Below are 144,179 nucleotides of genomic sequence, written 5' to 3'. Positions count from 1 at the left end.
TCTACTCTATCCATTTCATCTACTCTATCCGTGTGACCGGCTCTCTTTGCTCTTTTATGTTCTTGTCCAAGCAACCATTGGATTTCTGGTTGTTGTGGCTATTCATTCCATTTGCTCAACACGTTTATTTTTTTGTTTAAGCGACCTTGGATTTTTGTTTGTTGTGGTTATTCATTCCATTTGCTATATTCATTGATTCTTTAAGGGAAGGCCCATGTTTTCAGTAATTTGCGGAATGACAGGTAATCCGCTGTGTGTCGAATGTGGGGTGGAAGCGAGTTCCATAGGGAGGGGGCCAGGGCTGAGAATGATGATCCTCCTAACTTGACTGAGTTGGTGTTTGGTATCACTAAAAGGAGGGCGGAACTTGATCTTAGAGTGTGCGGTGGGCGGCAGGGTTTTAGCTTGTCCTGTAGGTATAGAAGCCCGTTTTATTCACTGCTCGGTGTGAGATGCATAGGATTTTGAAGGTTACCCTTCTTCCAACCGGGAGGCAGTGGAGAGTTCTGAGAGGTGTGGTCTCTTGGGACAGTGCTAAAAGCAATTTGGCTGCAGCGTTTTGTGCTCTTTGTAGTTTAATGAGATGGTATGCTTGGACCCCGAGGTAGAGGCATTTGGAATAGTGCAGTTTTGACATTACAATAGATTGCACAGCGGCAAGTCTGTTCGGAAAGTAGAGGTACGGAAAAATGTGTCTGAGAATTCTGAGGTGGTAATGGCAGGATTTGGAAACGTTGTTGATTTGGCGAGAGAGGGTTAATTCAGAGTCGAGAGTGCATCCACGGTTTTTTACTGTGGTCGAGGTGGAGGGTGGGTTGCCCATGGATGATGGCCATGGTGGAGGATGTGGGAGAAGCTCAGTGTTGCCGCACACCATGATTTCTGTTTTAGTGGGGTTTATGAGGAGGTGGTTTATGGTCATCCAGCGATCAATGTCAAGGAAGCAGGCTGCGAGGTCGGGCTGACAGTTGGGGTTTGAGTTGAGGAGTTTTAGGATTAATAGGGTGTCATTGGCATAATTATAGCACAGGATATTGTGCGGGTGGATTATTCCTGGGAGGGTGGCCATATAGAGGTTGAACAGGAGGGCTGATAGGCATGCTCCTTGTGAAACTCCGGTATTGACTGGTGGGTGGCAGAAGCAAAGGTGAAGAGGAGGGTTATTTGTTTCCTATTGTTGAGGAAGAATGCAATCCACTTGAGAGCGTTTCCACGGATTCCTAGGGAATGGAGGCGGTCGAGGAGGATTGAGTGGTTGATTGTGTCAAAGGCGACAGAGAGGTCTAGGAGGATTAGTGCAGCGCATCCCGCACAGTCTGCAGTGATTTTAAGGTCATCCCAGATTGAGGTCAGAGTGGTTTTGGTTCTGTGTCGAGGTCTGAAGCCTGATTTTGCAGGGTCTAGGAGATTGTTGGATTCGACAAAGGCATTTAGTTGGGAGTATGCAGTTCGATCGGTGAGTTTAGCAAGGAACCAGGTGTTTGAGATGGGGCGGTAGTTTTTGGGGTCGAGAGGGCCGAGGGATGGTTTTTTCAGAAGAGGTTTGACATGAGCAGTTTTGAAGGCATCGGGAAAGATTCCTGAGGAAAGGGCGTCATTTATGATGGTTCTTGCGTACTCTCCTGCGCAGGTGGATGAGAATATTTCTTTGATGATTGAGGCAGGGCAAGGGTCTATGGGGGATCTAGATGGTCTCCAGGCAGAGAGAAGTTTATGAAATTGGTCTCCTGATATTGGTGTGAATGAGTTGAAGGTGGGTTGGCTTGTACTTGGTGAGGCAGGCGTGGGGGTGACTGGTAGGGCAGGTGGATTACCTGGCAGGGACATGGCGGCTAGTTTGTTGTTCAGTAATTTGTTCTGTCGAGAGCAGTGGTGTAGAAGTGGAGAGAGAGTGAGTCCCAGAGTGACTGAGATGGGGTCGATTGGGTGGAGGTACAGGTTGGGCTGGTGAATTCAGAAATGATTTTGTGGAGTTTCTTGCTGGGGTTTTCACAGTTGAGAATTCAGAAGTTGTAGTGGACCGGATTTCAGCTTTGTAATGGCGATGGTACCTGGCCAGGTTGGATCCACTTAGGTTGGTTTTATCTTTCTGCCATTTGCGTTTGAGGGATTTATACAGTTGTTTTGCTGTCTTCTGTTCTGGTCTAAACCATCTGGGATAAGGGTCGCGGCGAGTGCAGGATTGGCAAGTGGGGGTGAGCAGGATTAATGAGATATTGAGATGTGAGTCAAAGGTGACTGTGGTTAAGGGTTCATTACGTGGGGTGGTTGAGGGAGGAATTTGGAGTAGTGCATCGGCTAGGTCAGGGACGATTTTTTGTTTCTTCCAGCATTTGCATAGATTTGGGAGTTCTGGTTCAGGAATGGGGGAGGGGTGGGCAAGCGAATGGTGAAAGGCACAATGAAGTGATCAGACCAGATGATAGGTGTAGGGGGGGCTTAGATGTATCTGGCCGTGGGAGGTAAAGATGGCATCAAGGGTGTGTCCTTTAGAGTGAGTTGGGCCATTCATGTGAAGGCGGAGGTAAAGCGCATCTAGGGTGTCGACCAGTGAGTGAGTCATGGGGTTGGTGGGAATGTCGAGCCAGATATTGAAATCCCTAGTAGAGTGAGGGTGGGATGGTTTAATTGGATGGTGGCTATCGAATCACATAGGTTGCTTGAGAATTGTCTGTCATAGCCAGGGGGTCTGTAGATTATTAAGAAGCTGTGGGAGAATGATGCGGGTAGGGATAGTTTGACGAGAGCGATTCGCAGGAAGGGATGATTGTCTGGGAGTCGATGATTGAGGCTGAGAAGTGTGACTTGAAAACGATTGCTAGTCCTCCTCCTCTAGAGGGACGGTTGAATGGGATGAGGGAGTAGTACGCGGGGAAGACTTCATGTGTCCAAACAGATATAATATTGTTTAGTCTACATTGTATATGTTGGCCTATGCCCGGTCGCAATGCGAGGAAATCCGTATTGCAAGGTCGTGACCTTAAGTTAATCAAGCCTCCATTTTAGGTTAGACCGCCATTTTGGTTTATCGTGCAAAGTCACCCTGTGGCCTAAAATGGCCGACCTGTGTCCTCTTGGTTTCACTTTAACCTCTTCAACCTCTGTAGGCGAGTTAATGTCCAACCTGCCTGCAGGCTATATGTTAGGGTCATGTACACCTTGTCCTTTCTTGACCTAGGGATCAGGGGATTACTTGAATCAGCGATTTTAACATACAAGTATACAAGAACAATAATGCTATTTAAACATGATATGCAAAACATCTGTTTGACCTGCATTGAAGCAAATGTGTAAAGAGTGTAAAGTCACATCCAGAGAATAGTAGTACTTGTTAGTAAATGTATTAAGAAGTAAACCACATGCACGAGATATGTAAATTAGGAATGAACCTGGCACGAACCCCAGCCTAGTACATGATTAACTCATAAGAGGCTGGACATCGTTACGAAGAAACTGTATAAATATGCTGATGTCCAGCTAGCAATCCCTGTTCACTGCTCACATTGAACCTGCTGGTGGTCTCTGTGAAGTACTGACGGCCAAATAGCTATTTGTGTACTTTGTTTCGTAAACTGTTCAGTGTTGCAATAAAGATTCTGGGAATCTTTACAAGCCTGTGTTGGTGTATTTCTCTTTGCATGCTGTAAAAGCCTTAATATTGTATTTTCTGATTCCACAGATGGCGCCCGAATAGGGACCCTCAAGATTGACTTTGTCTCGTTGAAGGTTGGCTCAGCTATCGGACCGGGATCGGACGGTGTCAACAAAAAGGCCCCTCTGGACGAGAAGCGAATTCCTCGACAGAACAGCACGATCCGATCCCTGAACGGTGAGCTGTAGCCCGAGACGACGTCTTGACGAGCGCCCATATATCGAGGTGGGTAGATTTGCCGAAATCACCAGACACGTGGGTCCTTAGATTGTCCTTTGTAACCCGATCGGGCCTCCCAGTCCTTTGGTCAGGTGAATCATGACCCGTTTCTTAATTTAACCCTGACAATTTGAATTTGGCGCATTGTACTCGCGAGCACAATTATTTGACCAGGTAACACCAGAATTCAGATATGCCTGGGAAATTGTCTGCCTGCTTCAGGGCATTATTCCGCAGTGACAGACAATCTTTGGAAGTTAGCCGTCCCGCACCACAGGAGGGGTCGGCGGCATGTACTATGTACTGTAAGAAAGGCATTGGTAGTATAGCATTTAATGATATTTGGCACAGACAGACCAAACATAACCCTAGTCTTCGGTGGCCAACCAATGGTAGCTTTGAAATCCCTCGGTTAGAATATTTAGAGTTTGTATTGATAAAGAAACAGGCTAGACCTGTAGCATTTGACGCATTGCACAGTTGGAAAACAGAAGCTTTGCAGCAACAAAAGAGTAGAGAGAAACATATGCGTCAACATATGACGAATGACGAAAAAGCACTGTTATATGATCAAAATAAACACATGGAATCAGTTAGGAACACAGACAGAGCGTTTCAATTAGGCATTCAGAAAATTTACCCTTCGAAAGATTTTCATTCGTCCGATGAATTGATTAACAAACCTTTGCATGAACGAAGGCCTGATGCCTCTGCACCACCCCCGTACGTTCCTCCTCCTGGTGCTTTGCCCCTTCCTGTCGCTATTCCTCCTCCTTCAGTTCCCCTGGTCCTTCCTATAGTTTTTCCTGTTGTTCCTCCAGCCGTCGCTCCTTTGCCTGCTCCCTTGCCTCCACTTATTGACATTCAGAATGTGCCTACTCTTCCTCTTCCAAGTGATTCCGCATCGCTTTTAGTAGACCAGGGAATGGGATCAAGGGTTGTGACTCGTAATACTGTGTCCCCAGATAAAAAGAATGAATTGATTGCTTGGGCTAAACATTGTATGGAGAGGGGTGAACAAGCTGATGTTTTTTCCACACTCGAAAATCTAAAAAGTATCCCTGAGAAAAATGTTTTTATTGAAGGACTAGGAATTAATTTGAGCATAATGTGGAATAGATTAAACGATGTAGATCTCCCACAAGGGTTACGGGATTTGAACACCTTAGCGTTGTCTAGAGATACTGCGGAGAAAGTATATGAGCATGTCAAGAGGATTTTTGTGTATAGGAAGGAGTTGGAAGAGTTACAGAATGAAGAAGCAGATGGTGATAGTTTAGGCACTGTATTCTTATAGAAACGGTTTCCTCCTCGCCACGAATTGATAGGTGAGGAAGTGTGAATTTGTACAAAGGATGCGATAAGATGGATTTCGGATATGTCGATAACTCCAGCCGAAGTATATGACACGTATAGTCAGTATACGTTAGAAATGCAAAAGAAAGTGATACAGGTTATGGTAGAATACCTGCAGGATGAGTGTGTAAAAAGAAAGATTTGTTGTCCCGCAGAATTGTTGGGTGTTTATAAGAGAGCCTTTTCGATTGATACCTCTTCGACTGCCTTAGCGCTTGATTTGGCTCTGTTGCTTAGTAAGCGTTCGGAGCTACCTACTTCTCAGTTGCCTATGAGAGAGGTCCCTCCGACATTTGTCCCAAAGGTTGAGATTGCGGCCGATGCTGCACGAGGTATAGTCGCTGTGGACATTCCCGCACATTATGTATCGCAGTTTGTTCACGTCCCGTTCTCGAGACAGGAAGTGAACACCATAAAGCAATCTATTCCTGATATAAGAAAGAATCCGACGGGGTTCTATAAAGAAATAGAGTCAGTCTTACAATCATCGGTATTCACCTTAAGTGATATTGATTTATTATTTCCCGTACTCCTGCCAGTTAATTTGTGGAAACAGATTAGGACTGTAGATGATGTACCTGGGTTAGGAGATACATGGGATAATATGGTTAGGCTCGACAGAGAAAGACCAGCTGGCGAGAGACCGCCTCAAGTGATAATAACTTTGCCTGATAGGATTATTGTAAAATTAAAAACCATAGTTCCTGAAAAAATAATCATTTGGGACAAGCTTACGGCCTGTGTCCAAGGAAAGTCTGAAGGTGCTACCGAGTTCTTTAATCGGTTCGAACAAGTTTTTTCAGATTTCAGTGGACAAGACTAAGGCACAGAGTCAGGGAAAAGGCTGTTTGTTGACAAATTTGTATGTGGATTGCTGCCTGACATCCAGTTGCAGATTATGTCCTCCAAAAGCGCTTGGCAGGCGAAGTCTCAATCAGAAGTACTGCACATGGCTCAGTACTATGAAAATCGTGTGAATAATGAAAAGGAAAAACTTGAGAAAAGAAAAGGTGACCTGAAAACAAAAGTACTATTACAACAGATTGTTAGAAGCCCCATAGGGGGTAGTACGCAATTTAGAGATCAATATGTTCCACAGGGAAGTATGCCCCTGGCTCTGGTAACCATTAACCAGTGTGCCTATTGTCGACAGGAAGGTCACTGGCGCACACAATGGGGGTCATTACGACCCAGGCGCTAATTGCGCCAACTTTACCACCATGGTGTACACTACGTTTACACCATGGTGGATGGCGGATTTACCGCCCCATTCCAAGGTGAGTGGGGTGGTAAATCCCCATTTCCCATTTTCCCTTCCCCATTCCCATTTTTGCCCCATAGGGCATAATGGGAGTGGGGAAGGCGCTAATTACGCCACCGTAAATTACGGTGGCGTAATTAGCATCATGGCAGGTTAGCGCCATGGATTTTAACGGCTGCTAAAAGCAGCCGTTAAAATCAGAATAGGCGTTAAGGGTTAACGACGGCGTTAACCCTTAACGCCTGGGTCGTAATGAGGCCCAATGTCTGACCTTGCAGCAAAGGTCATTTGGGAACATGGGTAGACGGTCAGTTTACACCAGAATCACAGCAACCTTTTTCACAGGATAAACAAGTATCGAGTGTGGATAATAGAAACATTTTTGATCATCCTTCTGCTGCATACCTCTCTGAGGAACTTCCTTTTGATGACATTCTGTTTCGTTAGGATTGCCCGAAGCAGGATTTTGAACCAACGCCTGTTCCCGTTCATCAGAAAGGTCCCTACGTTGAGATGGTGGAGGGAAATAGCAAGCATCTATTTTTAGTAGATACGGGAGCACAAAAGTGTTCCATTGACCATTCACGGGTTCCAAACATTCCCCTGTCAGGGCAATCCAACGTTTCCGTAGGGTTTTCAGGCACACCTGTAGTTTGTCCAGTCTCTTTGCCGGTACCGATAACAGTGGGTCCCTTCACAGAGCAGTGTCCATTTCTACTTACTACAAACTGTGGAGAGAATTTGCTGGGGTTAAATTTGTTGAAGGAATTGAATGCAGTAATACATTGCTCCTCGGACGGAGTTCAGTTAACAATTTCACCTCAGCAATCACTCGCCTCTCAGTTTTTGACTCGACCTTTACCACTAGAATTCAGTAACATTCCGGAATGCTTATGGGCAATTGATGATAATGTTGTGGGCATTCTTCAAACTGAACCTGTTAAAATTATTCTGAAACATGGTGTAAAACTGCCTCGCATTCCACAATATATGATCTCAGTTGAAGGCCAACAGGCTTTGAAATGTATAGTTTCTGATTTTATACATCGTGGAGTAATTGAGGAAATTACAGATAGTTTGTGTAACAGCCCGATTTTGCCGGTGTACAAAAAAGGTGATAATGCGATTCCTTTTCGGTTTATAATTGATTTGCGTGCTATTAACAAAATTGTGGCTCCTCAGTTTCCCATTGTACCTGATGTAACAACAATACTAACTATGATTCCGGCTTCTGCCACTCACTTTAGCGTTTTGGACCTCAAAAATGCGTTTTTCAGTATTCCTATACACAAGGATAGTAGGTATTTGTTCGCGTTTACCCTAGGTGGATGCTCGTTCACATTCACTCGTGCACCACAAAGGTACACTGAGAGTCCAAGGGCCTCATTACACGGTAGGCGGTAAGGGTTTACCGGTACCGGTAAGGGCACCGGTACCGGTAAACCCTTACCGCCTTACTACGAGGTCCCTTTGCGGGTCCTCCCTTAACGCCTGGTTTTTCCAGGCGTTAAGGACGGGACCCGCAAAGGGACCTCAGAGCTAATTACGGTACCGCAATTTGCGGTACCGTAATTAGCACCTTCCCCATTCCCATTATGCCCTAGCAAAAATGGGAATGGGGAAGGGTAAATGGGGATTGGGGAATTACCGCCCCCGCTCACCTTGGAGTAGGGCGGTAATTCCGCCATCCACCAAGGCGGACTCGGTACGGTACCGGCGGCAACCATGGCGCTAATAGCGCCATGGTTACCGCCTACCGTGTAATGAGGCCCCAGGTATTTATAGTAGAGCATTGAAAGAGCAACTCGATACTCTCGAGTTGCCTATTTCTTGCACGTTACTACAGTATGTAGATTATCTCCTCTTGGCTGCTGATTCTGAGAGTGCCTGTAAAGAAGGCACCATGTTGTTGCTTTGTCATCTAGCAAAACATGGCCATAAAGCTTCACTCAAAAAATTCCAATATTGTTGCCAGGAGGTCGCCTATTTAGGCTATCTCCTGTTAAAGGAGGGAAGAAGGTTGACACCTGAACGAATAAAAACTATTTCTGGCATGTCTGTTCCAAATACGCAGAAGGAAGTTAGAGCCCTGATAGGTATGGCTTCTTACTGTAGATTGTGGATCCCTAACTTTTCGTTAACGATTAAACCAATGCTGGCTTTGACTAAGAAGGGCATTTCTTTGCCATTGCCATGGACTTTGGAACACCAGACAGCATTTGATTTACTCAAAACCGCGCTGTGTTCGGCACCGGTTTTAGGAACTCCAAATTATGAAAAGGACTTTGTGTTATATGTGCATGAACGTGATGGATGTGCTTTGGCTGTGTTAACACAGGAACATGGAGGGAAGAATAGGCTGTGCGGCTATTTCTCATCTGTCCTTGATCCTGTTGCATGCGCTTTGCCAAGATGTTTGAGAGCTGTCGCTGCTGCTGCGTCTGTAAAACAGAGCAAGGAAATGGTCCTGGGTCATGCGTTAACCCTAATGGTACCTCACTCTGTAGATGTTCTATTAAATAGAACTCAAACGCAACACCTTACTTCCGCACGATTGACAAGATACGAATTGATCTTGTTTGCTCCCCACATTCAAATTCAGAGGTGTTGTGTATTAAATCCGGCTGAACTTTTACCTGTCCCGCAAGATATTGTTGATGGTGACGAAACGTCACACGATTGTCTTTACACTACAGAACAAGAGACTAAAGGTAGAATCAATTTGAAACATACGCCTTTGAATAGCCCACAAGGAGAGCTATTTTGTGATGGCTCTTGTTTCAAACTTCCGAATGGTACATCCACGGCTTCTTATGCCTTCACTACCTTGAGCACGATTGTGGAAACCAAAAGAATCATGCATAATTCCGCGCAGGAAGCAGAAATTATAGCATTAACTCAAGCTTGTGAACTTTCTGAAGGGCTTACAGTAAATATATATACCGACAGCCAGTATGCCTTTGGGGTGGTTCACAACTTCGGTAGACTCTGGAAAGAACAAGGTTTCTTGACCTCACATGGCACAAAAATACAGCACGGCACTTTAATAGTGCGATTACTTTCAGCGCTCGCACTCCCTGTTCAGTTAGCCATTGTAAAATGTACAGCACATCAGAAGGTTACAGATGATATAGGAAAAGGGAATGCTTTCGCTGATCAGATAGCTAAACAAACTGCCACTGATTTTAGCTCAGAAATGTATGCCGTAAGGCAAACTGTAAATGTTTGCACTTTTGGTGAAAGTATTGATTCTGTAAAAGACATTCAAGCAGATGCTACTGTAGAGGAGACCAAGAAATGGGTCGAGGGTGCAGGGAGATTGGATGGTGATGGGTGTTGGGTGGACAATGTTGAAGGAAAATGGTTACTCCCTGACGCCTATATTACAATGATGGTCATTATGGCTCATGGTCCGACCCATGTCTGTGCGCGTAAATTGACTAAAATGTTACACAGTGTATGGGCCAATGATAACATTTTCAAAATTGCAGAGCGCTTTGTCCAGGGTGCATGGTCTGCTTGCAGCACAATGTAGGAAAAGGTACCTCGACTCCTAGAGGAAGTTTCGCTCCACCTTCTGTTCCGTTTGAGGTCATCCACTTTGATTTTATTAAGATGGAACGTTGCAACTATCTTAAATATGTGTTGGTCGTCATTTGTGCATTTAGCAAGTGGGTTGAGGCCTTCCCTGTTAGAGATGCAACGGCCATAACCACGGCAAAGACTCTGTTGACAGAGTTCTTTCCTAGGTTCGGGCTGCCGAGAGTCATCTGGTCGGATGATGGGCCACACTTTATCGCTGCTGTAATCCTACAAATATGTGAAGGATTGCAGATTGATAAACGTTTCCATTCTGCCAGACATGCCCAAAGTGCCGGATTAGTGGAAAGACATAACGGCATTATAAAGAACAAGCTTGCTAAGACATGTGCTGGCACCAAGTTAAAATGGCCGGACGCCTTACCGATTGTGTTTCTGTCGATGAGAACAACCCCTCAAACTAAGACTGGGCTCTCTCCCTTTGAGCTGGTGATGGGGAGGCCTGCTAATATTTGGGGTATGCCAAAGAGTCGCTCATTGCGGGATGTAGAGAATGTGCTTCTTTCAGATTACTGTAACCAGTTGACTAAAAATCTATTTTCAATTTATCACCAGGTGCGAGAGGCATTACCTTTACGATACGAGGGACCCGGTCACAGTCTACGACCAGGAGACTGGATCCTCACGAAAGTTTTTGAAAGGTCGTCTTGCCTTGTGCCTCGGTGGAGGGGTCCCTACCAGGTCCTGCTAGTCACCCAGACTGCGGTGCGGGTAGCGGGGTGGAAGAATTGGATACATGCAACGCACACCAAACGGATCCCGCGGCCCGTGCCATACGATACAGAAGACACAGAATCCCTTTCCAATGCTGTAACCAACGTGCCCGAAACAGCAACAACCGACAAGAGAGTATCGGAGACCGTTCCAGAATTCGTAAGGCCAGATAAAACGGCCATCTTGTCTCCGCACTCTCCAACAGTGGTACTTACGGATCATCCATTTTCTGATCCCATTTCCGTTTACTCGCCACCTCCGATGTGAAGTGACGACACCTTGCTTTCTGATCCTTCAGCACCGGAAAATGTGAAATATAATTTACGTCCAAGAAAATAGACCTACGGTACGGTTTGACTGTGCAATTGGAGAAATCATTTAAGGGCTTGCCTTTTGGCCCGACTATACGAAAGGATTCTGTTGGCTAAGGGTTGTGGGAAAGACATTAAGAAGACGCGCGACTGGAGTCGCCAACGCACAAACAATTGGCGTTTTTTTCGATTGAAGACTATGATGCCTGCACCCGCTACCGCTCGTACCGAACTTTTAGATAAATATGTGACTAGCAGAGACAATGAGCAAACATTGTTGCCTTTTTGTAATAATATCTGGATTTTTGGTAACTACTGGTTTTGGGTTGTGGTACCTGGAGGAAGCATATACGCTAGAGGACTTTTTACCTGTTGAAAATGTATCTGTTATACCCACTCCTTCCGTGCAATTGCATACCTTGTCTTCCTAGAGATTCTTCGCATAGATGGAACTATCAGAATAATACTCTTTTGTTAATAATGAATGCCACTCATGCAATTTTCAATAAGACCAACTGCTGGATCTGCTCACATTTGCCGCAACATGGGGATAAGGGGCTAGGTTGGTACATTCATCCTTTACCTTTGACAACTGCTTGCTACGCTTCTCTTAGAGCACAATTCTTTGGCCGTTGGAATGACAGCATCTCAGGGAACTTTGATGGTACAAATTTGAATACTTTTGAAAAACGTGTTTTGATGCCCCTGGGATGCTCGCTTTTTGCAAATAGGATTAAGCCAAACGTTGCTTCTGTTAGGCCCTCTGATAGATTGTCTCGTCCCTTTCAGTCTTTGATCTCTTTCAAAATGGCTCCTATAGGCAATAAGGATGCCACGCCTCCATCTTATTCTGTTAACCATAGCTCCGACTCAGTGTCCTTCTGCATACAGAGGAATGGAACACGGTCAATGGGCGATTTTAAAAATTGTGCGAACGTTGCAAACTTGACTAGTGAGAACAGACCTCTTTATGTAGGTGAACCTGTCTATTTTGTTTGCGGTAATGTGGCATTTCCATGGTTGCCTAGGGAGTGGCAGGGAACTTGCTGTTTAGGGATCCTATTACCTGGGGTATTTATTGCCAGTACTGCAGAAATCTCGAAGGCTGGTCCACGGCGAGATGTGAAGGGGGATACTCCAGCACAAACTCTAGGGGACATAATGTAATCCTTTGTGCCATTTTTTGGGCAAATTATGAATTCAGAAGATATCAGGGGACTAGCGATAGTACTGGAGAGAACCATCAACCGGACCAATGACATACTCTATAATATGACGTTAGAACAGAAAGCGATAAGATTAGTAGCTCTTCAGAACCGGATGGCATTAGATGTCATTTTGACTGAGCGTGGAGGAGTATGTAAATTAGTGGGGTCCGCTTGCTGCGTTTACGTACCAGACTCCTCTCCAACGATCTTTAGGGCAATCCAAAATCTACATGTTCTTAGTTCGGAAGTGCATGTTCCTGAGGGAAACTGGGAACTTAGTGCATGGTTTTGGGACCTCCTACAGTCATGGGGATGAAAGTTGTTTTCGGCCCTGCTGATTATCTTGGGTAGTTTACTGTTCCTTTGTTGTTGTATACAGTGTCTCCCTGGTATATGCTCGGTATTAGGGGGATGTTGCGCGCAAGCAACAAGTGTATTAGGACATAAAATATACACCCCAGATAAGGTTTCCAAGGAGTACATGTTGAAAGAAACTCTAGTGTCTGATCTAATGGCAATAGATATGTCTGATAATGATTCGGGGTATATAGACGTTAAAATGTGGAGTTAGTCGTAAAGTGATCGAAGGTAGTTTAGCGCTTGGCATAGGCCAAAAGGAGGGTTTGTCGAAACTGATATAATATTGTTTCGTCTACATTGTATATGTTGGCCTATGCCCAGTCGCTTTGCGAGGAAATCCGTATTGCAAGGTCGTGACCTTAAGTTAATCAAGCCTCCATTTTAGGTTAGACCGCCATTGTGGTTTATCGTGCAAAGTCACCCTGTGGCCTAAAATGGCCGACCTGTGTCCTCTTGTTTTCACTTTAACCTCTTCAACCTCTGTAGGCGAGTTAATGTCCAACCTGCCTGCAGGCTATATGTTAGGGTCATGTAGACCTTGTCCTTTCTTGACCTAGGGATCAGGGGATTACTTGAATCGGCGATGTTAACCTACAAGTATACAAGAACAATAATGCTATTTAAACATGATATGCGAAACATCTGTTTGACCTGCATTGAAGCAAATGTGTAAAGAGTGTAAAGTCACATCCAGAGAATAGTAGTACTTGTTAGTAAATGTATTAAGAAGTAAACCACATGCACGAGATATGTAAATTAGGAATGAACCTGGCGCGAACCCTAGCCCAGTACATGATTAACTTGTAAGAGGCTGGACATCGTTACGAAGAAACTGTATAAATATGCTGATGTCCAGCTAGCAATCCCTGTTCACTGCTCACATTGAACCTGCTGGTGGTCTCTGTGAAGTACTGATGGCCAAATAGCTATTTGTGTACTTTGTTTTGTAAACTGTTCAGTGTTGCAATAAAGATTCTGGGAATCTTTACAAGTCTGTGTTGGTGTATTTCTCTTTGCATGGTGTAAAAGCCTTAATATTGTATTTTCTGATTCCACACATGGGTGATGGGGGGAAAAGTCGTTGGATAACCAGGTTTCTGTGATGAAGACTAGGTCGGATTTTTCCGAGGCGAGAAGGTCAAAGATGCTGTGTCTGTTTTTTGTTACAGATCGGGCATTGAAGAGGATGCATCTTACTTCGGCATGGGGGGTGTTGTGGAGGTTGGAGGGGTAGTGGTGGGGAGGCTATGAGGTGTGGCGTGTGGGGTGTGGGGGTGTGGAGTGAGGGGAGTGAGCGGAATCTGGGAGGTGAGGGAGGCGAGTTGGTCGATGGTGGGAGAGAAGAGTAGGCGGGCGGAGGATTTGAGGCTGGTTATTCGAGGCTGAAGCATAGGAGGTTGGGGGTTCTAGGTGTGGTTGGTGAAAATTCGAGGAAGAGGGGTTCGAAGCAGGGTGTGGAATGGGAGGAGGGTGGTGATGGTGGAGATTGAGGGATTGAGATTGTGGGTCGGGACAGGAGGGGCGAGGAGTAGTGAGAGATTGAAGGAGACCAGGATCTTTTCCTTTTTTTAGGGTTTTTACTGCGGATGGTGTGAGTGAGAGGCTAGGGGACCGGAGGGCGATGGGTATGCGGCCACTGTTCTTGCCAGGACGAGACGTGCAGTTTTTAGGGAGGGGAAGGGATGAGATTGGTGGAGGGCGTTAAGGGGAGTTGTCATGAAGAAAGGGCAGGGGGTGGTGGTGGGACGAGGTGGGTCTGGGGGGTCAGCAGGTGGTTTGTTGGTGGGACAAGGGTTGCGGGGGTGCTGGGGAGTGGATGGGTGGAGGGGATTGGAGGAACAGAGGTCTTTGGATGTTCGGTGTGCCATCGGGCTCCTCTGGCTTGATGGTTCGGTCGGCGGTGCGATGAGGGCATGGACTGGGAAGGGGGGCTTCTACCGGCTTGAGAGTTGGATATGGGGTGGGCTGGGAGTGTGGTGGAGGGTCGGATGGTGTTGGACAGGAGAGGGCGGGAATTAGGTGGAGGGGCGAGGGAGGCACGCCAGAGTGGGGCTATTTCTCTGGACCTATCTGGGCAGGATGGACTCATGGCGTGGTGAGGGCGGAAATAGGGCTTGGTTATGATATCAAGATTCAACTATACCACAGTGACGCTAGTTGGGCACACTTTCTAAAATCAACTATACTACAGTGACGCTATTAGGCACATTTTCTACATTCAGTTTTTGCACAGTGATGATATTAAGCACACTTTCGAGACTAAACTTTTAGCAAGGTGATGCTATTAGGCACACTTTCTATATTCAGCTTTTACATAGTGACTCTAATTAGGCAGGGTTTCTAAATTCTTCTATATCACAATTACGCTATGAGGCACACTTTCTAAGGTCAAATTTTGGCCAAGTGACGCTATTAGGCACACTTTCTAGCTTCAAATATACCACAGTGAGGCTGTTAGGCACACTTTCCAAATTCAGCTCTACCACTGTTCCGCTTGATAGGCACGCTTTCTAAGTGCAAACTTTGGTGCAGTTACTCAATTGGGCACACTTTCAAGATTAAACAATACCACAGTGACGCTAATAGACACACTTTCTAGGTCCAACTTTGCACTTAGGCACACTTTCTAGATTCAACTTTGCACAGATATTGGGCACAGTTTCTAATTTAACAATACCACAGTGATGCTGTTAGGCACACTTTCTATATTCAACTTTGCACAATGGAGATATTGGACACAGTTTCTAAATTCGACAATAACACATTGATGCTGTTAGGCACACTTTCTAGATTCAGTTTTGCAAAGTGAAGATATTGGGGACACTTTCTAAATTGAACTATACCACAGTGACACTATTAGGCACACTTTCTAAATTCATCAATACCACAGTGATGCTGTTAGGCACACTTTCTAAATTGAACAATACCACACAGTGATGCTGTTAGGCACACTTTCTAAATTGAACAATACCACTTTGACGCTATTAGGCACACTTTCTAGATTCAACAATACCACACTGATGCTGTAAGGCACACTTTCTAAGTTCAACAATACCACAGTGATGCTATTAGGCACATTTTCTAAATTCAGTTTTGCACAGTGAAGATATTGGGGAAACTTTCTAGATTTCACTTTGCACAGTGAAGATATTGGGCACAGTTTCTAAGTTAAACATTACCAAAGAGATGCTCTTAGGTGCACTTTCTAAATTCAACTATACCACAGTGACGCTATCAGGCACACTTTCTAGATTCATCAATAACACAGTGATGCTGTTAGGCACACTTTCTAAATTGAACAATACCACAGTGATGCTATTAGGCACACTTTCTAGATTCTACTTTGTCCAGTGAGGCTATTGGACAGCCATTCTAGATTCAACTTTCACAGTGAAGATATTGGGCACAGTTTCTAAGTTAAACAATACCACAGTGATGCTGTTAGGCGCACATTTTAACTTCAACAATACCACAGTTATGCTATTAGGCACACTTTCTAGATTCTACTTTGTACAGTGAGGCTATTAGACAGCCATTCTAGATTCAACTTTGCACAGTGAAGATATTGGGCACAGTTTCTAAGTTAAACAATACCAAAGTGATGCTGTTAGGCACACTTTCTAAATGCAACAATACTCCAGTGATGTTGTTAGGCACACTTTCTAAATTCAACAATACCACAGTGATGCTGTTAGGTGCTCTTTCTAAATTCAGCAATACCACAGTGATGCTGTAAGGCACACTTTCTAAATTCAACAATACCACAGTGATGCTGTAAGTGTGTACTTTCTAAATTCAACAATACCACAGTGACGCTATTAGGCACACATACTAGATTCAGTTTTGCACAGTGAAGATATTGGGGACACTTTCTAGATTTAAATTTGCACAGTGAAGATATTGGGCACAGTTTCTAAGTTAAACAATACCAAAGTGATGCTGTTAGGCGCACTTTGTAAATTCAACTATACCACAGTGACGCTATCAGGCACACTTTCTAGATTCATCAATACCACAGTTATGCTGTTAGTCACACTTTCTAAATTAAACAATACCACAGTGATGCTGTTAGGCACACTTTCTAAATTCAACAATACCACAGTGATGCTATTAGGCACACTTTCTAGATTCCACTTTGCACAGTGAAGATATTGCGTACAGTTTCTGAATTCAACAGTACCACAGTGAGACTATTAGGCACCCATTCTAGATTCAATTTTGCACAGTAAAGATATTGGGCACAGTTTCTAAGTTAAACAAAACCACAGTGATGCTGTTAGGCGCACTTTCTAAATTCAACAATACCAAAGTGATGTTGTTAGGCACACATTCTAAATTCAACAATACCACAGTGATGCTGTAAGGCGCACTTTCTAGCTTCTACTTTGTACAGTGAGGCGATTGGGAACCCATTCTAGATTCAACTTTGCGCAGTGAAGACATTGGGCACTGTTTCTAAGTTAAACAATACCACAGTGACGCTAATAGGCACACTTTCTAGGTTCAACTTTGCACTTAGGCACACTTTCTAGATTCAACTTTGCACAGATATTGAGCACAGTTTCTAATTTAACAATACCACAGTGATGCTGTTAGGCACACTTCCTATATTCAACTTTGCACAATGGAGACATTGGACACAGTTTCTAAATTCGACAATAACACATTGATGCTGTTAGGCACACTTTCTAGATTCAGTTTTGCACAGTGAAGATATTGGGGACACTTTCTAAATTGAACTATACCACAGTGACGCTATTAGGCACACTTTCTAGATTCATCAATACCACAGTGATGCTGTTAGGCACACTTTCTAAATTGAACAATACCACAGTGATGCTGTTAGGCACACTTTCTAAATTGAACAATACCACTGTGACGCTATTAGGCACACTTTCTAGATTCAACTTTGCACAGTGAAGATATTGGGTACAGTTTCGGAATTCAACAGTACCACAGTGAGGCTATTAGGCACCCATTCTAGAGTCAATTTTGCACAGTGAAGATTTTGGGCACCGTGTCTAAGTTAAACAATACCACAGTGATGCTGGTAGGCACACTTTCTAAATTCAACAATACCACAGTGATGCTGTAAGGTGCACTTTCTAAATTCAACAATACCACAGTGATACTGGTAGGCACACTTTCTAAATTCAACAATACAACAGTGATGCTGCAAGGTGCACTTTCTAAATTCAACAATACCAAAGTGTTGCTATAAAGCGCACTTTCTAAATTCAACAATACCACAGTGATCGATGTAAGGCACACTTTCTAAATTCAAAAATACTACTGTGATGCTATTAGGCACACTTTCTAGATTACACTTTGTACAGTGAGGCTATTAGGCACCCATTCTAGATTCAACTTTGCACAGTGAAGATATTGGGCACATATTCTAAGTTAAACAATACCACAGTGATGCTGTAAGGCACACTTTCTAAATTCAACAGTACCACATTGACACTATTAGTCACACTTTCTAGATTCAGTTTTGCACAGTGAAGATGTTGGGCACACTTTCTAAGTTTAACACTACCACAGTGATGCTGTAAGTGTGCACTTTCTAAATTCAACAATACCACAGTGATGCTATTAGGCACACTTTCTTAATTCAGTTTTGCACAGTGAAGATATTGTGGACACTTTCTAGATTCAACTTTGCACAGTGAAGATATTGGGCACAGTTTCTAAGTTAAACAATACCAAAGTGATGCTGTTAGGTGCACTTTCTAAATTCAAATATACCACAGTGACGCTATCAGGCACACTTTCTAGATTCATCAATAACACAGTGATGCTGTTAGGCACACTTTCTAAATTGAACAATACCACAGTGATGCTATTAGGCACACTTTCTAGATTCTACTTTGTCCAGTGAGGCTATTGGACAGCCATTCTAGATTCAACTTTCACAGTGAAGATATTGGGCACAGTTTCTAAGTTAAACAATACCACAGTGATGCTGTTAGGCGCACTTTTTAACTTCAACAATACCACAGTTATGCTATTAGGCACACTTTCTAGATTCTACTTTGTACAGTGAGGCTATTAGACAGCCATTCTAGATTCAACTTTGCACAGTGAAGATATTGGGCACAGTTTCTAAGTGAAACAATACCAAAGTGATGCTGTTAGGCACACTTTCTAAATGCAACAATACTCTAGTGATGTTGTTAGGCACACTTTCTAAATTCAACAATACCACAGTGATGCTGTAAGTGTGTACTTTCTAAATTCAACAATACCACAGTGACGCTATTAGGCACACATACTAGATTCAGTTTTGCACAGTGAAGATATTGGGGACAGTTTCTAAGTTAAACAATACCAAAGTGATGCTGTTAGGCGCACTTTGTAAATTCAACTATACCACAGGGACGCTATCAGGCACACTTTCTAGATTCATCAATACCACAGTTATGCTAGGGTGACCAGACGTCCGGGTTTTCCCGGGACAGGTCCGGGGAAATCACCTTCTGTCCCGGGGTCCCGGTAGTTTTTTCATTTTAGAAACCCCGTCCGGGGTTTGCATGGTTGGGTGGCTACAGTGATTAAAATCGTAATTATTTTTCACAACACTTCAAGAATTTTGAAGTTGGAGGTTTGGCTCGAACCCCCAACCTCTCACGTACAAGTCACAACAGTACTGACTGTGCCACAGAGACTGGCTTGGATAGTGTTGTCCAGCAAGCCATGTAATATCAATCAGAGTGCACGTTCGTTTTGAATTGACATGCCAAGATTTACAGACAAAACTGCACAAATGAGATCATATACAGTTCATAGAAAGTAGTGGTGCTGCAAATATGGTTAGGGGTGGTTGTTGGGGCGTGTTGGTGGAGGGGCGGTAATTGGTGGGCTGCGATGGGGTAGTCCCTCTTTTATGTTGTTGCTCGTCCCGGTTTTTTGTTTTGGAAATCTGGTCACCCTAAGTTATGCTGTTAGGCACACTTTCTAAATTGAACAATACCACAGTGATGCTGTTAGGCAACTTTCTAAATTCAACAATACCACAGTGATGCTATTAGGCACACTTTCTAGATTCAACTTTGCACAGTGAAGATATTGCGTACAGTTTCTGAATTCAACAGTACCACAGTGAGGCTATTAGGCACCCATTCTAGATTCAATTTTGCACAGTAAAGATATTGGGCACAGTTTCTAAGTTAAACAAAACCACAGTGATGCTGTTAGGCGCACTTTCTAAATTCAACAATACCAAAGTGATGTTGTTAGGCACACATTCTAAATTCAACAATACCACAGTGATGGTGTAAGGTGCACTTTCTAAATTCAACAATACACAGTGATGCTGTAAGGCGCACTTTCTAGCTTCTACTTTGTACAGTGAGGCAATTGGGAACCCATTCTAGATTCAACTTTGCGCAGTGAAGACATTGGGCACTGTTTCTAAGTTAAACAATACCACAGTGACGCTAATAGGCACACTTTCTAGGTTCAACTTTGCACTTAGGCACACTTTCTAGATTCAACTATGCACAGATATTGAGCACAGTTTCTAATTTAACAATACCACAGTGATGCTGTTAGGCACACTTCCTATATTCAACTTTGCACAATGGAGACATTGGACACAGTTTCTAAATTCGACAATAACACATTGATGCTGTTAGGCACACTTTCTAGATTCAGTTTTGCACAGTGAAGATATTAGGGACACTTTCTAAATTGAACTATACCACAGTGACGCTATTAGGCACACTTTCTAGATTCATCAATACCACAGTGATGCTGTTAGGCACACTTTCTAAATTGAACAATACCACAGTGATGCTGTTAGGCACACTTTCTAAATTGAACAATACCACTGTGACGCTATTAGGCACACTTTCTAGATTCAACTTTGCACAGTGAAGATATTGGGTACAGTTTCTGAATTCAACAGTACCACAGTGAGGCTATTAGGCACCCATTCTAGATTCAATTTTGCACAGTAAAGATATTGGGCACAGTTTCTAAGTTAAACAATACCAAAGTGATGCTGTTAGGCACACTTTCTAAATGCAACAATACTCCAGTGATGTTGTTAGGCACACTTTCTAAATTCAACAATACCACAGTGATGCTGTTAGGTGCTCTTTCTAAATTCAGCAATACCACAGTGATGCTGTAAGGCACACTTTCTAAATTCAACAATACCACAGTGATGCTGTAAGTGTGTACTTTCTAAATTCAACAATACCACAGTGACGCTATTAGGCACACATACTAGATTCAGTTTTGCACAGTGAAGATATTGGGGACACTTTCTAGATTTAAATTTGCACAGTGAAGATATTGGGCACAGTTTTTAAGTTAAACAATACCAAAGTGATGCTGTTAGGCGCACTTTGTAAATTCAACTATACCACAGTGACGCTATCAGGCACACTTTCTAGATTCATCAATACCACAGTTATGCTGTTAGTCACACTTTCTAAATTGAACAATACCACAGTGATGCTGTTAGGCACACTTTCTAAATTCAACAATACCACAGTGATGCTATTAGGCACACTTTCTAGATTCAACTTTGCACAGTGAAGATATTGCGTACAGTTTCTGAATTCAACAGTACCACAGTGAGGCTATTAGGCACCCATTCTAGATTCAATTTTGCACAGTAAAGATATTGGGCACAGTTTCTAAGTTAAACAAAACCACAGTGATGCTGTTAGGCGCACTTTCTAAATTCAACAATACCAAAGTGATGTTGTTAGGCACACATTCTAAATTCAACAATACCACAGTGATGCTGTAAGGCGCACTTTCTAGCTTCTACTTTGTACAGTGAGGCGATTGGGAACCCATTCTAGATTCAACTTTGCGCAGTGAAGACATTGGGCACTGTTTCTAAGTTAAACAATACCACAGTGACGCTAATAGGCACACTTTCTAGGTTCAACTTTGCACTTAGGCACACTTTCTAGATTCAACTTTGCACAGATATTGAGCACAGTTTCTAAATTCGACAATAACACATTGATGCTGTTAGGCACACTTTCTAGATTCAGTTTTGCACAGTGAAGATATTGGGGACACTTTCTAAATTGAACTATACCACAGTGACGCTATTAGGCACACTTTCTAGATTCATCAATACCACAGTGATGCTGTTAGGCACACTTTCTAAATTGAACAATACCACAGTGATGCTGTTAGGCACACTTTCTAAATTGAACAATACCACTGTGACGCTATTAGGCACACTTTCTAGATTCAACTTTGCACAGTGAAGATATTGGGTACAGTTTCGGAATTCAACAGTACCACAGTGAGGCTATTAGGCACCCATTCTAGAGTCAATTTTGCACAGTGAAGATTTTGGGCACCGTGTCTAAGTTAAACAATACCACAGTGATGCTGGTAGGCACACTTTCTAAATTCAACAATACCACATTGATGCTGTAAGGTGCACTTTCTAAATTCAACAATACCACAGTGATACTGGTAGGCACACTTTCTAAATTCAACAATACAACAGTGATGCTGTAAGGTGCACTTTCTAAATTCAACAATACCAAAGTGTTGCTATAAAGCGCACTTTCTAAATTCAACAATACCACAGTGATCGATGTAAGGCACACTTTCTAAATTCAAAAATACTACTGTGATGCTATTAGGCACACTTTCTAGATTACACTTTGTACAGTGAGGCTATTAGGCACCCATTCTAGATTCAACTTTGCACAGTGAAGATATTGGGCACATATTCTAAGTTAAACAATACCACAGTGATGCTGTTAGGCACACTTTCTAAATTCAACAATACCACAGTGATGCTGTTAGGCACACGTTCTAAATTCAACAATACCACAGTGATGCTGTAAGGTGCACTTTCTACATTCAACAATACCACAGTGATGCTGTAAGTGTGCACTTTCTAAATTCAACAATACCACAGTGATGCTATTAGGCACACTTTCTTAATTCAGTTTTGCACAGTGAAGATATTGTGGACACTTTCTAGATTCAACTTTGCACAGTGAAGATATTGGGCACAGTTTCTAAGTTAAACAATACCAAAGTGATGCTGTTAGGTGCACTTTCTAAATTCAAATATACCACAGTGACGCTATCAGGCACACTTTCTAGATTCATCAATAACACAGTGATGCTGTTAGGCACACTTTCTAAATTGAACAATACCACAGTGATGCTATTAGGCACACTTTCTAGATTCTACTTTGTCCAGTGAGGCTATTGGACAGCCATTCTAGATTCAACTTTCACAGTGAAGATATTGGGCACAGTTTCTAAGTTAAACAATACCACAGTGATGCTGTTAGGCGCACTTTTTAACTTCAACAATACCACAGTTATGCTATTAGGCACACTTTCTAGATTCTACTTTGTACAGTGAGGCTATTAGACAGCCATTCTAGATTCAACTTTGCACAGTGAAGATATTGGGCACAGTTTCTAAGTGAAACAATACCAAAGTGATGCTGTTAGGCACACTTTCTAAATGCAACAATACTCCAGTGATGTTGTTAGGCACACTTTCTAAATTCAACAATACCACAGTGATGCTCTTAGGTGTTCTTTCTAAATTCAGCAATACCACAGTGATGCTGTAAGGCACACTTTCTAAATTCAACAATACCACAGTGATGCTGTAAGTGTGTACTTTCTAAATTCAACAATACCACAGTGACGCTATTAGGCACACATACTAGATTCAGTTTTGCACATTGAAGATATTGGGGACACTTTCTAGATTTAAATTTGCACAGTGAAGATATTGGGCACAGTTTCTAAGTTAAACAATACCAAAGTGATGCTGTTAGGCGCACTTCGTAAATTCAACTATACCACAGTGACGCTATCAGGCACACTTTCTAGATTCATCAATACCACAGTTATGCTGTTAGGCACACTTTCTAAATTGAACAATACCACAGTGATGCTGTTAGGCACACTTTCTAAATTCAACAATACCACAGTGATGCTATTAGGCACACTTTCTAGATTCAACTTTGCACAGTGAAGATATTGCGTACAGTTTCTGAATTCAACAGTACCACAGTGAGGCTATTAGGCACCCATTCTAGATTCAAATTTTGCACAGTAAAGATATTGGGCACAGTTTCTAAGTTAAACAAAACCACAGTGATGCTGTTAGGCGCACTTTCTAAATTCAACAATACCAAAGTGATGTTGTTAGGCACACATTCTAAATTCAACAATACCACAGTGATGGTGTAAGGTGCACTTTCTAAATTCAACAATACACAGTGATGCTGTAAGGCGCACTTTCTAGCTTCTACTTTGTACAGTGAGGGAAGTGGGAACCCATTCTAGATTCAACTTTGCGCAGTGAAGACATTGGGCACTGTTTCTAAGTTAAACAATACCACAGTGACGCTAATAGGCACACTTTCTAGGTTCAACTTTGCACTTAGGCACACTTTCTAGATTCAACTTTGCACAGATATTGAGCACAGTTTCTAATTTAACAATACCACAGTGATGCTGTTAGGCACACTTCCTATATTCAACTTTGCACAATGGAGACATTGGACACAGTTTCTAAATTCGACAATAACACATTGATGCTGTTAGGCACACTTTCTAGATTCAGTTTTGCACAGTGAAGATATTGCGTACAGTTTCTGAATTCAACAGTACCACAGTGAGGCTATTAGGCACCCATTCTAGATTCAATTTTTCACAGTAAAGATATTGGGCACAGTTTCTAAGTTAAACAAAACCACAGTGATGCTGTTAGGCGCACTTTCTAAATTCAACAATACCAAAGTGATGTTGTTAGGCACACATTCTAAATTCAACAATACCACAGTGATGGTGTAAGGTGCACTTTCTAAATTCAACAATACACAGTGATGCTGTAAGGCGCACTTTCTAGCTTCTACTTTGTACAGTGAAGCTATTCGGCACCCAATCTAGATTCAACTTTGCACAGTGAAGATATTGGGCACAGTTTCTAAGTTAAACAATACCACAGTGATGCTGTAAGGCACACTTTCTAAATTCAACAGTACCACATTGAGACTATTAGTCACACTTTCTAGATTCAGTTTTGCACAGTGAAGATGTTGGGCACACTTTCTAAGTTTAACACTACCACAGTGATGCTGATAGGTGCACTTTCTAAATCCAACAATACCACAGTGATGTTGTTAGGCACACTTTCTAAATTCAACAATACCACAGTGATGCTGTAAGGTGCACTTTCTAAATTAAACAATACCACAGTGATGCTGTAAGGCACACTTTCTAAATTCAACAATATCACAGTGATGCTATTAGGCACACTTTCTAGATTCTACTTTGTACAGTGAGTCTATTAGGCACCCATTCTAGATTCAACTTTGCGCAGTGAAGATGTTGGGCACTGTTTCTAAGTTAAACAATACCACAGTGATGCTGTAAGGCACACTTTCTAGATTCAACAATACCACAGTGAAGCTATTAGGCACACTTTCTAAATTCAACAATACCAAAGTGATGTTGTTAGGCACACATTCTAAATTCAACAATACCACAGTGATGGTGTAAGGTGCACTTTCTAAATTCAACAATACACAGTGATGCTGTAAGGCGCACTTTCTAGCTTCTACTTTGTACAGTGAGGGAAGTGGGAACCCATTCTAGATTCAACTTTGCGCAGTGAAGACATTGGGCACTGTTTCTAAGTTAAACAATACCACAGTGACGCTAATAGGCACACTTTCTAGGTTCAACTTTGCACTTAGGCACACTTTCTAGATTCAACTTTGCACAGATATTGAGCACAGTTTCTAATTTAACAATACCACAGTGATGCTGTTAGGCACACTTCCTATATTCAACTTTGCACAATGGAGACATTGGACACAGTTTCTAAATTCGACAATAACACATTGATGCTGTTAGGCACACTTTCTAGATTCAGTTTTGCACAGTGAAGATATTGCGTACAGTTTCTGAATTCAACAGTACCACAGTGAGGCTATTAGGCACCCATTCTAGATTCAATTTTTCACAGTAAAGATATTGGGCACAGTTTCTAAGTTAAACAAAACCACAGTGATGCTGTTAGGCGCACTTTCTAAATTCAACAATACCAAAGTGATGTTGTTAGGCACACATTCTAAATTCAACAATACCACAGTGATGGTGTAAGGTGCACTTTCTAAATTCAACAATACACAGTGATGCTGTAAGGCGCACTTTCTAGCTTCTACTTTGTACAGTGAAGCTATTCGGCACCCAATCTAGATTCAACTTTGCACAGTGAAGATATTGGGCACAGTTTCTAAGTTAAACAATACCACAGTGATGCTGTAAGGCACACTTTCTAAATTCAACAGTACCACATTGAGACTATTAGTCACACTTTCTAGATTCAGTTTTGCACAGTGAAGATGTTGGGCACACTTTCTAAGTTTAACACTACCACAGTGATGCTGATAGGTGCACTTTCTAAATCCAACAATACCACAGTGATGTTGTTAGGCACACTTTCTAAATTCAACAATACCACAGTGATGCTGTAAGGTGCACTTTCTAAATTAAACAATACCACAGTGATGCTGTAAGGCACACTTTCTAAATTCAACAATATCACAGTGATGCTATTAGGCACACTTTCTAGATTCTACTTTGTACAGTGAGTCTATTAGGCACCCATTCTAGATTCAACTTTGCGCAGTGAAGATGTTGGGCACTGTTTCTAAGTTAAACAATACCACAGTGATGCTGTAAGGCACACTTTCTAGATTCAACAATACCACAGTGAAGCTATTAGGCACACTTTATAGATTCAGTTTTGCACAGTGAAGATATTGGGGCCACTTTCTAGATTTTACTTTGCACAGTGAAGATTTTGGGGACACTTTCTAAATTCAACTATACCACAGTGACGCTATTAGGCACACTTTCTAGATTCATCAATACCACAGTGATGCTGTTAGTCACACTTTCTAAATTCAACAATACCACAGTGATGCTATTAGGCACACTTTCTATATTCACCTTTATGCAGTGAAGATATTGGGCACAGTTTCTGAATTTAACAGTACCACATTGAGGTTTTTAGGCACTCATTATAGATTCAAATTTACACAGTGACGCTAGTAGTCACACTTTTTAAATTCAACCATACCACAGTGATGTTGTTAGGTACACTTTCTAAATTTAACAATACCACAGTGATTCTGTAAGGCACACTTTCAAAATTCAACAAAACCACAGTGATGCTATTAGGCACACTTTCTAGATTCTACTTTGTACAGTGAAGATATTGGACACAGTTTCTAAGTTAAACAATACCACAGTGATGTTGTAAGACACACTTTCTAAATTCAACAGTACCACAGTGACGCTATTAGGCACACTTTTTAGATTCAGTTTTGCACAGTGAAGATATTGGGCACAGTTTCTAAGTTTAACACTACCACAGTGATGCTGTTAGGCACACTTTCTAAGTTCAACAACACCACAGTGATGTTATTAGGCACACTTTCTAAATGCAAAAGTACCACAGTGATGCTGTAAGGTGCACTTTCTAAATTCAACAATACCACAGTGATGCTGTAAGGCGCACTTTCTAAATTCAACAATACCAAAGTGATGCTGTAAGGCATACTTTCTAAATTCAACAATACCACATTGATGCTATTAGGCACACTTTCTAGATTCTACTTTTCACAGTGAAGATATTGGGCACACTTTCTATGTTTAACACTACCACAGTTATGTTATTGGGGACAATTTCTAGATTCTACTTTGTACAGTGAGGCTATTAGGCACCCGTTCTAGATTCAACTCTGCGTAGTGAAGATATTGGGAACAGTTTCTAAGTTAAACAATGCCATAGTGATGCTGTAAGGTGCACTTTCTAAATTCAACAGTACCACAGTGACGCTATTAGGCACACTTTCTAGATTCAGTTTTGCACAGTGAAGATATTGGGCACACTTTGTATGCTTAACACTACCACAGTGATGCTGTTAGGCGCACTTTCTAAGTTCAACAATACCACAGTGAAGCTGTAAGGCACACTTTCTAAATTCAACAGTACCACAGTGACGCTATTAGGTACACTTTCTAGATTCAGTTTTGCACAGTGCAGATATTGGGCACACTTTCTAAGTTTAACACTACCACATTGATGCTATTGGGCACACTTTCTAGGTTCTACTGTGTACAGTGAGGCTATTAGGCACCCATTCTAGATTTAACTTTGCACAGTGAAGATATTGGTCACAGTTTCTGAGTTAAACAATACCACAGTGACGCTGTAAGGCACACTTTCTAAATTCAACAATACCACAGTGATGCTGTAAGGCACACTTTCAAAATTCAACAATACTACAGTGATGCTGTTAGGTACACTTTCTAGATTCAACTTTGCACAGTGATGCTAATGAGGTAGAAGTGGTAAGGCTTTCAGTTATGAAGTTATTGCTTCAGTCCCTACCCTAGCCACACTCACTTTTCTGGTTGTGTCTGGATGACGGCAAGCTACTGGCTTCTTGCTTCACCTGCGGATACTTGCAGGTACGATCTGGAGCCGTCACCATAAGAGCCATCCTTTGCCTCGGGGTCCTTAGCCGTGGGGGCTGCCGGGCAGAGGGCTGCCCTGGTAGGGCTAGTAAAGAGCAGTAGGGAGAGCCAATCAGGGTGGGGTGGGTGGGTCGGGAGGCAGGAGGGACAGGAATTCAGGAAGAGGGTGCGGGGTGGGATCGGGAAGCCAAATGGCCTGGTAAGGGTATCGGGGCCAACACAATAAGTACTGAATTCAAACAAAAGTCAAGCAACTATCGCCAGCAACACTCACCATGCTCCAGATGGAAATAGGAGCTGGTGGGAACAAACAAGTCATTAGACTTGAAGCACAATGTTGACGGACCAATGGGAGGAAGGGGGCGTGTCGGGAGGCAGGAGGGACGGGGAATCAGGAAGAGGGCGCGGGGTGGGATCGGGAAGCAAAGGGTCCTGTTAAGGGTCTCGGGGTCAACACAATAAGGACTGAATTCAAACAAAAGTCAAGGAACTATCGCCAGCAACACTCACCTTGCTCCAGATAGAGAGAGTAGCCAGTGGGGACAAACAAGTTGTTAGACTCGAAGCACAATGGTCACGGACCAATGGGAGGAGGGGGGACGGGTCAGGCAGCTGGAGGGATGGGGAATCAGGAAGAGGGCGCGGGGTGGGACCAGCAAGCCAAGGGGCCTGGTAAGGGTCTCAGGGCCAACACAATAAGGACTGTATTCAAACAAAAGTCAAGCAACTATTGCCAGCAACACTCACTGTGCTCCAGATGGAAAGAGGAGCCGGTGGGGACAAACAAGTCGTTAGACTCGAAGCACAATGTCCACGGATCAATGGGAGGGGGGGCCAGTTGGGAGGCGGGAGGGACAGGGAATCAGGAAGAGGGCGCGGGGTGGGATCGGGAAGCCAAGGGGCCTGGTAAGGGTCTCCGGGCCAACACAATAAGGACTGAATTCAAACAAAAGTCAAGCAGCTATCGCCAGCAACACTCACCGTGCTCCAGATGGAAAGAGGAGCCGGTGGGGACAAACGAGTCGTTAGACTCGAAGCACAATGTTCACGGACCAATGGGAGGAGGGGGGCGGGTTGGGAGGTGGGAGGGATGGGGAATCAGGAAGAGGGTGCGGGGTGGGATCGGGAAGCCAAGGGGCCTGGTAAGGATCTCGGGGCCAACACAATAAGGACTGAATTCAAAAAAAGTGAAGCAACTATCGCCAGCAACACTCACCATGCTTTTCAACTTCAAAAGCAGCTTCTGTTTCTTTTCAACAACCATTAATTATTCTCCCGACTATGCCAACTGTTATCTCTCAACCTTGAACAAGAGCTTTTAACTATTTTCAGCGTGGTTTTGACCATAGGTCTTCATTGTGCACTGTCAGCGGTAGCCGGTAGCCTTTGTTAGCTGCGTATTGCATACAAAAGTGATCATATCTCTGTGATATTTTATTTTTAAAACATGTCATGTATCATATTAGCTTCATTGTTGGCTAGTGGGAGGGAACCTGATATCGGATTTAGTGTCATTTTGATTTAAAACCCCTATTTATCCCTTCTTCGTAGCTGCGTAGATGCCTGTCTGAGGCTAGATTAATTTCTTTCACATGTCCTTTCTTATCTGTTCTTCGGTTGCATGAGGCGCTTTGCAGAATTTTATCGTTCAAGACGTTTTGGTATCTTAAAGCTGTCCACATAAAAATAAATGCTCTTCATTATTTCTTAAACAACCCCCCGTTATACACCCCATCACCCCATTAGTAATCTAAACTACCCCGTTGCTTTTTAAACCATTGATTACTTACTGATTACTTTTTTAACTATTTATTACTTTCAGATTATGTATTGATTACTTTTTAATTACTTTTTGATTACCTATTAATTACTTATTGATTACTTTAATATATGCATAACATGTTGTTTTTCCCTTACTCCTGTCTACTTTCAATACATACCATAATCCACAGTTGTCAAAGTGTGCCACTCTATGATGACAGCCAAAGGGAGACTTCTCTGATAACTAAGGGCACACTGCAGATTTACTTACCCTGTCACTTCTCCTGGGCATCTCCTATCTCTGTCAGCACAGGTCTGGGTTCTTGTCCCTGAAAGATCTTTAGGGTCCCTTCGTACAGTTGCCATGTGTAAAGGGGGACCCTCTGCATCCCCTAAAGCCCGCTGACATCTGTGGACTTTGGCCCTGGAGACAAGAACACAGGAACAGACGTCCGGGCACAAATTCACAGTCATCTTTAATACAGGTTCAGAAGACACTGGAAGCAGCTCTGAACTCCTACAATCAGCTTGCCTTTTGTAGGACTTTTGAGAATAATGCAACATTTCATACAATTTCAGAATCCATATCTGATTGGTCCCTTCAGCCAAACATAAACCCCTTCTTGCGTTTGATTGGTTGGCTTAACTGTTGCTCACCATGCGACATTAGCTCATGTTTGGCTGCTTTGACTGACAGATAGACTGATTAGCCCATTCCAGTCTCCGCTAAACATAATTAAACATCTTTAAACCCCTGCCAAGAAACAGTTCTTATCTGCTCTCGAGGTCCTGCCAAATTTACTTGGCAGCTCATACTGTGGGAAACCTCATGAGCTCATCTTATTTGGTGATAAGTAAGCAGCTGTTCTGCCTAATGTGTAGCCTTCCGGTGCCTTTATTTGATTTACTATTAATCATTGTCTACTTTCCCTGCCAAGACATGTTAAATATACCATCCCAGACATACCTACCTACAGTGAACTGCTGCCAAAGAATTACTCACCATCAGCATGAGTAAGGGCTTTGCACACCTGGCCCCCAAGACACCATTTTATATTTGGCATCCATTTTAGAAAATATCTCAGCCTGTTCAGCCTAGATGTTCAGACTACAAACGGTAAACCAATTTACTTTTGAGCATAACTCATTTTCTATCCGGTTTTCAGATTAGATCTTTAGATATTCATGATGTGCGTGTAATACCTGAGAGACCCTCCAGTCCAGTTCCTGGGTCATTCTGACCCTAAAAATATATCACCTAAAATAGACCTTTTACCTTAGAATAAAAGCGCTGTGATTCTAATGTTTGCAATACTTGAGCCATTTATCAACCTAACATGCTATTTGTATTCAGTTTGAGGTGGAGGGGTCTAGTACTCTTATAAAGATTATAAAAGACACATTGTCCCACATTTTGTGATTCCTTGGATGCAGGAACTTTCTTCTCTCAGGTGCTAAGATGCTGACCTCGATATATTTTCTGATATTTTCATCTGTCAACTCCTTGGGTACAAACCCTGATTCAACATTGATTATGATCTTCATTCCTACTGCCTTCTTTGCTGTCTTCTTGCACTGTGTAATTAGTATCCTGATCACACAGAATCCAATCCAAACATTATTGTCACTAATACTGCTCCAAGAAACTTGAAGATGTTCGCCATCCATTGTTGAACCCATGAAAAGATAGACGCAAACCAACTTTCATCTGTAATGTCTTCTGTCTCATCTTCCATCTGATTGTGCAGTTTCATCAGCAACGTTATGGCCCCTGTCAAGATCCCATTCTCATCATCATGAGAAGGTGTGAATGTGCAACACGATGGCACGATTTTAGCGCACACTCCTCCATCCATCGCTGTGATCATATTAAGGACATACCTATTCTAATGGGTCATCAGTCTTATGTCCCTCAATTCCTCCCTGATAGCAATGAATCTCGTTATGATAGTGTTGATCATCTGCTCTTCCCAGCATCCAGGCATCCAAGGTATTTCTGTTCTATCAGGACAGTTCAGTTTCTCCAGTTCCTTAACGACTTACACTTCTGGACCTATCGACAGATATGTAAGCATTTTGTTTTTCCATGCAGGCTCTTTTTCCATCTATGTAGTCTTGTTGATTTAATCATCCTGAAATGGAAACAACCATTTAGCTTCCCATCGCAGAGCAGCTGAACTTCCTTGAAACTGTCCGCTGGTCATACATGCTGCAAGATGAAAAAGACATCTGGCATTGTGTTCCGGAATTTCTAAAGAGATGAAAGTTTGTCCAGTATTTATGGCATAGGGTATGAGAGCGCAGATGTAGCAACTCTACTTACATGTTCCCTCTCCTACCTTTTTCATATGATGTTACCACATGTTGCTACCCCAGGTATACTGTACTATCTATATAAGTGTTTATCCCATCATTATCTTCCTCGACCCTCCTCCTTTGTCTCTTTAACAGAATGGTTGCAGCCCATGGAAACAACTCTACAGCAGCTTTACTATGGGAAGAAAACACAAGGGGATTTGGCTGATTGGTAATGGTTAATTAAAACAAACAAATGAACAACAGTATCAGAACGTAAGCATGAACTAAATGGTCTTCCTTTTTTTCAACAATTTAATAAATAACAAAAATTATATTTGAGTTAAAATATATTTACAGGACATTCATCAATTAAAAAATAGTATCTACATATGATACATTGGTGTTCACCTAAGATAATTAGCTTGGATCACAATACAAGACATATATAAACCCTTCATAAATCAGTGAGGAATAACATTGAGACAAATGAAAGATTCAACAAGGTGTAGTTAATTACACAGCTTTTACAGTGTGTGTGTTGGACACTAGGAAAAGAGTTGACACGACTGTGTCAAAAACAGCAAGCACAAGACGATGCACATCACTATCTGTGAGGACCATAGAGCTAGACAAATACATACTCAGTGAGAAACGAGTCCGGGTACCGCTCTCATTTCCAATTCTTAATCAAGTTTTGTCGTTAAGGCATAATCCTGATACCCCAGTATTTCTCTAAAGTTCATGTTCAATTACGGTTGACGTCATGTAGGCGGAGTCGCTGTAAACCGTCCCTTCCTGCCGTTTATGATTCTCGACCGTGACAATGAGCGCTACCAATTCTTCTGCTTGCGCTGAAAAGTGAGACGTAGTCTTGCACTTGCTACAATTTCAAACTCGTTGTTTGCTCTATGCCTCACTACAGCTGTGCCATAATACCTTTCTCCACTTGTCTGATCGATTTTCAAAGACCCATAAATAAAACAAATTTCCTCTCCTGGCAAGGCATTCTCTTTTATACAAGGTATGTCATCATAGAATTCAACATAGTTTGCACAGTCATGCACATGCTCACTCTCTGCCACTGGCTCAGCTACAAATGTGTCAAGATTCCTTATTTTATATCTGACAATTTTGATCGTTGGATTCGAAATTATTACTTCGTAAGCAGAAGATCTCTGGCATTTCAATGTACCCTTGGGTTTCTCTAAAATGGCAAACAATTCATGTTCCACAAAAAGCATCATAGAGCAGCCCATTATTGTATTGATCTATAATCCCACTGTAATATGCTAGAGGTTTGTACCCTAATGTAGTCCTCTGTGTAAGTACTGCTGTCATGACTGTCCCATTCGTGTGCAAAAATAAGAAAAACTCCTCAGCATAATTTGGGATTACCAAAACAGGAGCTGTGCAAATTGCCCTTTTCAACTCCTCAAATCCTTCCTCTATTTTCTCAGTCCATTCAATCGTAACACCATTCACTTGTTCTTTCCTTAAAGCCTGCAAAAGGGGTCTTGTGTACGAACTGTAATCAAACACCCAGGCTCTAACATAATTGCATAGCCCGAAAAATTGTCTCATCTGTGTCACTGTGTGCGGTTTCGCGGTTTTCATAATCGCCTCAGCCCTTTCAGGTGTCACCTTTTTTCCCTTATGCCCTATGTTTAACACCTCTTCTTGACAACACTGTAGCTTTTCTTTGTCTACCTTGTAACCCTTGTCTGCTCGAATACTCATCAACTGAATCGAGTCTTGTCTGCACTCATCTTCTGTAGCTCTACATATTACAATGTCATCTACATATTGTATCACAGCACTTTTCAAATCAATAATGCCAAGGTCCATCTGTAGGACTCTGTTAAAGATTGATGGGGACTCACATTACCCTTGGGGCAAACAAGTGAGTCTGGTGGAACGTAAATGAAGTCAAGTCTTGCGAGTCCTTATGCAACGGGATTGAGAAAAATACATGTTTCAAATCAATCACCGTGAAATAACGTGCTTCCACTGGGATACTGCATAGCATCATCGCCAGGTTAGGGACTAAAGGAAATTATGCCTCTACAATCTGGTTAATCGATCTCATGTCCTGTATGAATCTCCACAACCCTCTCTACGATTTTCAAAGGATACACCGCGGTATTGCACGATGATTCTGATGGCACCAGAATACCTTGTTTCATTAATGCTGAAATAGTCTTGAATATATCTTCATCAGCCTCTCGAGACATGAGGTACTGTTTTGCTTGAGGTAAAATTGCCTCTGGCTTCAACTTTATTTTAACTTCCCCTATTCCCTTCAATAGTGCTACATCATAAGGGCCTGTAGTCCATAAGACACTTAGCACCTTCTTCAAGTCTTCATCAAAAATGGCTGGACGCTGCTGCATTATTGTAATTTGCAGTGGGATTTCCCTCTTCTCTATTCTTATCCAGTATGTGTTGCTCATAAAGAACACTACTTCATCGTCTGTTGGATCATCTCTAGACATGTCATCATCAGTAATGTCAGTGAACCTGCACCCTTCTTGGAGAGCTATTATTGTTCTCCATGATCTACCCTCATCATCCGTTCCTTCAAGCATCACCATTTCCCTTCATATATGGCTGCTTCTAAGTCTAGAGGGATAGTCTGTCCCCCTTCTTTGTCCATAGGTATCTGTTGTCTAAACACACATTTGTCAGGTATCATCACAGTCTTTCCCACTAAGTCAGGTAGCCATGTCAATCGAATGCCCATCCCATAAAGAAAAACCTCTGGCTCTACTGGTAGACCTCACAGAGCCACTTGCCTTGTGAATGCCAGTATAAATTTGCCCACATTCATGTAGTGTATTCCAGGAGTGGAACACACTATCCCTCCGTCAGTAAAATGAAATTGTCATGTTAAGATGTGTCATCAAATCTCTACCCAAAATGCTAACCAGTGTCTGTAGTGAATACACCGATGGAACATACATGTCACACTTTCCTATAGAGACTGCTAATTCATCAGTAGAAGGAACTTGACTCCTAGCTCCAGAGAACCCTTGTGCATTCATGGCAATTCCCAACATTGGATATTTTCCCTCTTTTATACATGAATGAGTAGCCCCAGTGTATACTACAAAAGAAAAAGATTTGCCTCTTATCGTCACATCAACCCCTGGTTCCTCTTGGGGGTCTGGTGTCACTGATAGTACTGAACACATCAAGGTGCCCTGTGACCTGTCCTATTTTGGGTATATGCATACCCCTGTACCTAAAATGATTCCCTCCAACTACCGTGGCACCTCCTAGTCTAGGTGTCAGTAATTGTCCCATGTTTGCATACTGCTGTGTCTGCATTGGGGCGTGCTGCGACTGCAGTTGGAGTGGCTTCATTTGCACTTGTTGTGGTTGCTGTGCCTGTTGCATTCATGGCGCTTGTGTCTGATACACTGTCCATCTTGGACAAATCCTTCCCTTGATTGTGTGATATATGCTGGAGGATAAGCTGTCCCCCTCTTAAGAATGGGTCATTCTGCACATTCCCTTGGCTCCCACATACACGTGCAATGTGCCCTGTCATCCCACAAGTCCAACATACAAGTGGAGACCACCGGACTAATCTCCCTTGGTTGACTCCTTCTTGCATGTTCTGATTCTCATTCTGTGTGTTCTGGAACCCACCTTGATTGTATTGGAATCCATCCCTTCCTCTATAGCACTCCCTCTACCTCGTGACATGAACTCATTCCCTCCTTGGTCCATCGAGCACTGATTATTTGCCTGTGATGTACCTACTGCTTGCTGTACTCCCAGCCCTTCTCTGCTTGTCAATACAGCTCCTTCTCTGGCATACTTTGACAATTTCTTCTGAACTAATTTAGCTTCCTCAATTTTCCTCACCTCATCTTTCTTCTTATTTTTCTCCTGCAATAGCCGATAGTGATGCACTATCGTCAACTGTATTTCAGCCCATGGTTCCGCTTCCAATTCCACTTGCTTCTTCATTTGCCTCTGTACTTGATCAGGCAACCCCTGGCATAAAATGTGGTAGAAAAATGCATCGGTTTTTCCCACGGCTCCCTCATTTCAAGAATCCATTGCTCTTGAATGTCCTGAATGTAAACAATAGGGTCTTCATCTTCTTTCATTTTACATGTCATAATTCACCCATATCTGACGTGTCAGGCTACTGTACCCTGAGAACCCTCCAAACATCTGCTCTGCAATTATTAAATGGCGCTCCATCATGCTTTGTGTTCTGTGCTTTCTCACTTCAATAGCCTGTTCTCCTCCATATGTCATCAGCTCTTTCCCCAGGAATGGCCAATGTATTTCCTCGTAATTTTTTTTCCAATTCATAAATCCATTCCCTGCACCCAATGTCATACTCAGGGGTTTGCATCTTAGATTATCCTTATCCATTTGTGGCCATGGAATATACTGCGGTCTTGCCCCTCCATTTTCCAATAAGGGAAACTGTGTGAACCCTAACTCGCAATCGCTTCTCATCGCCTGCCTATCAATGGCAGGGACAATGGTCCCTGACGTCCCCTCCCTCGTAAGGATCTTAACCTGCTCACATATGGCAGTGATTCCCCTTTCTCACTATACGATCGTCCTCTGGGACACTCAGGCTACGCTATGGGATCTGGTGTCCTATCCTTAGGTTGCTCTAGATCGGACCATCTTACTTTGTTGTCCATCTGTAGGTTTCCCTCTGGGACACATGCACCTCTCTCCTCTTCCCCAAGGAAGGATTCTCTCTCCTTGTCTGACATGTTTAGTCCCCAACTAGTGTGACTCTCGCCCCCTTCATCCTTATGTAAGGTTAGTCTGCTTAAGGATAAGGATCTGTGTTCGAGGCTGAACGGATTTTCTCCTTCATCTCATAATTGAAATACTAGGGATTGATCTCCCTTCCCTCAGCTTCCCGATTTGCTACTTTCCTTTAATTCTTGATAGGCCTTATTGATGCTGTCTCTGATACTTTCTATATTAAAGTTCTCTTCATCTAGTGCTATTCTAGAAGCCTCTGACGTTGCTCCCTTTAACAGAAGGAACTCTTCCATTCTGTCCCATTCTATTGCTGGACTTGGCTCCATTAACTCCTTTTTAATAAAGTTAATATCAAGCTCCCGTTGCCTCTTCCTACGTTCTAACTCTTCATTGAATTCTCTTTGCTTTCTCGCCTCTCTTCTAGTTCTCTCCTCCTCTTGCCTTTGTTTTTCTCTCCTTGCTTCTGCTCTCCTTTCTTCCTCTTCTCTTTGCCTCTGTATTCTTTTGTCCCTTAATTTCCAGGGTTCCTCTTCTCTCTTTCTTTCTCATCTCTCCCTATCTTCTGTGGCTCTCTGCCTGTTGTCATACTTTCTTTGCTCTTCTACCTGTTCTTGTTTTTTCTCTTGCTCCTCCTGATACATGTGTTCTTGTCGCTCGATCAGTGGCCCGTCTAAGGGATCAGGCAGACCTTCAGGAAACTTGGAGTCTGCTCGCCTCCTTGGTTGTGCGTACAAAACTGGTTTCTGCAGGCCAGCACCACATCCTCAAGGTGTTTGGTGAGGAGCCCCTAGCTCTTTGGTGGTACTGGAAATCTCACTGGGCCTCCAAATGTAAGGGTGCAGTCCATCCAAGGTAATCCAAAAAGTAACAGGAAAGTAATAAAAAATGGAGTGTACAACTTGCCAAAAAAAACATCTTTTTATTTGCAAATATGACTGGGAGAAGTGGACAGTTCTGTTGAACTGAACTGGAAAACATTTGAACACACCCATTCTGGGCTACAATATTAAAGGCAGAAAACCCACTAATTTAAATATTATCCAAATGCAACATTAATTCTAATCCTAGCATTTCAATTGGCTACTCGTCATCATGCCCTTTAAGAACACTGTGGGCCTCATTCCGAGTACGGCGCTAACCAATGGCGCTATTAACGCCTTGGTTGACGCCGTACCCGGACCGGCAGCGCCTTGGTGGATGGCGGAATTACCGCCCCATTCCAAGGGTGGCGGGGCGGTAATTCCCCAATCCCCATTTACCCTTCCCCATTCCCATTTTTGCCCCATAGGGCATAATGGGAGTGGGGAAGGCGTTAATTACGCCACCGTAAATTACGGTGGCGTAATTATCAACAAGGTCCCTTAGCGCCATGGATTTTAACACCTGCTAAAAGCAGGTGTTAAATCCGCCATGGCGCTAAGGGAACTCGGAGTATGGCGGTAAGGGATTACCGCCACCGCTCTCGTTAGCGGTGGCCGCTATCCCTTACCGCCATACTCGGAATGAGGCCCTATACATTTAACATTATGACTGGGAGTTTCCTATCTAATGACCATCAAAAATACCACCCCTCAAACATGACATATTTTTTTTTTAAATATAGTTTTTATTAACATTTTTTAAGGTTATTAAACAAACATGTCATTTCAATTCGGTACCATTCCCAGAAGAAACGTTCAAACAATGGCCCTGGGTGTCCTCCTGGTCATCACCCACCTTGATGCCGAATAGAAGCAACCAGGGACAGAGGGGCCTAGAAACACCATCCACCCCCCTGATCCTGGATAGGACCTCTCCCCAATATGACTGTACCCTCGGGCAAGACCACCACATGCGCATGTAATCCCCTTTTGCCTTTCGGCATTTCCAGCAGTGTGGGTCGTAACCCGGGCTCATTCTGGCTATCAACTGTGGAGGGTAGTGCCATCTGTGTAAAACCTTTAGAGATTGGTGTCTGTACTGGGGGGAGGTCGTTGAGCGGTGGGCCCGGATGCACATTTTAGTCCACCTTTTATCATCTATTGCCGTGCCCAAATCTTTTTCCCATTGTGTCCGTGCTGGCGGGGGATCCCTGGGTATCGAGAGCAGGAGGAGCTTGTACAAACGGGATATGACCCCCCTGGAGCCCCGTGTGGAGATGATCATTTTCTCGAAGTCCGTGAGTTCCCTCCTGAGTGTGTCCCCCCATGAGGGTTCGGAGAGGACTCCCTTCAGTTGAAGGTAGCGGAAAGGTGAAAGCTTGCCCAGCCCCAGTGCTTCCTCCAGGTCCAGAAGGGGCATGAAGGAGCCGCCCACCCACAAGTGGCATGCCCTAACAAGGCCCGCCTCATACCACCTCTGATACGCGGCCGGCTCCGCCACCTTGGCTAGGAATGGTGGTGCCCAAATACAACTTAATGGGGAAGGCCAGGTTGTGAGCCATCTGTAGTAACCCCCCTCCTTCCAGACAGACCACAGAACGCCCAATACCGGGAGGTCCAGAACCCGCCTGGAGATGTGTGTTCTAGGGACCCACAACCACTCGTCGAGCGTGACCGGTGCGAGTAGTCTATTATTCAGTGCTACCCACTGCTTTTCTGACCCAGGATTGAAATGGTCGACCAAAATCCTCAGCTGGGAGGCCCTGTAGTATGTGTCAAAATCTGGGAATCCCACCCTTCCGTCTTCCTTGGGCCTCGTTAGGACGTCGTAGGAGATCCTATGTTTTTTCCCCGCCCAGAGGAACCTGAGCATGGTGTGTTTCATTGACTGTAGGAACGTGGCGGGGACCTGAGTGGGGAGCATCTGGAAGAGGAATAGGAATTTGGGAAGCACCACCATTTTGATCAAGTTAAGTCATGCCATCCATGAAAACCCCGAGACCGCCCACCTCTCTACATCTCTCTTGACCTCAGTCCACAAAGGGGTGAAATTGCTCAGGAAGAGGTCCTTTGGGTCAGGTGTGATTTGAATTCCCAAGTGCCGGAACCCCTCTCTCTGCAATTGGAAGGGAAGACCCTCCACATACTCCCTCTCGGTGTCCGGTAATCGACCCCGCATAAAAGCCACAGATTTGCCCAGATTGACCTTGTACCCCGAGAGGCTCCCATAACGCTCCAGTGCCCGCAGCACATGAGGGATCGTCCGTGACGGTTTAGTGACATAGAGGAGAGCGTTATTGGCGAACAGGCTGATTTTACAGTGGGAGCCGCCCATCTGTACTCCAGTGATAGCCTTGTTGTTACGCACCGAGATCGCCCAGGGTTCCATGACAAGGGCGTATATCAGGGGGGATAGTGGACCACCTTGTCTCGTTCCTCGCTCTAGGGGAAAGGCTTCTGATTCCATCCCATTGGCGACCACCCTGGCCGTGGGTGTGGAATATAGTGCCGCCAACCATCCCAACCACCTCTGACCCATCCCTATTGCCGAGAGGACCTCCCCCATGAAAACCCAACTAACCCAGTCGAAGGCCTTTTCTGCGTCCAGGGACAGTAGGAGGACCTCCTCGTCCCGGGTTTCCCTTGAGTGCAGCACATGGAGGGTTTTGTGCATGTTGTCCGAGGCTTGTCTATTTAATATGAAGCACGTCTGATCTGGGTGAACCAGGCGGGGCAAGCATTTCTCCAGGCGAGTGGCCAGGATCCTGGCAAATATTTTACCATCGAGGTTTAAGAGGGAGATGGGTCTGTAGAAGCCGCATTCTGTGGGGTCTTTTCCTGGCTTGGGGATTACCGAGATGAGGGCCTGCAGGAATGTGGGGGGATCGTCTCTTTGTTGCGGATTTGGTTGAACAATTTGGCCAAGGGTTCCGTGAGCATGGGCTGGAATTGTTTATAGAAATCAGCCGTATACCCATCTCCCCCGGGGGCCTTCCCTGCTTTAAGTCTCTTGAATACTGCCTCCACCTCCTCCATCGCTATGTCCCCCTCCAAGCCCTGCAGCTCGGCCTCTGTTAAGCGGGGTACCCGGTGTTCCTCCAGATAGGCCCGGATCTCCTCCGGCGATTCCCCCTCTTGTTTTGTGTACAGGTCCCTATAAAAGGTTGCAAAGGAGCCCACTATCTCTGCCTTTTTATTGAGGGCCCTACCCTCCCCATCTTTAATAGGTCCAACCCTCCTCTCCAGTCTACAACCCCTGGCTCTATGTGCCAGTGGGGTCCCCACCCTATCCCCCTTTTCGTAGTACCTTTGTGGCGTGTATCTCAGTTTCTTGACCACCTCCCCTATGAGGACCGTGTGCAGAGCTTGGCATTTCTCACGCATTTCCGATAGGAGGGACTCCTTGTCAGCCCCCTGTTGGGTAAGCCTACCCCGCAGGCTCTTGAGTTCCGTCCGTATCTTGGCCTCAATGAGCCCTCTTTCCCGCTTACGCCTAGAACCCTTGGCTATAAGGATACCGCGAAAGGTGGCCTTCGCCGCCTCCCACACTGTCACCATATCCGTCTCCCCATTGTCGTTTGTCTCAAAATACGCCTCTATTTCACCTCTCAGGAATTCCCTGAAGACCGGGTCCCTCAGGAGCGTGTTATTACACCTCCACCGGGCTGACCTGGGGGGTAGGGGGAGCGACCAGTCCACCACAAGAAGCTCATGGTCGGACCACGTTATTGCCTCAACCCTTGGGGCTGTAGCTACCCCACTCCCCTCTTTAGAAGTCAAAAGAAAATCAATTCTGGTGTAGGTGCGGTGTGGGGGGGAGAAGAATGTGTATCCCCCGGGCTCCGGGTGTGCCACTCGCCAGACGTCCACCCAGTAGTGTTCCCTCAGCAGGGTCTGGAACGTTAGGTTATTTTTAGTTATCCCTTTCGGTTCGGTTGCCCTTGCCGTCCACCAGTCCAGCCCGGGATCTATTATGAGATTGAAGTCGCCCCCCAGTATCATGGCCCCTTCAGCCCATTCATCCATTACCCCTAGGATCTGGGTTAGGAAACCTATCTGGCCTGAGTTGGGAGCGTAGAGGGTGGCCAGGGTTATGCGTTCCCCTTCGTAAGTACGCTTAATCCCCAGGAACCTCCCCCCAAAGCCTCTCTTGGTTTCTGTATTAGTAAGGTGGAGTGTTTTGCTCAAGAGAATCCCCACCCCTTCCTTCTTCGAGCTTCTGTGGGAGGCCCAGAAGTTGGCACCGATTTCCTTCCCCCTGATGGGTGATTCCTTCCCCTGTCTGTAATGGGTTTCTTGGAGGAACAGCACCATTAGCTGCTGTTTGCAGAACATATTACTGGTCAGAGACCTATTGTTTTGTGAATTGAGGCCCTTGACATTGAGTGTGCCTATCTTGCCTTCAACCACTGTCATCTAGGTAGTCCATCTCTAACTTCACTGTAGTATAATGCTTGCGTGCGACCTGCTGTAAAATGGGAGATTCCTGTTCGGACTGGCTAGCCCCCCCACCCCCCCGTGAACCCCTCTAAGTTTTACCGTTTCGACCTTGATGATGGTCGTTCTCCCCCTTTTCCCCTGCCCCTTTCCCCCTCCCCCCTCGCCCCCGTCTTGAGGCGTTCGTCCATGTCACCCGATCTCCTTCGGGGACGGTCAACGAACCACCAAGGACTCTACCCCAGCCCTGGGTAGTGTGAACATATGGATAACCCATTCTCTTTAAATCAGATTGAACGTGTGTGAACCTTTAAGCCAAACTTGTGAGACGTAACATTGCTCCCGAGGTCCCCCGCCTCCCCCCGTGTCCCCCGGCGCGGACCCGACGTGCAGGTCCATCGAACCAGATAACAAACATTATGGAAAGGACAACAGTGGACAGACCCAAAACTCCCCACGGGCCTAGCTCAGCACCGACGTGACGCTCCTCCATGTGGCCCACAGGCCCCGGCCCTAGAGAGCCAGCAACATAGCCCCCAGCGGCCATGGTCACTGGGAAATCTCATGCTCAGATGGTGAAGTGGTGTTACAGTCACTTCAGGTGGTCCTCAGAGGCCGATGATGGGTGCCTGGTTTTTTGGAACTTGCGTGCCCCCTTGACCTTGGTCTTGCCACTGGGTTGTCCCAGTCTGTCGGGGCCCCGCGGTGGGTTCCTGGCCTCACCCCAGATCCACCGGACGGACCGGCACGGTCTCCCACCAGGTCGCCAGTGGCACGCAGAATGTCCTCCTCAATCACCAGGTGGTGTCTTTCCCCCGACCACTCGAATGCCAGGTAGAAGGGGTGGCACCAGTGATATCTGACCTCCTTACCCTGTAACCATCTGGTAAGGGCTCCACATTTCTTTCTCATTGCGAGGGTGAGGGCCGAGAGGTCCTGGTAGATTGCCACCTTAGAGTCTCCGTATTGGTTATCACCGAAGTTCCTTGCCTTCTCCAGAATCCTGGCTTTGTCCTTATAGTAATGCAGTCGGGCCAGCACCGACCTCGGGCCTCTACCACCTCCGCCGGCTCGATGCACCCTGTCAAGTTTAATCTCGATGTCGGCCTCCGCCCCCATGACGACTCTTATGATATCGTTAACCTTGCCTTCCAGTGCCTGCGGGCTCTCCCTTTTGGACTCCACAAGGCGAAAAAATACACAAGTTATTCCTCCTTTCCCTGTTCTCTATGTCGTCCACCTTGAACTGTAATTCCTCCTCCCTTCGATGTACCTCCTGGAACCTGGCCTCCATTCGCGTCTCCAGGATCGCCGTGGAGAGCTGGTTGTTCTCGACTCCCTCCACACGGTCTTCCAGGGTGGTGACTTTAGTGGTAAGGTCGGCCAACTTAGCACCCATGTCGGTTCGAATCCCACGTATCTCCTCCAAGATCATCTGGGTGTTATTTTGGATGGCTCCCAGGTCGGTAGGCGGCACTGATGGAGACCCGGCGACCATTTTGTCCCCTCCGGCCGCAAACTGGTACTTGGAAAGGGCCTCCTTCCAACTCATGGGATGCTGGTTGCGGCAGAGTGTGGCAACTGACCGCCGCAGGGCCCACGGCCACGGTAGGACTCGTGTATGGGGAGAGACCGGGAGAGTCCGGGGCCAACCACAGTGGGGAGGCGCCCTCAGAGTGACTGTCTATGGTTGTGCCAGCCAAATAACTCAAGGGTTTCAGCGCCAGTGGGAAAGTGGGAAAGCGGGTCTATCCTCCCCCCGTGGTTAGGGAAACCACTAGATGGCTGGTCGTGTTCGGTGGGGTCCCCCGTGGCAGAGGTATGGGGGGGCCCCTTCAATCGAGCTGCATTCGTGGGGGCCAATTCATGAAGTCCTGGCCCGAGGGACTCTCACCTGGAACGTGCCTTCTCCAGTGTCCCCCAGCCGGATGTAGTGTGGGCGCGCTCCCGCGACGGCCCGGGCTGGGGAGTTCTGGTGTGCGGTTAGGTGGGCCCGTTCAACTCCGTGGGTGGGTGGAGTGTCGGGGCGATGTGGTACGCGTTCAGCTCCTCAGGCGTCTTCGTTCAATGTCGAGCGCGCAGCAGAACCTCCGGGGACCCCGCCTCCGACTTCTCGCTCCAAGTGGATACACCCCCGCAGGCGGCCGCAGTGTTTCCCCGCTCCTGTGCTCTGCTGCGGCCTTGGCGCGCACCGCCTGCGTGTTGCTCAGGACCGTGGGGGGAGGGGCCACAGAGACCTCGGGTGGCCGAACTCGGCCCGTGGGTGATCGGAGAAACTCCTGGACTGGACCCCCTGGGTGGGCAGGGGTTCACACGGCCTTTTTTGAGAAGCTTGTGAGAGATGGGCACCTTCTTCCTGCTCAACTCCGCAGGTTTCCCGGGGCTGGGTGCGGAGCTATCGGCTCAGGCGGCCATCTTGCCTGCGCCCCCTGGTGGCCTCCTCATGACATAATTTGATAGTCAGCACAACATGTAGTGTTGCCTTTGTTTGGCACTCTTCATGGTGCAATTGATAAAAAATCTCTGCCCTAATTGGACAGTGACTCGTAAGGCAGCTCAGGCTTTAGCATCCCACAGAGACGGGCCAATCATGTAGTGAGTGGAAATCAGTGAGGGCAAAACTTTGTTGCATCCCATGAAACACCACAATCCATTCCCCGTAATTGGCTCTTTGGCCTTCCACCCCTTGCATCTGCAACTGCTGTCTCGATAAACGTTGCCAACTCTGTATCTGACATTCTAGTTATCTATGAATGGCTGTATGAAAAAAATGTGTGTGCGGCCCTGCTTCTGGAAATTAATTCCTTCTATTTATTTGTTTCACCAAGGACCTTTTACCTCCAAACGAAATGCCCTGATCTCAGTGGGGGTTTTGTGCTCATATCCTAGTTCTTCAATTTGGCAATGCTACTGTATGGGCTTTCATGTGTGTCTCACTCTGTCTTTCACAACCATTATGCATTCATTTGGCTATCATCTGGGAAGGCACCTGGTGTTTAAAGTTTGGGCAGGCCTCTGATGCGTTGTAATAACAGAGTATTGCCATTTCTTAATTTGACCTCACAATTGTACCAGCCATCAGCAAGTGGGGAACAATAGTTCACAGCATCAACTTCAAAGAGTTTCACACTTTGCCTTTGCTCACCAGTGATAAATGATTGAAGATAGAAGCAAACATATCTCTGATGTATCAATAAACCTCGCTGTCCAAAGGAGCGCAAAACAGAATCAAGGGGATGGCTTTTCTACACAGCAGACAAAGCTTAACACTTCACAAATATATGTGTGCGTGTGGAATTATGTTAATAATAACTGTCTGGCAATTTGTTAAAACGGATATGTTAGTCTGTAAGACCAGGTAGCCAGGTTAGCGTTTCTTTGTGAGCTGTGGCCTGTCACATTAAAGTGACCTTTTCCACATAAAAGCGAGTCTGGGTAATTGTGTGCAGTAAGCCCTAAAGCTGCAGTGTTGAGGGTAGAAACGCTGTCAGTACCACACTCGCCAAACTCCACACACGCCGAACAATTAAACAAAATGGTGCTTTTCACAAATGTTGTACCACTGCTTTGGATACACGTACTATACAAATCTCATTTTATTATTATATTAACAGTGTAGTTTACATTGAAAACATACCCATAAAAGACAATGAAAAGTATGTTAATTACATTCAGAGCGATTGCAGGAAAGTGATTTTGCACCAGGGACACAGAGTACAAATAATATCATATCCAACAATAATAATAGTTAAAAGGTACATTCTGTGAAATCCTTTTTGACAAGTATAGACAAATCAGCAGTGGAGTGAAAGGAATTCAACTGCCAAAGGTCCAGAAGCAAGATGGCACCCATGATCCTAGCAACAGATCAGGATAGTGCATGTACAACATTGTAGGTCAGGGTGCAGTGCCTCATTAAATGCATAGACACATGTAGGATTAATACAAATGTGTCCATTAGCAGATATCCGATATAGAATCTGCAGGAAAATGTACATTCATAATTTGAAAGTGCTGATTGCCCATGTGCAACATCACCCACACTTTGACACCCAAAGCTCTAGTGGTTCCATGTGTTAAACTTGTGGCAAAAATGGCTGTAGACTCAAAATATCGTGGCAAAAAGGCTGTGGTTTTGCCACTGCAATCCATGTAAAGGTTGCAGGGGACACCCCCGCAAGACCCGTACCCATTATACCATTTAAGAGGAGCAGGGGACACCGCTGCAGCCCCCGCTCCCTTTAAATGGTGTAATGGGGTACGCCTTTAACGGGTCAAACCACAGTATTTTTGCAGTGATTTTTTGTACAGGCAACATTTTTGCTGCGATTTTATCACTGCATACCTCTCTAGTGGTGTAATAGGCGGAACCATCACAGAAATTTCCTTTAAACAATTGGGGGCCCGCTGGTGCTGAAAGATAGTGCTCAAATGTTGATTCTTCACAATAGACACATACAGTATGGATCACGGTTATGAATTAAAGGCAAGTGTCTTCATAAAATGGCTTTAACCTTAATAACACTGCTGTGGCAATCACGCCTTTAGTGTTGGCTTAAAATATATGCAACAAATGCATGTACATTTGGCATTGTCCTCATCACCCAATTCTATTCTATTCTAAATCTTTTCCCAAAGACCACCACAAAGTACCTTACTACTAGCTGCTTAATTAGCCTACACAAAGGCACGTGGAACAATTGGACATGACACATTTTGAAAACAAATGCAAATAGTGAGTGCAAATATACATGATTTGATTTAAACATATCTCAATTGGTGAAGTAAAAGATTTCAATTCAAAACTAAGTTTACATTGTTCAATACTTATATTAGCAATTGCAAGCATAGAACACCTGAAGGGCTGTTGAAACAGTATGCCCTCAACAAAAAGCTTAACTTTAGGCAGGTCTATTGCCATTATCAATGTGTTCAAGTGTGTCTCCTGTTTAAGAGCCCGATTCCATTTTGGTAAAGGCATCACATTCTTCAGAATTGCATTAAAATGGCCAACTAAGAAGTCAACAGTACCACAGCAAACAACCCCAAGAGGACCACAGCAAACAGCCCACATGTGGATCAGGTTCTGCTTAAGTCTGAACGATCTCAAACAAAGCAAATAAAGTTCAAAAGTGTTAACGAAATCAAAACAAAACCATTATTAGATGCTGAGGAATTTGTCCAAACTAGTGTTGGCATTTTTGAAAATCATGGACAGAAAATGGCTTCCATCTATTTCCTAGTGAATAAAATAAATGAGGAGCCCAACGTTGAAACCACAATATAAATGGATCCTATATTGGATGGTGAACTGCACTATGTCCATGCACATATACAATAGATATTGCATTTCAGTAATGCCTTGACGGACCTTCAACTTTCATCAGGCACTGCTCACAAAGGCATCTGATCTAACAATAAATGTTTTAAGAATATCACTAAACATGCAACCATTTGCCATGGACTTCATCAATAATGTTGATTACATTTCATTTATTTCCTCTCCCTGCACCACTCATTGACAGCATTACTTTGATATGAAACACCCATGTTAGCAACACCTTCAGTATCATCTGATGTGATATGGAGCTTCATAGACTAGTGGTTCTGCCAGAAGACGTCCCTGATATACCGAATTTCAGACTGGCCCAATACCAATGTCAACACGACACACACACACAGTGGAAATGAAAGTGGAAGTCATGTGATGACCCACACAAATCTGTTCAAGGCACAAACCTAAAATTGTATCTTTACGATTTACAGACAGCTCTGTATGTTCTTAGGTAAAGTTTGTCAGAAAGCTACACATGCCCAGTCATCTAGCTGGAAGATGTGTATATTATTTGGGAAACCATATACAAGAGGTATTACTAAGAGAATATCTTTTATCTATACGAAGGCAGGGTAGACATCCTATAAAATGCTCAGATGTTGTAAGTGAGGAACACACCTATGTCCATTCACTGTTCTTCCATCAGAATCTCTTTATGGAGCGTTCATACCACTCGAACCTAGTCAAGACGGAACATGTTTTAGTTGGTTTGCAATCATTTGTTTTTAAACAACTTAGTAAATCAATTGATGCTCAGATTTTCAAAGTTTCTGAAATAAACTTGCAACGTCAAGTGTTGTATGGATGTATGAGAAGGAGACTATATAAAAAAGTGACAAAGCAAATTGACAATGTAACTGTGTGTTTGCTAAAAAAAAAGACACGACTATTAATAGAACAATGTTTATATGTTGGACCATCTATTTGCTCCCAGTGAGCCTCGTTGCTATGACATTTAAGTGCTAATGTGTATTGCACAGCAACCCATCAATAAGACTTCTGTTATGGTGGCATTGAAGGCATGGAAGTTGTCCATTGTGGACCACATAAGCACCAAACAGCAATAGGTTTAAGCACATGCACTAGCCTAACTCCTAACACATTTCCATGTGAAGGTAACTCATTAATTAACTTGATTTGAAGGTTGACATCTCTCACTGTAAAGTTATGCAATTTCCATCATGTGTGCTATTCGTCGTATACACCAGATTTTGTGAACAAGCTTAACGGACACAGCATTAGATTGGCCCACTCGAAAGTTTGAAAATAATCAAAGTTAAATACACGTTGGAAGTGTGGATGCCAACGTTTTCAGTATTTCCACGGACTGTCCAGTGGGCAATGAGGATTGCCTGTTGCCATAGGATCTCCCTTGATTAGACAATATTCTTTGTAGACTTTCCCATCGATATGGTCAGATTCCTCTTTAGCTTTGAAAATAAAATCTTAAGCCCTATAGCATTATGGGTTTCAAAATTCTTGTATATCCTAAATGATGTAGTTCTGTAACTAAACCACATTTAAGACCAGAATGATGAATGACACATAAACTAGAGATTGTGTCTCTACAGTCAAAACAAAGGCTTTAGTGTGCAATGATTAGCAGTGTTGCAGACCAGCTGACTGCATATGGGGTTCATAGGATCACTGAGTCAGCCTTGTGGAAGCATCCGAAAGAGAAACGGAGTGAGAAGCATCACTTAAAATGGCATCTGAAGCTCCTAGATGAAAAATAAACGTAACCCTGTATTGTATTAAGTCTCAGAGAAAGAGCAGGCAGAATAGTGGCAGTAAACCATAGGCTCAATTGTCTCCACGACATAATAACATATGAAAAACAGAAACAAGAAAAGGCAAATTAAATCAAGAATCAGCAGGTTTAAAATGGAAACTTGGCTTCAAAATAAAAGAACATCCATCGAGAAGGCGTATTTATATGATCTTAAATTCATCCTTAAGTTGGCCAACGCAGCTGTGCATTTTAGCTTTTATTTTATGATAGTTTTGACACAGTCTGACTGTTCACGTTATTGTGGACCGCTGAAGACATAGGCCCATGGTGGTGGATTTTTGATGAGAAAAATTGTTCTAAGAGGATCCAGCCCTCATTGGTAAAGACTGATGACATGGCACTTCAAAGATTATTTGAGAACAGAGTGCATACCACACCATGCCCAACACTCCTCATCCATTCTAATCTGTGTGCACGTGTGTGTGTGTGTGTGTGTGTGTGTGTGTGTGTGTGTGTGCGCGCGCGTGTGTGGTGTGTGTGTGTGTGTGTGTGGGCATGTGTGTGTGTGGCATAGATGAAATATTGCCCATCGAAATGTTGGGAAGCAGCTAGGTCTAGTGGACTAGGGCAGGCAATCCTGAAATCTGTAAACATATGAGAACATCTAGCTACAAAGCAGATATACAGACAAGAAAAACTGAAGTACTGAGGATGAATGGACGGTAACAATGTGTGGTGAAATATTCAATGGCACTAGTTAAGTAGAATCACTGCAGCGATGTTGAGAGTCTTTAAGTGCAGCACCTGTGAAGAAAAGAAGACACCGTCATGGGCAGTAAGACAAGAAAGCTCACATCACAAAAAAGACACTTCCCCTGCAATATAAGCCTTTACCCCAAAACTAGATTTACATGAATGTGCACACTCCAAGTCCTCATACAGATCACATGATGTGGGCATTTCCATTAGTTGGCATTCTATTCCAGGTAGACCTGGTGCGCATAGGTAGTGCCTTACATAAGGGAAGAAACGTATTGGTCCTTCATTATTTGTCGATGTTAAGTTCTGAATATCACTCCCCAGTGGGGGGGGCGGGTATGTGCATGTGTGTTTGTGAGTGTGTTTGTCTGTGTGTGTGTGTGTATATACTGTAAGATACCACTATTTCCAATTTAAATGGCGCAATGTGATGGTTTAGCTTGGTCGTCAGGGACAACGCGTTTGTCTTGGAAGCAAGACAATGCACTGCAACAAAAGGTTTGAATCCCGGTCTCACGCTTAGAAACTGGTTTCCTTTATTAAGCCCATTAGAAAAATATAATTGTTATTATAATTATCAGGTGCCTGTCTGTCAGTGATAGATCAAAAGAAAGAAATGCAGCCCCGTGCCCTGAGACATTAAAGGACAATTGCTAGAGGGCACATAGACCCGTTCAGAGGGAGTTCAAAATGTGTTGCACAGGTTTCAATCACATCTGCATGTAGTGTTGCTCAAGAATGAGACTGTATTTGATTTTCGTAGCCAGCTCCTGTTTGTGAATGGTTCTTGGTTCATCGTGAACACAACGAAATACGTGGAGTCAATTCCAGGCAGTAGAAGGAACACTATGGGCCTCATTAAGAGTGGGCCGGTTCAGAAACAAGGGTGCCGGTAAGCTTACTGGCACCCATGTTCTGGACCGGCACATAACGAGTCTGCCTGCCGGGGCCGTTGAGCCTGACAGGTATGACCCTGCCGGGTGCAGCAGCCATGCGAAGGAGAGTTGCCATGGAAGCACGGGCACTGTTAGCATCGGTGCCGGTGCTTCCGAGTCCCCATTCCCATGGAGTCCTTTGGAACTTTATGGGAATGAGGACTTACAAATTCCGGCGCCTGAGTTCCCACGCTGCCACGAATTGCAATGTCGCTATGACACCGGGAAGTCAGGTGCCAGATCTGGTGTTACGGGTTACCACTGTACTCCTAATGAGTGCCGATGTGAGACTACATGATTACAACATTGTTGAAGAGTATAGTTTACAGTAACATTAAGCTCAATGCAAAGAACGCGTATTGCACAGACTCAGAACTTAGATGCTGCCCTGTCGTATAATAAAGCAATTAAACTGATCCGCACAGCCAGGGGCCCAAGTTATAGGTCCGAATTCAGTGAGGGTATTAACAATGGGCCCCATCGCCATTACCACCCGATCTGGCAGGCGCCGTGTTTTCGATCTAAAAACCCAGGGTGATGACAACAATGTATTTTGTGTGAAAGAACATGAGGCACTTCGGTGTCCTGTTCATCAATCAAAACAATTACCCAAAATGGCTGCCATGGTGATAGAAGGCAGGGCCCCATGCAGAGCCCCCTCTTGCATTTCCATGGAGGCCAGGGACGTGAAACAGTGACAGCAGTGGTGGCATGCCAAATGGATCAGGTAAGTGGGGTAGAGGTTGAGAGGATATACTGGGACACCAGAGGGAGGGCGGGGGGTGGCAAGCAGGTGAGCTGCCTTCAGGTTGCTTGGAGCACAGGATTAGATCGTGGGATTCAGGCCACGATCCGAGGCACCTGATTATGGCTCCCCTGCCCCGGTTGCAAATTTCAATCCAAGCCCTATAGGTGAAGGTTCATTACGACCATTACCTTGCAACATAGAACCCTTCTACTGCTGAATTTACAAAGACTGTTTATGCATACTTCTGCCAGACACTGCATTTATATTTGCTGCAGATCTTTGGATAATTTACAGATGAAAACTCAAGCTTGGAAGAGATTTCTTAAATACACCTTTGTTTTTCACAGCATCTAGTAAGTCAGATAGATATTGATGAAGGGACCGTAGTTTCAAAGAAAATGTCTCCTACAGGAAGTAATAATAATAATAATAATAATAATAGTAGAGTTTATTGGTAATAATATGCAATCTAGGCTCAGTAAGTAACTAATTGCTCCCTGCTTTGCAGATACATCTCTGAGAGAATATGGGTAACACAATTATGGGGCAGTGCTTTTTAAGCCAATTATATACTCCTGGTGTAATGTCCTGCCTAGCTTGCAAGACCTTTTTGTTTCTTTGCAGGATGACCTATAGGCTTCTGTGTGTTTTGAACTTTGAGAGTAAGTTTGTGAGGAATCTCCATGATTTTTCACCAGTTTACACTGTTTAGCGGGAGTGTGGGGAAAGAGGGCCAATCATTGTGGATTCAAACCATTGATTGAATCAACACACCAAGTGAAGATTTTCAATACCTGTCCAGATGCCTGAGGAAGGGGTCACTATTGCTATTAGAACATTCTACGCTCATCGGCCGTGGACAATGGCCCACCATCCCATTACGGCATACCCACCAGACTGCAACAGGTTTCGTGGCTATTGTGGGTTGCTTGGTAAGGCCTGGGACATGGCTGAACCTCAAGCCCCAGTCAATTCAGCCATAACTTGCAGAAACAGCATGCGTTGCTCAAAGTTACACACATCAATGGGTGCCGCAAAATATATGTTATAGGATTTTTATAGTTGTTTCATATTTCTTAAAGGGGAATTTTTGATAACTTACACACCGTGCTGGAACAGAATGATACATCTTCCGTTATAAAAAGCATTGAAAATCACTGAAAAAAACATTGTTAAAGGTGCATTATGGTTACGTTGCCCTGCCCCATTTATACTGTAGGTTGGTTGTCATGGCTAGAGATATTGCTGAAGTGACTGCAGCCCATGTGCAGTAGCCCTGATGCCCTAGTGGACACTGGACCGGGTTGCAGGCTAGGTGCAGTGGATATTGAGGCCGGCTTGGTGGTGCCCATCACATGTAAACCATGACTTGCATCCCCAACATGTGATTCATAAAAGTGATACACATCAGTATGCACTGCAAAAAAGTTGTTTGTTAAAATAGTGTTACAGTTATTCCATATATATTAAAAGTGGAATTATAATGACTTACATCGAATGCTCAAACATCATGAAACGTCTTCAGTTATAAAAAGCATTGACATTCAGTGAACACACGTTGTTAAAGGGAAGTTATGTTTAAGTTCCTCTACTAAAAACCAGTGAAATTAGGTGAAAAAACGTTGTTTAAGGGCCTTTTGGTTGCAGCGCAAAATCTAAAAACCAAAGAAATTCACTAGTTATGGTAAACTATGCAACATAACTCACGCCCGTGCCATGATCTGCACAGACTAACACCCAGTACATGAAATATGACATCACAAATGGCATCTTCGATGTATCACATATAATAACATCACTACTCTTTATGAATCCTCATGAAAAGTCCTTAGAAGGGGTTCAAATTAGAGTATTGCTACCAACATGAAGGTGGATAGGTAGGCCTTTCAGTATCACAAATTGTACATATTCAAACATACATTTCTAATGAAGTTCTGTCGATATTAGAGCAATCTAAAAATACATAAAAACAGGCAATGACTGCAGCATAGACCATAGAAATGGAGCATTCTCAATCCGGTAGATTGTGCTAGTAGAATCATACATTGAAGGCTATCACAACCTTCATGTATGTTAAACTTGCTGCCAAGGGCTCCGTATACAAGAATAACTAGACGTGCCTGGAAAGCCATAGTTTACTTAATGCATACAAATCATATGCACACACAGGGAAGCTCCAGTAAGGGGCAAACACTTAATATGATCAGAGAACGAAACTAAGATTAGAATCTGTCATCATGCGTATGGGACCTGCTTATTGTTACATGTATGTGCATCATTAGCTTATGTGAAACTCTAAAGAGAGTATGCTAAAAACATTGTGCGAGGTTAAAGTCTACACATATAGCACCTTTATAGTATGTGTATCGTGCTTTCATTGCAGTACGTCCATGTCAAATCCGGTGTTTAAACTGCTTAATGGCACAAAACAAAAACAACAACAAAAACAACTTACTAGGATATTTGATGTCATCAGTACTGTCAGTGATGATGCCATTTGTGATGTCATCTGTGATGTGCTGGGGGTTAATCCAAACAGTGCGTTTATCGGGATACAGGTTATTGTGGCGTAGTTTACCATAACTGGTTCATTTACTTGGTGTTTAGATAATGTGCTGCAACCATAATGTCCCTTTAACAGAGTTTTTTATGTTTGGCTTTGCACAACTTTTTATTATAATATATCTCTACATTCAAAGAAGACAATAGGATGATACCTTAGTTAGGCTAACAGTCATTTATTTTTAAGATTTCATAATCTTCAGATTATGCCATTAGGCACTGGAAGAGGGAAGCTCAAGGATTCACCTCTGCAATGTCTTCTCTGTTCATGTCTGTTTCTGATTTGTGTTTCCTTCATAAAGAGTCTTGCCTCACACATTCCAGAGTGAAAGATGTAAATGGGGGACTGCAAAAGACATGCAAGCAGGCAAGAGAAAGGAACATTGCTGGGCTGCTCTCCCAGAGGCATGAAGGGACGGGGTCGTGTCAGTCATGGCATGTCCAAACCTACTGAAAGACGGTGTGTTTTTGGCAGTGTCAATTGCGTGTCCATCTCCCCTGAGCCAGATTCCCACCTTCGTTGAAGCTTGGGATAGGAAATGCAGCCAGACTGTTGGACAATTGTATTTAGAAAATGCTTCAGGCTGTAGGTCGCATTTTCAGTGTTGCCTCCAAAAGGCTGACCCAAGATAAATAGAGCAAGCCAGTCTCTGTACTGATGCCTTAGCAAGATCAGTGGTGGCATCGTCATCCACATGTTGGGCTTGCGCGTCTAGAAGGCCACAAGGGAGGCGGGACCATTAGTCAATAGAAATACGCAAGTGTACTCCAAGGGCATCTCATTAGTACCAGGTGTCCAAGGAAGGGGACGCTATTGCTATTAGAACATTACACCCAATAGAAGAGTAGAATGCTCTGTTTAAAACACAGAAAGGCAGAGGAGAAGCAATAGAATACTTAGACAACTTATGCCAACCATTATAGCCTCCTTACACAACTTTGAAGTGGAGAAATGCCACATGTCTTTACCCCTAGATAATCAAACACGTTTTCTTCTTTTTCATTGTCTTGGGTTGTGGTTCCAAGACGGCCCTAATGGCTTCATCAAACACGGTCTTCAGGTTACGCTGTGTCATGGCAGAACATTCCACATACTTCACAGCACCTACAGAAAAAAAACCACAAAGAGCACGAGAAAAAGAGAGAGAGAGAGAGAGAGAGAGACATATAAAGGGTGTTATTATGGTGAGATATCCTCAGGAGACAAAATGGCTACACCAACAGTGGCAGCTTCAGGAACTCCCCAACAATCTGAAGCAGCTCCTGCAGAACTGGTTTCATGAAATCCCACCAATTGTAAAGGAGCTAAAAAAAGATGGGTCTGCTTGGAAGCTAATTATCCTGTGCTCACACCATTGTTCTCCTTCTATAGTACGAATACATAGCACATCGACATTCTTGAAGTAGCATGAAGACTGTTCACCCACTGCACATCCCCTACAGGTCCCGTCAAATATGGAGATTTGCAGATCATCTTGTTTGCTTGTAAGACCTCAGCATACCCCTTACTCAGAGTGTCACTATTTTACTTTTGTAGCTATGTCCCACTGTTAAAGTGCTGCCCAATTTCTAAATATTGGTGGGTAACTAGATGTCATTAGTTCAGCAAGAAAAGTCATGTAGGGAATAAATACTGTTCAAGAGGAAGAGACACACAGTCAGCGGTCAGGAATCTTACCAATTTCCTTTGCCAGTGCCAGACCTTGCGGGAATGTGATAGGCGAAAGTCTATTCTCTTTTAGTTGTTCAATAGTTTCTTTGTTGTCACGAAGGTTCATTTGTGTGCCAATAAGGACAATAGGGGTGTTACTGCAGTGATGGTGGACCTCAGGATACCACTGGGAACGAGGCGAGAATAAGAAATGTGATAGCAAGGATTGCAAAAGACACTTCCGTTACATGTCACCTGCACTTTAACCCGCTTCCCTCGAGTATAATGCTGAGTAGGAACTATCACGGACGTATCTCTGGGTGTGGATATAAAGTATGGAAGCAGTAGATTGCCGCAGCTTGAAACGTGTGCATACAAGCAGTAATACACAGCATGTTCACAAAGAAAGATGGAATCCCTCTTAAGTACAAGAAACAGTGTTCAAAATGCACAGGCTGAGTAGTTAATCAAGCAGATATCACCAGTTCAGGGGGCCTGCCCAGATGGCAATGGCCCAGAGCCCAAGTTATAGGCCCGAGCATAGCAAGGGCCTTACATCCAGGCCCCTATGCTGTTACCGTTTGGTGATGTCCCCTGGACGGCTGATTATTGCTATTAGCACAACAAGGCAACCCGTGGGGTGCTTATAGCAAAATACAATTTAAAAAAAGGCTGCTCCCTATATGCACCTGGGCCATTGGATAGATGAGGCAGTGACTGGTTGCCATGGAGATGAAAGGCGGGGCTCTGCTTGAAGACTCTCTTCCATTTCCATGGCAGATGCTGAAACAGTAATGCTGGAAGCTGAGGGGAGCAGTGGTAAGGGGGAAGAGGCAGGTCGGGGCTCGGCCAGGGTTATGGGAAGAGGGGGGGACAGCATATGAGGGTGGAAACCAGAAAGTAGGGGTTGGCGGCGATGGACCGGCTATGGCTTGCAGCAAGGTGGGTGCGTTAAGCACTTGGGTTGCTCTGACAGTCTTGGATCGTGTGATTCATCCAGGGTTTCGAGCAGTCTGATTGACCGACGCACTCACTGAGAGTTCTAATTTTGATTAACATCCCCCTCCCAAGTTCGTAAATATAATACCATCAAATTGGATATTACACAGCAGGTACAGTCCCATTATTTTATATTAGCCAATTGTATTATTCTTACAGCATGAGCCGAAACATCTGGATTACTCAAATTCCCCAAATGTGCACTCTGTACATGTGCAGGCATCCAAATATGAACAAAGGTATAACTTCAAAAATATTAATTTACCTTGGTGCGAACATTTTCATAGGAGGCGGGGCTGACCACAGAGTAACAGATTAGGAAAACATCCTGAGAGGGAAAGAAAAGAAAGACACAACGTCATAATTCAAGAGGAACGGGGAACATATGGTGAAGACAGGTATAATTTGGTCTTGATCATCATGGGGTTCAGTGTTATCTTCTCTCCTTCTGTTTTTGGTCATGTGCACTAATATTGAATTGAGGCATACATCTTATATCTCACAAATATGTTGGCATCCTTCTCCAAAGGCTGTAATGAAAAAAGCTAAGGATGATCCCAACCCAATGCTTGAAAAAACCACTTCACGCAAAAGTCTTTCAACAAAGAAAATAGAAAGTAATTAAAATGTTTTTTAAAAGTTGTGATTATCTATTATGAATTCAAATTTAAATGTTATATAGCGTTTCAGAAGTCAGAGTTTTTAGCCAAAAATAGAATGCTTTTTAAACACGTTGGGCCTGACTTCCACTTGGGTGAGGCCTGAACATTTCAGATTTGCTCATGCAGCCTGAATCCTGATTGGCAAAGAGAGCAAATCTGGGGCGGTCTGGAGGAACTTTGCGATGCCCTTAGGCACATTATTGCGACTCATTCTGACACATGAACATCTCCAAAATGCTTTAGGAAGCTCCAAAGATGCCCCAGTTTCTTTATTTGTCAATAAGGTCAAAGATAGAATGAGCAAATCCTAGATCTTCAGGCCATTTACTGGATTTCTCTCATGTAAAGCACCATGCATTGGGCCCAAAATCTGGATGAGCACCTGCGTTTTGCATCTATCACACTTTAGCAAATATTTATTATTTTTTATTTTTATTGTTTCATTAGTTTATTACAAACTTTTGTATTACATTACATTACGTGTCCATTGCTCCATTAGTTCAAAAAGTCAACATTCCTTCCATTTCTATGAACTAAAATACATCCTCAATCCTACCTTATCGCAAATAATTGTCCACTAAGCGCAGAGAGGACCACAAAAGCATCAAATCAAGGAAGTGCCATGACAAAGGACCCTCCTGTTCTCTGCAGTCATTTATTATAGTGCTTCAAACAATCACACATCTTGTTTTAGGATTTCGTCCAAAACGCCAACTGTCACACATGTGTGCATATGATTTTCTCCTTGCAGGATTTGTTGCCACCATTCGTCCATCTCAAGTGTCACTGGTGCAAATTTTACCAAGTGGAAGGAAGCATCTTACTAGATTTAATTTCAGACACCTTGTTTTGAGGTGACATACTGATTCCATCTCTTTTTTGCAGAATCTGCATTAATTGTCTTTGAGCTTCTTTGAATGTCTCATATGCAGTATTTTTTTTTATTGGATACAAGTTCAGTCTCGGGTGAAGAAATTGGTCCTGATGATATAGGCTTGGGCATCTTACTAGATATTTCATAGGCCTTTTTATTGCACTAGCTTCACACATTAAATTCAGTAAGGAGCTGAGAAACAACCTTTTGTTGATGGTCTCTATCCAGTCATTTTGTATTACCTTCCATTTAACAGCGCAGGGATTCTCTCTTAGTGTGTCTGTTGAGACATTTAGGTAATCAATTTGGCCTTGCCATTTTTTCATACCATCTCTTTAATAGGCCCGGATAAGCCCCATCTGAGGATAAGCCCAATATGTGATACGGTTTTGCTGACAATGACATGCACATTTTCTGTAGGAGTGACAAAGATTTCCATAATCCTATGCATTGCATCTTTTGAATCCTCAATTCATACCGGATTGCTGAGATGGATGTACACATGGGTAAGCGCAGGACCTTCCTCCAGAAATACCTTTCCAGAGTGTTCCATATTGTCCAGCTTAAATTCAGACCCGATTCACTGCCAAAGTTTATTGCTGCTGTTACTTTCTGTGTGTAAAACATGAGAGGTTTCATGGTGAATTTGAGGTGTAGAATGATTCCTTGCGCAGACAACATTTTGATCTTTAATTTCAGATCTTGAAGCCATTACCATCCTCTTACACATTTATTAAACGAGATTCCCAGATATATAATAACGTTGGTAGTTCCGATTATTTCCTTGCCTGCTCTGCATTGAAACGTCTGCCTTGTTTTCCCCCACTTAACCACCCAATTACATGATTTTAGATTTGTTTGCATTTATTTCAAGCTCTTTCTTCTTAAGATAGTTGTGAAGAAGATTTATCTGTCTCTGGAATCCTACTTGGGTCCTATCCATAACATCAGATCGTCTGCGTATATGTCCCAAGAAATTGGTGTTCCATTTACTTTAGGGAGAAATATGTTGACATTATTAAATATATTAGGCAAATCAGCTAAATAAAGCTTGACGATAAACGAAGCCAGCAGGCAGCCCTGTTTCACTCCTTTCTCTGTGGTTATCTCATCCGTTAAAGCTCCTTCAGCATTAATGAGATCAATATTTTTGTGTCAGTGTGTAGAGCAATTATGGCATGTAAGACGTCCTCTGGACACTGCCACAACTTTAGTTTTCCCCATAGCATTGATCTATTGACACTGTCAAAGGCTAGACGAAGATCGATGAATACTAGAAACAAAGTTTGATGGGATTTTAAATTTTCAGGCTTTAGTTTGCTCGATAGCATAAGATTTAGATCTGTCCCCACTCCCTTGGTTAATCCAGTCAGTCTTGCATCAATGATTGTTCTTCGTCTGCCCATTTAGATAACCTTTTATGTCGGAGAGGCAAATAAGTTACCAATTACGTCTGACAAGGCAATTGGCTGATAGTTGTTTGAATTTAATCTATCACCTTTCTTAAAGATAGGGAAAACTATTGCCAGTTTACAAGATGACGGAATTGTCCTTGTTCTCGAGATTTGCCAAAACAGGATTTTAATAAACTGTGCCCAGGCCCCCTTGTTTTCCTTTAGCATGATGTTAGTCACCCCATTGCGTCCTACCTCACCTGAGTTCCTTAATTTTGTTATTGCATCAACAATTATATCTTTTTTAAAGTTGAAATCCCAGGTCACTGTAGCCTCTTCCATTTCTTCCTCTCGTGACTTAGTTGACCTTGCGAAACCTTCTTTAAAATGTTTGACCACCCGTTACTGCATGTATGCTGTTACTTAATGATGCTTTCTGTGACAGAGTCCCTTCATTTATTATTGCCCACGTTTCTCTTGAATTCCAATGGTAAATGGAGTTTAACATTTTCTCTGCTTGCTCTTGGTCCCGTATAATTCTGAAGGAAATTATGCAAATTACATTATCTTTGCCTTTGTCTCTTTGCAAGATCCTCTTCTGCGCCACTACTTCCTGGCTATACAAATGTTTAGGTTGTTGATAACATTGCTTAAATCCTGTATTTGTTGATTGATACTTTGCCAGTAGTGGCACATAGTTTGGTTCTTGCATATTCAGGTTGATTCATTTCTTAGTTATGTTTTCAATTCTTCTCAGATCGAGCCATAGGCCATTTTTCCCTGTGTTTATTTTGAGATCACTGCAGTGCCTCTCCACCTTTCCCGCGTTGTGGTCACTACTTTCCATAGCCATGATTCGAAAGTCTTTTGTGTTGTTTTGGAGGTTTTCTGACACCCAGATGTAATCTAATGTGGCTTTGCACTCATTATGGTGCCATGTTGGCTTGGCGAGAATATCTCCCCTAGTTTGACCATTTAGTATCATGCAGTTCCTTACCTCCATTTCTTGGGCTTTCCTTTTGCCTATGCCTTTTATAGTTAAGTCACCACATATTATAATATGTGGATTCCTGAATTCCATAGTACAGTCGTCAATCATCTTGGTTACTGAGGCAATCAGACTTCCTGTTGTTATTTTTACTGGATTCCAGTATACATTGATGACTAGCAAGCAACCATAATCGATGTTCACATTATTGCCATTTCCCAGTACAGTCCCCTGTACAAATAAATGTGTATTTGTGTTTTTTATCACAGTTAGGCCGATGTTATTCCTAATCATTGTTAAGTGTTCAGAGAATGGTCTACCGTTTTGGTTTTTACCCACTGCATTAAGTAAGGTTATAAATCCATCACTCACAGGGGGCTCCTGCTGCCAGGTTTCTTGCAAACAAATGATCTGGTGATCATCTTTAATTATGCCCCTCTTGTTGAATAAATGAACAAATCCTCGTGTATTCCAGGAAATGAGGGACCTTTCACTTGTCCTCCTCCCGGGTCAGGAGCTAGAACTGAGGTGAGGGTTTATCACTTCTATCAGAATTTTGTCGCACAGTATCTTGCAATTGCTAATTTTGCTAATTTGCTAAGCTTAGAAATGGGGGGCAAACTGGAGATCTCTGGAGCATCTCAGAGATGTCCTTTGACACGTTTTATCAATCATATTTCCATGGGAGCATATGAAAGATTTGCTCCAGTTTTCAGACTTGATGTACAAGTTAGGGAGGTGCAATTTAGACCTGCTTGCACCCATCTCCTCATTTATATCATTGGAAATGTTTGTGAGCCAAGCGCCATGGGTTCTTTATAACTTTTAAATGAATAACATCAAATCTTGGTAAGAATGATCAAATAAACTCAACTTTTTCAAAATGTTTTTAAAGTTTTTAAACTATCAAGCCCCATTTTTCGATCTATTATCAATTATCGAAGTTTTTAAATAATCATCCAAACCTCTGCGTAGCAGGATGTGAAATAGAACTTTGTTAAGTAAGAGAAGGAATCAGTTTAATAAAGATAACCAGTATGTAATCAAAACACACCTTAAACAATAAGGACATGCCAAGCATGCACAATGACGATAACAATGGAACCAAAGAGACAATGATTAAAGGGTAATTGTAATACTGTGACCAACTTAATAAAAGATGGCACTTCTCTCAGAATTGCCAAAGGAAGATTGTGCTGACATTACCACACCCAGTGTATAATAGGAAAAGAAAGTGTCCAGAATGGCCCACATAGTCATGCTGCAAACATCTTCAAGAGAAACACCTTCAGAAAGGAGCCCACGAGGAAGCCACACTTTGATGGACATTCCCTGCAACGACTGCAGTGTCACCTTAAAAGAAGCATAAGCCATGGAGATACAGTGGTCAACCTAACCCAAAGGCGTAGGACACCAACCCGGGGTTCCATACCCCATGTCCAAACAAAGATGGAGTCACAAAGTTTGAATGATGCAGGCATAGCGAGTAAGTCCTTAACAGCCCTCCCCACATCCAAGGGAGACTTCAACTCAGACAATAAGGAAAGCACTATGCCCTAATTCTGGGGACCAATAAGGTGGTCATTCCAGGGGCCAGGTGCCACCCAAGGCAGTGGATGTTGGATCAAGTACTGGCATATGGAGGACCCCTTGTCACCCAGCCTTGGACACTGGCACGTGGCAGGGGACAATCACAACGCCTCAATAAGGGCCAGACCTGGGATTCTAGATCCTCATCAATCCGGCAGGCCACTTGGGCAGGTTAGTTTTGGAAGCTCTACCCCTGGCCAAACCCCTGGTGAGATCCTGCAGGATAAGTATAAAACACCCCCTTCTGAATTGCGAGGGATTGCATATCTTTTTAAACAATCTTGCAGTCTCAATGTTGGAAAAGGTACCTTTCCCTTTAATGTAAAACGTTTAGTTGACTAGACACTGGTAGCATGTATTTCAAGATGTGTAAAACTTCACCTGGGCATCAGGCAAGTCAATTTAATGTGCCAAGATGATATTCAATGAGCCTGGGTGTACAGTGGATACAATGTTGCAAGTCCACTACTTTCCTACCATAGGATGCATCAGAGGGAAAACACAGTTACAGAGGGATTGTCTCCTGGCCGAGAATTCCTCTGCCAAGGATGCAGTCTTGCAATCTTTCCAAGCACACACACTATTCAGTAACCGGAGGTGTTTAGCAAGCTTACCCAATGAGCGTTCAGTATTGATTTCACAAGGTGTGAAACCAGGAGATACCAGTGCAGCAAAGGCACCACAGGGAAGGGTCACAGAGGGATTACTGGCGTCTAACCTGGTGGATTGGCCAGTTACAGATTTGGTCCACCATTTAAGAGCAAAGTAGACTGAAGTGCCCCTAGGGACAACACCAATCCAACGCCTCACTTACTTAACAGTCACAGGGTCCCTCACTGAACGTGACACCCAAGGGGGTGTGGGAGGTAGAACACTGTACAAAAGCAACCAACCCCAGTTGCTGAATTTGTGTGGCACGTTCATGGTGTATTTGGTGATGATAGGGGACTGAAGAGCAGTGGAAGGGGCAAAGGCTGCAGAGACCGGGGAGACTGAAGAGGTGGCAGCAGGAGGGGATCATGAGAACTAAGAGGGTCAAGGAGGAGTTAGTAACATCAGAGATTTAGAGTGGAGATAAGTTACAAAAGCTGAAGAGCTGAGCTTGGGAATGGACAAACATATGTTGTAGAAATTAAATGGCTGAGTGAGGGGTTGGTAAAAAAACAGGGCAAGAGTTGGCAAAAGGAGCTTGCAGGAGCTCAAGGTGACAATTGAAAGATCAAACACTGAGGTTGAACAGAAGGCTATCGTGTGAGTTAGGAAAGTAGAGAAACAGGTGGAAACATCATATGCCAGACAGTCCCAAAAGGAGGATGTGAAAACTCAATAATTAAGACATCTAGAGGCGGTAGTACCTTACAGGGTGCAGAAGGAGGCGTGGTTGGCAGAAGCTGGGATTAACACTGACATGGTAACATCAGGGTATTAGAGAAGTAAGGAAGAGGTAGAACAAGAAGTGACCAGGAAAGGAGGTAGGGAAGGTGGTAGTGGAAGCTGCTCAGAGGCCTGGAGTATTTCATAAGGGAGTGAAAGAGATAAACGGACAGTGGTATGAGGAATAATATATATCAGAGCTTTGAGGGGAAGGGAATTAAGGGGATGAGCAGTAGACAGCAGGGACCACTCACTACTCAGCTGCAACCACTGACCCATCTGCTCAAGGAACTTTGACCCTCATTACAAGTTTGCTAGTATCCTGGCGGTAATTCTGCCAGGATACCAGTAAATGGTGATACTCTTACCAGCACTCTGTCTGGCGGTATTACGTCTGGATTATGAGTGCCAGTGATGTTGGTAATTTGACATTTCAAGAAGTCCTATTGGACTCCATGGGGGGATATGCCGGTATTGCTTCAGAGGCTGTAGATGCCTAGCTACACACATGCAGTGATGAGAGACATTGTTATGCGAAGAAGACCATCCTGATTGTTGGTTCTTTAGGGAAGATCCCAGTTTTGCATGTAGGATTGAACTACTGGTACACAGTCCCTAAATACAGTCCTCCCTGTTGGCAGGTGACCTATGTGACATGGTGTTACAAAACAGTGCACCTACTTCTCGGAATCTCATTGCCAAATACAGGCTGCCAGGAACAGAACCATGGATGAGATGACTGGAAGAGAAGCCAGGACCAAGGGCTAAATGGGAGGCCCTAACAGGGACATAAACAACGGGGGTAGATCCCATGATGCGAGAAGGGATCTGATGTGGTATCTAACGATATAAACATCTTGAGCAGCCTAATGGCTTACCCATCGATGGAAGAGGAGTCCAGGCCCCCCAGAAAACAATATCAAGAAAATAGAGCTAATGGCTCAAGATGTGAAAATAGCCTAGTGTTTGTTGTACCTCTTTAGGGGTAACGTGTGACTGGATAGTTTAAGCAAGCCTTCCACCTAAATAGAGGGCACCTTTACTCATAGGCCACCTCCCCTGCAGTTTTAAATAGTCTGATCCCAACTCTGCGAAGAGGCAGATGAGGCCATCTCAGTGATGTAGGGTCAGAAACTGGCATTCTCAGTAAAGGGAAGTACCACGACTTCCTCTCCCTTCCCAGAGTAATTCTAATCACTCCCTCTCTCTCACTACTTCCTGATGTGCTTCAAGACCATGGGAATCTTAGGAAAGGGGTAAGGCAAAGAGGAGCAGTGAGGCAATTGAACGCAGAACATTCCAACTGCATGCTTGCGGGTCCCTCCCTGTAGAAGGTGGGACTAAAGGCCTGTGTATCTGGAGAAAGCTGATCTGTTGATGGGATTGCACATTTCCTGCAGATCTTCAAGAAGAGACTGTAGGAAAATGAGAAGTGGGTGGAAGAGGGGAACACCTTTCTCAAACTCTGCACAATGCTATCTAGTCAAATAAGAGGCATCCAATGAGTGAAGAGTCTCCTCTGCCTACAGGAACTGTGGCGTTGCTTGCACCATATGGACCCGGATATAATTCCACCCTGTATGTTGATGTAGAACAGGACAACCCTGTTTTCGAATTTGATTAAGGCAGAATTGCCTTTAACAGATGGGGAAATGATTCCACTATGGACAAATTGTCCTGAGTACTGGGCAGAATGGAATTGACCAGCAAATGGGAACTGATGCTTTATCCAGTTTCTTCCTTTTCTTCTGAATTATATATATATATTAGTAATGAGGCAGCACAACTTCTTTCAAGGACTACTGGTAAATACTTACTGTACACATTGTTTGGAAGGGGACACGATCTTCCCGCACCCCGAAGTGCTTTAGAATAAGGCACAGTGCACATGTGGGAATAGCATCCATCTCAGATATTAGCAGCCATGTTCAAGGGCAAAGCTTAAACGAAGGACGGCAACCAGCATCCCAGTCCTAGGCCGTGAACAGGAACAAGGAATAGGTTGTATCCCGGGCACTGATGAGAAAGGCCAGAGCTACACAGGTCAATAAGCCCGTCATTGTCCAAAAATGTTGCCAACTATTGCGCCCTGCGAAGAATGTGCCCTGCAAGGCAATGGGAGTGGGGCTGGGCGTCTTTGTACAATACAATCCCACGAGAAGGAGGGCACAGGCCTCCAATCCCCACCAGTCCCAACTCTAAGTTATATCACCCAATTGCCCTGGCTTTAGGACCCATGAATTCCAATGCACTAGCCAGCCCCAGACCACTGATCATAAACATGCTGGACCCTTCGAACAATCAAAAAGATCAGAAAGCAGGGCATTCCTACCTTCAGTCCCAGATCACATGACTTGTGCTGCAAGGTGCAGTGAGGGATGAAATTATAGCCCAGAACGAGAGTGGAAGATGTTGGAGAGATGCCAGCCTGTCTGGGAGTGAGTGAAATGTGAAAGTTAGTATGACCTCTGCTTTCCCCTTGAGCCCCTGTCTGCTTGTACCAGGTGCATTGTTACATATATAGAGATATGTTGTTTTGTTCGCAATATGAGTGCAACTTGGCTGCCTTCTGACAGATGACGACTGCAGCATCGCCCACGTGGAAGAAGATGGATGGACAGGGCTGGCACCAATGGCCTGGCATTCCCTATGAAGCAGGTAACCTATGTGTAGGATTGCACCAACCAACCGCGCTGGTTTCTACTGTATGTAATGATGTCACTGATGATGCTGCACACCTTCATAATGTGTTGCACTGAAAGATTTTTACTAGAGTGCTGCGCGGCAGCAGAGTTCGCTTTTTCCTTTGTATGGAAATAAACGTTGTTATCCTTGCAAGAGGTGTATTGGGCCTTTTTCCCTAGTGGGTTGTATTTTTTCTGGTGTGAGCATCTAGGGACTTTCCTACAACATCCTTGGCAGATGCCAGAGCTGCAGAGCCCTCAAGTGTCATTTAAGATGTTCAATAATGCTTGCAAATATGTAATGTTTCACCCTCTTACCAAGCTATCTCCCTAACATTTCCAAATCTCTTTGTTGCTCCTCTTCTACCATTGGGAATGGTCTGGGATCATTAAGTAGGTTCATAATAGGTGAAGAAACAGGGCACACAGTGGAAAGTATCGGAGTGGGTGGTTCCAGGATCATATCCAACACAGGGATTACAGGTGGGATCCTTCCTAGGAATATTTGATCAATCCCAGAATTTACAGCCACCCTAACTAAAGCCTGGATCTGTTCAGGTGAGAAGGTCGCTGCCGGATTGGTGTAACTGGCAATCACCTTCTGATGTCTATTTAATGGGAGGGTGCTCTGCTTCTACCATCATGGATCCACTGTTCCCAGTCCTTACCCTGCTTTCTTCTGGGACAGATAGCGAATTAAGGACTGCAAGAGGGATGACTTCCTCTCTCTCCCACTCTGTGCATTTGTCTGTGCAGCATTAGCCATTCCAAAATACGCATAAAAGGCTTGGTTATTACCACAGTCAATTCCTTAATTGTGTCCTCCACTTCATCTGCCCAATTCCTACACAAGAGGTGCCCCCATATTGCATATGCACCACTGTGTGAATGTGAGGATTTTACATCTGGGATCTCTAGAAATAGACAAAAATCAAGGACTGTTGCTTCTGCGATAATGTTTCTGTTGCAATGAGGAGCCGTCGCCACCAGGGCTCTTCAGTAAATACACAGGGCCTCATTACACGGACGGCGGTGGACCAAGGTGCTACTAGCACCTTGGTCCATGCCGGTAAAATACCGGCACCGCCTTGGTGGAAAGGGGAATTACCGCCCTATTCCAAGGTTGGTGGGGCGGTAATTCCCCCTTCCCCCATTGTCCTTCCCCATTCCCATTTTTGCCCCACAGGGAATAATGGGAATGGGGAAGGTGCTAATTTTGGCATCGCAAATTGCGGTACCGTAATTAGCTCCCTGGTCCCTTTGCGGGTTGGTTTTTAACGCCTGCAAAAAGCAGGCGTTAAATTCTCCAACCCGCAAAGGGACCTCGTAGTAAGGCGGTAAGGGTTTACCGGTACCGGTAAAATACCGGTACTGGTTAACCCTTACCGCCTACTGTGTAATGAGGCCCACAGCCTTGGAGGCTTTTTTAGTGGGAGTGCAGGGTTACCAACTGCTGCTCTCAAATTCAAATCCAAGTACCCAATGATCCCACAACCCCCTTAGAATAGGTGTGCATACCACAGGCTTGTCTGACTCTTAATAAATAAATAGTCTTCGTCATCTGCATGATCTGTTATGTTAAGAGTCTTTCATACCAGCCCGGTCGCCACTGTAGTGGTGTTACCGTGCTGAGACATGTCTAGAAGGTGGCATAGGGTACAACCACCAGGGGTAAAACCAGATCATCGTCTGTGGGGGAAAGGAAAAAAGGATAATAGTTGAAAGGAAATAAAAAAGAAGCAGGAGTAATACCTTACGTTTCAGGCAAACAGACGGTTAGGTACAAAGGGTTCAATGAAAGAATATTATGCTCGTGGTCACAGGGGCGCAGAGTAGTCAATGGTTATTGGATGAAACCACAGATGACTGAAAGAAGAGCGAAAAGAGATATCCAAGATGGCAAGCAAAGTTTCATGACGCCACTGTCTAGTCGATGCAGGTGTGGTGCTACAGTCAGTAAAAATGAGATGGTCTTCAGATGTGCTCAAGTGAGCCATTGAAGGGTGGAGGACCTTTCCACCAGATAGGGTTATTAAACCAAGCTCCTGATTAATCTAGAAGTGTTTATCTTGCAGTGCCAAGCCAAAGTAACATAGGTGTCAGTGCTTTGAATTGGTAGAGTAATAGGTGAAAGCAAGGAACACAAGAGGGAGGGTGGGAAGAGGATGAGGTGGAAAACTCAGCAGAGCAGAGTGCCATACCTAATTGTCCACAAGGTGAAGAAAACATACATAGAGAATCAGACCTCTAAATAAGAAGGACCACAAGTGAATGGGACAACATATTGTCAACAACTCCAATCGTTTGTAGCAATTAGAATCAACTCAACAGAATAAACAGGAAGTATGACGCACACAACCCTACATCAGGTAAAACAGGGATGTTCACACATTCATACAATCTTAATTCCTGAATAGAGAAGATGCATAAAACATTTATTGGTATGCCCTGAACATGACAAATGAAATGTGCTTAGTGATACAAGCCACAGCTTTCTGGAGAAGGAAATACCAGCCAGAAATATTCTATACTAGACAAGAAGGACCAAGATAAGGAAACAGAAAGGAATACAGAGATAATAAAACCGGTATGTGTTAGGAAACAGGGCACTCTCTTCAATAGGTGTGATGTCTTTTTTCAAACGCGAGTTACCTGGGCGGGCTCTCTGTGCAGGAATAGACTGGAGAAGGTTGAGGACTTGATTTACTTTTCAAGTAGGCCGTGATTGCCAGTGACAGGCGAGGGAATGGTGTAGGTTTTAGGTTAGGGACAGGTTTTTTAAGTTTAAGTTGCAGGAATGCAGGTACCTGTCCACGTATCGCATTGAAGGGGAATGCAAAGTGCTTTAAAAGCAATTCTCCTGCAGACAGGGAGCGAGTGTCATGAGTGGAGGGACTGGGGAACGTTGTCCCGTAAAACCAAGTCAAAGACGAGCATGAGCAGCCACATTTTGAACTCTCTGGAGAAGTGCAATTAAGTATATGTATGCTGAAGAAAAAAGAAAATCACTAGGAAATACTTACCCTAACTCCATGTGGGGCCTATACTCGCTTGAGTGACAGGAAAAACGTGGATGCTTGAAGGAAGGCCAGCTTTTTATACCCTCCTCATAGTTGCCCGCCTCATTGCGTGAGGGCTTTGACAAGGAAAAGGGACAAAGTGGGAAGCACTTACTGTCTGCGGGTATGAAAGGTGCCGGAGTCGGTCATACTCCTCCTGTCCAGCTGTGTCCCAGAGTCCTAGGTTCACCGTTTCCCCATCCACCATCATGTTGGCAGAATAGTTTTCAAATCTGCAAGGGGGCAAGAAACGGAAGGGGGTAAAGGGTCAGAGGGACAGATGGCAAGAGGAATGAGAAAGGGTAGTGGCCAAAATTGGATAATTAAGGAGAGCGTAGAGAAGAGGGTTTGTTTTTGCAAGAATAGGGGATAGGATGGAGAAATGAAAGCAAGAATGAAACATATTTAGGTGAGAGGGAGACAAGAGGTAAAGGTACAGAAAGAGAAAAAGAAGTGTAGAGTAAAATGTGTAAACACATCTTTTCACTGTCCGATAAAATAGAATTGCTCCACCACCTGATACCAATAGATACTCACACAGTCGGGATATATTCCCCAGGGAAGGCATTGCTGGTGTAGCTGATGAGCAGACAGGTTTTACCCACAGCTCTATGAAAGAAAGAGAGAGGTAAAATCCATGTTATATTATTGAATAAACATCACTGTGTTCTCTGTCTTTGCTTTTTGGGATGACAATCCCAGGTAAAGGACGGTTCATTGTTGCATTGTCAAGAAAAAAAAAAACACATTTTAATGTTCTAACTTCATCGAATCCCATAAGAGAAGTTCTTAAAAGAATTGTTATACCTTCATAAATAGCCCGTCTGCACCCCTCATATGGATAATGCAATGCCCCACTGACCAGGTTTTGCTTGGATGAAATTCTTCTAATTTTCATGACTGTAAAAGTAGAAAGTGTGGTTATTCGGTGGGGAAGTCTCACGCTCTTGAGGGCTTCGTCGTAAACAGAGCCTGCAATTGCCATGTGGAAATACCATTTGACATGCCTCTTTGTTATTAAGGGGTCATCTAACTGGGAAGCTCTTTATGTGGAAGGCAGCAGACACAGATGTGAGTGGGGAACCGATTATTTCTTCTGACAAGCTCTCATAACAGGGCTGAATTTAGGCTGATAAGAGGTAGATAGGTTCTTTTCCACCTGTACTCCCCCTGTCGGTGCTTAATTGATAAAGTAAATTCCTCCTTTTGTACAGTCTAGTCCACTTCCTTAGTTTCTTAGTTTACGCTACTTTGACTTACACATCTTTTTGTGGAATTACACATTTCTTCACTTCATGCATATTACCAAACTGCATGCCTTTGGGCCTCATCACGAGTTGGGCGGTAGCCCTCAAATGATGCAGTAATGATGTTACTGCCGCATTTAAGGGCCCGCCCAATTTCGAGTCTGGCGTGTTTACCACCAGCAGAGAGCTGGGGGTAAAGAAGCTGGAAAAATGCCAATTTTTGGTGCAATTACCACTGCCAGTATTACCAAACTAATTGCACCATTATCAGGCTGTAATGTCGTCGGATGGGTGCGCACTAACACAAATAAAGTTGGGCGCTATCCCAGCCGGAATACCGCCCAACTTGTGATGAGGCCTTTGACTTACAATACCTACAGTTCGTTGCCCTTCCCCATAGTCTGCTTGCTGTTGTCTTCTGTCTTTAAATCGTGTCGATGCAGACACAAAACCTGATGAGATTGTGCAGGGTGACATGACTGCATTCTAGTACTTCCAGACGTAGATTCAGAATGGTGAAAATAATGCTACACATACATATGTTTTGCTTAAAATGTTTCTATGAGTTATTTACCTTTTTTGATATGTGTTATTTGTGGACTTTTCAAGTCACCTCTTTATAAAATTATTTTAGCATTTTAAAGTCAAAGGGCCTCCTTACACGGATGGCGGTAGGGATTTACCGGTACCGGTAAAATACCGGTACCGGTAAATCCCTACCGCCTTACTACGAGTTCCCTTTGCGGGTTCGGGGATTTAACGCCTGCTTTTTGCAGGCGTTAAAATCCAACCCGCTAAGGGACCTCGGAGCTAATTACGGTACCGCAATTTGCGGTGCCGTAATTAGCGCCTTCCCCGTTCCCATAGAGCCCTATGGGGCAGAAATGGGAATGGGGAAGGGCAATGGCGGAAAGGGGATTTACCGCCCCTCCAACCTTGGAATGGGGCGGTAAATCCCCTTTCCGCCAAGGCGGTGCCGGTATTTTACCGGCATGAGCCATGGCGCTAATAGCGCCATGGCTCACCGCCTACTGGGTAATGAGGCCCAAAGAATAACACATGTTGGTACCCAGTAAGGCTGAGAATATATGTGGTCAAGTGCCTAAATTGAACATTGGTCTGAAATGATGGATTCACTACTTAATCCTGTGAACCTGTAGAAATGTTTTTTTATCACATATGGCATATATGTGTCTTCCAAGCAGTGATTCAGTTCACAAATGCATCATAAAAAGCATCCCTCATGGTTTAATATACTTGACTGTTGTTCCATACATAATTGCAGTGCAGAATTGACACGGGTGTGGGAGCCCTCTACTGAAAGCAAACACAGCCAGTGGGTAGGTGCCCGGTCAGGAGGTTCCACAACCATGTTTTAGCTCAACGTACCTTACACAGAGGTGAAATATACATTTGCACTCTTGTTCAGTGGAGAATTGCCTAGCATTTTGGGCCTGGATTTCCCAGGTGGCTAGGACCAGACTGATATGCAAATAGGAATTTCTACATTTTATGGACAGGCCGAGTTCGACACCTTGCCTTGCTTCTGGTGAGTGTGTCGTGTAGATGAATGCGGGTCGTCCTAGAATCCACCTTTATCTCTGAAGGTGCAGATCTAGTCCCTGGGGAAAAACCCAACAGGCATAACACCTCAACACCGCAGTGTGTATTAGTGGTGTTCTGCAGGTCAAGTGTCGGGGGGAAATTCTCCCGGTGTCTGCTGGGCCGTCCGCGGACCTCTGGGCAGGGAGGCCCCAAATCCTCCCGTATATCCCAAAAACAACAGAGTATGAGACACACGCAAGAAGCAAGGTGGTTCTGCTGTTTATTAGACAAAACGGCAGGGATGGGTCAAGGATCGTACGCGTCCGTCCTGACACTCTCTCCTAATCGTGGGGCTCGCAGGCCCTTTTTACCTTAGTATGACACGCTACTTGCGTCACCTGGGAAAGTTAGCAAAAAACCTATCGCCACTCTGGATTGGTTGCTCGAGTGGTAGGGTTAGTATAGCATACGTATAGATAGTATTATTAGTGGTCAAGGGTTAGTCAGGTGGTATACTTGGGTTGTCCCTTCAATTTGATACATGAAAATTGTTACATGAAGACCCCTGAGGATTGGTCAATGTTAATGGCGTCAGTGATAAGAGCCCCATGTTCTGATTGGTCCACTCGCGAGCCCCCCAGTCTGGGACCATCGCTGTTCCCAGCTCGCGGTGCACCTGTCATTTGCAACAATGTTTCACTATGGGTATGTGCAGACAATGTGAGGATTTATTCATATGCTGGAAGGCCGACTACTCCCACCGCCGCAGATGTTCATTGGGTCGCTTAATTGTATCTGCCTGTGTCTTGAAACGGGGGATCCAGGAGCCTCCCTCTTCCTGGGCTTGGCACCCTGTCAGGTTCGGCTTGGTCACGTGAGGTGGGACCGTGGTTGGGGCAGAATTTTGCACAATTAATATTGTTTTTTCCACTGTGTACCTGGTTTAATTTGCAGGTGTGACCTTGGCGTTGGCTTGCGGCATGCGAGTTTGCAACATTGTGCCCTTGGCTGTCTGCTTTCGGCATGCTCATTCTGCAGGGTCAGCAACCGAACTCTTGCTCATTCAATGTTCATGGAAGCTCTTGCTTGCGGCCTACTTGGGTCTGGTGTATATGTGGAGCCGTTTGATACACAGGTGCTTTAGGTTATGGTATCATATTGCCTTATCCCCAGTATCGTGTCTTCGTTATGTTTCTCATTATGGCGCCTGGGTTTAGGAGAAGCGTGAGCAAGCTTTTTAGATGAGTTCATTGTGCGTCTTGCGTTTCTGCATCTTGAAAAGCCTATGTGAAAAATAATAAAGATGCACGTCCGTGGGTGTGTCCGTCACCTACGTCATAGCACTGAGTATGTTCTTCGTGTGGATTGGTGTGGGAGTGTCCAGTGTGCATGTTTGCACGGGTGTGCTGACCGTTGGCTAGGTCGTCATGGCATCTCTAACGATGTGTTGATTTAGTGCTGGATGGTTCAGTCGAGTCCATCCATGCCGCAGGTGTCGGCATGGGCAGGGCAGGCTGCTGGGCACATGTTCCTGTACCAGGGTATTTGGTCGTCTGGTAGATGGGCAAACTCCTCTCGTGGCGGGTGCCTGGGCCGTGATCCTCTAGGCCAGGGGCGAGAGGGGATTGGTGGGAGCCTTTTGTTCCATTCTCCCACTTCAGTCCCCCCTCTGGTCGACTTGTCGACCACAAACATATCCTTTTCCTTATCTCCTCTCTCTCTCCATATTTTAGTTATTCCTCCCAAATGCCCATAGTGGTTAACATGGTCTTCAAATGACCAATACATATATACACATGTTCCTCCAGGTGTGCAGTATACCCATTTCCCTATGTAGCTCCTTGGGTTTCTTGGGTTTTCGAGCTTCACGGATGGTGGGTCCAGGTGGTTGGTGATGATCTGGTTGCGCAACTTCTCTCTCTCTTTTATTATTGTGCCTGTGTTTTGGCCGTCATCTGCTGGCATCAAGGGGTGCATACCGACCATTTCGATCATCTCGTCTGTGGTGCGTGCCTTCCGGGCCTTCCAAAATCTTGTTATGATCAGTGCAGCTCCAGCCAAAATAATGCATCCAACTATAACCTTCAGTCCATCTGACATCCAAGATGGCATCCATGACCATAATATCGAAAACCAGCTCTCATCCTTTTTCAGACTTTTACTTTCATCCATCATTTTGGAGTGCATCTGGGCCAATTGTGACACTGCTTCTGTCAGTGTACCATTGTCAGCATTGTTGGCAGGGATGAATGTGCAGCATGATTGTCCTATCTTTGCACAAACTCCTCCTTCCATTGCTGTGAGGAGGTCCAGTACATATCTGTTCTGTAGGGCTACCATCCTCACTGCTCGCAGTTCCTCTTTTATTGCGTTGAATCCATTTACTGTAGAATTAATTGTCATCATTAGTTCCCATCTAGTTATCTGGAGCCATTTTGCGTTTGCGTAAGCCTGTAGTCCCGGATGTATGATTGAGGAGAAGAACATTGCTGCTCTGCTGAATAGTCTGTGTTCTGGCAGAATTGAAGTGAGTGCTGTTTCCGACCTTCCCCATAGGTAATTTCCTGTCAGAGGTTCTCCTTGTCTTTTCTTTCTATTCAGGACAGTGTTGTTGCCGTTGTTTTCGTTCTCTGGCCCCTTCTGGGGCTGTACAGATCTCTTCTTCCTCTTGTTCCCTTCATCCATTTTGGGGACGTTCGCCACATTCACATGTTTCTGGGGCACCACTAGTGATGGTACATTAACGTGCACCATTGTGCATATACCATTCCACAGAGGGGGCAGTGTGTGGTATGCCTTCTCTCCGCAGGCCCAGTAATGGTCCATTACTACTGCTGTTCCTGCTGTCCCCTGAGGTAACTCCGTCACGCTTGCACAGTTGGTGTTGTATCCCACGTCCACTTCTCCTTTATGTTGGTAGCATACCTTAGGTGCAGTCAGCGGCAGTATTATTATTGGGTCTTCATCCTTCTCTATCCACGTTAGCATGGGTACGTACTTGACCCAAGTCATCCAACATCTGTTGTTGTGTTCAGCAATAGTTGTAGTATCCTCTCTCATTACCATGTTGCTGCCAACCACTCCTGTGTCCCATTTGTCACCCAGGTACACCTTTCCTGTTATTATTATCAGTGGTCTTTCCCAACATCCTTGTTTACCAGGAACTTCAGTGGCGTACCAATCACATGGTAGGTACTGTAGTGTTACTTTCTTTGTTTCTCCTTTTTCAGGGCCACCTGTTATGTATCTGAATGCTTCAGCATGTAAACTGGCCTTGTGGTAACTCAAATAACCCTTGAGGAAGTTATTTTCGTACGGGTATGTGTCTCGTGTTTTCCATACCAGGTGCACCGTGTTCCCTTGTAATCTTCCTTTCGTTTGGAACAGTGCCAGGTATATTATACATCGTGCTGTCTTTTCATCTATTTCCGTGGCAAAGAAAGTTCAGGAAGCGCTCATGGCGTAAGGGATCAGTGAGCAGACGTAGCAGCTGTCTTCTGTTGTTTGTTTACCTATTTGAGTCATGTGTTGGTACCACATGTTGTTCGAGACGTGTGCTGAATTTTGTATGTAGTTGTCAATACCTTTATTATCTGAGTATGTGCTGCATTTAACTCTATTTCCCTTGTGTGGAATCTTGCTAGTACCACATGACGTAACACCTGTTGCAGCCGGGGGTGGGGGTATATTAGGTTTGGGTACAGCAAAAATATTGATAGCATAACTGTTCTGCCATACAGAGGCAGCCAAGAACCCGGTGATCATCAAAATCCCTTTCATCTTTATTACAGAGGCTAATCTCACCGGCATTTTGCTCTTACCTTGCTGCAGTCCGGCAGCTTATTCTTGCGACGTTAAAGTTGCCCGCCTGAAAATTCTCAATATGCTTGTTATTAGTGTTAGTTGTTGTTTTCAAGCTCTCCCTATCAAGTAGTCGTTCAGTGCCCAGGCGAAGAGCTGTTCCCGCGCCAATCTAAGCGATCTATCTCTTAGGACAGGCAAGTATGGGTGGAGGTGGGGCATTGAATGTTCTATTGCCAAGAGAAATGCTGTGTAGTAGACACGTACCCTCCTCCTTTTCAGGTACTTTGGCCTTTTTATGTGATATACAAATTGGTGTGATAATTCTTCAGGGTAGTTATCGTCTGAGGGTACCATCTACTCCTGGGCAGTGAACTTGTTAGTTATCTGTTTTCTTAGCAGTACAATAATACGCTGTACCTGCATGTGCGAGAGAAAAGAAAGAGAACATTCAAGTGTTTACATGTGTATATGTGCAAGACAATGTCCTTCAGTTGAGTTATTACTGCAGTGGGTAGGGGGTCGATGGGCAGAGGGTTTGGGGCTCAACTGGCGGAAGTCTCTTTACTCTTTGATCGTGTGACCATGGGGTGGGCGGTATGGGAATTACCCCTTTCTATTTCAGTAGTTGTCTCTGGGGAATCTGGGGGGTGGCAGGGTATGGAGACACTTAGGCCGTTAGCTGTGGTAGAAGTCTCTTCCTCTGTTGGTGACGCTGTTGTTGTTCTTCCAATGGCCCTGTCGGTGACGCTAGGGCGGGTCTGGAGTTTGCAGATCTTTACGTCGTGTAGGTGATTCCAGGCACGTTTGTCCTGTAGCTTTACTGCTCTCGTTGATACCTCCTCTACCAGGTGGGGGCCAGTGAAGTGTGGGCTGTTCCACTTTCTGTTGAAATTGCGGAGTAGTACGTGGTCACCTTTAGCAATTTTGCACAGTCTTTCCTTTTCCAATTCTTTATCCGCGTCTTCTTGTTGATCACTCTTAGACCCGCCCCGCGTGCGCTCGAGCTGTTGAGACACAAACACTACACTAGTAATCAAAGAAGACACATATTGGTACATTTCATCACCAAGAACAGTTGCAGTGTTTTCGTGATCAGTGAATGCTCTTGATGTTGGTGTCAGAGGAAGGCGCATTTGACGTCCGGTCACCACCTCGTGAGGGGTGAGGTGGTGGTCGGAGCCTGGTCTATTCCTTAGCTCAAATAGGGCTAGCGGAAGGCAATACAACCAACTCTTCTTTGTTGTTTGCTGTATTTTTGCAATTGCCTCCTTTAGTAGGCCATTCAGGCGTTCGCATATACCGTTGGCCTGCGGGTGATATGCACATGCAAATTTATGCTTGATGTTCAGTAAGGATGTGATGTGCTGGAACATTTCATTGGCGAAATGCGGGCCATTATCTGACCGCAGTACCTCGCACACTCCCCACCTGGGGAAGACCTCCCTCACTAGGAATTTAGCTGCTCTGAATGCATCTGGGTGTGAGCAGGGCCCTGCTTCAATCCACCTCGAGAATGGGCATACTACCACAATCATATACCTATTTCCTTGACATACGTTGATCATATCAACATAGTCAATATGGATGTGTCGGAAGGGTCCCTCTGGCCGGGGTATAGTACCTTTTATCACCTTCAGCATGTGACCGGCCGTGAACTGTTGACATGTGAGACAATTGCTGATAAAATTTGACACATGGGAATTTAACTCGGGGCAGAACCAATCTTCCCTAGTTCGTGCTTCAATTACTTCCTTGCCTGTGTGGGCTGGGTGGTGTAGTTGGCTCAGAGCGGTGTTCAATAGTGCCAGTGGCATTACAATCTTTCCAGTGTTACCCTGGCGCCATAGTGCGTCAGTTGGTGACATTGTGCATCCTCTTTTTACCCATATTTCTTTTTCTGTCATTGGTGCAGCTGCTTGTAGCTCCATTATCTGTGTGGCTGGGAGATGGGTGTACCCTTCTCTTATCAACATCTCCTTAGCTATTCCCCTCCCTCTCCCTCTCTCTGACTCTGGAGGGTTCCATATCTCACCAAAATATGCAGCATACTTCGCGTGTGCGTCTGCTGCTGCATTCCCTCTTTAGATATGATCTTCTCCATTAGTGTGTGCGGTACATTTGACCAAGGCTAATTCTTGGGGGTCATTTATTACTTCAATTAGTTCAGCCAATAAGAGAGCATGTTGCACTGGAGTGCCGTCAGCTCTTCTAAACCCTCTTCTCCTCCATTTGGACAATCCTGAGTGGACAGTAGACGTGACATATGCGCTGTCAGAATATATGGTCACTCGTTTGTCAAAGCTTTCCTTCAATGCCAAGATCAGTGCAACCAATTCAGCTGCTTGAGCAGAGTAATGCTGTGGTAATTGTACACATTTCATCGCCACACACACCGGTACCTCCGTCATTTTTACCACCGCTGCCCCAGTTCTCCTTATCCCATCACTTTGGTCAATTGTTGATGACCCATCAATGAATAAGAGCTCACCTCCGTCTAGTGCGTTCTCTTCAACCTTTCTAGTACATGAGTACATTTCAGTATTCTGCGTACAATCGTGTGCATAGTCTCCTTCCTCAATTACTTCTGCTAAAAACCTTGCAGGGTTGACCGTGCTACATCTAACAATTGATAGTTCAGCTCTAGATAAGATGATCTCATAACCTGATGCCCTCTGCGTGGTTAGTGTGGACTTAGGCTTGTTCAATATTGCAAATAGTGCATGTTCCACAAATAGTGTGGTTGGGCACCCCATGGTGATTGCTGACGCTTTCTCTACCGCAAAGGCAGCTGCGGCGAGACCTTGTTCGCAAGGGAAATGACCTAACATCACAGGATCCAAGTGGCCGCTGTAAAACGCTACTGGTTTGTAGCCCAAGCTTGTTTTTTGAGCCAACACTGCTTTCATTACTGCTGAGTCGCAATGTGAAAATATAAAGAATTGTCGTTCATAATCTGGGGTGGCCAGTACCGGAGCAGTTGATATTGCATCTTTCAGTTCATCAAAAGCCTCTTTCATTTCCATTGTCCACCCCAACTTTTTCTCCCCTTTGTTAGCTTCTTTCAACGCCTCAAGTAGGGGTCCTATGTATGAGCTGTAATCAAATACCTATGCTCTACAGTAGTTGCACAGACCCAGGAACTGCTGCAGTTCCCTCACTGTTTGTGGCAATGGCGTTTTTGAAATGGCCTGTGCTCTTTGTGGTGCAATCTTTCTTCCATATTGGGATATGAGCTGACCAATGTAAAGTACCTGTTCCTGACAGTACTGTAACTTTTCCTTGTCTACCTTGTAACCTTTTTCAGCCAATATTGTCAGCATCTTTAATGAGTCCTCTCTGCATCTTCTTTCGTTTGTGCTGCAAATTATTATGTCATCGACATACTGCAACACTGTGCTTTCCACTTCAATGTTACCCAAGTCCATCTGTATTACTCTGTTGAAGATTGAGGGTGATTCGCAGTACCCTTGTGGCAATCTGGTGTGTTTCCACTTTGTGTTTCTGTAAGTGAAGCTTGTCAGATCTTGTGAGTCTGGGTGCAGTGGTATTGAGAAAAAGGCATTTTTAAGGTCGATCACTGTAAATCGTGATGCCTCTGCTGGAATGCCGCACAATATTGTGGCCGGGTTTGCAGCTATGGGGTATTCTTTTCCACTATGTTGTTCAAAGGCCTGAGGTCCTGTATGAAGCGCCAAGACCCCCCTCTAGCCTTGCGCACTGGGTATACAGCTGTGTTGCATGGTGATTCTGAGGGGACCAATATGCCATTATTTATAAGGGCCGTTATTGTTTCATATATGCCCTCATCTGCCTCTTTTGATAGTGGGTACTGTTTCACTCTGGGGAGTATTGCACCCTTTTTCAATTTTATTCTTACTCCCCCTGTGCTTTTTATGCACCCCACGTCATAGGGGCTAGTAGTCCATAATGATGTGGGTACTTTTGCCATATCCTCCTCAAAGAAGGGAACTGGGGTGGATGTGGGTGCCTCAAGTGCCATTGCAATTTTCTGTGCCACTTGTTTGTACGTCACTCTTAGCCATATTTCCACACTTATCATAAACACCATTTCACCTTCTTCTTTTTCTTCTGAGAAGAGCTCCTCATCTGACACCTGGGTGAGTCTACATCCCTCTGCTAGTGCTATCACTGCCCTCCATGCTCTTCCTTCTCTGTCTTGGGCATGTACCGCAATGTAATCAGCTGTTGCTATAATGCTCTCTATGTTCACTGAAATCACCTTTCCTTCTGGTTCATTGGCTGGTGTTTCTGGTCTGAACAAATAGGCTGCTGGCCTCCTCCAGATCTTTCCTTCTATCCCTGGCATCCATGCAAATGCCATGTCTGTCCCGTACTGGAACAGTTCACCATCTACTGGCTCAGCCCTAATCACTGTCTGTCCACAGTATGCTCACATAATTTGTCGTACAGTGAGCATGTTAATTCCTGGAGTGGAGCAAATTATGCCATCTTCCGTAAAGGAGATCGTCATATTCAACCTGTTCATTATGTCTCTCCCCAGTAAATTTACTGGCGAGGCCCTAGAATATAAAAGTGGGACTGACATGTCATAATCCCCTATTGATAAGGGAATGTTATCAGTAAAGGGAACCAACCCCCTAGCCCGAGAGAATCCTTGGGTGTTCATGGCTTCGCCTGACATCTTAAATTTACCTTCCCTTATGCAAGACCGGGTCGCCCCGGTGTCAACAAGGAATGATAATTTTTTGTCACCTATCGTTACCTCTATGCGTGGTTCCTCCGCACTATTAGGTGTTACCGACAGGATGGGACACACCAAGGCCGTCTGTGGGCTGTCCTATTGATGGTATAATGATTGACCACTTCCTGTGTAAGGGTTGTGTCCCAGGACCGTCACCCTACCCAGTTGTGTTTCTTGTGCTTGGGGTTGTTGTGTTATCGCTACCTGTTGTTGTGGCAGTGAATATGCCTGTGGCTGTTGTTGTGTTACTAGTTGTTGCTGTTCATTTCCCTGTTGCAATGTCTGCTGTTGCTGGATGCCCTGCTGTTCCTGTGTGGGCCTTTGTTGTCCCTATTCGCTCCATGATGGTGTGCCTGGTCTCACTCTACACGTGCGTGACATGTGCCCTACTAATCCACAAATCCAACACACCGGTGGTTCCCTGTTCTGCCATGGAAAGCTTCCTGTGTTGTCCTGGTATACTGTTTGCCCGGTGTGGTAGGAATTTCTAAGTCCTCCCACCTGCTGTTGTGTGTTATATCCGTATCCTCTCCCCCTCATCATTCCTCCCCTTCCCCTGTTGTAATTATAATACCCAGCTCCTGGCGTTGAGTATCCTCCTCCCATGTTAGTCGTGTATGGTTGGAGTGGCGGCATCTGTTGTGTTACAGTCTGTGATGATTGTATTTGGGAGGGATCTTGTGCAGCCACTACTTGTGTGGGGCTTTGAGTCATTGTTGCAGGTGTAGTTATTAGTGTGCCTTCCATCGTGTATTTAGCAAGTTTTTTCTGTACTAGTTTAGCCTCTTCCGTTTTTCTATCCTCTTCCTTTTGTTTCATTTTTTCTTGCCATGTCCTACAATGATGCACTATTGTCAGTTGTATTTCTGGCCATGCTTTTGCTTCCATCCCCACTACTTTCTTCAGTTGTTTCTGAACTGCTTCTGGGAGCCCTTGTATTAGTATATGGTAGAATATTGCTGGTGTTTTGTCCCATTGTTCTCTAGTTTCCATGCGCCACTTCTCTTGAATTTCCTGGATATAATCAACAGGATCTTCGTTCTCACGCATCTTGCGCGAGGTAATTGCTCCTATGTCTGATGTGTCTGGATACTGTACCCTCAGTGCCTGCCATAATGCATGTCTGCAGTTTGCGAATGGTGCCCCATCGTGTGATGTGTTTGTTATTGTGACCCCAGGGAAGCCCGCTCTCTTTCAGATGTCATCCACTGCATCCCCTAATATTGATATTAGAAGGCCCTTTACATCCCCCACTGCCAGTTTCTGTCCTGCGGTGTGTTTTTCCATTTCATATATCCATTTACCCGCACCTCCACTTAATGATGGGAGCCTGCACTTTATATTTTCTTTGTCTGCATGCTTCCAAGGGACGTATTGTGGTCTAACTCCTCCCCTCTCCAGAAGTGGCATTAAGTTGTGTCCCGTTTGACCCCTTGGGTTCCACAAAATCGAGTCCGCGCACCCCTCCTCTTCTTCCGTGTCTCCTACATCGTCAATTTCGTCCGTATTTCCCCTGCTCGTAACTCTTTCTCCTCCATCTCTTCCCCTTCTTTCATCATTTCCTGTATTTAATGTGGGCGTGTGTATTCGCTCTCCCTGCCTGCGTCCAGGGAGGTCTCTAAGCCTACCTACATAGGGTGTCAGTTCGTTTGGGAAGGGCGCGAGTTTAGATGGGCATGTTGCACATAATGAGCGTGAGGTGGTGGAGCATGTAGGACGGGATGGTGACGGTGTGGCTTCACGTGTCTGCCTTTCCGCTATTCCTTGCTCTTCCTCCTCACTTCTCTCCAGTTCATTTTTTCTCCTGCAGATCCATGGTGAGTCTCTATTTGTCCGGGTGGTGTATAGTTTATCTAGGCTTTCCCTTTCACTATTTCTTCCTTCCTTCTCCATTCCTTCTTCTTCCTCACTACAAAATTCATTCGTAAATGGCAACCCCCAATCTGTCTTTTTCCCCCTAATCGTTACTGTTTTTAAGTCTATTAGGTCCGTTCGCCCCTTTTCTTCTTTACCAATCGCTCCCCTTTGCGCTGATGTTGTTGCTACTTCTGTGTCTCTATATACATACCTCTTTACTTCACTCTCCCCTCTCCTATCTTCTCTTTCCCCTTCATTTCTCTCCGCTATCTCTCTACCAATTTCCTCTCTTTTCTTTTTTAATTCCTCCATTACTTCACTATTCATCTTTTCCAATATCCTTTCATCTTCTTTCTTCCTTTCCCATCTCACCCTCTCCCGTTCTAATATATTCTCTAACATTCTCCCTTCTTCGTATTTCCTTGTCGTTTCTGATAGTAATCTCTTCTTCCATATTGCCATTTCTTTTTCTTTCTCTTCTTCCTCTCTTTTCCTGTCACGCAGTGCTGCTCTTGATACCCTTTCTGCTACTGCCTTTACCCTTTAGGCTTCTCTCTTTTGCTCCTCAGTTCGTTCCCTTATTTTGTCCAACTCATTCTTACCTTCTTTCCTTTCCCTGGCTCTCTCTCTTTCCTCCCTCTCGAGCTGCTTGATCAGTGCATTCTGCTCATCCCTTAACTCTGCTAGTCGTTCCTCCAAAATCTCTTCCTTTTGTCGTAACAGCTCTTCCCCCTTTCTTTTCCCCTCTTCCCCTTTCATTTCACTCTCCCTGGTAATATCCTCGTCCATTTTCCTTACTACCTCCTTCTCTTCTCCTGTTAATGAACCTCGTAATTTTAATAGTATCTGCACAGCTACCCACTCATCATGTCCTATTTCCGCAGTCTGCTCTTCTCCAGTCCTCCCCTCCCCTGCTGGCATCTTCCTATGAGCTGATCCCGTCGTACTAGTCCGCTCCCCTCCCGTGTGGCCACCTGCAGCTGTATATGGTGGCGGGCTGTATGCCGGGTTCGAGTACCCCTCAGCCGCCCTTAATTGTTCTCTTGCCATTTCTCCTAGTTCTCTTAAAGGATACAACCCCCCTCCCTCTGTTTTCACTACCTTCGCTAGGGGTATATCGTCGCTCTGTTCCTTTTTTATTTCATTTTCTTTTGAGTTGTTACTCTTTTCTCCTCCCTCTTGTCCGTTCCCCGTGTTCTGTGTGCCTTCACTCTTTTTTTCCCCATTCTCTCCTTCCTCCTTAATCTCCTTTTCTTCCGTTGTTTCCCCCACAATGAACATTCCGTTTGGTCCTGGTCGGGACCCTTGGAACATCCTCCATAAGTTAAACGCCTCCACGTGGTGTGTCAACTTCTTCCCCTTGTATGTGTTATGCAGATGGTTTAATAGTGAATGTTGGGTATATGGATCGAAGCTACCATTAGGCGGCCATGGTGTTGTCATTTTGTTGTCCGTCCCCTGTGTCCATTCTATGCTATACTTGATCAGTTTCTCCCTATGGGGTGACAGTGTTTTACATATGTGTTGTAGCGGGGTAGTGAGGGTGTTCCCCCACCCTCCCGATCCTGCCCCGTATGACATAGTAGCGCTCCACTTGTTATCCTTCCCCTATTTGGTAGCGGTTATCTTACTAACACTTTACAATACACAGCCTTATACCTTTACCTGGCCCCGTAAGTTTGGGGACTTGCGATAGTCTGCTAAGGAAAATTATTAAAATATAGTATTTACATTTGTATATTCTTTTCTTTCTTTTCTTCCTTTACAGAACACCCTTACGGCCCCCTGCGGCCGAGGCGCACGTAGCCCCCTGCGGCTGCGTGCCCTTGTGACGTTCTTATACAGCCATCCTACTTTCACTTGCTCCTCCTCCCTCTTCTACACTTGCCGTGGCCGGCGTTCTTCATGCGCAGCCACGTCCCCCTTTTCGCCTTCCCCCCGATCAACTCATTACCGTTTACCTCCGTTTCCACTCCCTTACTACAGCTCTCCTCCCCACCACTCTCAAAAAAATAAAAATGCCTTGTACTCGAGGTATCCTATGAAAGCCCTACTGGTGACGTCACCGATCTCTTCAAACTACTGGTAAGTTCTTAATACACTTGCAATCTACCCCCGTTAACCCCACAGCTGTCTTCCTGTCACGCCTGGAACAAGGTAATCAATAATATAATCGGACTGCGCACGCTGCGTCGCCTCGTGTGTGATACGCCCCTCGACAGGAGGGCTTAACGAGCCAATTATCTTCCGTATTGGGCAACCAGCTAGCTACCGCCTACAGGGAAACGTCATCTATCTATCGAGTTTCCTGCTTGATCAATAGGGATCCTCATCTACTCATTGATCAATAATTACCAAATCGTGGGAAACCACGCACACACACACCCTTACACGTAGTCGCGACCTAGGCCAATCAGTGTCTACGAGCGGCCACACGTGATGTTTTCGTGCTCCGCCCCCTTCTCTCCCGTAACGTAGCCGACTGCTCTCGCACTCGTCCGGCTACCATTCATTTCATGGCCAACACTAAATTGTCAAACCTTCGCCGCGCACCTGTGCAACACCTCCCACCTCCCGTATTTAATTCCTCCCCCCCTCCCTCACAATTTCACGTTGCTTGTTGGGCGTGGCATACTGACCAAGTTCTCCTGATGCGGGGCCGCTCGACTGCGTGCACCCCTCCAAGCGGCTCGCCACCTCCCCTCGTCTGGACCACGTCTGGACACTCGCCAACCGCGGGCGGGATACTTCTCAACCGGCTCCCGAAGGCCAATATCCGGATTGCGCTGTCCGGTCGTCTCGCAGTTCCGCGATGGTCCTGTAGTCCTCAAAAGGGGGCAGCGGCAGAGGGGGCCGCGCCGCCGGGCCTCCTCGCAACGGGAGCACTCGGAAAAATAAAATAAAAGCAGATCTTAAACAGATCTCAGCAGTGCCTCCAACTTGTCGGGGGGAAATTCTCCCGGTGTCTGCTGGGCCGTCCGCGGACCTCCGGGCAGGGAGGCCCCAACTCCTCCCGTATATCCCAAAAACAACAGAGTATGAGACACACGCAAGAAGCAAGGTGGTTCTGCTGTTTATTAGACAAAACGGCAGGGATGGGTCAAGGATCGTACGCGTCCGTCCTGACACTCTCTCCTAATCGTGGGGCTCGCAGGCCCTTTTTACCTTAGTATGACGCGCTACTTGCGTCACCTGGGAAAGTTAGCAAAAAACCTATCGCCACTCTGGATTGGTTGCTCGAGTGGTAGGGTTAGTATAGCATATGTATAGATAGTATTATTAGTGGTCAAGGGTTAGTCAGGTGGTATACTTGGGTTGTCCCTTCAATTTGATACATGAAAATTGTTACATGAGGACCCCTGAGGATTGGTCAACGTTAATGGCGTCAGTGATAAGAGCCCCATGTTCTGATTGGTCCACTAGCGAGCCCCCCAGTCTGGGACCATCGCTGTTCCCAGCTCGCGGTGCACCTGTCATTTGCAACAATGTTTCACTATGGGTATGTGCAGACAATGTGAGGATTTATTCATATGCTGGAAGGCCGACTACTCCCACCGCCGCAGATGTTCATTGGGTCGCTTAATTGTATCTGCCTGTGTCTTGAAACGGGGGATCCAGGCGCCTCCCTCTTCCTGGGCTTGGCACCCTGTCAGGTTCGGCTTGGTCACGTGAGGTGGGACCGTGGTTGAGGCAGAATTCTGCACAATTAATATTGTTTTTTCCACTGTGTGCCTGGTTTAACCTGCAGGTGTGACCTTGGCGTTGGCTTGCGGCATGCGAGTTTGCAACATTGTGCCCTTGGCTGTCTGCTTTCGGCATGCTCATTCTGCAGGGTCAGCAACCGAACTCTTGCTCATTCAATGTTCATGGAAGCTCTTGCTTGCGGCCTACTTGGGTCTGATGTATAGGTGGAGCCATTTGATACACAGGTGCTTTAGGTTATGGTATCATATTGCCTTATCCCCAGTATCGTGTCTTCGTTATATTTCTCATTATGGCGCCTGGGTTTAGGAGAAGCGTGAGCAAGCTTTTTAGATGAGTTCATTGTGCGTTTTGCGTTTCTGCATCTTGAAAAGCCTATGTGAAAAATAATAAAGATGCAGGTCCGTGGGTGTGTCCGTCACCTACGTCATAGCACTGAGTATATTCTTCGTGTGGATTGGTGTGGGAGTCTCCAGTGTGCATGTTTGCACGGGTGTGCTGACCGTTGGCTAGGTCGTCATGGCATCTCTAACGATGTGTTGATTTAGTGCTGGATGGTTCAGTCGAGTCCATCCATGCCGCAGGTGTCGGCATGGGCATGGCAGGCTGCTGGGCACATCCGTATGTTCCTGTACCAGGGTATTTGGTCGTCTGGTAGATGGGCAAACTCCTCTCGTGGCGGGTGCCTGGGCCGTGATCCTCTAGGCCAGGGGCGAGAGGGGATTGGTGGGAGCCTTTTGTTCCATTCTCCCACTTCACAAGGATGCAGCAAGAGATGACTGGAGCATAATACTGGAGCAGCAGCAGGAGGACTGATGGCAGAAACACAGGAAGGTTGAACTACTAGAGGAAGGCAGCAGGAGCAGCTGGGGAGGAAGGCAAAACAGCAAAGCAGCAGGAGACATGAAGGGGAAGGCATGAAGGAGGGCAGGCCACGAGATGCAAAAAGGAAGAAGGAGGAGCACCGTGGCACAGGAGGCAAGAGGGATGAAGCACAGCACGAGGACAGGAGGGCAGAGAAAGATTGGAGCATTGCGATGTGCATAGACATGTGACGCAGCCCCAATTATGGAGGAGATGCTGCTGGCGTCATGATGGAGTGTTGGCTTGGGCGTTGTGATGTCATGACAACGGTGTCATTATTCCACAATCTTGGGATGGGCGAACGCCAGGTCAGGTGTAATGCCAATCCCATGTTGGCATGGGGTGGGTAGAAAGCGGCTGAAATTGTGACTGTATGACACCGCCTCAAGGCACTGCAGTGGCGGGAACATAGAGGCATGCAACGATGAAAGGCCCTTAACAGTAGCGTGGCATGGATGTTTTCCACCGGTTCCCAGAATGATGCGCTACACCATAGTCTTTCCAGGACACCGTATAATGCAGACGACCATGGACTATCTTAATGTCGAAAATAGCATCAACCTCATATTCATGGTCATCGCTGACATTGATCGGAGGTGGTGGTGTAGGCACAGGCCATAGATGTGGATGAACTGGTTTCATTTGAGACACATGGAACGCAGGATTAAATCTCCAGGTGTGAGGAAGCCGTAGACACACAACACCAGGATTCAGAGCCCTGGGGAGATTTTACAGGGCCAACAGAATCGAGAACAGAGTTTGGTAAGCAAACCATGGGACTGAAGATATTGGGCCTCATTACGAGTATGGAGGCAGCCATGCCGCTTTTAGCGGGTCCGGGTTTCAGGAATGAGGAATTACAGGGCCATTCCGACCTTGGAGGGCCCGGTAATTCCCTTTCCTGCGACCCGGACCCGGTACATCCCCAATCCCATTTGAGCCCCCACAGAGCTCAAAGGGAATGGGGAGGATGCTAACAATGGGCCCGTTAATGACGGGCCCGTTGTTAGCATCCTGGTCTACAGCGGGTCCCGCTTAGGACGCCTGGTCTGACCAGGCGTTCCAGAGCGGGACCCGCTGCAGACCTCGTGATACTGCAGCCCGTAATAACCGGTGCCGGTCCCTTACCGGCACCGTTCATTATGGGTCCGCACTCGTTGTAATGAAGCCCAATGTGTTGATAACCACAACATGTCACCAGTGGAGTAGGCGGGTGCAGGAGAACGATTAAGGTCAGCAAGTGTCTTCTTGCAGTTTACCCAAGAGATAATGCTCTTTTGATGTTCACATTCTCACTCAAAGTTCCCAAAAAATGTAATATTTACAGTGGTCCATGATCAGACACTGGGGGTCATTACGAGTTTTGAGGTAGCCATGGTGCTACTAGCACCATGGCTGCTTCCAAAGTCGTGTCCGGGTTCTTTGAATGGGGATTTACCGGGTCATTCCAACCTTGGAGGACCCGGTAAGTCCCCATTCAAAAAACCCTTCCCCATTCCCTTTTGAACCCCCATAGGGCTTAATGGGAATGGGGAGGGAGCTGATAACGGGCCTGTAAATTACGGGCCCGGTATTAGCTCCCTGGTCCCTTAGCGGCTCCCGCTAAGGGCGGCTGGTTTTACCAGCCGGCCTTAGTGGGACCCGCTAAGGGACCTCGGAATGCGGCGGTAAGAGTTTAACGGCACCGGCATCCTTACCGGCGCCGTTAACCCCTTAATGCCGCACTCGGAATGAGGCCCTCTATCTTCAGAGGTAATCCATGAAAAGGAGAAAGATTAAGGCCATTTGCAGATCTGATGGTAGTTTCAGAAATTGTCATTTTTGACATAGAGGTCTATAGTGACCATGAGGACAGTCTCCCTCAGATGGCGGAAGATCCACTGAAATACACATCCATGGTTGTTTGGGAATGAAAACGGGCTGAAGCAGCCCCTTAGGCTTGTGGGCATCACGCTTTGCTTGTGTAAATATTTAACAGGTAAGTACATATTCCTTAACGTCTTTTCTCAGGGAGGGCCACCAAAAATGACGACTCAAGAGTTTGAGTGTGTTGTGTATTCCACGATATCCCACAGCAGGTGAATCATGTTACAAATGGAGGCGATCTTGCAACTGTTTAGAACTGTAGTCATACCTTTCCATGGAATATGGTTCTTGATCACTACTCCAGGCAAGGATTCCAAAGATGCCGATGTGGAATGGACTGACCAAGAGACCCCTGAACTACATTAAGGAATCATTTGGGAGAAAACATACATTGAGGATTCTGTTGCTCAAGGGCAATAGGTTGTCCTACTCTAGACAGGGCATTAGCCATGCTATTACAGTTACAAGGCACTATGATGATATGGAAAGTCAACTGTCCGTGTGTCGACTGTTCCTGCATTGCAAGCTTTCTGGGGCTTGAAGGTTTTGATGGTTTGTCCGTATGTATAAGGGGCACTGAGCCCCTAACAGAAGATGCCACCACCGGGACAGGCTTCCTTTTTGGCTAGTAGTTATTTTTTGATGACTGAGTAATTAATTCACTCTTAGTCAGGGCCCGGGATAGGTAGTACATGGGATGTTTGGAGGAATCGTCATCTTGGGCTTGCAAGAGGACACTCTGATGGCGTAGTCAGACTCCACAGTTTCCAGCATAAAAGGCTTGGTGTTATTTGGTTTTCGTATGACTCGAGCAGTAGTGAATGCCTTCTTCAGTGCTACCAAGGTTTAGTCTGTATCACTTCCAAAACATACACCACTCCTTTCTTCATTAACTTGGTCAATGGCAGGGTCAGACGGGAGTATTGTGGGTTGAAGTGCAAGTATATATTCGCAAAATCCCAAAACATTGCAGCTCTCTCAAGTTGGTGCATTTCTTCCCATCTAGTACATCCATGAACTTCTTGGGCCCTGTTCGATTGCTGTCAGCAACGATTACGAAACTGGGGTATTCAACTACGGTCTTATCAAACTCACATTTCTCCAGATTCAATGCTAAATGATGCTTACATAATCATTACAGTACTTGAAGCACATGCCTATCTTGCTCTTCCTGGTTAGCGGAAAAGACAAGAATGTAGTCTAAATATGCTACCACAAATACTTCCAGCATTTCAGCCAACACATTATCAATTAACCAATGAAAATATGCTTGGGCTTTGGTCAACCCAAAATGCATGAGACAGTATTTGAACTGGCCAAAAGGGTTCCGAAAAGCTGTTTTCTTTCATGCCTGCTTTTTATGTGGAGGAGAAGATAGGCATTGCAAAGATCCAATTTGGTGTATAGCGATGCTCCATGCAGGGATTCCAAAACGTCATCTATGTGGGGTATTGGGTAACAATTATTGATTGTAACTGCATTGAGCCCTCTGTACTCTACTATGCAGGGTCACAGGCCTTGGGTTTCCTAAGGCACAAAATCTAAGGGCGCCCTGCGGGTGACTTGGTTAATATTATGATTCCATTTTGCAAGTGTTCATCCAGGTACTTACTTAGTGTATTTTTTACGGTCTCTGTCAAGGAGTAGATATGGCAAAAAGGAACCATTGCACAGGGTGTTAACTAGATATTGCAATCCCAGGCACAGTGAGGAGGTACTGTTTTTTTTCGGTCTCTGTCAAGGAGTAGATATGACAAAAAGGAACCACCGCACAGGGTGTTAGCTCGATGTTGCAATCCCAGGCAATGTTGGGGAGGTACTGTCTTCACCTTTTGTTTTTCAAATACGTCAGCAAACTGATGGTATTTAGCTGCGACAGAGGCTGAAACCGCCATGTGCTTTGTGTCGGAAACAGGGTCTTACACACCCTTCCAATTTCAATAACCTGTTATTGCGAGACAAGTGTTAGTTAAGAAATCTGACAGCAGGAATAGGGAATCACTAGTCCAGTTGTTCTAAGGATTGTGAAATTGCAGCCACATCTGTCCCAATATTCTGGGGAAATTAGGTCCTTAGATAAGTTGAAAAACATGACTTTCCACATGATTCGCCATATGCGTATGCAAAGGAACGTTGTGAGTAGAGACTAAGACGAAAGCGAGCAAAGAACCGTCGACACTGTGAATGGCCTCTGGAGTAACCTTACATAAGGCAATGAAGGTATTAGTTTGGGTGCATTGGGGATCCATGAAAATTCCTGAGGCTCAGGAATCAAGTAGTGCATGTACCTCAACGGTTTTATTTTCCTTTTCCTATACGATAATCCTTAGGACCATTAATGGAGCTCACGAAGTAGGTTCATATGTATGGGGAAGACACCTCGAGAGCCCTGTACAGTTCTTCCCCTCAGTTACAGTGGTTTCTCATTTCCCACCAGGCGTCGAGGACAAAGAGGACAATTGCACACTAGATACCCTTTTACACTGCAATAGAGACGAAGACATTCGTATGGTGTCTACGTTATTCTTCTTCACACACAGTACTCCTCACCATACCCAGAAGCATAGGTTTTTCATCTACAGGAGTATTTGTCTCTGGTGCCTTGGTCGAAGGGAAATGGAAGGCTGAACGATCAGTCAAGAGCTGTTCCCTTTTCCTTTCAACAAACCTTACCTGCAGCCGAACATCAATTTGAAAGACCATTTCCATTAGGGCTTGAAGTGTGAGCTGGCAAGGAACCTATGCTAACTCTTTATTATTAGGGTATTAGGGTATTTATTGAGCACAGACCTAGTTTCGGGAAACAAGAGAGCTCTTTAGAATCATAGGGGGAAGAATAGGTTAGAGAGTAAAGAAACAAAGTAGTGGAGATCTAACAACAGGATAGGGAGGGCAACAGTCAGCAATGGATCTACAAGTAACCAGGGGAGGAAACAGTGGGGATCAGATTATCATCGAAGAAGGCAGTAAGCTTACTGGCACCATTGTTTCCGGACCGGTAAACTACAAGTTCTGTAGGCGGGGGCAGACCTGACGGCCGGGACAGACCCGCCCGCAGAGCTTCACGGAAGCACCAGCACTGTTGCGCACAGTGCCAGTGCTTCCGTCCGCTCCATTCCCATGGGATCCTATTGGACTCCACAGGAATGGGGATTAACAGAATTGCCGTCGCCGAATTTACCAGACCACCAGGTCTGTACAAATCCTGTCTCCATCTAAAATATGTAAGGATTTTGCAACAACAACCTCCCAGAGTGAAGCTTTGCTAAATGCCCTCTTCCTTCACAATGGGGACAGACTTCTATGTGTGTTGAACCTACTTCTGACAATTACGACTGAAATCTGACTGCCTCAGAGTAAGCTCCATTCAAGGGTAGAAGGATGCTCAAGGCAAGTCTGAAATCCCCACTCATTCTGAGGTTTCTAAATAAGAAAACGATGAGGAGTGTACTTCATCCCCTGCTGAGATGACTACTTACTACATTCATGACTGATTGCCAATCAGACCCCCTACTCCAAAAAGGATCAGTCCAGACAAAATGTCTTGCTCTCTGGCAACCAACCCTGAGCAGCACTGCCCTGAAGTACTCCAGGATGCAGGTCAAGAGGATGGGCTAATGTTTAACCCAGAGAATTTCAAGCACCATTACAATTGACTTCAATCCCACCAGTGGCAGATTGCTCCAAGATGTGTCCATACAATCTGTTTGACAGGGAGATTAGGCACACATACAATGCTGACCCTCGCTGATCTTCAGTTGAAACATACCAACTGTACACTGGCAATAGATTTGAAAATGATGACCTTCTTTCGAAACATGATCATTGCTTTGTGTTGAAATTCAATGGGAAACACAAAAATCTTTTCGAAAATCTTTGTATAGGTCTGTTTCAGTAATCATGGTCAGGTGTTCAAAAGACCTGAGGCAGGAACAGTGTTTCTCCATCTCCTTAGTTCCCTCACAATAGAGACCCAGAGCGGGTGGAGGCATGGGTGACTTCTTCAGGACAGCAGCTATCTATGGCAGAAATGAACCAATACCCTCACTTGGTGAAGGGGAGGGGAAGAATAGCCCTGTTCCGAGGAAACTGGAAAGCAACCACTTTTTAGCCAACACTCCTTCAGACTGTCAGCAGATTTGGTATAGGGATTACCGTTCATCCATGTCTCCTAAAGCTAATAGAAGTTTTCAAAAAGGAAAATGCTTAAAAAAAATAAGGATGCATGGGAGATCATTAAAGAATGAGTAATTTCCTTCCCGGAATGGCACTATGGGGTAACATTTTACGAGTTACAAAGACATTGCGATGCATGTGACGAATCAAATTCAAGGGGTACCAGTGGTCCAGGGGTGAATATCAGTTTCTAAACCATCAATCAGGCTAAAACATCTAATACACCAGAATGGATGAGAACAGATTGGAATAAAAAGCATACAATTAAAATTATAAAACCCCTTGTCCAATTTTGGTAACATGGACAGAATGGCACGTTTATCTCCTCTAAAGGTCCTGGATTGTTGGTTAGTTGCAGCACAGTGAAAATACAACTATTACCCAATGATAAAAGGAGTGTCCAGTCAAGGTTGTATACAAAATGTCTACTTTATTATAAGACAACAGACAATCTAACAACACTACGAAATACAACCTACCCAGTATAGGAATGCAGAGGACAGACATTTCTAAGAAGGGAAACTGATGCACTCTGGATAATGACAGGAAGGTGGTTGGCATGGTTAATAACCACAATAGTTGGTTAGGGTTTCTTGGCTTCAGCAAAAAAGGAAAAGGGCCTTAAAATATCTCTAGGGACCTTCTGGGAAGGACCAAAGGGAGAGAACTGCAACGTACCTTTTGCTGTAGGTGCTCTTGCTGCTCAACAAGGTCAAGGCGGCTTCAGGGCACTTTGCAGGCTTCTGTGACAGAGTTCAAGACACAATTCAGCTGCGGCTATCGAGTGGCAAGACATTTCTGCGAGTGGAGCTGGACGAACAACTGCAGGCTGGCTTACACTGTGGCCTGGGGTCAGGAATCGTCTCATCACGGTTTGACGGTTCTGAAGAAATGGTCGAGATGTCTCGTATGTTTTTAAGTGACTGCGGATTGACAACAGTCAGCTGTGCACCTGGATGCAAATCAAAGAACTAGACTGGCTTGAACATGCCCTTGAAGGTGGACTGCAGTAGAATTTTGTTGAGGCACTTCTCCCAGCCTATTCAATGGGCTGTGTCATCCTATAAGGCGGATGGATGGCCCACAGCTGTGCAGTGTGATACAGGCAGCTGCCTTGTCCTTGGTTGTAGGTTCAGAGAACTCTGGTGGGTCCCATCCAGTAATCCAGCTGTAGAGCCTAGCGGGGCATGCTGTGTGTTGACTGAGTACCGGTTCTGAAGTGGCTGTAGGGTCCTCTGAGTTCTTTTCTCCCTCTGTTCTCTGGGAGAAGTTTAGGGAAGGGATCTTGCTTCCCTCTTTGGATATGCTGGCTTTCCTTCATTGTTGGAAGATGTAAGGCAGACTGTACCTTCAGCTAGGGTCCAAGGTTGAGTTTCTCTTTGTTACTTCTGGTGAAGTTGTCAGATGATCTGCCTAAACAGGAGCTCCGGCCCTCTTTTAAAGCCAAGTGGGCCACAGTGATTGGTGTAGGCTATGCCTACCTTAGTGAACCAATCCTGGGTTCCCTACTAACAATCTTCTCAATGTGAGAGATCATAACCAGAGTGCTTTGCAATAAGAATGGTAAAGCGGTGAAAACAGGAACATGGTGCGCCTCAGAACTAATATGGCAGAACCCTTCTCTCAATAGCAACAGCTCTGGGCTCACTCCCTTGTGCTACTAAATCCCACCGATCCTGCTGTCTGTTTTGTTCAAAGATTCTCTATGGTTAATGGTCCTCTCTGCGTGGTTCCTGTTAAAGCGGCAGGTCTCCCTTGAAGCTGCTGAGAGATCAGGCTCTCTGGCTCCTGCAAACCACATTCTCGTACCTTATGAATGGGGTCCCCCTAGCAGTGTGACCTACTGTAAATAACAGACCCAGAAACAACAGTTCACTTGTCATTGATACAGAGGGCGGGAGCTGGCTTCAGGTTGACACAGTTACATATGGAAGTGTATTGGGTTTCCTATCTCCTTTGCTATCTTCTGCAGCCAGGCCCCCTGTGCGCCTGTTTGAAGTACCCCCTGTTGGTATGTTAATTATTGCCACCTGCTGCAGGGCTTAACAAAAGAGCAGGGTGGTCTATGGAGCCTTTGTCAGTTAATCAGGCTGTCCTGGCAGGGGAAAGTTTGGCCTCCCCCTTCGTGGAATGACATTGTTATCTCCTTGGCTGCCACATTCCAACTAAATATGACAGGTGCGAACTGTCCCTGTAGGTGGTGTCCATTCCAGAGTACACATGTCCATGCTTATGTTGTGGAGTGAGCATAGAAAAATGTGTGTGGATTAGCCCCACACATTTTCCTGAGGTCTGTCTACCATTATTCCATTTACTTAAAAAATTAAAAAAGCCCAGTTGAGCGCACGCCCACCAGGCGGATGGTTAAATTCTTCACATGCAGGTACCTTCCACGGGTGCTTGGTTAACAGACGTTTCAAGATGTAGGGCATACGCCTTCTCTAAGATATCCTGATGCCAGATGATTGAATAGGATGAGAACATTTAAAGGGCAAATACTATGCTTTCCCCATAGTTTTGCCAAAAAAACTGCCTGTGAATTTTATACCAAACAGATTGCGGGTATTCTCTGGTAGTCGCGGTCTGAACCTGCTAAGGAAGGGTTGCATTGACCAAAAAACTACCTGTTGGAAAGCTGGTCATCACATGACTTTGTGCGAGCCAGGTTGAACCCTTGAGCTTCATATTATTCTGGGCACCCAATCCGAGTCCCAAATCGCATAGCTTTCGAAGGGCTTTAGGCCTCTCTAAAAGACCTGTGAGGAATGTGAAAAGCTGGCCCACAACAGCATGGGGTGGGCAGTGAGGGGTAGTAAGAGAGAGTGAGAGAGAGAGAGAGAGAGAGAGAGAGAGAGAGAGAGAGAGAGAGAGAGTGCGAGAGAGAGTGAGTGCGAGAGAGAGAGAAAGAGAAAGAGAGAGAGAGAGAGAGAGAGAGAGAGAGGGAATCTGCATCATTTTTTTGTGTTCTGTTTGTTTTAGTAAAGTTATTTGTTTGTGTCCTGTATTCATTTAGATGTTTGGGGGATCTCTTGTACTTAATAATCTTTCCTTTTGTTAGCTCTTTGATCCCCATCCTTTTTATCTGATTGCTATTTAATGTATTCCTGTTTTCCTTGGTAGTGAATTTTTGGGCAACAATGTTGATGCAAAAGCAACAGGGACTTAGTGGACTACAGATATCATTTTGCGGAGTACCTATCAGATGGGGCCAGGGAAGTGTGTGAGTTGTTTCTCCTACCCCTGATGGGTGATGTGTTGTCAGCTGGTCCCACTATCACTGTTGTGCTGGAAAAGATGCTGCTGTAACAGCACACTTTTTTTGCAGACAGGGTTGTATCTGTTTGAGGACCTAGGACATACAGTGTTAGCACGACTGGTGCAGAGGGATGTTGAATTGCAGACCAAGGAAGGGTATGAGAGCAACAGTGATGGAGGTGGTTAAGGAGGCGGTGAAGATAGGGTTTGAGAGGAAGGAAATGCAGTGAGAGAGAGAGGAAGGGAGAGCCACAGAGGCCAAGAGGGAAGAAAAGCGTCAAAGCGAGGTCAAGAAGCAGAGGAGCCACAGAGGGATATAGTGAAAGGTGTAGATTGTTGGCTTGGTGGAGCCAGCCGTAGTCCCTATGAAGGATTGGAAAAGGAAGGCAATATAGTTTCTGGCACAATTGAAGTTAGGTTGGAGTACTGCTACACCACACTTCCCACAAACAAAGTGTAATCGGTGTAGTAGTACTTCAATCTTCAAAATGTGCATGACATCAGAGGGAGGTGAAGGTATATGACACTAAGGGAGTCCCTGGATTGTAAAAAAGATGTAAAAGACTTGCGAAAAGGTGTTACATCTGTCTTAACCCCTGCGTTCAGACTCTGGGGTATTTTTGTGTTTTTTGTAGATTGAGGTGGAGGACGGCAAAATGGGAGTCACCTTTCTGCCTCCTGTTTTCCCTCCACCTTCAAAATCCATACCAGCATGACATTGGGCCTCATTCCATGTGTGGCGTCTAGAAACAAGGGTACCGGTAAGCGTACCGGCACCCTTGTTTCTGGACCGCATACTATGAGCCTACAGGGGCCGCACAGACCTGCCGGGCGCAACGCCCCCTGCAGACAGAATTTTCACAGAAGCACTGGCACCGTTAACAACGGTGCTGGTGTTTCCGTCTCCCCACTACCATGGAGTCCTATGGGAATGGGGAGTTACGGAATCTGCCGCCTGACTTCCCGCGCCGCCGGGACTTGTAATATCCTGGTGGCACCGGGAAGTCAGGCAGCAGATTCTGTGTTTCTGGGTCAGCTTCAATCTGCCCGCCGACCTCAGAATGAGGCCCATTTTCATGCTGGCATAAAGTTAATTGATTCCTATCGCATCCCCCTAGTTTTAACACCAGAAAAAAGCAGGCAGATTCCATCAGAATACATTGTAAATACTGCCTGCCATGAGAAACATGCAAGAGAAACAACCAAAACAACCTAAATCTAATGAACCCTGGATAGCCAAGTAAACAAACCAGGTTTACGTAGGCCACCATAGAAGAATCTGAACCCTACCAAACCAACATCACCCCGAAGAGAAGGACACAGAACAGCCTCATTACTAACCCTACCAACAACTTTCCAATTTCCTGCATACTCACCCCAAAACACCAAATGAAAACACACATACCTCTACAAGAGCAGAAACTATGCAAAATCTGCAATCCATCCTAAGCCAAACCAACTACAGGAAACCACACACAAAACACCATCAAATCATTATGGAGCAAAACAAACCCAGCACACAGTGACTGTGTTTTCCAAAGTGAAGCTACCAACAGCACATCAAAGCTCTCTTGCGTTCTCCTTCTTGATCCCAGTAACTAAGCCTCCCGAACCGCCTTCCTTTTCAGATCCACCAAAGCACCTGGAGACCATGAAACTGGCAGTGGTGCCTGGTACAAATCACATAACATAGCGTAACATAACAGCATAACTAAATGGCAGGCAGTGTTTACTCATTTTGTTTGCACTGCAGAGTGAAAGAGGAGGTGTACAGGCGTTTCTGTCACCATTGTAAACACCCTTTTGCACTCTGCAGTGCAAAGAACCAAAACTGCCAAGAAGGGACCTTTTTCATATAGCAATCTACATGTGCCCTTAGTATGCCCTTCTTCTCCATGTGCCCCCACTCCTGAACCAAGGGCATACAGCAGCAGTGCAAGGGAGGGCATTTGTGCAGGGTTTGAACAATGTTGTTAGCCTGTATTGGCCAGCAATGATTGAAATTGACTTTCAACGTCTTGAAATAGGTTAACCACAGAAAATTCTGCTAAATTCTTTACAAACAGAGATGCATAGCTCTTTATTTGTAAGCTTAGTATTCTGGTCTTGGAAGGACATGACACATTTGCAGACAATTGGGTGAATTGCACCCCCCGCTTTTTCTTTAAAACTGTGCCCTTGGTAACTGGTAAATGGAGAAAGCATTAGAATAAAAGGGTAAATGAGTTTCCTCCAACTCCTGCCTGAATGATTCAATCAAAGTCTCATTCATTATATGTTGTCGAAATGGCTCCATGTAAAGAGCAAACAGAAGCTGTGAGCGACCAGCCCTGTCATGTAACCCTGAATGTAGACAATTCATCAGACTCTATGTGACGAATCAACTTCCGGGGCACCAGTGGTCCAGGGATGAATATCGGTTTCTAAACCATCAATCAGCCCCACACCTCGAGTACACCAGAAGGAATCCAAACAGATTGGAAACACAAGCAAATTATAAACCTCCTTGTCCAATTTTGGTAACATGGATGGAGTGGCCGGCTTCTCTCTGCAAGGCTATGGATCGTTGGTTAGTTGCAACACAGCGAAAGTACAATTACCCAGTGATAAAACGGACTGTCCAGTCAAGGTTGTATAAAAATATCGACCTTCTTATTATCGCAATAGACAGTTCTAGCATACAACCCACCCTGTAAAGGAATGCAGAGGACCGACAGTTTCAAAGAAGGAAAAGAGGTGCACTCTGGATACTGACAGGGCGGTAGTAGGTAAATTAATTATTCGGAACAGTTCGAGGATAATTGGTTTCAACACAAAGGGAGCAATGGGTCATACAATGTCACCAGGAGCCTTTGCAGAAGGACCAGGGGGACAGAACAACAATGTACCTTGGGCTTTAGATGTTTTTGGTGCTTGACAGGGTCGATTCGGTTTCAGGGCACCTTTCAGCTTCTGTGACATAGTTCAAGATGGGAGACAGCTGTAGGTATCAGACAGCAGGCAGGTCGGTGAGCGAGGCTGGATGGATGGCTGTAGGCTAGCCTACACAGTGATTCAGGGTCAGGATTCGTTATCTCAGTGGTGATTGGCGGGTCTGAAGCACTGGTCGAGGCGTCTCGGACTGCATTAGCGACTGCTGCATAAAAGCAGTCAGCGGTACAGTCGTTTGCAGATCGAGGGTCTCAACTGGCTCGAAAATGTCCTTTCAGGTGAACGTTAGTAGATGCTTATCGATGCACACCTCCTATTTGCTTCACTGGACTCATGTGGTCCTTTAAGGCAGACGGCGCAAAGCTGAGGATAGTGTTGCAGGTAGCTGCCTTGTCCTTAGTTTGGTTCAGAGACTTTCTGACACTTCCCACCTAGGAAGCTTGCTGAAGAGCCTAGCAGGGCACGCGGTGTGTTGGCTGTGTACCGGTTCTGGAGCTACTGGAGGGTCCTCTTGATTCAGTATCTCCCTCTGTTCCCTGAGAGATGTTTAGAGGGAGGGATCTTGCTTCCCTCCTGGAGGTCCTGGCCTTCCTTCCCTGGCAGAAGATGTAAGGCAAACTGTACCTTCAGCCAGGGTCCAATGCTGAGTTATTCTTGCTAATCCTTGAAATGTCTTGAGATGATCTGCCCTAAAGAGGGCCTAAGCCCTTTTTTAAAACCAAATGGGCCACAGTGATTAGTGTAGGCTATGCCTACCTTAATGAACCAATCATGGGTCCTCACCAACAATATCCTGTATGGATGAGGTCATAACCAGAGTGTTTTGCAACAGAAAAGTTAAAGGGTTGAAAACATGTAATAGTAACACTTTTTAAAAAAATATATTTATATTTGCAATTACAACTTTATAAATATACAACATACGAGCTTGCTTCTAGAGGTAATGTGTGTGTGTTGTTCTGCATTTTCACATGATAAAATACATTTTAAAGATTGTGATCAGTTTAGTTTTAAGATTAAATGGATTTGACATCCGCTCTTTGCATTTGCACGTATGCTTGTCCTTCGTTCTGATACTGTGGAAGGTTCTGATTGAGTTCGAGCGCAATAATGATGATTAAAGAATGCTTATTTTTCGATTATCTGGTTACATTATTTGGTTACATCTCTGTATTTAATATAGTCACAGTTTTAAGATAAAATTAATAGTGGCTATGCTTAAAGATACATGTTGTGCACTTAGAATCATTGTCCACAGACTTTCAGCAGTTAACGTTCTATATAAGTGGAGGTACTTGTGAAAATTTGTTTTTCTCAATTCAGAGAGCGCTGTGCATTCTGCAATTGGGTATTCCAGAGTTTCTGGCTCCTTTATCTTGCCACAGAATCTGCATGCAGTGGCTTGGTTGCTTTCATGGTTTCTCAATGCAGTTACATTTCTTATTGGATATAGGTTGAACCATAGCCTCAATGTTTGTGATCTATATCCCGCATTAGAGAATCTTTGTAGATACTTTGGTATATGATTGATCCTCTTGGGTGTGAAGACGTAGTGCATGGACGAAAATCGGTACATATATTTAATTGTGTTAACTGTGAGAAATTACATGAACCAATAGTCAGTATGTCCATAACAATAACAACTGGAAGAGATTTGAGCCCATGGAAGTCCTTGCAGGACTTTGTGAGGAAATGTAGACACAAATGGAATAGCACAGAACAATGCCTGTTTAATGTTAATGTTAATGTCAAAGATATTTATATAGCGCACCATCACCAACAGAGTTGGTCTCCAGGCACTACTGTGGATCTGTAAACAAAAAGGTGAGGGTTGGGTTAGTGGGTGAAGATGGCATATAAAATAGAGAGATGGTGTACTGTTGGCAGCTTCAGTTCGGTTTTCACCGTCCGCTGAGCTTGGGTGTTCATATAGAATCTAAGCGAGTCCTCGCGTGCTGTTGTTGCGATCTATGTTTTGATTGTTTGTTGTTGCGGTGTGGTTAAATCCATGCAGTTTGCTGTGAGAGAGGTGGTTGTGTGGGTTTTTGTGTGAATTAAGTAAGAAATGTGAGGTTTTGGTTAGTGGGTTGTATGTCTCATAATCCTTGTAGTTTTGTTATATGTAACAGGTTGTCATACAGGCTAGGTATATTCTTTCTCTTAGTTTACTGACTGTCTGGTTTCTGGGTGATACCATGGCTTGTTTCTAGCAAATGTATTGGGCTTGGTACCCCCGGTTGGGTGAGCATTATCCCCTAATTCCATAGTGGTGTTATATTATCATTCACCACCTCTTTTCTATCTATTTACTGTCGGTAGTCCATTGGATAGGTACATTCTACTCTTCCCTTTCCTGACTGTCTTGTTTCAGGGGCAGTGGTGAGGCTGGCCTTCAGCTAGGCTATTGAGCATAGTACACCCAGGAGGGTGAGCATTATCCTTGCTTAGGTAGTGGTGTTATATTATCATCCCCCGCTCGTTCCTATCTATTTACTGTCGGTGGTCCAATGCTGCCTGTGTTCACGAGGTGGGCCAGATGATATTGCTGGGTCATACCTTGCTCTCCTTTCCGATTGATCTGTGCGTGTTCTTTGGCATGATTTGATGTGGTTTGTCTATTAATTGATAGGTGGATATGTTTCAGGTTTGTATATCCTTAATTTATATGGGTTGATGACTTAGGGAATCAGGATAGGTTCTTCTTGCAGCCTAGTTCCGCTGTGTATGTCCATATGTGCAATCCTTCAGGTTATGGGGTGAAGAGCCAAGATTTGAGGAGTTTCCTGAATTGTAGGTGATCTCTCGTGTTCCATATGTTCTTTGGTAGTTCGTTCCAGGTTTTTGGGGGGAGGTGAGAAAAAGAGGCTGCTTCGAGTTTTCTCTTGTTGTATGATTTGGGTTCCAAACGGATGTCGCTACTGGATCTGAGTGGCCTTGTAGTGTGATGTACGCTTAGTTTTCTTCTGAAGAACTCTGCACCTTGGTCATGGATTGCTCTGTGCGTTGTGCACATTGGCCCTCATTACAAACTTGGCGGAGGATCATGGTACTATTAGCACCATGGTCCATGCCACTAAGGTTACGATTCCGCCATGGTGGATGGCGGAATTACCGCCCCATTCCAAGGTGAGTGGGGCGGTAATTCCCCATTCACCATTTTCCCTTCCCCATTCCCATTTTTGCCCACATAGGGCATAATGGGAATGGGGAAGGCGCTAATTACGGCACTGTAAATTACGGTGCCGTAATTAGCTCCAAAGTCCCTTTGCGGGTTGGATTTTTAACGCCTGCTAAAAGCAGGCGTTAAACACCAACCCGCAAAGGGACACTTGTAATCAGGCGTTAAGGGTTAACAGCGCCGACGGCGCCATTAAACCCTTAACGCCTGAGTTGTAATGAGGGCCATTGATTTTAACTTGATCCCGTTTGATGGGTAGCCAGTGTAGAATTTTCAGCGCTGGTTTGATGTGTTCTCTTCGAGGTAGTTTAAGGAGCTGCCTGGCCGCCGCATTTTGTATGCGTTGGAGTTTATTTAGGAGTTGTTCAGGTATGCCTAGATTGGGGTAGTCTAATCTGGACATGATGAGGGCGATGACGGTAGTTGTTTTGTTGGTGAATGAGAGCAATGGTAGGATCCTTTTAGCCGATGGCAGGAGAAAGAAGCATTTATTGATTTGGGCATTTACTTGTGGCTTTAGAGTGAGTTTGTTGTCCATCAGGACTCCCAGGTTTTTTACAATCGATGATGGGGCTGGCGTTTCACCAAGTTCAGTTGGCCATGGGATATAGAGGTTTTCTTCTCCGTTTTTTGTGATGATCATTATTTCTGTTTTGCCTGGGTTGAGTTTAAGGTAGTTTAAGTTCATCCAGTTGTAAATTACACGCACAGCTCAGTTCCTCCATTGAAGCTACGCGAGCAACAGTAGCTGCGGAGCGACACATAACGAACTCGAGCCAACATCAAGCGCCCCAGGGGCACCAAACAGTCCCCCAGAGACGGTTCCGACGCAGATCCAAGGGCCCTAGGACTGGGAACACAACCGCGCCTCCTTACCTACACTTCTTTATCGAGGTTGCAGGCACAAGGGCTCCCCCCTGCTACTACCAGCGCAGAACCACCCATTTGAATGCACTTGGACGTGCGCCAAGCACATTCCTAACCAAAGAAGCTGTGACAGTAGATTTGCCAATATTCTACTATCAATCCCGCTGAGAACGGCGGTCTCACAGCCCAATTGTACACTGTGCCTCCAACCACGTGGAGCCAGTTTAAACCCAGGACACCAGTCCAGGGGTGACCAAGTCAAGGCCCAAGAAGAAGGCTCTAAGCCGAAACGTCACGGGACTAAATAAGTTTGAAGGCTTTACTTCCTCCAATCCCGTCCATAAGTTGATCTGTCTCCAGACGTAGACCAAAGACTAGGTCCCTGTTTTCCTAAGAATTTACAGACACCAATTGTCTTGCACTTATTATTTACTTAAGACAAAAAACTTTGTTAATGATGGTTCAAGGTTTTTTCATTTGTTTATTATTATTTTTTTGTATTTTTCAAGTTGTTTGCCACAAATATGTTTGTTTTCTGTTCCTTTCTCAAATGCACTTCTAAAAATGAGAAAATGAATGTATTTTGACGAATGTTGTACCTTAAAAAACACCTACACATCTTCTTGTAAAATCAATTGCATAGATGATGTTGTGCAATTACTAGCACTAAGTAATTCTTTTTTCCTAAAAAAGAAAATTAAAAAATGTGGCAATCCAAGGGCCTCTTTTGCTCATCTTTTTAGAATATCCTCTGACAGGTAGCTAAGTAACAAAGCTGATGTCAAATCCTATTTTTGCATGCTAAATAATCACTCTTTACCAAAATGTATAGGTAAAGAGATCTAAAGACAAGTGGCAGGACGCCTCCCTACTCGTTTCATGTATATTACACAAAGTCAGTACCCTAGTGTTGAGTTATCGTCTTGTGAGTCTTGTATTTTGTAGATTATTTGTGTGTCGTCGGCTTAGTTGTAACAGGTGAGGCCATGTCTTTCGATGATTTTAATTAGCTGTGACAGGTAGATATTGAATAGTAGTGGCGAGAAGGATGATCCTTGTATAACAATTCTCATGGGCTTGATTTGTAAGGTTTCATCCATATTGTTTCTGTTCTGTTTTTTAGGAAGGATTGGATCCAAAGTAAGGCGTTGTTGGTGATTCCGAATTCTTCCAGTTTCATGATGAGGAAGTCATGGTTAACTGTGTCGGATGCCGCAGAGAGGTCTAAAAGTATCAGAGCTGTGCTGTTGTTTGAGTCTGCGTTTGTCTTTAGATCGCCCCAGATTAAAATAACTGCTGCTTCTGTTCCTCTCATCGGTCTGAAGCCTACTTGTGCCTGGTTTAATAGGCGCTGTTCTTCTATGAATTCTTGGGTTGTTCTATATATGTGTCTTTCCAGGAGTTTAGCTGGTTAGTGGATGTTGGAGACGGGTCTGTAGTTGGAGAGGTCTTCTACGTTTCCTGTTGTATCCTTGAGGAATGGTTTGATGTATGCTGATTTGAAGGCTTGAGGCACTCTCTGTGTTGAGATTGATTGCTTGAGGACGTTCCTGTAGTATTCCATTGGTGTTCCTTGTGAGAGGATTGTTTTGTAGATGTCAGCAGGGCAGGGATCCGCGGGGAGCCCGATTTGTTGCTTTGATTTACGAGTTTGATGAAAGTCTCCACTGAAATGTGCAGGAAGTTTTGGAGTTTGTTCTGATGTTCCTTGCATCGGTGAGTGTCTTCAGTGTTGTCGTTGCATGGTCTGTTTTGTATGGTCTGTTGGATTTTTGAAGTTTCTGCAAAGTCACTGAATAATTTCTTCGATGGTATTGGAGCGTTGTCGCAGCTGGGTGTTTTGTTAATTTTGTTTATGATTTTAAATAGTTCTTTTTGGGTGTGTGGTTGTCACGACTCGCTCCCTTCGCTCCCGTTCCCGCCACTTGGGGGCATGTTTTGGGGTTTCTTCCCTACTGGACATTTCCTCCGAACCTTATGCTACAGTGTCCTGATGAATTGGGAGCGCTAAAACCTTATTTCCCAAATTACTTCCCTTCCGGATCCATTCCAGGTTTTTGGCAGCCAGCATGCTACTGCTGCTTTAATCAAATGACTATGCTTCCCAGAATGCCTGGCTCACTGCCTCACCTCCTCCCTTGCAGGACAAGGCTGGGTGGAGGATAGGCAACACCTGTGGCTGCAGGTGCATCAGGCGACACGCCTGAGGGGTGTGCTCGTTAAGCAGCTTTAAAAGCCTCAGTCTGCTTCAGTCCAGCGCTGGTCATTGTTGCAGCGTTCCTGTCTTGACTGGTCCCTTGTTCCTGGTTCCTAGTTTTTGTGCCCAGTTTCTAGTTAGTGTTTCTTGTTCCTTGTCCTGGAATTCGTATTTGTATGCCTAATTGATTTCTGCCTTTTGGAAATCCCTTTCTCCCTTTCTCTGTCTGCAGGCAGCCTTTCTCTGAGCTTTCCTTTTGCTGTAGCCCAATTGCCTGTGTTCACTGTTTCCTAGAAATTGTCCTTTGCTACTGAAAGACTTGTTGCATTAATCTTTCCTTTACAGGTTTAGTTTCCTGCCTTTTCACCTTGGATGGGTGGGACAGTTTCCCTTTTGATATCGTTTTCACTGCTCCTGATCCTTGCCTTCTATTGGGATCCATGCCATGTTTTCCTTTACACTTTTACATTTATTTCCTATTTTATTATTAGGTGTGGGAAGCTGTTGTAACTAGCTCCTGTGTGATTATCTTTTGTTTTCCACACTGTACTATTCCCTCTTGCCTCTTGACTTGGGCTTAGGTATTTAGTCATCCTCACTCTTTGCCTTTACTGCCTTCTGGGTTCTTGTTTGATTTACAGGGTTGTGGGTTAGTACTGACTTTTGAGTGGTCTTACCGGTCCTCGTGAATACGGACATCCAAGTGGTCTTTCCGGTCTTCGTGAGTACTGGCATTCATGCGGTCATTCCGGTCCTTGTGAGTACTGTTTCCAAATTCTTTATTCAGTACCGTCTAGAGTGTCAGCTTACAGATTCTGTCCCTGCTTGCCCTCTACGTGGGCTTAGCGCTGTCAGTATCTGTAATAGCATAGTGGGTAAGGAGTTTGCCGACTTTCCTTTCAGTCATAAGGAGGTTCTAAGTGCTTACCCTACATTCCTTTTCATATAGTGGTATACACGAGTCTTGGGTATTGAATGCACGTTGTTATATTCAAGGTTGTTTACTGTGTATTTTGTGCACATTTCCCCTGCCATATCCATCGACTTCTTCCTTTCCTGACAGAATGACCAGCCGTTGTTCCCGTTTGAACATGGCCAGATTACGAAGGAAAGGCAGCAAGGCCTCTAACAAGTTTATACAGAAAGCTTCCCTTACAATTACCCGTGAAAATCGAATCTCTGCTCCTGACTTAAATGAACTCCTTGAAACGAATGGGTATTTACGTGCAAAGTATTTTTCCCACTGGGTGGCCCATCGTACATTGCCTGATCCTAGCTCTGTCTTTAATTCTGATCCAGAGTCTATGTCCGCACAAGCCCTAGCAGTGGAAAACAACACACTGCTAGAATTTATACACACAAGCACCTCTGTTGTTGAACCCCATGATTCCGGTTGTGCTTTATCTCAGATTGAACAGTTTCATGATTCAAGCATGAAGAATGGAGGGGTTCCTTGCATATCTTCTGTTTTCTGCCCTCAGTCTACAGCTTACTCCTCTGCACAGATTCTTACTGTGGTCACTAATGCCAAGGGGTCTGATGCCAATAGTCTGCTTAAAAGAAACACAGACCACGTCGGTAAGAGAGAGTATAGATCACAAGACCTGCAAGCAGTAGATGACAATATACAATCAATGCACTTCCAGATGGCTAGGGCAGGATCCAGCCCTGATGCCACCATGCCTTCCCCTGTGCCTACTGATAGGGATGTACAGTTAATGCGGGACATGCTAAAAGCAGAATTTGAGGAGTTAAAACAAGAATACATTTCCTTAAAAGAGGAGAATAAGATGTTACAGTCTTTTCTGAATACACCTCCAACTTTATCCGTTGATGAAGTGAATACTGTTCAGTCCCTGAGTGCGGAGACTTTTGTAAATCATGATATTTGTCAATATGTAAGATCTATTGGGAGTGAAAGTCTTTTTTCAAGCACAGCGCTTATTCAGGACACAGGTTCTGACAACTGTCCTACCGTTTGTCAGGAATTGCTGTTAGCTGAAGATTCACAAGCCACTCCTTTACCTGAAGCTTCCTGTGTAGCAGTTTGTCATAACTCTGAGCTTGAACACATACATGCTTCTGATTTCCAACCACAATCCACAATGGTGGCATACACAGAATCAGTCACAAATGTAGGCTTAGGTTCTGCCCTTGATCTAGCTGCTGAGACTGAAGTAGACATTGAAGCTGATGTGGAAAACGATGCTACCTCTGTGTTCGCTCTTCCTTCTGCCAATATCGGTCACTACGAGCAGTCAAAGACAGTGCAGAATTCATGTTTTGATGGACTCATTCCACAGATTACTGAACCAAAAACCCGGCAGGCGATCCCTGAACTGTTGATTGTTAATCAGCCACTTTCAGAAGCTAAGACAGAGGAATGGTCAATTGACGAAATCCTGATTAACAGAGACTTTACTATGGTGATTCCTCTGGTTGATTTTGACTTCTACAAAGGAAGAGACTCTGTGTCATCCACTAAGGAGAGGGACGGCAGGGCTACAGCTCAGACTTTGGTTACTGGTGCCAAGGGGTCAACTGCCTTAAAGGGGCTTTCCATTCCTGAACCACAAGTGTGTCTGTCGACTTCTGGGACTTCAGACTGTCCTCCTACTACCATTGACTCTTCCATAATCCTGTCCACAGCTCTGCAGTCATCGTTGGCACACGTATCTTCGATCAATAAAAGAGTGCTATGTCTGCCAGTCACCCAAGAGCCTTCACCATGCACGCAGTCAGAGCCAAAGACCTTGACAAGTTTGTCTTCAGCTAACAAGACGGCTCCAGCTTGCATGCCCTCAGCCTCAGAATTTCCTCTGGCATGTTTGTCTCCGGCTACAGTGACTCATCCAGCAGATTATCCTTCAGCCATGGAGCCTCCGGTAGTACATTCTAAGTGCATGTCTTCGGTCCCAGAGCCTACTGCTAGTTTGGCTTCAGTTCATGAGAGACCTGTATCCTGCTCAGCCTCGCTGCCAATATCGGTGGTGTACCTGTCTACACTGTCAGATCCTGCTGCATATTCCTCTGCTCCAGAGATTCCTCCTGAATCCCAACCATTTACTGATGAACGTCCATCTTGCCCTTCTTATGCTTCAGGGGAATCACCAGAATGTCTGCCTTGTAAACAAAACAATTCTCCTAACTACTTGACTGTAGCATCAGCGCCTCCCGAATATGCAACATCTGAGCCTGAGACTTCTGCCAGCTCTCTCTTCAGAAACATCAAGCCGGCTCACGACTCGGGAGGGCCTTACATGCGAGGCCGCTGGACTTGCCTGGAGTATTACGTGAGAGAAACGGATGCCATCCACCACGGCCCAGTCACCGAACGAGTAGCCGACCAGGATAGCGGGCTGGACGGTCCGCGTTTGGAGTCCGGTTTGCATCAACCGCTTGACAACCCTTTTGTTGCCGGATCCCACATGAGCCTGAGGAAAGGGACGGGCACGGCCCTCCAGCTGCAGCGCCAGTTGGGTGATAGTAGCCAAAGGAGGGGAATGTCTGCTGCAGTTCAAGATGTGCCTGTTTTTGCTCCCGCTGCTAGTATGCCTGATGTTCCGAGTACTGTGTCTTACACTCCTATCAGTATGCCAAACGTTCCTGCGGTTGTATCCCACGTGCAACAAGGTGGCTACTTGACTGGCTACATGACTGTCAATGGGAGTGCCAGCCTCGTACAACCCATTGGATCTCCAGACCTCCAAGGCAAGGAACTTATGCAGGCAAATCTTTGTCACTTTCAACCACAAACCTTTACCCAGATGGATGACAGAGTATCCGAACCTCTACCTCAGCCGCCACCTTCCTCTTCCGAACATAAACATTTCCTGAAACCTGCTGTTTCCTCACCTCCTGTGTGTCCACTCTCGGCAGTGAAGCTAACAGAACTTCTACCGTTGTCTAAGGCATGTAGCACCAGCCTGCCTCTCTCCTCAAGGATGTATACATATCCTCTTCCAGTGACTAAGCTTCCTGGACCTTCCAACTCTGCTTCGGGTCCTGCAAGTCCTTCATGCCTTTCTTCGACCCATGAGTCTCTTCCTCACCGAAAACCCACCTATGGCTCTTATAGACTGCGGCCTGATTCTATTCATTCCAGTCCTTCTGCTTCTGCCCGTGGGTCATCGTTTCCGTCAGTGCCACTTCTGAAGACAAAGCGCTCCTGTCATGGAAAGAAGATGTTTTGTGCAAGTAACGGCCGCCTGGAGTCGGCCGTGGAAGGGGGTATACTGTCACGACTCGCTCCCTTCGCTCCCGTTCCCGTCACTTGGGGGCATGTTTTGGGGTTTCTTCCCTACTGGACATTTCCTCCGAACCTTATGCTACAGTGTCCTGATGAATTGGGAGCGCTAAAACCTTATTTCCCAAATTACTTCCCTTCCGGATCCATTCCAGGTTTTTGGCAGCCAGCATGCTACTGCTGCTTTAATCAAATGACTATGCTTCCCAGAATGCCTGGCTCACTGCCTCACCTCCTCCCTTGCAGGACAAGGCTGGGTGGAGGATAGGCAACACCTGTGGCTGCAGGTGCAGCAGGCGACACGCCTGAGGGGTGTGCTCGTTAAGCAGCTTTAAAAGCCTCAGTCTGCTTCAGTCCAGCGCTGGTCATTGTTGCAGCGTTCCTGTCTCGACTGGTCCCTTGTTCCTGGTTCCTAGTTTTTGTGCCCAGTTTCTAGTTAGTGTTTCTTGTTCCTTGTCCTGGAATTCGTATTTGTATGCCTAATTGATTTCTGCCTTTTGGAAATCCCTTTCTCCCTTTCTCTGTCTGCAGGCAGCCTTTCTCTGAGCTTTCCTTTTGCTGTAGCCCAATTGCCTGTGTTCACTGTTTCCTAGAAATTGTCCTTTGCTACTGAAAGACTTGTTGCATTAATCTTTCCTTTACAGGTTTAGTTTCCTTCCTTTTCACCTTGGATGGGTGGGACAGTTTCCCTTTTGATATCGTTTTCACTGCTCCTGATCCTTGCCTTCTATTGGGATCCATGCCATGTTTTCCTTTACACTTTTACATTTATTTCCTATTTTATTATTAGGTGTGGGAAGCTGTTGTAACTAGCTCCTGTGTGATTATCTTTTGTTTTCCACACTGTACTATTCCTTCTTGCCTCTTGACTTGGGCTTAGGTATTTAGTCATCCTCACTCTTTGCCTTTACTGCCTTCTGGGTTCTTGTTTGATTTACAGGGTTGTGGGTTAGTACTGACTTTTGAGTGGTCTTTCCGGTCCTCGTGAATACGGACATCCAAGTGGTCTTTCCGGTCTTCGTGAGTACTGGCATTCATGCGGTCATTCCGGTCCTTGTGAGTACTGTTTCCAAATTCTTTATTCAGTACCATCTAGAGTGTCAGCTTACAGATTCTGTCCCTGCTTGCCCTCTACGTGGGCTTAGCGCTGTCAGTATCTGTAATAGCATAGTGGGTAAGGAGTTTGCCGACTTTCCTTTCAGTCATAAGGAGGTTCTAAGTGCTTACCCTACATTCCTTTTCTTATAGTGGTATACACGAGTCTTGGGTATTGAATGCACGTTGTTATATTCAAGGTTGTTTACTGTGTATTTTGTGCACATTTCCCCTGCCATATCCATCGCCTTCTTCCTTTCCTGACAGTGGTGCTTTGAGGATTCTGTTGTCATAGTATTTCGTTTTTGCTTTTTTGTATTTTCTTTTTGTATGAACGGGTATGTTGTTGAAGTTTGAACTTTTTTCTGCAGTCTTTTATTGTTCTTCCATTCTAGTTCTAGTTTCCGTTTTTTCCTTTTCATGGCGCCTAGTAGTGGTGTAAACTATTTTGCTGTTGCTCTTTTGCGGGATGGATTGAAAAGTTCTTCTTTGGCGATCTTGTCAATTGTTGTGGTGATCCAGTTGTGAAGTATATCTATTTTAGCGTCTAGGTCAGCTTCGCCCATGGCTGTTCATTGTGGTTTGGTGATCTCCAGTCGTTCCATTAAGTTGGAGTTTTTTATGGTTCACCAGTTTCTTTTCATGATGATTTGTAGTTTTCCTTGTTTCTTGGTTATTGGGGAGGGCAGTGTGATTACGAAGGGGATGATGAGGTGGTCGCTCCAGAGGACCTGAATCAGTGGTGCCGTGGTAATTAGTTTTCAGTTGGCGAAGATTGCGTCCACTGTATGTCCTGCCGTGTGGGTTGTTTCTTTTTTTTTTAAACTTTATTTATCATCACACACAGGCAATGCACGTACATTTATACAATCCTCTTAGCAACTTTACAGCATAAGCAATTAGTTTCCTTCTGAGCCTGAGTTCTCCATTTCTGCCATGTCCGCCAAGTATTGTTTGTACCTTGCCCATATGTTTCTGGGCCTGGAGGAGGGTAGCACTGAGTCTATATATAATTCTTCTGTGTCATTAGTCCATATCATGTCTCTGTCCCAGTCCGACTTGGTTGGCGGGTATGAGTCTTTCCACTTCATTAATATTGCTCTTCTGGCTGTTAATAGGCTCAGGTTCAACAGTTTACGCCATGTCGGTTTTATTTTCCCCACTGCACCCAACAGACATATCCTCGGTGACCAATCCACCGGTTGATCTGCCATTCCATCTATAGCATTGCAGATCTCTGTCGAGTATCCCCTCAGTTTTGTACATGCCCAGAGCATATGAAATATATTAGCGTCTTCAATGTTACATCTCAGGCAGGTTCCCAGTGTGGCAGGTCATATTTGTTTGAGCTTTGACGGAGTATAGTGCGTCCTATGTATTATTTTATAGTGAATTAGTTTGAATCTGGAATTGCATGATATCTGTTTGGTTAATGCGCAGATCTGGGACCATTCTTGCTCATCTATTTGTTGCCCCAAATCCTGCTCCCACTTGCTTCTGGCCGTATGTTTCTCTACAGGGCGAGACTGCATTATGACTTTGTAGAGAGCAGAGACTGTTTTTTTTTTGTCCCTCCCGTAAACATATATCCAAGCCCCATGTTTATCTCAGGTTCGTTCAGGAAGGTAGGGCATGCGTTTTGTGGGTTGCTTCTTTGACCAGCTGATGTATGTCCATTGTTGTTAGTTGGCTGGTAAGAGATTTTTGTGAGGTTGTGGTTTCTTCATCAAACCAGATGTTGAAGTCTCTGAGGATAATCAGTTGGTTAAGCTCAATAGCTAGGTTGGTGATTGCTTCTATGAAGTTGTCTATGAAGGCTGCATTGCACGTTGGTGGTCTTTATATCAGTATGAATTTCAGGTTTGTTCTGGGATTTGTTGATAGACGTATGATTAGGGATTCACATTTGTTGATGTTTAATGGGTCTTCTGCTTTAATTTCCAGGTGTGATTGGCAGTCCACCACCTCTTTTGATTTTCCTGTTTACTTGGATGCACTTGAAGGTATCGGGCAGGCAGTTATTGAGGGTGATCTTGTGGTTGTCATCTAGCCATGTTTCAGTTACGAAAAGGATGTGACTGCCTCCATCACTTAGGAGGTTTAGGAGGTTGTATATTTTGGTGGCGTGTTTGGACATTGATCTTGCATTAATTAGATTGCCGTGTATATTTTGGTGTCATTTGGTTTATTTTTTGTTCCCGGTTTTGGTTTGTGGGTGTTCAGTTGGGGTGCTATTATGCTGCCTCCGAGGGGTAGAGGTTCTGTGAAGGTGGCTTTGTCGTTCAATCGGTCTGTGGGATTGATAATTGGGTTGCTGACTGCTATTGTTTCTTCATCTCTTGTCATTTCATGTGGGTATTGATAGTGCCCTTCTGTTCTTGTGATGTAGGGAATAAGGGGGTTGGTGTCATCCCATTCTCTTGTTGGGTCCCATCTTCTTTTATTCCGTTGTACAGGTTTTTTTCCATATGGAAATGTTGGTGTTGTTGGAGTATTTAGGTTCTTTGGCTGGTTCATGGTACGGTGTATAGTATAAGGATATTTCTCTTGCAATGTTTCTTCTGTCGATAGTATTATTTTGCGGCGTGTGTTCTGTATTGAAGGCATCTTCTGCTGGGGGCAGTTGAGCTTGTGTATCTGAGTTTTTTGTACCGTGTTCCTTTTCTCTTTTTCTGCATCCAATTCTGTGTCGGGTCATTTTGGTCTTAGGTGGGAGGAATTAGTCTGGTGTTAGGTTTATAGGGTTAGTTTCCAATGGTGGTGCCTCATGCCAGGCTAGTGTTGATTTTAATTGTCTTAAATTGTTCTGTCTGTCTGTTTGAGGGTGTGTCTTTGTTCAGTCAGTTGGGTCTTGGGTCAGTGGGACTTTGTTCTGTCAGTTGGTTCTCATGCTCTTATGTTGTTCTGTCTGGATGTTTTTCAAGGGTGTGTCTTTGTTCAGTCAGTTGGGTCTTGGGTCAGTGGGACTTTGTTCTGTCCGTTGGTTCTCATGCTCTTACGTTGTTCTGTCTGGATGTTTTTCAAGGGTGTGTCTTTGTTCAGTCAGTTGGGTCTGGTGTTCCTCTTATAACGGGAGGGCTGTCCTGAGGGGTATTGTACATTGGTGGGTGGGGTGTGTAATTGGGCTATGGATGCAGGTTACTGGGGAGGGGATTATGGTAGTAGTTACTGGTTTTGGTGCTTGCAGGGTGTCCTGCATGGTCAGATTCCTAGGATTCAGTTGTAGCAGCTACTGATAATACCCAGACGACTGAGAGGCAAGAGGTGGAGAGTTTAGAATTTTACAGGTGGTTTACAATGAGGTTGTATACTTGGGTGTAGGGTATCAGAAGTCCGAAGTGATGTAGGTTTCGGCGGGACCCAAAGTAAGTAACAAGTATACAGTATACCTTACTGGGTCTCTGTAGATAAATAGGTTTGCATGCAGTGAATGATGTGCTATGCGGGAAACTACATGAACCAGAATGCATTAGGGCCGCAGTGGAAAGAGAAAAAAACAACTATTGTAAAAAGAGTGACCCGTACTGCATGTACAAAAATCAGTACATATATTTTATCTGTGTATTATGGGTAACCACATGAACCAACAGCCAATATGACCACAATGATTAATAGTCATGGACGTGATGTATATAATTTGAAACTCGTTTACAGTACGAGTACCACATAGACATAGATAAAAAAGAGCACTAGTCAATTATCCAAAAAGCCCTCGCGATCACATGACTTAAACACGCCGCTATTACCTACGCGGGTGCCGCCATTGACTCAATGCAGGATGCGAGTGAATGGGGAAAGCGCTCATGAGATGCAAGACGGAAGCAAAATGGTGCATTACACAGATACGAGGTGAGAAGTCGTTACAGGCAGGACCACCTTGACTGACAATAGTAGCCGTGATACGAGTAGATAGTCATATGTAAAAAATATTGTACATCACGATGATCGCAACTGTTTGGGAATGAATATTGATGTACAAACACATCCGATTATAAAACTAAGACAAGTGGAAGGTGACCAAATGTGAGGCTAATTTAGGGCGACACCACTGAAATGGAAAAGAGAGTTGTGTACATTTAGAGACTGTTTACACATGTATTACAACTTGCAGTGGTATCAGTTAGGGAGAAGAGTCAAACAATTACCTTACAAAGAAAGGCTTGGTGATAAACTCACCTATCAATGTGTGGAACTTCAAGCCACACATGCTAGAGTGAATAATGAGACATTATGCCATCACTTACCTGGATGCTTGTTTTCCGAGCAGGCTGAACAATCCAAGCAGAGTGGACTAACAGTCAACAGCTAATCACTTAGACTGAGATGGAAGTTCCGACAGATGATCTGAAGACAGCATACTGATAAGCAGTTTATCCCTATGAAATGACATCTACAAGATACCAGTTTGTAGGGTGGAAAAAAGTTCCAAATGACATCAGGGATACGGTCTATTCATCCACTCACAGGAACAAGAAGCAGGGGGGGTAACCACTAAGGAAACCCCCAGACAAGAGAAAAAGAAGAAATCAAGAACTGGTAAGACAGCCTAGATGCAATATGAATATTGATGTTTTGATAGAATGGATAGAGGACAACTCAGTGATGGTTCCCCTTTTTATATTCCCTTTTTAGGGTGTCTCGAGACTAAGACGCTTGCATAGGAAACAAGAGACAAAACTCCCCCGACTAGAAGAAGGAGATTTAGACACAAATTAATAATGTTGTCTGTTTTAAGTTCGAACCCTGACTAGTTACGTCAGGTTTAAGTCCTGCATAAAGTGGAAATTAACATCCATCCTGTTGAAACTGGTCGACTATACAAAAAAGGCTCAGGGTGATGACCTGAACCCCAGAGACAAGCATATATTTGGCAAGCTCGGAAAAAACATATCATTTTAGTGAACAGACCAATCCTGTAAAAATCCCTGTGGCAATAGATCCACACAAAAAAAAACTATTTCAATTTTTAAAAAGAAAATACAAAAAGATTGTTTTAAATGTTGTTCTTTTTCTAGTGTATAAGACACACTATGAGGAAGTAATAAAAGGTATATTTGACTTCCTAGAGGGTGCACTTATTTTTAGTTGTCAGTAAAAGCAGTGAGAGACAACCTAGACAGGTGGCACACCAGCCCTGACTAGGGAGACAGTATCCAACTGAGGGATAGTTAGTCTCTTTTGAACAGGGATATGTACTAATTAATAGAATACTATAGATGTAGAAGGTACAAATTATTAACTCAAAGATTTTCTGTCTGTTTTGTGTGAAAATGATATAGGGCCCTGGGCAGAATGTGCTTGCCCTTAGACTTATGTAGTAATTAATTTCCTGAAATAGGGAATGAACACTCCCTTGCCCGGTCTAGTGCCAGGAAAGCAGGGGATACAGTAGGGTGCAAGTAAAGTAGAAGGACTCTAAAGGTAGAAAATAAAGGTAAGCAGATCACATAGAATGCATTTTAGAGGGGGCTTAGAAGCAAAAGAGAGGAGAGCAAGTAAGGAGAGCTGGAAGATGGCAGGTCACGGAGGAGGTAATTGGGACATTAATGATACAGACAGTAGTGAGGCATCTGATAGGAGCAGTAGTGAAGAACAGTGTACTTTTCCATCTAGCCGGAAATCAGACTGTGATGTGCATTATTGAAAAAGTCTAACATACACCAGCTAGACGACCCTTTGTGGAGAAAAACATTGAGTGGGCCATGGCAATTCAGCTCCAGAAGCACGTGCATCAGGCTAATGTATTCCTGCCAAATCAATCAGATTGTAAACCTTATTGCAGGACCGAGACAACTATCACACAGGGGGTGGTGGGTGATGTGCTGCAGAACTGGGATGGGGTGAGGCCAGACTACCGTTTCTGATCAGGGGTCAAGTCCTAAAAAAGAAGTGGGGGGGACTCATTAATAAACGCAATTGGATGCAACATCGCCAGAACGTCGCCAGAAATGTGCATATCAAGGTGAAAGCGGGTCTTCTTGGAGGGGATGCAGCAAGTCGGAAAGGGGCTTGAGGCAATGAAGAATTGTTTACCACTATTCAAGTAGGCCCTGCCCTTGGCAACAAAGCAGTGTTCAAATGATATGATATGATATGATATGATATGATATGATATTGCATTTATTTCGCACCTATACACAAGCGTTTCAAGGTGTGAGAATTGGCGAAATGGCAAGAATAGCTAGGAGCACAGGCTAACCCAGTCAAGTTCAAATACCTTTAAGAGATACTTCTGCGTAAAAGGGATTGGTTGTGCAAGGTGGTCACCGGTAAGTAATGTAAGTACTCACCGCCCTCGGAACAGTCCGAACCAAACTTTGCCAGTTTAGTCGAGGTCGCTAGTAGGTTTGAGTCCTGCAGTTTTGCGACGCTACGGCTCTCAGCGGCTTTGGTGGAGAACGATCATCTGTGACAAGATAGATGCCTTTTCTCAGCTTCCAATGGAGATATGAAGAAAATTCTGGTGCAGCAGGCTTCAGGGTACAGGAGAGCAGAACAGCAAGGGAACAATAGCGACCGTCACCACCAAGTAGTGACGCAGGGATAGTGGATGCGGACAGCGTTACGCACACTCTACTAATTCAGGAATAAGACGAGCTAGGTCTGCAAAATTTGTCAGGAGAAAGCACGTGACCGCAAACAAGCGATGATGGCCCAAATCTTGGGTTTGCACTTGAGACCGCAGTGGTTCTGCGGGTTACTATGAGGTAGAGCTGGACAGTTCGCTGGTTGGCCCAGGAACACTTCCGAAGGGGCTCATTTGATGCGTAAACAGGGGTGCAGATAGTAATTGTCCCCACTACTCCAAAGGGGCAAAGCACCTTGGCAGGCCTTCTTGATTGAAGAAGAAAGCAGGGGTCCGATGGGACAGCAGAGGGCGAAGGGTGCCAAAACCTTCCAAAGGGTCTCTGGTGGTTTCACAAGTCTGTTTCTTTGTGTAGGAGGCTTGGCTCCTTCTGTAGTTTGGTGAGAACACAGGTGATTGACCTGGAATGGATGCAGAGCCCCTTCTCTTATCCAAGATTAGCTTTGCGCCAAAATCGAGGACTTCTAATGGAAGATCTGGTCTCTTGCAGGCATTCCAGATGTGGACCAATCCTGGTCCACCGTTGTCTCAGTCTCTCAGTCATTCACGCACTCCAGAAAACCTGGCACCAGTAGTGTGGATTGGGACTAGACAGTCCCAGGCTGCTTCCTGGGCACATACACGTGACAGGAAGAAGCCCGCAAAAGAGAACGGTTTTCGCTGGAGGTTGCATGCCCAAATACAGGAAACATTTTCGGACATGGCCACAGACTTGTGCTAAACATAGTTTGACCCAGTAAAAAGAAGTAAAACATTATGAAAAGTAACTGCTGCCACCAGTTTTTCCCAGGCACACTCGTACAATCACCTAAAAATCCTTTGAGGGTATCTTGGGCCATAAAACAAAACGGGAGCCCAGCGCACGGTACTATAAGGTACATTGTGCAGTGTTCAAAAGTTACCAAGAAATGGCAACATAGTCAACGACTAAGGGATACATAGTTTCCCAGTACTGACAGTCTAAAGGGCGTGTCAGTTTCCCCACAACAAGTGAGCAAAATCCCAGTGGAGTTCAGCTGAAGGCTGGACTCCACTGGAAAAAGGCAGGATAGGAAAGCCAAACAAAAGCAAAAAGATTAGGGGTCCATAAATGAAGGGAAAATTGCGCATATATGAAATCTTTCCAAACACATGCCCTCTGTAAGTTACGATCAGCATCACGCAACTTGCATGCCCTCTGTAAATTACGATCAGCACCTTGTAACTTGGGTTCATGCAAGTTGAGTGGTGCTGATCATAAATTGAGTGGTGCTGATCGTAACTTGGGTCCTTCCAAATTAATGTGTGTTTGCACGCAGTTCTCAGGGGTGCTGGATGGTCGGGCAAAGGAAGGCACAAAGGTTGTGTGGTTTGCATGGGGGTGAGTTGTGGGCGTTACTTTATGTGGACAAATCCATGAATACGCAGAGCACGCAGAAAAAAATCTGCGCGCAGGCTCGCTCAGAGTCGTGTGGTGCAAGCATGGAAGCAAGTAAAGCTCTTTTAAAAAGTGGAGCGTCAGACAAGTGTTTATACATAATATATTAATTGAAGACTCTACTGTCTAGAGCAGTGTAGTGAGTGCGGTCCAGGTAGTTGGTTAGTAGCCACTCAGCTAGGTTTTTTTTATCTTGGTGGCTTTGGTTGTAAAGGTTGAGGCACCCGGTGACACCAACTTCTAGCATACTGGTACGCTTTTATTCAGCCATGCACTAGAGCAAGGCACGTTGAACTACTGCAACAAGGCAGAGGTCAAAAAACGTTTTTATCTGTGTATTTAAGCACCTACTCTCATACCTCAGTGGTTTGCCCTTTGAGCAAAGCAGAAACAAGATGAGCGAGCAAGCTCCTATTTTGTCACAAATGGCCTGTCGAGTGACTGAACTTGGTGTGGGTTGTAGGAGGATTCCGGGCACATACCAAGTGTCGGATTCATCCTAGAAATTTTAAAAAGACCTTTGTCATCCCTTAGGTGGCCGCCATCTTGGAGGCACGTGTAAGCGGCTGCACTCCAAGGAGGACGAGGGTTTCTCCTATTTATGTGTCCATCCAATGTTAATAAAATTGGGCTGGATGTTGCCTATTTTTAAAACAAAATCAAGCAGTTGTGACATTTTTCATGGCTTATGAGTGGGGGGGTGCGCGCGTGAGTGTGTGTGTGTGTTGCTGAAGGGCTTTGGCACAAGGAAGCAGGAACTATTTGATTCTGTGCATAGCTAGTGAGTTTCTCGGTAGAAGGTGAGGAATGTACAGTATGGTTTTTTAACACCAGTGGAACAGGAAATTCATGGCAACAGGCCAAGCACAAGCTGAACGTTCCTCGTCAGAGTTCTGTTAAAGCTAAACGACCCCGCATGAGGAGTTTCCTCTAGCTGTTGGCACTACAGGAGATCAGCAGTGAGATCTTACAATACCTTTCCTTGCCAGTGATGGAACAGCGCAGCTGTGCAAGTTTCTTCCATCAGGACCCTTTGAGAAATATGGAAGCCCAGAGGCATAGGGTGACCAGATTTAAAAAGTAAAAAACCAAGACAGGCCAAGTAACATAAAAGTAGGACTAACTCTTCACAGTGGCTGTCAAGGCACTACACTTGAGTCGCGGTTGGAGGAGAAGGAGGTTTAAGAGTCACTGGTAGAATAAACACATATTATAATTAATGTATCACAAACTACAATCTCAATTCGTAAAAAGCAGCATTTCCTCTGTGCGATTTTGTGCATTCCTGCCTGTCCGCTATGAAGACCTAATACCAAAAACCGGGACCACTGCATTTTTCAATGGAAAAATAATCTTGAGAAAGGGGGACAGAGCACCAAATACCGGAACAGTCCCGGCAAAACTGGGACGTCTGGTCACCCTACCGGAGAGGCAGGAACTTCCTTCATAGCGTGTTTGTCCTAGTTATTCAATGGTAAAACATTCCGTTTGTCACTTGGACTGGGGAAATAATGAGTCATGAGACACCAAAAAGCCAGCCAGGATCACCTGTTTAAATACATTTAAACTGGAATGGTCACATGATTATATTGGGGTAAAGCATCTGCCTGCCAGCAGCCACCTAGGATTGAGGATTGCACATGCAGGAGTTTAAAGAGAATGGCACCAACGGTCACGGTGTGGGGGCACTGTGTAATATCTATTACTGGCATGCGAAAGGGATAAATTTGTTTACAGGCTATGCATACGATGGAAATAGCTTATTTGACTTATTGAACAAGGCCAAACCTACGCATGCGCAATTAGCTACTAATAGCTTTGCGCCACCAGATGCGGCCCCCATGCAAACACGTATGCCAATGAGGATTAATGTATTCATGTAGTAGAAGAATGTTAGGGGAAAAATGTGGTTCTTACATTTGTTTTTCTACAGACCCAAAATATGCTTTCGGGACAGATATGCCAAAATTGTCTACTTCTACTTTTGAGATTTGTGGTCGTTAACCTAGCCGTTATCTTAACCCCTTAACTGCCAGGCTATTATGCAAGTCTATGCAAACAGGACGACCACATTAAACAGGTTTATGCCACAAAAATTAAAAAAAATCACTTCAGGCAAACTTGAGAAATGTACATGTTAAGAAAGATCGATACAAATCACTAAATACAAACACGAAGAGTAGGCCGGGAGTCACCAATACCCGCGTTTGCAGATGAGGCGTGTCCACGTGTAATGCGACAGAAAACATTCCACAGTAAAAACACCGAGGAGCGGAGAAGCAAGCACAGGACTGGCCTATGGGCGCAAACGGCATGCGGAAAGACAGGGAGCACCGTAGCCGCAGACCCTTACCAACAAGCACATGCATGCATGCAGATGTCTAAATGCACACGTTGCATTTGTCTTGAACAGCGAAACACAGTTTAAAAATAAGGAATGTGTGCAAATAAGACGTTTTGAAAATGGAGCTAAGGTTACTGCCTACAAAAAGCAGAAAACTACAAACCTTGTGAATGTCAGCGTTAAGGTGCAGAAGCTCTCTCCAAAGAATAAACAAGTCCACCACACCATGGATTAAGCCTTAACTCACACTACACCACTACTTCACAACACTTGCTTTAAAACGTATGATGCTGACATCCATCCTATGACTAGCGAGGGTGTTGTAAAGCAGTGCTATAGTGCGACCGTATCTTCAAATTGCATGATAATGGACTTTCTTTGTATGTGAGACTGTGTTTATTTGGACCCACTGTGTGCTGCTACCTTATAATGTGCATTCCCGGTGTTTGCAGTACTGGGGTTTGTTCTCTTCCCTTTGAAGTGAGTGTGTGTATGTTAATCTTGGCTCCTAATCATATTTGTGTAGGTAGTCCCCTTAACTCTTAGCGGGGGCATCCTAACGCCATTCACCTCCCCCCACTGCACACCCAACCAACCCCTGGTCCTGGTGTCGTGTAGGCCGGCACATCCACCCCTGCCCCTCCCCCACTCCCCCTCACCCTTTCTGACGTGCCGGCCTTCCCTCCTCAGCATTCCCTGTGCAAGAAATAATAGGCGGAGACAAGTTGTACGATTGGAAGTGTTAATGCCAAAGCAGCTTTATTTTGCATAAAGTCTTGGAGTTATCTTACATACGATCCGTAATTCACCACACCACAGGTTCTTCTACTCCGTGTGAGGTTACCTAGGGTCTCCCCCCCCCACCGTCGGCGTCGTACAGACGCCTCCGGGGTACCCCGGCCCTGTCTATCTTCTCTCTACCCCTTGGTCATCTGTCGTTGATTGCCACTTGCCCCCATCCATATCGTTTTGTTGTCCTCTTAACTTTGGTCCGTTGACCCAAATGCAGCTCTGCCCGCCCCCTCCTCTCTCTGAGTCCCCAACGTCCCCTTCTATCTACCGCAGGCCGCCCCTTGGCGCCTTGCGACTGCAAGATTCCTATACAGACACCACCGACAGTGTCCCAATGCATCTCATACTCCCCATACATACACCGGACCGACCCCGCCCTCCGGTGCCGACCCACCACTTTCTCCCTGCCTAAAAAGTCATCGTCCTGCGATGTCCATTTGTACTAGTGTCCCATACTACTTTGACTCACAGTCCCACCTTCTTCTCTAGCACAGCCTCTACTCGAGACCCTCATCCCCAAATTCCTTCCCCCCCCGGCGGGCTTCCCTTGAAGACCTTTGTTGTATTTTTGAGCTTCGTTCTTTTGATCCCCCCCACCCCTCTCTTTTGGGTTTGGAATGGTTTCCAAGACCCCTATCTCCCTCCCCTTTTTCCCAGGGCCTCCCCTGAGTCTAGTACTCCTGGGGCACCGTAAGATCTAATCTGTTGGCTGTGCATTCCCCTATGGGCCTGACAGCGCTTTGCTACAGGGATCGCAATGTAACTCCGCCGGGCGACCTGAAAGGAAACAAAATTCATTACATCACATTTCTTCATAAAGGGAGGGCGGGTGGGAAAATGCTTCTTCTTGGAGCACACGTGGCGGGAGCAGGAACCGGGGGAAGTGATCGCTCGTGTGACGATCCTACCCTTTTGTAGGGTCTTCCCCCCCCGGCTTCCTGCTCCCGCCAACCCCCCCTCCCCCAACCAAGTCCATGTTCCCCAGCCACTTCCGGGGCGGCCCCCTCCCCCTCTGCCCCCCCCGTGGTCGTGAGTTGGCCCCTCCTCCCACGCCCCCGTGGGACTGCCGGAGGAGGAGAAAAGGGGAGAGGGGGAGTCTCTGGCCCGGCAACCCCTACTAAGGGGCGGCGCCCGCCATGCCGCGTCCCGCGGCGCATTTGTCCACCATTCTAAAGCGTGTTTTTTCACTCAGATGTATATATGTCACAGAAGCAACACTAGAGCTAAGGGAACATGACACTTCACAGAGGAAAAAGAGGACGCATTTTGCTCTGTAACTCTTGACCTTATCCATGAAGATTCCCCAAATATTGCGAGCACCTGATCTGGCCGCATCCAAACATGTATGGTAAGTTTGGTGAAATTTGATGGACGTTTTCATGTTAAAAAAAAGTATGAAGAAATATGTTCTTTGCAATGTCCTTTCCACAGACCAGACAATAACCTGCCTTTCGGGATGCATATTTAAAAATGGGCAGCTTCCATGTTGGTGATTTCTAGCACACCTTTAGCCCTTTAGGGAATGTCAACACACCTTGTGAATGCAGATTTGCATGTGCATTTGCTCACGTCAGTGCGAAAAACAAGACTACAGAGACGGAACTCAAATGCGAAAACAATCACAAACATGTAGACACGAATCAGAAGCGATTTTGTACACGGGGATTGTATGTACACACCAAGCAAGCCACACATTTGGATGCAGCAGCTCTATGTGCAGGAAACACTTGTGTACAGGCGCGTACTCTGGGTAGTAGGTGTCATGGGGTGCGATAATGACTATGGTATGCACCTTGGACATGCGGGGCAGTGCAATGCATGATGAGAAGGCAAAGCAATTATTATTCCATTACATGTGTCCTGTTCCGACTCATCGCATTGTTCTCTATTGTTGCGAATTCTCACAATCACTCCTACCCTCGCTGATCCATTTAACTGGCTTCCCAGGTCTTGCAAAATGGCCTGTGGGAATTCTGGAGGCCAAGAAACGCAGTCGTTGATATCAAGCTAGCAGCCTGAGCCTCCCCCGCCAACATTGCTTTTCCAGTGCTACAGAGGGCTCCAAGAGGATGTTGTTTGAGCAGTACAGTAGCGTGACCCGGTGACAGTGTTCTTGAGCTCAGTCAGGAGGGCCCTCTCACGAACGCACCCACGCAGTGAGGAGACCACCTGCACTCACTGTGAGCCACTGGGGATACGCTTTTCAGTGTATAGCTCTCTACCATTTGTGTCGCAAAGGCGGGTGAAAACACCTGATTTTATTTTTGGCGGTGAGAGGCCCATTGAAACGAATGGGCGCGCAGGAGGCTTGGCCGGTTAGTCAGCTGTTTACAAGGCGGGTGACACCCGCCAAAAGCGCGTGAGTTGAGAGCTATGTGACAGTGCGACCTCTCCCTGTCACCCATCTGTCAGACCACGTGTGCACCGCCAGGGGTGCAGCTCAGAAGATATCGATCAGGGTCCTCTCAAACCCCAAGCCGTCTCTCAGCACCCGCCGAACCCGCCACTCTCGCATTAACGTTGAGACGAGTGTTTCACCTACCCGTCTCCCACGACCACACACTTGATGGACATGCCCTGCATGCCTGCTGACGACGGAGGGCTGTCCCTGTCTCAGCCAGACGTCCAGTCCGCGCAATAGCCTGCCTCCCGAGGGGTCACCGCCAGAGCAACCAGATGTTTCAGCAGCTGTTGAGGTGTGTGGGGCCTGCTGCCGCGCAGGCGAGAGCGGAACAATTGAAGAGGTTGCTCCCTCGAGTGGGGGGGAAGCAGACAGGGGCGCTCAGGTGAAGGATTGCCTGCAATAGACACCAGGGCCTGGGATACTGTGCAAGGCAGGCCGCTGCTCTTCCTGGTGACTCAAACGTTCCTACCTGGGAGGTGGGTGGGGGACAGGTTATGGGCTCCTCCCCAGAACCCGATTGGAGGACCTTGGGACATTTTTCTCCTGAGACTTCCTGAAGTAGGTGCACATCGAGAAGGGTGGGAAGGTTTCTGCCGGGAGTGCCAGGCGCGCAGCTGACCGGGGGAGGGACACGGATGTCGAGGACAGAGAAAACCGCAGGAGCCTTAGTGTGCAGCTGTGTATAAGGGACACAGCTGCACACTAAGCTCTCTATTGTAACACTGGAAGGAACCTCACTTGTTTATAGTTTTCACTTTCCTTTTATACATCCACCATGAAACTGTGAAAGTATCAATGTGACTGCAGATCAAAAAATATTGACTTTGAGAGCCACACATGGTATTAACTTCTTTGACAGTTAAGTGACTCAGCAGGTTGAGGTATTGTTTCTGAGGTTTTACACGAAGTGCCCTGTCTTTAAATCCTATGGCTTGTTTTCATTTTCATTATAAAACAAGTGCTGTCAAATGCACCATTTTGATGTGAATAGTGAGAGGTGGGGTCAGTGAAGAGGCAGTAAAGAGAGAGGGGAAAGGAGAATACAACAGGGTGCGAGAAGGGAAGTTGGTTGCAGTGAGAACAGAAAAGACAACCCGGAGGGAGAGGTAGCAGGAAGGCATCCTAGCCGAAGGGGGAGCAGAGTAGGGACTATTTATTATGGAGAAGAGGGAGAGAGGGAGAAAGTGTTTTTCAGAAGCTGGAATTGGGCACCAATGGGACCAATATGGAAGTAAGTGAAAGAGAGTGTAGAGAGGGATAAGGGGGAGTTGGGACGAAGGAAGAGAAGTGAGAGAGAAGCGGGACAGGTGAGAGAAACAATGGTAGTTGGGTGTCAGAAGTTATTTGAGATGCCAAATATGCGCCCACTTGAGTGCCCAACTTTGGATGTGGGCCCTTAGGATGGGGAGGCCTTATGGAGAGGAAATGGCAGCAAGAACCTCCCCTTAGGTGCTATCTGGCCTGTCAACCCAGAAGGCTGGATGATGTAGGAAGGACATCATTGCCATGCTCTGGGTCAAGGTCTTTAGAGACTGTTGCCCGCCGGCAAGTTGTTTCAGACAACGGTTTGCCATGGGATCAGCTTTTTTCTGACCATGCATAGGAGAAATTGTAAAGCAATCGCATAGCACTGCTGGAGATATTTATGAGGCAACAATTAATGCATGCATTCTTTTCCTCTCCAGTCAAAAGCACCACACTAATTACTCAGTAGTCCTATTTTGGACTCATTTCACACCACTATCAGCCCTCACCTCTGTGAAATAGATAAGCCAATAATCAGGCTGGTGTGCAGAAAGAATATATGTGTATTATTTAGTAGACAAAATCAATATCGCTCGAGAATGATCACTAGAAACTCCACTTCATTCAGGGACCAGCCCCGTTCTTTGGCCTGGGCGGAGTGAGCAACGGCCCGGGACACAGAGCTAAATAGCTGAGGAGGGGAGTGCAGTAAGGGGCCAACTCAGAAAGCTGACTCTGATGTTGCCGGACAAAAGATTAAGCAGCCTGCTGTGCTGGTGATCGCTCCTCTGAAATGTTTGACTGGCTGCTCTCTGCCGACTTGTGGATGACTGCGATGCGTGAAGAATATGCAAACAAAGGAATACATATTCCAAACACTACATGTGAGATGCTCTGGAGTCACACACTTTGTGCCCCTCATTCTATGTGTTGACAGCTTTTCAAGTGGGGCAATTTATAAGTGATGGCCATTGTGTTTAAAGAGTATGCGCTTAAAATTTCAGTGTGAACAACTGAACATGGGGCATTTTTATTCACCAGGCCAGCACAAGTATCAGTTAGCTGACCAGACCTAAGCATTCTTCAAAGAGAATTTAAATGCCACGCAGAAAACAGTTTCAAACTATTTTCTTTATGTTCATGTCTCTTTATTTGACACACCAAACAGTTTTTTTGTATATTAATTTTTAGTTAGATATGGTGCATCCCTGGGAAGGGTAACTGTCATTTTCGTGCTTAAGTATTCTAGTGGCTACTTTGGGACATGGACTAAATGCATCCTCTCAGCATCAAAGTTCTTTTAATTGTCTAATCAAGGCGGTCACTGTCTAGTGCCCACACCAGGTGACAACTCAATTTCACTCGGCGCCTTGATTAGGAAAGTAGTGTTCATTGTGTGTCACCATGTAGACAGTAGTCAATGGCAAATCAATGCAGTGATATGTGTGCAGCAATGTTGTGTGTGCTGCACAAGCCACCACCCTGTTGGTTAATGGCGAATATGTGGCACTCCAATATGTAACAGCACATATGCCTGTTTTTTTTCTGATGTGTCCATTGTCCATACATAACATACCAGAATATTCTTTGTATGTGGCTCTGATGAGCATGCCATACTGTGCCCACACTTAAACGCATAAAGCAATCAAAGAAGTTGCCTCAAATTGTACATCCATGAGGCCAAATGCCCTTTCTACGTTGCAACACTATGATTTCCACTAGCTGCTGGCCAGCACTAATGAGAGATGCTAATGCCAGCTCTCTTAGCTAAAGCATGGGCCAGCTCGTTTTTGCAGAAATAACCCCTGAGGCCTGCATAATAGTGAGGAGGTACTGGCTGAGGAACTGTGGACCCTTTACCATGCATTAGAAGCTGGTTTTGGCTAAAATGCTTCAGCTTATTACTGGTGAAGCTAAAGTTAGTAATAGCTAAAAACCTTTCCTTGTAGCCTTTCTGTGCATTGTTTACTGGGCCTCTCTTCTATGGTATCCTGTGCTGTCTATAGATACAATTCCCCAAAGATGTTTCTGTATTGGGATTGGGCATGCTCACACTGAGACCCAGCCCTTTCTCATCTAAAACTCTTTAGCAACAAGAAGCAAAAGAGCCCTTGTACCCCATTTGAGTGGCTGATGTTGCAGCCATTTTATACTCACATCCAAAAGCTTAAACTGTCGAAATGAGTATGTATGGTTTATGGTTACAAACATTTTAACGGTGAGCACCGACCCATGCTTCTGTAATGAATTTATAGATTCACACATACAATCCTTTTATCACAGACATGTTTATTCAATATAGAGATCTCTGATCAATGTTATAGTCCTGAAACACTCTGTGATGTAATGCAAAGCATACAGGAACCCTCACTGGTGCTATTTGTCCCTTTTCCCACTCTCATAGAGGTATTTTGAAAGAGTATAATAAGAGTGTACCAGACTGTCCATTTGGAATGATAACCTTCCATCATAAAATAATTGATATGGTTAGTCTGTGTTTTCACATTAAAATTCTTCTGTAAAGTACTTGCATTACAATGTAATGAAACCAGCTTAATTTATATAGTAATTGTTTATTCATATTGAGGTGGGGTTTTGTCACCCTACACAGAGGTGTAGTTTGGGAGTGACATGTGCCAGTTGGGGGGAGAGGGCACATTCTGGTGTTTCACCTTGGGCACCAAATTGGCTAGAAACTGCCCTGTCTGAGACACAGGGCCTCATCACAAGTTGGGTGGTGTCCCGGCCCGGGCTAATAGCATTTGGTGGTAGATCTCTTTCTTCAGCTGGGGCCTCACTCTGGAATAGCCTCCCTACCTCCCTGAAACTTGAGGAGAATCATCTCTGCTTCTGGAAGCACATCAAAACCTTTCTCTTGGCTTCTACTTTTTCTCCTCCTCCCCACTGCTGACTTTCTGGCTGAATCTGAAACTGCACTGCTTACCTGGCCACCTTCTGATCTCGGGCCCAGGTCCCCTCCTCCACCAATCGCACACCTGCATTGCCTTCCTGGCAACCCCGCACTTGGGGACTGTTTCTGTACCCCTACAGTCCCACTACCAGAATTTGACACCTGATGTCTGCACTACCCTTGCACTTGCCACCTGCTGGCCGTACTTTTACTTATTGTATATTATCCCATTATCCCATGTACTGCACTGCCCCCTCCCCGTCCCCCCACACTTTCCCACTTCCCCCTTCCCATGCACTTGTGCAATCTGAATGACACCTGGCTTAATATGATTGTTGTCTGTCTTCCCTCTGTTCCTTCTCCCTTGCCTTGTCACGCCTTGAAAAACTTGTGCATAGGCGCGTTATAAATGCCATATGATATCATATCATACCATTACCGCCACCTGGTCCGGTGCTATTACCGCCAGATCACGGGTTAGGCGGTAATGGGTATTTGTGCCCGAAAATGGGCGTTAAATTGGTGCATTTATATTCATATGCTGCCAGACTCGTGATTGGGCGGACCCTTAAATGTGGCAGTAACAATGTTACTGCCGTATTCAAGGGCTACCACCCATCTCGTGATGAGGCCCACACAATATTTCCTATAAATTCACTTTTCACACGGATTGAAAACACCAGTTGGTTTAGGATAACAAAGATCACAGCTTCTTTAACCCAACAACCAGCACAGTTTTCCTTCTTGGTTTCTTTTCCACCCTGGTTGCATAGAAACACAGATTTATAGAATACTTCAGATACTCGGGTCACTCACAAAATATTCTAAATCGCGCAGCACCCTGGAAATGACAGAATAATTCAACTTCACAATTTACTTTACATGGGGTTTATTTTAAATAACATGTAGCGCGTTTTCAATTGGCAATGACTCTTCATGCGCAACGCCATTCAGCTCTGACATCCCTGCGCACATTCTATTTCTAACAATGTTCAAATCTCCAAGCATTTAATAACAAAATACTTTTCTCCATATATTTCACTCTTTTTCTTTACCACTAGGCGGGTAAAATCTCTCTTCAATTCAGAGTCTCTTTCATGCTCTCATTAGAAGTTGTGCCTGTGCAATCTGTTATTTCCCTTTGTTTAACGTGGGAGACACTTTTCTGCCCCGCAGTTTATCATTCAGAACCCCTCTGCTTTAAGGCATGATCTGGGGAATGTTGCACCATTGAGAATTTCGTTTTTTAAATCCACCCCTCTGTTTTTGGAAATGGTGTGGTTGGCAAAAATAATTTAGGGATGCCCAATCACTTTAAAGGTCTATATTCTTTATCAGTGCTGGGGGACGGATCAGAGATTTCAAACTTCTCTGAGTTCACACCCACGTTCTTTGACAATATGGGAATTAATTGAATTTTTAGTTACTCAGAAAAAACTAGGGATCTACTCCGAGATACAATCTCTTTAGGGGAAGATATTCATTCAAATAAAACCTCACCAATACTGTTTTCTGTTGGACAAGTTTGCTCACTTAGAATTTCTCTGGGTTTGGTGATCAGGAAAAGTCATCAAGGCTTGTGGATCATCGCAGGGGAAAGATAGGGAGTTGGTTAGATGGCCTCTCCAGGTTCAGTCATGGAAGCCTCCAGAATCCGTCACTCTATTTACCTCTCCACGATCACTCCAGATTATGGTCTTCCTACTGGTCCAATCTACATCCTTATGTCTTTCTTCCAATTGTATTATAGAGCTCCATTCAACTTAAAGAGCTCAGATAATGTAAGAGAGCTCTCCTTTTTTAGTCTGCTCTTGACAGACTATTGTCATTTTGGCAAGAGGACCCCTCTTCAAATTGTGTATCACCTTTTAAACCCCTAATCACACCCCAAAATATCTAAAATCATCAGGTGCCAGCTTATTGGCTCATGATTCAGATTGGACATCTATTTGTCCTCCCCTTAATCAAGAGCTAGCCTCTTGCCTTTAATTGGTCCTGATGTTCATGGGTTACATTTCTGGGAAGTATGACTCCACCCATTTGCATTATCTTTCTGAAACAATTTACAATTGAAGCTAAAATCTACAACTTCACACATTTTTCAATTTAAGGATAAACATCATAAACTGTATATTTCTGAATGTGTCTAATCATGCCGGGCGCACTGAAATGTGTCACATCTCGGCAGGTGTGAATGCCAGATTATTTTGATTTCTTCACAAAGTATACCAATTATCATCACACAATTTTACAGTCAGATATTTCATTCAATAAGCTACCATCTTCCGACTCTCGACTCCGTAACTTTTTCTGGGAAGCTATAAGCACATTTAAGCTTGTAACTCTTGTTCCCATGCCGCATTTTGAGAGGAGTTGTACCATCAGATGGGGCTTTTTATAGAATTTTCAAGCAAATTTAAACCATTTTTGTGAGAATTATGATTCCCAAAATAATCAACAGTTATATTTTACCCATAATACCTACGGTAATGTAAAGTCAGATGCATAATTTTAATTTCAATTACACCTCACATTTCTTTTCTTCAAACATAGTGGTCAGCCTGGGCCATCTGCTTCTTTGTTGACCCTACCTGCTGTAAAGTAATTTACATTCTTTTTCCCAGGGCTAATACCCTTTTGTGTGCTTATCTTCCTTGAGCACATGGGATAACTCTGCCCCCTCACTCATGTGGCAGTTTTCTGTTGCATGTAATCTGTCAGTCATTCCAGGGCAGGACCGCAAATGCAATTTTAATCATGTGTATTTTTTAGAGTTCACATCCATTGGCTGGGACTTTGTTTTCACATTGTGGGTCACCACCGTAAAACCTTGGTCAGGCACAAGCTCTGTCCATTTTCTGACTTTGCTGAGACTTCAAAGACATTTCCAGATGTCTAATAAGGGTAGGGGGTGGGGGGATGACCAGTGCTTGGCATTTGAATCTCATTGGGATAGGTATTTTGGGCTAAGCACATCTTTTAGCTCAATTCCTAGGAACAGCAAACTACATGATGCTTACATACTCTGCAATTCTATACATTAAATCTGCTTTAGATCTCACAGTAAATACAAGACATCTCTCCACTTTCCCTTCCTTCACAATACATGCGTTTATGAACATCACATCTGGTCTTCCACATTCCATGGTGCAGGTCCATGTGTAGTGGGCTGTTGTGAGCCTTGAAGTAATGGAGCACAATCAAGCATTGGGTCAGCGTCTGGAAGAGAGGTATTCCAGAACTGCTGCATGCCATGGGGAAATCAGTTTTCTAGCTTCGGCCTACCACCAGGAGTGCAAAGGTCACTGAACCCATTTATGCACTGCCTGATGTTGGTGGGAATCAGGGTGCAAGGACCTAAACGCCTGGATTTTGATGTTTGCTTAAATGTATTGTCAACTGAAGAATGCACAAGTATGTAATAGAACTAACTTGGGAAATCATCTGTTCCTCTAAGCAACAACTAAATTGATTTACTTTTTTGGAACTTGGAAAGTGGATTGTCTTTGTTTTTGTCTTATTTAATTTTAACTCTTCCATATTAATAGCAATGTAGAAAGGCCAGAGCTCTCTGTGGGCCAATAAGAGTGTAATCAAATATTTATTTATTTATTGTCCATTTGTTAAAGGCTTAGAAAACAAGTAAATTGTGTTTCAAAGCGCCCGCATAGCGGCATGGAGGGAACCTGGGTTTGAAAACAGTACATACACTATTGGTTTTTTATAACACACTTAATACCCGAGTTTGGTTTCTAAGCATGGATCCAGGATTCAAACCTCTATTGCTCTGTGTGTTCTAGCTTCCAAGACCAGCACGTTTCCCCGGCGCTATCCTCCATTCACATGCAAGTGCAAAGAGAGTTGTGGGGAGCAGAGTGGTGGTAGGTCTTTGAATGTCTGTGCTCGTGTTTGAGCAGCAGCTGTAAGCTGCATGTATAGTAAGTGCTAGGGAGCATTGAGCTGCAATAAGTGGGTAAGTGCAGGCCTACAGTGGGGGTAGGCCGGTGGGTGCAGAGGCAAGTGCTGTGTGTAGCCAGAAGCTGAGGCGATTGAGTGTGGGAGGCCAGGGCCCCATGGACACATAAGGGCCCTGGTCACCAATCATAGCGACTATGAGGTTAGCAGAGAAGGGAAGGAGGAAGTGAAAAGTAAAGTCTCTGGGAGTTTCCGGAATTTTAGAATGTTCGGTTCAAGATGAAGAGGAAGGGGGAGGCTGTTCCACAAGAGGAAGCCTGCTGAAGCAAGAGATCAGTCTCCGGCCCTCTGTTTAGCAAAACGCTTCCCATACAGAGAGATGGTACCAGAGGAACATAGAGGTCTGGAGGGAGAATATTTTGTGATAGCAAGTTGCAGATAGCGTGGTCCCTGGCCCCAGACAAACTTGTGGATGATGCAGAGGGATTTGAATTTAATCCGTGCAGCAACCAGGAGTCAGTGAAGTGTTTTTAGGGCAGGAGAGATGAGGTCCCTGGGCTTGAGGACAAGGACAAGACTTGCTGCCCTATTCTCGATTAGCTGGAGCGGTCATAGAGAGGAAGAGGGTAGATTCAAAAGTAGGCTATTGCAGTAGTCAAGCCTAGAGAGAAACAGAGCCCTGGTAACATTAAGCTTCTGGGGGAAAGTGAGGAAAGGGAGAATTCCTTTGAGAAGGAAGAGTTGAAAGCTGGACTTGATGAAGGAGAAGGGGTAGAGTCCATAGAGGATAGCCAGAGTGAGTGGAAGAGAAAGGGAGCTCGGGTCCCAATAGGAAGGATCTCGTTCTTGCTGGCATTGAGACAGAGATCATTGGAAGTGCACCAGGACTGGATAGCAGATAGGCAGTCCGGGATGATGGAAGAAGCAAGGGGGTCAGCAGAAAGGTTGAAGAAGAGTTGAGTGTTATCTGCGTAGCACTGGAAGTTGGGGGATAAAGAGGAAATGATATGTGCCAGCAGAGCCAGGGGGAGAGGTTGGAGCCCTGGTGGACACCACAGGAGGAGAACAAGGCAGGAAAGAAGAAGGTGCCCAGAATAACTTGGGATGGACGGTCAGTTACAAAGGAGGTCAGCCAGTCCAGTGCCCACTCTGAGATACCCAGGGTATCATGGAGCCGTTTTACGAGGATGGAGTAGTTGACCATGTCAAAGGCAGAGGCGAGATCAAGTAGAATGAGGACGGCTGGAGAGTTAGAGTCCAGAGATGTAAGCAGTTCTTCATGGGTGTTCAGAAGAGCATTCTGTGCCTCTGGATGCTTGGAATCCAGTTTGATGGTCTGGAGACTGCCAATCATTTCAGTGTGTGGGCAAAGGCCATCTTCTACAAGAGTTTTCCAAGGAAAGGGGTAATAGAAATAGGGCGGTAGTTAGCTGGACAAGTCGGGTCTGCTGAATGCTTTTTGCCACAGGGGGCGCATAAGTGAGTGCTTGAGGGAGGAGGGGAAGATCCAGTAGCAAAATAGTGGTTGCAGAAATCAGAACGAGCAGGGTCAAGAGAGTCAATGTTGTCATTGATGGTTCTGGAGGAGCATGGGGAAACCTGTTTGGAGGACATCCACAAACACAAGCCACTGCATCCTCAATGTGGTCATTTTTGGTTGAAGAAGAGCAGGTATTTCAAAGTCTTGCTGTATTCAGAAATATAGAGGTTAAAAAGACAGGGCACAAGAATGCATTCACAAATAGGAGAGGCATTCCCATGAAGGGTGCCTGTACAATAGCGCAAATATGGGAATGCGTGGTGAGCCAGTTAATGAGGGTTAAAGACTGTAGGCCATATATCAGGGACAAAATAAAACAGAAAAAAAATATATAGGAAAACAGTTAACTTACAAAGGTAACATGAGAATTGTATATCTTTTAAAATGCCATGCTAACAGTATCTTACGTCATGCACTAAAGTACAGAGGTTTGGGAGGAGGACTTTGTTTTGATAAGTTCATTGACAACCTAACTGGGTAGTCGGGTGCCATGGCACAGCTAAAGTTATGAGGGCATCGCTTATCATTTGAACAGCAGTATAACTGGATGATTTGCAATACAAACTTCACTACTTTCAGAGAGTATTAGATGAAAGACATTGTAAGAAGATGGTGTGCAGCAGTGAGGTGCTTTCTCCCTAGCACAGGGGTTTGCACACTGGCCTTCAATATTCGAGGTTACGAGTGCATCTGCCCAGACGTTACGAATGCCTCCACCCAGTCAAGCTGAAATTTGAACAAACAGTACATTCTAGTTTTGTTGAGCTGATTACGAGCTACATATGGCCAAACACAGCTGGGGACCTATAGTTAAACACTGTTTCAAAGTGGGCTGCTGGTGCTTACCGCAGCAGCAATGGCAGCTGCACCCACATTGGCTCTGGACCCAAAGTTCAGCTAATGGTATCGCCTAATAGGTCCTGCTGCAGTCAATGCTCACTCCATGTGGGCACTGCCATGACAGATGGCCTGCTCAGAATCACCCCAGGTCTACCTTCAGCACAAGCACAGTGTTCACCACTTTGCTCTTGGTGGACATACACCATCTATGGAGTGTCTGCCCATTTGGGCCTGTCTCCTGGCAGTGGTTATGTTCAGGACACATTTTGTTGCTGACATGATGCTTTCCTGGGCATCCGTCTTTCTTTATTTCTGCCAGAGCTCTGCACAATACTCCTTCTCCTTTCCCCATCCTTTGTTGCTGGTCCTCCTCTTGTCTTTTTCCTCATTGCTGGAAACCCCCTCCCCTATCTGGCAGTCTTCCTCCAGACCTGTCTTCCCTTTCTTTCCTTATAAAGTGGCACTCTCTCTCATTCCCTGTGTTGCCTTTTTTCTTCCCCGTAGTCATTTCTCCTGATTCCTGTGTTATGCCTCTCCTAATCTTTGTATTGGTCTCTTCCTTATACTTGAGCAGTCACCTTGTCTCTTTGTCCCCCCCGACTTTGTCCACCTGACCTTTACTACCATCCATGCTATGGGTCCTGCACCAGAGTTTGCTCTCCAGAGTCCTGGTTTGCGAAGCCTTCACGCTCCACCTTTGATAGTGCTTGCAATGTCCCTGCATCAGGCTAATCTTGGGTGGAGTCGGTACATGGTGCAGGGAGAACTGTGCTCTTAGACTCATAGAGTTGGTGTGGTATTCCATTACTAAACTATCAACGACCACCGATCCTGGACACAGCGGGGCCAGGCATGTGCAAATGGGCACAAGGGGGGAACAAATACCAAAATGTAAAGGTGCAGTCTAAAGGGTCAGAAATGAAAGCCGTTGAAGACTTTCATTAACTTAAACGGGTTGGGAAAATGTCTCTCTGACCCTGTTCTAAAGAGGAGTTTCCCTACCTAAAACTAAAAACTGAGGATCTGTCTGTCTTAGGATGTCAGAAATCAAAAGCCGTCCTTGTGTCCAAGCGTTCTATCCTAACCCTCACACTACAAACAAAATAGCAAAGTGAGAAGGGAATGTCTTCAACCTGGTATTGGCAAAAAAATGTCATAAATAAAAATAGAATGGCTCCAACGTAAATATTCTCCAAGGAAGTGCTTGCACATTGCAGTTGGCGTGTGAGGGCACCAGTTGTGCTACGTTTCTGCTGGTGAAGCCTGCCTGTGCAACTTACAATCAGTGATTGATGGAATGTGGAGGAGGAGCCTTCTACTCAAAACAACCAGCCATGCTAGCGCCAGTGAAGCTCCTGCAAAGCGCAGTTGGTGAGCAGTTGAGCATTATAAGGCGGAGGGAGTGAGGTGGCTTAATAACATTTTGAATCTGGAGTACATCTCTCTTGGCAATCATTTTCTGGCAAAGTATCCTCTGGGCTGAGCTCTTATTTCCTCCAACCGTATCGTTATGGGATGCACGGTTTAAATTAAACCAACAAAGCCCCTTCCTCCCAAGCTTGTTCGCGCACGGTACGGGGTGGCCCCATGTGAAGTGTGGTTTCTCTGAAACGGCAGAGTTACATTAAAAGCAAAATACTCAACAAGTATTGGGGATGCAGGATCAGTCGAAGACTACTGGCTTCTACCCTGCCACCTCGAGTTGGGCAGGTCATGCTACCACAGACTAGTTGCAAGTTCTCCCACATTATCGGCTCGGTTTGATAACGATAATTCAGAGACGTCTCCATGGGAGGGCAAAAGGGGCACTTGCCCAGGGCACCCACCTTGGAGGGGGCCCCCACAAAGCTGCTTGATCTAAAGAAGTCAGTTCTCATTGTTCAACAAACTTAAATAGCACACACCGGTATATTTTATAGTGTGGTCCTGAGGCTGTAAACGTTTTGCCTGTCTGTTGTTGCCAAGTACATTATTCTCCGATCAATTCAACTTGTAATGCTTTCTATGCTCACTATGGAATGCATGGTTTGTTCATTCACTACGGCACATGTTGTACAGCATTCTCAACTTTTCATGGGAATTCTGTTGATCATGGACAACAGCTAAAGTTGAAATGCATATTAATACATTTGAGTGAAGCAATGGTTCATAAGATTGCTCAGTGGGTTATGCACTCTTTGCAGAGATCTGCGTTCATATGCAAGATTACAAATTCTAGCTGCATGGATATGTACCTTGTTTTGTACTTGTTTTGTAGCACACCAACTGCTATTATCAGCAATATACCTGCACCAGATAGCATTATTATATAAAGTAACATAACATCACCACAGAGAAGGTCTAGAAATTGGTTTGTAAAACCTAGAAAGCCACCTCCAATGATGAGCATAAAGTTTTAGTGATTAGTAATCCAAATTCAAGACTGTGGAACCAAAGCGTTCATGCTTGTATCATGACTTTGCCAGCAGACAACACAGTGATCCTGGACTAATAATTCATCTTATAGCACTAACATTACTGTGCAGTCTTCTGTGAGAAGGGTTGCCATTTCACATGCTGATGGCATTGTTTAGCCCATTACCTGGTATTTTTGTTTATATAGGCCATTTGAGTGGAAGGGGTTCTAGACAGAAGAGAACGGTCCAGGTATTGACAAAATAAATGGTTTGCTTTTTTGTACAATTGAAAGATTTGTATGCACATTTCTAAATGACAATTTCACAAGCCTTTATTTTATGTTTTTTAATGCTTTAAAATACAAAAGATGGAATATTTTAAGATGGCATCAATTAGTGTGGTGGGGGGGGCGTGGCTTGGCAGCCATGGAATAGGCTGCTCTTTTGGGAGCTCCTGCGGATCCGTGCATAATCCTGGCACTAAAGTACAACAAAAGGCCTTCAAACATTAGAAAAACGGACAGGTGGCTGTCGGAAGGTGTGGGGATCAAGGTGCGCATAACCAGCAGCTGATCGATCATGTAAGGCAGCAACGGCAGGGACCGAATTGGAGGACCCGGCCCGCGGACCTACGGACAAGATGGCGGACGCTGCCGAACAAAGGGTCATGCCAAGATGCGGCTGCTGCTTCAGCACCCACTGAAATCAGGGCGCCGCCCACTTTGAGAAGAGGAGCATGGTGCTTCCTCACAGTAAGCACCTCTGCGCTGCCTGTCTCAGCAAGACACGATGTTGCACCGCACAGCGGTGGGGGCAGACTCGGGGAGAGCTGCAGGCCCTCGGGTGCCACTGTGAGACCTAGATACACTGTGGCACCGGCCGAATGGAGCGCGGATGGTGCGCAACAATGTAGCAAAGGCCCATTGCCAACGGAACGGAACGTAGAGGGCTGCAGCAAAGCCATCCAAGTGTCGGGGTGCTGCGTGAAATGTGACAAGGCCAGCAAGGCACACTGCCCACGTCACCCAGAGCACAGGGGTGCCACAAGGCAGGATCAGAGGCCGCGCACACCCCCACTAACACAATCCGCACTGAGGAGCAAGCAGACTTCGTGAGCCCATACGAGGAGATAGTGCCGAGGCGCACTAACAAGGTCCATGCAGACAGCACAAGCGGGACTAACAACCAACAACTGAGCATGCGGCGAGCCCCGGAGGTTCATCCAGCATAGCCGGCCAGCACAACGGTGCGGGGGAACACAATACGAGGCCGCATCCAGCAACTCTAGACACATAGTTAAGCACAGGCCGAGGCACGGGAAACGCACTGGATGTGCCTGAGGGGGCTGTAACTCGCACATGGGGAACAGTGTCTCCAGCTCGCATGTGTAGCGCCGCAGGGGACCGGACCGGGCTGCAGGCAACCCCATAAACATGGACTGCAAGTAATCTAGGCGGCTGACGCCCGTTACCACGCTAAGATGAGGTAGGGGGGGCACACTCTGGCTCGCCCACAACAAAGAACTAGCCTAGACCGGCAGCAACTTCCCTTCCCAAAACAAAGCAGCTGAAGCACACTAATCCCTACAGACCCACAGCCCAGAAGCGCGGAAGGCACCCACTGATCCAGGAAGTGCAGATGGCTCTGGTGACCAGACGACACCATGCGGGCAGGATTTGCCAGGAGGAGGGACGGGCCCAAAAGCAGACTGGCCCAAGCTACAAGCTAGTACCGGGCATCAGGCTCACACCAACGTGCTCTCACTGCACCGAGCATCATATGAGCCTGATACTCAGCAGCAGAAGAGCGGGACGGGCATCTAAGAGCTCCAAGAGACACGTGTGGAGGCCACCGGAAAATCACGACAGCAGAGACACCATGTGAAGTGGCAAACCAGACCACGGTTGGTGCCTATAGGGCCTACAGTAACATCAACACAGGCCCCCAAGCCTCTGGATGGGTAGACGGCGAGAGGCCCCACTAAGAGTCAGAGTGCATGAATAGAAAGAGACAGCAGCGGCCAAGGACGTGAGAGAACATAATCCATTTGTGTCAAGAGACATACAGCGCACGAGAACTCTCACTGCAGCCCCTGAGGGCAACGTACCCAAGTACGGACTATCCCTGAGGTGCCAAAAACCATATTCCTGAGCACCTGAAGAGAAACATACGGGGACGTCAAGATGGCGAATAAGCAGACCAAGGGAAAGGGCAAACAACCCATGCTGGAGGAATACACGAGAATGCCGCAAATGTCAGAAGGGGCAAGAAGTAAGGAAAAGACCCCAGCCACAGATACCACCTTGGGGAACAAAGACCAGCAGATCCTGGAAGCAATTTCGGACCTGAAACTAGCATGGGAAACTAAACTGGAATCGGCCATGGTCGAACTGATGGCCGCACTGGAATTTAAAGTGGGCGCAGTACAGGAAGAGGTGAATCTCCTCAGGCAAGACGTCAGAACGCTGGCAGAACGCACGGGCGAATTGGAAAAAGAGATGGCCCCGAACACAGCTGCATGCGGGTCTCACAAATCAGAGATTCACATCTTAGAACAACGCGTGAGTAATCTGGAAAATAGGGCAGAAGAATTGGGGGGATGTGCCCGGAGAAACAATGTAAGTATTGTGGGACTACTGGAAGGAGCAGAGGGATCAAACCCACGGACTTCATTGAAACAATGCTGCTGCAGGAAATAAGGGGAGGGGTGTTGACCCAAGGATTTGCAGTGGAACGGGCACATAGGGCCTTAACGCAGAGACCACCACCAGGGACCCCACCAAGGCCAATGATCGCCAAAATCCTGAAATATTGAGACAAGGAAGGAGGAACGATACAAAGGGCATCGGCGAACATCACGGCATACCCGGATTATACACTGATGGTACAAAGACGGCGCATGAACTATGGTGCAGTGAAAAGACGGCTGCGGGAAGCAGGTTATAAGTACATGTTGATATACCCGGTGAAATTGAAGGTGTACCATCAAAACAGAGCATTGTTCTTCGACACCCCAGAAGAGGCGTCAGATTGGCTTGACACACAGAACTGCCTATCGGAGACTGGCACCCAGAAGGAAGGCGGTGCAGATAAGTAACATAGAAGCTGCAGTACCTAAAGTGCTGCAGACTTAGACATAGAGACTTGAATATAAGATAGGGTGTGGGCAGTTGTGACTTTTGCTACACAGGCCGCATTGATAAGGATACTTAGGTACCGAGATATAGAGTAAATTGCAAGAGCCCCATGGAACCCGCTATTATACCCCCGTGAATAGATTAGTTAGGATACCGATAGATCGGTAGCACCCTGCTGGGTTCCTGATCTCGTCAAACCGAGGTAGGACCAAATGTGGGAGAGCCTGAGATCCAGGGGTGGAGCTGGTCACCAGTTGGGAATGGGTAGGATGGGGGGATGGAAGGGAATGTGTGCATTGAACAAAGTTGGGGGAAACGGGATGGGGGGTTAGTTGGGGAGTTAACCTTGAATTTAGACAGGGAACGAGCCCATACTCATGACAAACTAAGTTCGAGAGAGGAATAGAGAGGGGGATAAGGGGAACAAAATACGGATGGCAATGGGACGTCTCAGAATCGTAACTTGGAACGTGACGGGTCTTAACAGCTACTTGAAGAGGAACAAGGTAATGTTGTATCTGAGGAGGCAGACAGTGGACATAGCATTACTACAGGAAACCCACCTCACCATAGACAAACTTGAGAAGGTCAAGAAAAAGTGGAGAGGGACCACCGTGGGAGCGAAATATTCAGCTTATGCCGGGGGGATGGTTACCTGGGTAGCACGTCATGTGCCATTTCAGATGCTCCAAGCCACGGTGGAGCCAGAAGGGAGGATGATTGTAGTACGGGGGCTGCTGGAGAATAGAGAATTGAGCATCATAAATACCTATGCCCCAACCAAGACACAGCACCCTACTTTAGGACCCTATATGGCAAAGTTAGCCCCCTCTTGGGAGGTGCGATTATATGGGGAGGGGATTTCAACTGCACGCTATATCCCAAAATGGATAGGTCCGATATGAAACTAGGTAAGCCCACCCCCGCCGCAAAAGCACTACAGGCCTTGTTGAAAGACTTTGGGCTAGAGGATATCTGTGGACAGCAACACCCGAATGATAGGCACTACTCACACTACGCACCCCACAAAACCTATACACGAGACTGGACTATATGTTTGCTGCCTCCGAACTCGTGGGTGAAATGGTGGGCTCAGAATATAAGGCATGAACGCTATCAGACCAGTCCCCCTTGGTGGTGGAGTGGAGACACCAGCCCCCAGAGCAAGAATCCCAACATGGGACTCAGCATTCCGAGAGGATTTAAGGGAGGAAATTATCGAGTACTTTGACACTAACACAGGGAGTGTGAAGTCCGAAGAAACTCTATGGGAAGCATTTAAATTGGTAGTAAGAGATGCGGCCATATCCAAATCTAGAGGGCTCCAAGGGGGTATAGAGCGAGAGCTACAAGAGACAGAGAAGAAATTAGAAGCAATGATGTGGAAGGAGGGCACCTCACAGGAGGATGCCGAACAAATGAGTCAATTACAGCAAGCCAACAGGGAGCTCGGGGAATGACTATGCAAATTTAATTCTAAGAAATACATCGAAAGGCAACACGCAGGGGGGCTGTTGACATGGCTTTAAAAAAATGAGACACCGAGAACAGTAATCAGAGAGGTAACGGGAGAAGAAGGGCAGATCTGGAACACACAGGAGGGAGTGAACAAGGGTTTCCTTAGATTTTACAAATGCCTCTATGAAGATACAGGGGAGGAAGCAGGGCGGGAGACGATGGAAACATTGGAAGACATAGGATTGCCTAAATTAAATGAGGAGGAAAGGGAGAACCTGGAGGTCCCAATTACATTAGAGGAACTTGAGACAGTGGTCCTGCACTTACCCACCTGTAAGGCCCCGGGGCCAGACGGGCTCCCCAGCGAATTTTATAAAACTTATGGGCAGGAAGTACTGCCCCCCTGCTGACCATGCTAAATGGGCGTTCGAAAGGGGAAGGCTGCCGGAATCCCTGAGAGAAGAGGTGATTGTTCCGCTTCTGAAACCCGGTAAACCAAGCACAGACTGCGGGTCATACAGATCCCTATCCATGTTAAACCACGATAGCAAACTCCTTACGGCAGTGCTGGCAAATAGGCTAAAAAGGGTAATAAATAAACTCATACACCCTGATCAAACCGGATATGTCCCGGGAAGGAACATAACTGACAACCATAGGAGACTCCACCATATACTAGAACAGACAGAGAGCGAGCTTGGTGAAATGGTAATAGTCTCGCTGGATGCAATAAAAGCCTTCGACTCCGTGAGGTGGCCATGGATGATGGCGGCCATAAAAGAATATGGGATAGGTCCTGGGTACCTGAGGTGGGTGAAGATGGTATACAGCTCCCAAGTAGCTAGGGTCAAAACGGGCGCGATAATCTTGGACAAATGACAAGTTAGCAGAGGCACAAGGCAGGGCTGCCCCTGGTCCCCCTTGCTATACATACTGGCATTAGAACCATTAGCAATCTGTCTCAGACAACAATACAGGGAGATAGGCATCCACACGAAGGGGGGACCGCACCTGATATCACTGTATGCTGACGATATGTTGCTATACCTGCGCTTCCCAGAGGAAAACTTGCAGTATGTCCTGGAAGTGATGAAACACTACGTGACCTTTTCGGGCATAGCAGTAAACCCTACAAAATCTAGCATGTTCCCTCTGGGAGGATATAGGGGGCCCCCAACGGGAGACCTACCTGTCTTGTAAATACCCCGGCGGACTAGAACATTTAGATACTTGGGGATCAATATATATCATAAGGCCACAGATGAATATAAATATAATACGGAGAAGGCCGTGGAGGGCATCAAGAATAGCATGGGGTTCTGGGCGAAACTCCCCCTGGCCATGGCGGGCAGGGCGGCCTTGCTTAAGATGGTGGTTCTGCCCAGGCTGTTACACCTTTTTACGAACATTCCATACATGCTCCCCAAACGCTTTTTCAGGAAACTCCAGAGCCTATGCAGGGGCTTCATATGGCATACTTCCAGAAACAGGGTAGCCCTATGGAAGCTGCAGAACCCGCATGATAGAGGGGGCATAAACCTGCCGAATTTCGAGATATATCACCTGGCAGGGCAGCTTCAGTACGTGGCCAGATGGCTATCAGAAGAAGAGACAGCAGAAGCAAGATTGCTAAGCAGGGACTGCACTCCATTCTTTCTAAGGGAACTAATATGGCTGCCTAAATCAGAGATGCAGGGACGTCTGAGATTGCTGGAACTAGGCTGGAAAACACGGCACAAAGCATGCCAAGTGTTGGGAAACCCAACTCTGTGCTCTCCGTAGATACCCTTGGTAGCGCTATGCAGCAGGGACACGCAAATGATAAGAGGGATCCGTAAATTCTGGGAACCGATGGGCCTGGTGACCCTCGGAGACATATGGCAGGAAGGGGAGGCACTAGATTTTCAAGAGATAATGGAAGACAGCAGGGTTCACCCAGGACAACACATTACATATACCAGAATCATCAAACGAGGGGGAGGAAAGTGGCCCGTGG

The 144,179-nt window shown here is 45.1% G+C and overlaps 1 protein-coding gene across 3 annotated transcripts; it reads right to left on the bottom strand.

The window, feature by feature from the left end:
* Positions 1-45,871: 45,871 nt before the first annotated feature.
* Positions 45,872-125,188, bottom strand: LOC138582075 (ras-related C3 botulinum toxin substrate 1-like). Of its 3 annotated transcripts, none has more exons than XM_069653027.1 (7): positions 124,880-125,188; positions 70,183-70,254; positions 69,761-69,878; positions 57,286-57,348; positions 56,049-56,208; positions 55,304-55,475; positions 45,872-50,170 (listed from the first exon to the last, which is right to left on the bottom strand). In XM_069653027.1, the coding sequence occupies exons 1-6, from the start codon at positions 124,918-124,920 to the stop codon at positions 55,342-55,344; spliced, it is 588 nt and encodes a 195-aa protein (XP_069509128.1). In that variant the 5' UTR covers positions 124,921-125,188; the 3' UTR covers positions 45,872-50,170; positions 55,304-55,341. The 3 variants fall into 3 exon arrangements, with proteins under 3 accessions (XP_069509128.1, XP_069509127.1, XP_069509126.1); XM_069653026.1 differs by having other exon boundaries at positions 55,340-55,475; XM_069653025.1 differs by lacking the exon at positions 45,872-50,170 and having other exon boundaries at positions 54,531-55,475; positions 124,880-125,187.
* Between the last annotated feature and the right edge of the window lie 18,991 nt (positions 125,189-144,179).

This window comes from Ambystoma mexicanum, chromosome 3q (genome assembly GCF_040938575.1).
Source record: "Ambystoma mexicanum isolate Mex_15411 chromosome 3q, UKY_AmexF1_1, whole genome shotgun sequence".
NCBI lineage: Eukaryota > Metazoa > Chordata > Amphibia > Caudata > Ambystomatidae > Ambystoma > Ambystoma mexicanum.
This window is presented reverse-complemented; position numbering and strand designations above follow the sequence as displayed.

What these genes read in the sequence shown, in the direction of transcription:
- LOC138582075 (XM_069653027.1), bottom strand. Translation starts at nt 124,920, where the DNA reads ATGCAGGGCATGTCCATCAAGTGTGTGGTCGTGGGAGACGG. An exon ending in ATGAAAATGTTCGCACCAAG is followed by an intron (nt 56,209 to 57,285) that starts GTAAATTAATAT and finishes CCTCGTTCCCAG; the next exon opens with TGGTATCCTGAGGTCCACCA. An exon ending in GGCACTGGCAAAGGAAATTG is followed by an intron (nt 55,476 to 56,048) that starts GTAAGATTCCTG and finishes TTTTTTCTGTAG; the next exon opens with GTGCTGTGAAGTATGTGGAA.